The sequence below is a fragment of the Oncorhynchus tshawytscha genome, linkage group LG26 (genome assembly GCF_018296145.1).
Source record: "Oncorhynchus tshawytscha isolate Ot180627B linkage group LG26, Otsh_v2.0, whole genome shotgun sequence".
In the NCBI taxonomy this organism is placed as follows: domain Eukaryota; kingdom Metazoa; phylum Chordata; class Actinopteri; order Salmoniformes; family Salmonidae; genus Oncorhynchus; species Oncorhynchus tshawytscha.
Window position 1 is genome coordinate 22,104,894 of NC_056454.1, and position 116,765 is coordinate 22,221,658.

The following is a 116,765-nucleotide window of genomic DNA, read 5'->3' on the forward strand; positions in this document are numbered from 1 at the left end:
TTTGTATGCCGTGTGTGTGTATTTGTATGCCGTAGATTTGTGCTCTGTGTGTGTTTTGTATGTGTGTGTGTTTTGTATTCAGTGTGTGTGTGTGTGTGTGTGTGTGTGTGTTTTGTATGCAGTGTGTGTGTTTTGTATGCAGTGTGTGTTTTGTATGCAGTGTGTGTTTTGTATGCAGTGTGTGTTTTGTATGCAGTGTGTGTTTTGTATGCAGTGTGTGTTTTGTATTCTGTGTGTGTGTGTGTGTGTGTGTGTGTGTGTGTGTGTGTGTGTGTGTTTTGTATGTGTGTGTGTTTTGTGTGTGTTTTGTGTGTGTGTGTGTTTTGTATGCAGTGTGTGTGTTTTGTATGCGTGTGTGTGTGTGTGTTTTGTATGCGTGTGTGTGTGTGTGTGTGTTTTGTATGTGTGTGTCTTGTATGCTGTGTGTTTTGTATGTGTGTGTGTGTGTGTTTGTATGTAGTGTGTGTGTGTTGTGTTTTGCATGTGTGTGTGTGTGTGTGTGTTTTGTATGTAGTGTGTGTTTTGTGTGTGTGTGTTTTGTTTTGTGTGTGTGTGTGTGTGTGTTTTGTATGTGTGTGTGTGTGTGTGTGTGTGTGTTTGTGTGCAGTGTGTGTTTTGTGTGTGTGTTTTGTATGTAGTGTGTGTGTGTGTGTTTTGTATGTGTGTGTGTGTGTGTGTTTTGTATGTAGTGTGTGTGTGTGTGTTTTGTATGTGTGTGTGTGTGTGTGTGTGTTTTGTATGTAGTGTGTGTGTGTTTTGTATGTAGTGTGTGTTTTGTATGTAGTGTGTGTGTGTGTATGTGTGTGTGTGTTTTGTATGCAGTGTGTGTGTTTTGTATGCAGTGTGTGTGTTTTGTATGCTGTGTGTGTGCGTGTGTTTTGTATGCAGTGTGGGTGTGTTTTGTATGCTGTGTGTGTGTGTTGTGTGTGTGTGTGTGTGTGTGTGTGTGTGTGTGTGCGTGTGTTTTGTATGCAGTGGGTGTGTCTTGTATGCTGTGTGTGTGTTTTGTATGCTGTGTGTGTGTGTGTGTGTGTGTGTGTGCGTGTGTGTGTATTGTGTGATGTGATGGTAGATACTGAGGAATCAGTCATGGACAGGTGAGAGATTCACCCCTATTAGCCCCCAGGTTCTTCCATACCTTATTTTTTGGGCCAAGACTGGCTCACATAGAGGAATACTTGGCTGTGTGTTTCTCTAGGGTGGGTAATTCCAAACCTCGATGGCCTGATTGGTGTCTAACACACCTGACTCCAAAAATCACCTAAACATGATCTTCAGTTTAGAATGACATGTGATTAATTAGCTGTGTTTGCTAGGGATGGAGAAGAAGTGTGACACCAATCAGGCCCCCGAGGACTGGAGTTGTCCACCCCTGACCTAGACGATTCACCGGTCTCTCTGGTTTTTGATGAGATGTCTTGTTTTTGTTTCTCTTTTTGTGGTCTGTTGTTAGGGAGAATGTGACTTCCCTCTGGCCATCAGAGAGAAATCGTGCCAACATTCACAGAGAGTAGGGAGGGAGGGAGTGGGGGAGAGAGACCTACAGCAGCAACTAGATCTTCTGCACAGATTCTCAGACCTGGGCCCTGACAGTAAGTCTCAGTAAGACAAAAATAATGGTCTTCCAAAAAAGGTCCAGTTGCCAAGACTACAAATTATATCTAGACACCATTGCCCCAGAGCACTCACAACTATACATACCTCGGGCCAAAACATCAGAGCCACAGACAGACCTGGCTCTCAAGAGAATACAGGCTATGCGCCCACAAAATTAGCTGTAAACTGAGCTGCACTTCCTAAACTCCTGCCAAATGTATGACCATATCAGAGACATTTCCCTCAGATTACACAGATCCACAAAGAATTTGAAAACAAACAACATTTTTATAAACTCTCATATCTACTGGGTGAAATACCACAATGCAATCACAGCAGCAAGATTTGTGACCTGTTGCCACAAAAAAAGGGCAACCAGTGAAGAACAAACACCATTGTAAATACAACCCATATTTATGCTTATTTATTTTCCCTTTTGTACTTTAACTATTTGCACATAATGTGACATTTGAAATGTCTTTTATTCTTTTGGAACTTTTGTGAGTTATGTTTACTGTACATTTTTATTGTTTATTTCACTTTTGTTTATCATCTACTTCACTTGCTTTGGCAATGTTAACATATGTTTCCCATGCAAATAAAGCCCCTTGAGTTATAATGTTGTAACATGATCTGAAACCAGTCAAGCATGTCGTAAACCCCATGAGCAGAACTATTAACTAGAATTACTAAGCGTTTCACTGTCATGCACAAAATCAACCATTATTCAGATGGACACCGTAATAAACCAGATTAGTGACCCTAATATAAAAAACAGACGAAACAGTGCCACTATGTCTATGGCCCACTATGTGTAGACTAAACTGCACAGTTCTCATATCACCCACTATGCCCATTGCTGCTAGAGGCTGGCAAACTGCTTATCCATCTGCCTGTACAGGCTTGTACAGACGGGCACCTTCTACCCAGAGCTTTGAGGGCAGCTGTGCTTCCTGTTGGATGGCACCAGGTAACTCCTCCTAAACCTGGGTAGAAATCCTAGCTCCATTATAGCAGGCTTTACTACCGGCCTGTCTCTATAGGGCTGTCCAAAGCTTCACACACACGCACCTACGGTGCATGCCCACTGGCCCACCTACGGCGCATGCCCACTGGCCCACCTATGCCCACTGGCCCACCTACGGCGCATGCCCACTGGCCCACCTATGCCCACTGGCCCACCTACGGCGCATGCCCACTGGCCCACCTACGGCGCATGCCCACTGGCCCACCTACGGCGCATGCCCACTGGCCCACCTATGGCGCATGCCCACTGGCCCACCTACGGCGCATGCCCACTGGCCCACCTACGGCGCATGCCCACTGGCCCACCTACGGCGCATGCCCACTGGCCCACCTGCGGCGCATGCCCACTGGCCCACCTGCGGCGCATGCCCACCTGCGGCGCATGCCCACTGGCCCACCCGCGGCGCATGCCCACTGGCCCACCTGCGGCGCATGCCCACTGGCCCACCTGCGGCGCATGCCCACTGGCCCACCTGCGGCGCATGCCCACTGGCCCACCTACGGTGCATGCCCACTGGCCCACCTACGCACATGTATGCGTGCACGGGCGCTCGAACAATCACGCACAACGATGCCACCTCTCTGTCTCATGATCTACACAGTAGCATATTCCAATAGATAATGCCCAGTCAGTGTTTCTGTGATCTAGATGTGTCAGTGTGGATGTGGATTGACTAGAAGTAGGTCAAATCAGCCAGTTAGGAAATCGAGGTGAGGACAGAAGTGATTGCTGCCCAACATCTCTGCCCCTTCTCTGCTGATTACAACACTTTATATTCCTGATGAGTTGAGAGTCTATCTGCAGCGAGATGCAGTTTAGATCAGAAATCACATAAAGAGCAATCTGAGCTCAATCAGCAAGGTCAGTGCTGTCTGCAGCTTGAGTTGAATTGTACAGTGCAGAACACACAGTATCTCTCTCTCTCTCGCTCTCTGTCCCCCCTCCAACAGGGAGTGTCTCTGACAATCTTCCTGGTTTGCTGGTTGCATGATTTGAGCCAGCTTGAAAACCCAGCAAGGTCAGCTTTGACTCCTGTATCTGTGGTTTATGACCAGCAGGGTTGCCAGGAGCCTATGCTTGTTTCAGATCAGTGTTTCTCAACTTATTCCTAGTTGACTGCCAGGGTGTGCACATTTTCATTCCACCCCAGCATTCTGTGTGTGCAGAAGAGAGACAGCAGATTTGAGGAGGTTGAGAATGAGGGGTGAAGCTCACCTACATGACAAACAAGGGCTGCGGGAGAGAGGGAAGAGGTGTGATGGAGAGGTGGAGATAACAGTGGTGGTGTCTTGCCTCTCCTTCTCTACAATGTTCTCATCAGTATGGAAGAGAGAGGCACTCCTCTCACCTTTTCACAGCCTACAGTAGCAGCCACAGTCTGTTAACCTGCCTGCCTGTTGTCTATCACCGCATCTCTGCACACTAACCTATTCCAAGCTTATATGCCTAAACGAGGTAGACACTAACCGGCTGCCATTTTTCCTCATGATCTATTTACAGCAAGAGATGGAGAGTCTGCCAATATAAACCAGCTCCCTCACTCAATGACTAGCCACTACACTCATCTAGATTTAAATCCTCTAGCAGTCCAGAGCTTTCATTGAACTATTGAGCCATGTGTGATTGCTGGCATATCTGATTTGTGTTTGCATTTAAAAATGTTTAGAACGGTACACCATGGAACAAGGGATAGACTTGAGAGAGATTAGTGGTAGAAGCAATGGCTGATATAATTAGCCCCAGCAGAAGGGGATTTGTGCTTAAACGGCTGCCCTCTCTTTCTACCCCTCCTCTTCTCTCCTCCTCTCCCTCTGTTCTTCCCCCTCTCTCTCTTTCTCTCTCCTTTAAGTGTTTATGCTTCACTCTAGCTCGGTCGTGATGAGGAGTGTGTGAGCGTGTGTGTGTTCAGTGCCGGGCCCACTGCACATTCTGAAATCAGTCTTGGCTGAGGCATGAGTGACAGACGAGGACTTAGCTCTGGGGCTCGGCTCTGCTTGGATTGAACTGGACTCCTGTTTCTGGCTGACTTATCTCTACACTATGCATTCACACCTCTACACACAGACTGCATGTGAGTGTGTGCTGAATCACTCCTCTGAGTGATAGTACATTGCAACTGATCCGGACCAGAACCAGTCACTTACCTCTTGGAGTGTGTACCGGCGCGGTCTAACTGGGTCCGGGTCGGGGTACCTCTGGATGTGTGGGAGCAGCGTGGTCCATCATGTCTGCCCATGAGTTTCTGCGGGAGGGGGCAGGCGAGGTGCCCTCCCGGATCATGAACAGACTGAGTCAGATGATCCAGAGCCTGGACATCTCTGGACTGGCCTCCCCCTTCACCCCCGAAGCCAGCCGAAGGAACTCCTGGAGGGACTGGAACGGTAGGAGAGAATGTGTTGTGTGGGATGGAGGGGAAGGAATGTGGGGTGAGGTTAAGGCGGGGGGGTGTTCCATGGGTCCTTTCCTCTAGGGATGAGGTTCTGGAAGGATTTCTTTAGGGCAGTGAGCCCAGATCATCACACACAAGGTTTCCTGTGGGCTTCTCTGCTCCATACTGGGGGGTCAAATCAAATCAAATTTTATTTGTCACATACACATGGTTAGCAGATGTTAAAGCGAGTGTAGCGAAATGCTTGTGCTTCTAGTTCCGACAATGCAGTAATAACCAACAAGTAATCTAGCTAACAATTCCAAAACTACTACCTTATAGACACAAGTGTAAGGGGATAAAGAACATAAAGATATATGAGTGAGTGATGGTACAGAGCGGCATAGGCAAGATACAGTAGATGGTATTGAGTGCAGTATATACATATGAGATGAGTATGTAAACAAAGTGGCATAGTTAAAGTGGCTAGTGATACATGTATTACATAAAGATGCCGTAGATGATATAGAGTACAGTATATACATATACATATGAGATGAATAATGTAGGGTATGTAAACATTATATTAGGTAGCATTGTTTAAAGTGGCTAGTGATATATTTTACATAATTTCCCATCAATTCCCATTATTAAAGTGGCTGGAGTTGAGTCATATGAGTGTACACTCGCTCGTGCAGGCATAGAGTACAAACCCAAAAGTCACTCTGGGACCCATTTTAAAGGTATAAAAGAAGGCAGCCAAGCAGTGGTCTCATCAGATGGACAATACCTAGTAGTCTCATCAGATGGACAATACCTTGTAGTCTCATCAGATGGACAATACCTTGTAGTCTCATCAGATGGACAATACACAGTAGTCTCATCAGATGGACAATACCTAGTAGTCTCATCAGATGGACAATACACAGTAGTCTCATCAGATGGACAATACACAGTAGTCTCATCAGATGGACAATACACAGTAGTCTCATCAGATGGACAATACACAGTAGTCTCATCAGATGGACAATACACAGTAGTCTCATCAGATGGACAATACACAGTAGTCTCATCAGATGGACAATACACAGTAGACTCATCAGATGGACAATACACAGTAGACTGAGCAGTTGCTATAGTTGCAGCAGTAGAGGTTGTTGTAGCAGTGACTCAGAAGTGATACATCACAATTAGGGAGATCATTAGCATAGCACAGCACAGTGTTAGAAGCAATACAAGTAAGCTATTGTGAGGGCATTTTTATAGTAGTTGCACAGTGGAGGATAGTTTATTAAAGTGCATGCTGTAGCGTTAGCAATAGCATCAGTAGAGGACCTCCAGAGTCTGGTCTTCAGACAGGGGGAGACATGCTAAGGAAGCCCAGGAGGAGCCCTCTGAGGTGGGGTAGCAGCAGTGTGGAAAAGCTACCTCTGGTGCCACTGAGATCGCGTGAGTCAGTCATTGGTTCAGCTCTGGGCTTAGGTAGGTGTGTGTGTGTGTGTGTGTGTGTGTGTGAGAGAGAGAGAGACTACAGTGCGAGGCTACACTGCGTGTTTAACCTTGCCTTGCTGTAATGCATTCAGCCTTGCTCCATGACTCTTGTTTATGTGTGCCAGTCTATTTCTCCATGAAGGTCTTGCAGACATTTAGCCCTAAGTGACTGAGTCTGGATCTCACTAAATGTCACTGTTCATTGCAACCTCTTGCTCTGCCTAGTACTCAACATTATGGGCTGTATGAAATGGAAGGGGCTGATGTATGGCTAGTGTGTACTGTACTTCTGTATGTCTCCTATCTCTTCTAAAAAATCTCCCCCTCTCCCAGCAGCTCTGTTAAACCCATTATCTGGGAGTGAAAGCCAGACCTTATGTTTACCCCCTGAAATGGCTCCCTGGGTTTCTGAGCACTATGTTACAGGGTAAAGGGACAAATACTGTTGTCACCTCGCTTTCCTTCCAAGGTTCATCAACAAAGTAAGACTTTGCCCATAATGAGTCTCTCTTTCTTTATCGCTGACTAAAGGTTGTCAAATGTCAGGCTTTTCTACATAAGTATTGACAGGTATCTGTTGCAACCTCACTCCACACACAAACTGTACTGATTGGTCTATTTGTATCCATCATTAAATACTCTCTGTATCACTCTTATTGAATAATGCTGCACAAGTGTGGTATTCTCTCTCTCTCCTTTTCGCCCTCCCTCTTCACCCTCCCTCTTCACCCTTCATTATTCACTCTTCATTATTCACCCTTCATTATTCACCCTTCATTATTCACCCTTCATTATTCACCCTTCATTATTCACCCTTCATTATTCACTCTTCATTATTCACTCTTCATTATTCACTCTTCATTATTCACCCTTCATTATTCACTCTTCATTATTCACTCTTCATTATTCACTCTTCATTATTCACTCTTCATTATTCACTCTTCATTATTCACTCTTCATTATTCATTACTTCATTACTTCATTATTCACTCTTCATTATTCATTACTTCATTACTTCATTACTTCATTACTTCATTATTCACTCTTCATTATTCACTCTTCATTATTCACCCTTCATTATTCACCCTTCATTATTCACTCTTCATGATTCACTCTTCATTACTTCATTACTTCATTATTCACTCTTCCTTATTCATTATTCATTACTTCATTACTTCATTACTTCATTATTCACTCTTCATTATTCATTACTTCATTACTTCATTATTCACTCTTCATTATTCATTACTTCATTACTTCATTATTCACTCTTCATTATTCACTCTTCATTACTTCATTCCAAAGCTTAAATACCTCCGTAGTCCACCACACTCCTCTTTCCTCCCCTCTCTCTCTCCTCAGAAAGTGGGAGCATCTGAGCAGTATAACTCTTGTGGCATACATGTCTCTGGCTTTATGCTGTTAGAATGCAGTGTGTGAATGGTTAACTGGTGAATGGTGCTGTTGGAATGCAGTGTGTGAATGGTTAAATGGTGAATGGTGCTGTTAGAATGCAGTGTGTGAATGATTAACTGGTGAATGGTGCTGTTAGAATGCAGTGTGTGAATGGTTAACTGGTGAATGGTGCTGTTAGAATGCAGTGTGTGAATGGTTAACTGGTGAATGGTGCTGTTAGAATGCAGTGTGTGAATGATTAACTGGTGAATGGTGCTGTTAGAATGCAGTGTGTGAATGGTTAACTGGTGAATGGTGCTGTTAGAATGCGATGTGTGAATAGTTAAATGGGACTAGGGTATTTGAATAGAGTCTTTGTCCTGCTGGTCCTGATTAGCTGAGATAAGGTAGGACAGGACGGTAGGCAGGACAGGAGGAGAGGCCATGCTCTGTTAGTGCAGGTAAATGAGGACATAGAAATGAGCCCTGGGCCTTTATTCACAAAGTCTCAGAGTAAGAGTTCTGTTCTAGGATCAATTTGGCATTTCAGACCATAATGAATAAGATAATGGGACCTGTTGCTAGATCCTAGCACTCCTACTCTGAGATACTTTGTAAATACAAGCCCAGAGCTGTGATCCCTGTGTACCTGCGCTGACTTGGGTAGGGGGACTAGTATACACATGTCCAGGTATGAGTGTTTCAGGCATATAACTACAATTACAAATACTATGTCTATGGTTTCAGATGCAGAGGCAGACCCAGTTTAGCTCATGTAACAGATGACATGAAATGTCACATCCTGAGGTAAACACACATGAGTTACATGGGCAGGTATAGGAGAAAATGGTAATGAGCAGGGAGGGTCAGCTATTGTCCTGTAGTGTAGTAGTTAGAGGAGGTAACCTGAGGTGGGAAGAGGAAGTCAGGGCAGGGTAATGCCTGAGTGACATGCTGCAGGCTATAAATCACCGACAGCCTAAGAGCCAAGAGGGAGGGAGTGTGGGAATGAGAGCAGGAGGGCAGAGGTAAAGAGTGGTAGGGCGGAGGTAGAGATAGCGAGGGAGCGACACAGAGGGAATGCAGCAGTCCTGCCTGAACTGAGCTGCATGGAACTGGACCTAAAGGAGCGGAGACAGGGATTCTTGGAAGAGGGGAAGGGGAGGGGGGGAACTACAGGAGAGGAGGGGAGAGAGGTGTCGGAACTAGGAGGAGAGTTGGAGGAAGAGTGTGAGGTAGAGTTGGACTCAGGACTGTGTGTAGAGGGGGAGTCAGAGCGGAGTGTAGGACAGATGGGGCTAGACTCAGGGGAACGAATAGAGGGACAGAAGGAGCAGGAGGATCATTGGCTTAACATTGAGGGACAGCTAGAGTGTTTACCTGGACGTCAGGGAGAGTTAGAGTTAGGTTTGGACTCAAGGTTGACAGGGGAGAGCATGGAGGAATCACACATGAAGGAACTATCAGATGTACATTCATGGGAAAAGATGAAGAGAGGGACAGAGATAGATAAAAGGATAGAGGTAGAGGGGGAGAGGGTGGAATCTCACATATGGATGGGGGGAGAGACTGAGGACAAAAGTATGGAGGAAGAGTTGAAGTTGCGTTTAAGGCCGGTGAAGGAGAAAAGAGGGATGTCTGTTCGTATTTCCCTGGAGGAGGTGGAGAGATACTACCGTTTCTCCCGTTGCTGCTACTGGCTACAAAGTGAGTGTTAGAGCATAGCTCTCTCTCTCTGATGCTCTCTCTCTCTGATGCTCTCTCTCTCTCTCTTTCTCTCTCCCCATCTGTCTTACTTACCAATTCTCTTTCCCTATCTATCTTTCTTTCTCATCAACTAAATCTCTCTCCCTATCTGTCTCGATCCCTCTCTATTTCTGTCATTTATGCGAGGGTTCTATCTTCTCTCCCCCATTTAATGTGAATCCCCCTCTACAGACTGTCTTGTTGGTCTGTATTGTAGATGATAATGAAATGGCCGGATGTATTTTCTATCCACTGTGGCCATTGAAATCCACTGTTGACATTCAACATTTCCTTTAGTATTATCTCAAAGTTTTCAATGGGCTGCATTTAAAATCAAGTTAAAGAAATATATATAACGAATACTTTGAGTCATGTATATATGTGTGTGTGTATATATATAGTTGAAGTCGTAAGTTTACATACACTTAGGTTGGAGTCATTAAAACTAGTTTTTTAACCACTCCACAAATTTCTTGTTCACAAACTATAGATTTGGCAAGTCGGTTAGGACATCTACTTTGTGCATGACACAAGTAATTCTTCCAACAATTGTTTACAGACAGATATTTTCACTTATAATTCACTGTATCACAATTCCAGTGGGTCAGAAGTTTACATACACTAAGTTGACTGGGCCTTTAAACAGCTTGGAAATGTCCAGAAAATGATGTCATGGCTTTAGAAGTTTCTGATAGGCTAATTGACATCATTTGAATCAATTGGAGGGATACCTGTGGATGTATTTCAAGGCCTACCTTCAAACTCAGTGCCTCTTTGCTTGACATCATGGGAAAATATAAAAAAATCAGAAAATAAATTGTAGACCTCCACAAGTCTGATTCATCCTTGGGAGCAATTTCCAAATGTCTTAAGGTCCCACGTTCATCTGTACAAACAATAGTACGCAAGTATAAACACCATGGGACCACGTAGCCATCATACCGCTCAGGAAGGAGACACTTTCTGTCTCCTAGAAATGAATGTACTTTGGCGCGAAAAGTGCAAATCAATCCCAGAACAACAGCAAAGGACCTTGTGAAGATGCGGGAGGAAACAGGTACAAAAGTATCTATATCCACACTCAAACAAGTCCTATATTGACATAACCTGAGAGGCCGCTCAGCAAGGAAGAAGCCACTGCTCCAAAACCACCATAAAAAAGCCAGACTACAGTTTGCAACTGCACATGGGGACAAAGATCGTACTCTTTTGAGAAATGTCCTTTGGTCTGATGAAACAAAAATAGAACTGTTTGGCCACAATGACCATCGTTATGTTTGCTTGCAAGTCGAAGAACACCATCTCAACCATGAAGCATGGGGGTGGCATCATCATGTTGTGGGGGTGCTTTGCTGCAGGAGGGACTGTTGCACTTCACAAAATAGATGGCATCATGAGAAGGAAAAGTATGTGGATATAGTGAAGCAACATCTCAAGACATCAGTCAGGAAGTTACAGCTTGGTCACAAATGGGGCTTCCAAATGGACAATGACCCAAGCATACTTCCAAAGTTGTGGCAAAATAGCTTAAGGACAACAAAATCAAGGTATTGGAGTGGCCATCATAAAGCCCTGACCTCAATCCCATAGACATTTTGTGGGCAGAACTGAAAAAGCATGTGCGAGCAAGGAGGCCTACAAAACTGACTCCGTTACACCAGCACTGTCAGGAGGAATGGGCCAAAATTCACCCAACGTATTGTGGGAAGCTTGTGGAAGGCTACCTGCAACATTTGACCCAAGTTAAACAATTTAAAGGCAATGCTACCAAATACTAACTGAGTGTATGTAAACTTCTGACCGACTGGGAATGTGGTGAAAGAAATAAAAGCTGAAATAAATAATTCGCTCTACTATTATTCTGACATTTTACATTCTTAAAATAAAGTGGTGATCCCAACTGACCTAAAACAGGGAATTTTTACTAGGATTAAATGTCAGCAATTTTGAAAAACTGAGTTTAAATGTATTTGGCTAAGCTGTATGTAAATTTCCGACTTCAACTGTACCCCATTCCGAATAGGATGCATAGCTTTTGACCAGAGCCCTATAAGGGATCAAAAGTAGTGCACTATATGGGTGATAGTGTGTGAGAATACGATTTTGAGACGTAGCCATGTTGCTGTAAAATATCTACATGAGGAAGCCAAAGAAAAAGCAACAGGATCAAGAGAACTGAATATGAATCAATTTGACTATACAGAAGAGGAACCAGATGCTGTGAAGCAGTGAGTTATTTTAAAACTGTGTTGGATGAGCTTCTCTATAGAATCTTTGTCATCATATAGTGAGTTAGCATGGCTGCTTAGGGATTAATAGGATGATGCCTTTGGTGTTGGACTGGCAAAGAGAAATGTTTTAGAGCTTTAAATTGAGTTCACATGTTTTCTGGCTCTCTGTTTGGTGGATGACCCCATAAGGACTGTATTTCACATCTGGTGTTTACCCAAGCTACTAGTATTTACTCTAGGTAATGAGTTTTTGGTGATGGTGTACAGTAAAATAAGGTTAAAGACTAACAGAAACGTGTCTTTCACTCTCAAATACATCATCTACAGATACAAGACGATACAGTGTATTCTGAAAGTATTCAGACCTCTTGATTTTTCCATTTTTTTAAGTTACAGCCATATTCTAAAAATTTTTTTTTTTAATCGTCATTCTATACACAATACCTCATAATGACATAGCGGGGGGGGCTTTTGGAAATTATTACAAATAAAAAACAGATGCTTTATTTACATAAGTATTCAGACCCTTTGCTATGAGACTAGAAAATTAGCTCCGGTGCATCCTGTTTCCGTTGATTATCCTTGATGTATCTACAACTTGATTGGAGTCCACCTTTGGTAAATTAAATTGATTGGACATGATTTGGAAAGGCACACACCCGTCTATGTAAGGTCCCACAGTTGACAGTGGATGTCAGAACAAAAACAAGCTGTGAGGTCAAAGGAATTGTCCATAGAACTCCGAGACAGGATTGTGTCAAGGCACAGATCTGGGGAAGGGTAATTTCTGCAGCATTGAAGGTCCCCAAGAACACAGTGGCCTTCATCATTCTTAAATGGAAGAAGTTTGGAACCACCAAGGCCCTTCCTAGAGCTGGCCGCCCGGCCAAACTGAGCAATCAGGGTAGTAGGGCCTTGGTCAGGGACTTGACCAAGAACCTGATGGTCACTCTGACAGAGCTCCAGAGTTCCTTTGTGGAGATGGGAGAACTTTGCTGAATGACAACCATCTCTGCAGCACTCCACCAATCAGGCCTTTATGGTAGAGTGGCCAGACGTAAGCCACTCCTCAGTCAAAGGCACATGACAGCCCGTTTGGATTTTGTCAAAAGTCACCTAAAGACTCTCAGATCACGAGAAACAAGATTCTCTGGTCTGATGGAACCAGTATTGAACTCTTTGGCCTGAATACCAAGCGTCACGTCTGGAGGAAACCTGGCACCATCCCTATGGTGAAGCATGGTGGTGGCAACATCATGCTGTGGGGATGTTTTTCAGTGGCAGAGACTGAGAGTCTAGTCAGGATCGAGGAAAGATGAACGAAGCAAAGTACAGCGATATCCTTGATGAAAACCTGCACCCATGACTGTGTGGCCACACAGGCCTCCAACTCAATCATTAAGTTTGCAGACGACACAACATTAGTAGGCCTGATTACCAACAATGATGAGACAGCCTACAGGGAGGAGGTGAGGGCCCGGAGTGGTGCCAGGAAAGAAACCTCTCATTCGACGTCAACAAAACAAAAGAGCTGATCGTGGCCTTCAGGAAACAGCAGAGGGAGCACGGCCCTATCCACATTGACAGGACCGCAGTGGAGAAGGTGGAAAGCTTCAAGTTCCTCAGCATACACATCATTGACGATCTGAAATCGTCCACCCACACAGACGGTGTGGTGAAAAAGGCGCAGCAGCGCCTCTTCAACCTCAGGAGGCTGAAGAAATGTGTCTTGGCCCCTAAACCCTCACAAACTACCTGTACAGGTGCATCAAAGCTGGGACCGAGAGACTGAAAAACTGCTTCTACCCGTTTACGCAACCCTGCACTATAGAGGCTGCTGCCCTATATACATAGACTTGGAATCCCTGGCCACTTTAGTAAGGGAACACAAGTCACTTAATGTTTAAATAATGTTTACATACTGCTTTACTCATCTCATGTACTGTATTTTAGTCAATGCCACTCCGACATTGCTCAATCTAATATTCATATATTTCCATTCTTTTACTTTAGATGTGTGTGTGTATTGTTGCGAATTGTTTTTAGATACTACTGCCCTGTCGGAGCTAGGAACAGAAGCATTTCACTACACCCGCAGTAAGATCTACCAAATGTTGTGTATGTGACCAATACAATTTGATTTGATTTTGAATGCTCAGGACCTCAGACTGGGTCTAAAGTACACATTCTTACTTTAGACCCAGGACAACAACCCTAAGCACACAGCCAAGACAACGCAGTTGTGGCTTCGGGACATGTCTCTGAATGTCCTTGAGTGGCCCAGCCAGAGCCCGGACTTGAACCCGATTGAACATCTCTGGAGAGACCTGAAAATAGTAGTACAGCGATGCTCCCCATCCAACCTGACAGAGCTTGAGAGGATCTGCAGAGAAGAATGGGAGAAACTCCCAGCTTGTGCCAAGCTTGTAGCGTCATACCCAAGAAGACTCTAGGCTGTAATCACTGTTGAAGGTGCTTCAAAAAAGTACTGCAGTAAAGGGTCTGAATACTTATGTAAATGTGATTTTTCTGTTTTTTTATTTGTAATACATTTGTAAAATAAAATCCCAAAACCAGTTTTTGCTTTGTCATTATGGGGTATTGTGTGTAGATTGATGAGGGGGGAAACTATTTAATCCATTTTAGAATAAGGCTGTAAACAAAAATGTAAGGTTTCTGAATGCTTTCCGAATGCACTGTACATAATGTATTTACTGTAGCTCAAAATACTTCTTATATATCCAAACCGGCCTCAAAAACAGCATTTAGCAGAAATCCACTCTTTTTGCGTCACTTGCTATGTCATTGTGACATCATTACCGATACTGGCAGACGTTTCTAGAGGCAGAGAGAAAGATAGAGGTCCCAGATCTCTCTAATGGTTTCTGTATCCACAGATAGATAATATTTCTACGTATGTGTCTTTGCTCCTGGTGGGAATCATCAACTGATACACCTGCTGCCAACCACACCCAATGTAAAGGCCCTGAAGGCTTAATAATGTATTGTTCTGTGTAGATGAATGGACGAGAGAGAGGAAGAGATAGGGAGGACAAGGAAGAAAGGGAGACGAGGTAAATGGGGAAAAAAGATTGAGGGGAGGAGGAGGGAGAGATGATACCTCTGTGGGATCTGCCAGGGGTGTGTTGGTTGTGTGAGAGGGTGCCATGCTCACTGTGTGAGTGCCCCTGAGCAGTCGGTGGATAAATGAAAGCTGTTACGTGTGTCTGTGTGATATTGTCAGCAGCTGCTTGACTAACGCTAAGACTGTCCAATCACCTCAGGGCATAAGTAACCAATATTACCAGGGAAGAAACCCTATATCACAGAAAGTGACAATCACATGGGTGTATACAGTACTTAGTTAACGATTTTCAATCTTGTGAGTTTCCCGCATAACTTCTGTTGTTCCTGTTCCCCTAGTCTCTACTCTCCTCAGCTCAGGTTGCAGCTTTGAAGTCTCATGATGAAAGGAAGAAGCTTACGTCTCTCTCCAATGATCAATCGCTTAATACCATCAACATCTGTTAGCAGCCACTGAGCCACACAGTGGACAGAGTCACCTGTCTGGGTGGGGTGATCGGCTCATATAGCAGTAACAGGAACCCTGCTTTAGATCAATAGTCATTTACATGTACCCAGTAGAATTGACCCAGAGAAAAAGTAGCTCTGACCTCTCAGCTCTGCTTCTTGTTGGGATAGTGAGATGGAGTGTCTAGACCGAACAGTAGTAGGTGATGGTTCTAGTGGGATCTGTACGGTGTGAGAGAGGTTATAGGTCTCTGATCTCTACTTATCGTTCCTATGTGTTAGTGTGTTTGGGGTGCTGTGTAGATTCATGTGCTATAGATTAGTATAATCTCCGTGGGTCGACTGGTCTGCAGTCACCTGCCACCCTAAACACGGGCATATGTGCTGCTCTCTCTGTGATGTCACAAAGCATTATGTGCACATGCACATACAGTACCTTTGTGATGTCACTGAGCAGGCTTTTTTAACGAGAGCTGATCTCCACTCAGTGCATAACTGAATACAATTGCACTAGAATTGTTTATTTTTTAAATTATTTTATTATTCTATTAATATTTTTTGTATGTTTTAGCCTTTTCTTGTTAATACCTGTGTTTTGTTAGACATGTTTGATGTAGCAATGTAAGTTGTTGATTTTCGTATTATGAATAAAAATGTATTAAAAAATAAATAACTGATCTCCACTTTTCATTATGTCACAGATCTGTTTACCAGTAACCATGCGCTGTTCTCTTTGTGATGTCACCTATCTTATATTTTCAGCATGGGACTCTGCTCTTCTGTGACGTCACAAACTTTTCACATTCTTAACCAAAGCATTCAACTGTCTTTATGGTGTCACTTTGTTTACATTTGCATCTAAACGTTTACGTTATAATGGCGACTATTTATTGTGATGTCACCAGCCTAGCATGTTTCTCTGTGATGACACAGCATGTTGTGTGAGATGTCTGTCTGTGATGCTGTCTATAGAGAGGGATGTACCGTAAACCCCTCCTGTCCTTCACACACACACAGAATTGAGTAGGCTGACCCAGGGAATTATTTCCCCTCTCTCCAGACAGAGAGGTGTGTGTTAGGCGGTGTTCCATTACACTAGGGGAATATGATAGGACAGTTGAGGGAAAGGACCTACACAACACTCTTCCTTATCCTCTGTCCTGACTAAAAGGATCAGTTCAGATGTTGTTCCTGGTCATTTTTCACTGTATCCTGTGTTCACACTCATGTGACTCCGACACGGGACATTACCATATCAAAGGGAGCATGGATGTGGGCAACGGGGGAGTTCACACAACACATTGGCAGTCTCTCATGCAAACATGCACATACAGTACCAGTCAAACATTTGGACACACCTACAGTACTTGATGACAGATTTGCACACGAGCTGTCAAGGCAAAGGGTGGCTACTTTGAAGAATCTCAAATATAAAATATATTTTGATTTGATTAACACTTTTTTTGGTTACTACATGATTCCATTGATTCCATATGTGTTATTCCATAGTTTTGATGTCATCACTATTATTATACAATGTAGAAAATAGTAAAATAAAGAGAAACCCTTGAATGAGTAGGTGTGTCCAAACATTTGACTGGTACTGTATGTGCATGTGGACCTATGCATGACAAATAGACACTCAGCCCAGCTAATCGATGGCCTGCGCCACACAAAAGACACAAGGCGTACACTATAACGCAACCAGCATGCTAGATCGTCTATATGTTTCAATATTTTGCTTAATATTTCTATATATACTGTGTGCGAGTGTTTGTGTGTGTGTGTGTGTGTGTGTGTGTGTGTGTGTGTGTGTGTGAAAGAGAGCTCTGTGCAGTGCTGCCCAGAGGCCAAGGCTGTCACTTGAAAGGTCCCCTTATGGCCAAACAAAGAGCCCTGTTGGGAAAGGGGGGAATGAGAATCTCCACAGCAGAGCTTCAATATTTGTGGTGTTTGTATGTAAGGGGAGTGTCTGTAGAGACAGAGTGTGAAACAGACAGTGACAGACATGACAGTGTGTGTTTTAGGATAAGGCTGAAACGACCGTCTACACTATGAGTAGTACCTAGAGGAGGTGAGCCTGGCTCAGCATGGCCCTGAACCAAGTGTCCCTGCTCTGTCACGACGTCAGCAACCTGTGGCTGAAGCTCCAGCACAGGACAGGTACTGGTTGGTCTTCATGTCTGTCTTTCGGTTGGTTGTCTGTCTCTGTCTACCAGTGTACATGTTACTTACAGTAGACGATGGACATTGTTGAAGTGACATGCTGTTTTGGTGCTGTAATAATATTGACGTAGACCGTCTGTGCTGTACTAATGCTGACCTGACACTACTGGTTTTGTTTTTGTGAATAATGTAACATGTCAGTTTGGAGCATGTCCGCTCTAACCACTAGGCTACCTGCCACCCCTAGCATGTGTAGGATGGTCATCTGAATCAGGGTTCATTTGGCAGCTGGGGTGAAAGAGGAGCGATTACGATAGAGGAAACCAAGTCAAGATGTAACTTTAACAAATACAGTTGAAGTCAGATGTTTACACACACCTTAGCCAAATACATTTAAACTCAGTTTATCACAATTCCTGACATTTAATCAGAGTAAAACGTCCCTGTCTTCGGTCAGTTAGGATCACCACTATATTTTAAGAATCTGAAATGTCAGAATAATAGTTGAGAGAATGATTTATTTTGTTGTGGCTATTTTGCCACAACTTTGGAAGTATGCTTTTGGTCATTGTCCATTTGGAAGACCCATTTGTGACCAAGATTTAACTTCCTGAATGATGTCTTGAGATGTTGCTTCAATATATCCACATAATTTTCCTCCCTCATGATGCCATCTATTTTGTGAAGTGCACCAGTCCCTCCTGCAGCAAAGCACCCCACAACATGATGATACCACACCCTGTGCTTCACGGTTGGGATGGTGTTCTTTGGCTTGCAAGCCTCCTCCTTTTTCCTCCAAACATAACAATGGTCATTATGGCCAAACAGTTCTATTTTTGTTTCATCAGACCAGAGGACATTTCTCAAAAAAGTACGATCTTTGTCCCGATGTGCGGGTGCAAACCGTAGCCTGGCTTTTTTATGGCGGTTTTGGAGCAGTGGTTTCTTCCCTGCAGAGCGACCTTTCATGTTACGTTGATATAGGACTCGTTTTACTGTGGATATAGATACTTTTGTACCTGTTTCCTCCAGCATCTTCACGAGGTCCTTTGCTGTTGTTCTGGGATTGATTTGCACTTTTCGCACCAAAGTACGTTCATCTCTAGGAGACTGAATGTGTCTCCTTCCTGAGCATTATGACAGCTGCGTGGTCCCATGGTGTTTAAACTTGCGTACTATTGTTTGTACAGATGAACGTGGTACCGTCAGGCGTTTGGAAATTGCTCCCAAGGATGAACCAGGCTTGTGGAGGTCTGCAAATGTTTTTCTCAGATCTTGGCAGATTTATTTTGATTACACCTCCAATACACCTCTATAGTTTGTTAACAAGAAATGTGTGGAGTGGTTGAAAAATGAGTTTTAAAGACTCCAACCTAAGTGTATGTAAACTTCCGACTTCAACTGTATCAAAGCCACAGGCTGAGAGAAGGACAGTGTACCATCTAGCCATACTCCCAAGTACTTGTATGAGGTGACTACCTCAAGCTCTAAACCCTCAAAGGTAGTAATCACACCTGTGGGGAGAGGGGCATTATTCTTACCAAACCACATTTCCTTTGTTTTGGAGGTGTTCAGAGCAAGGTTAAGGGTAGAGAAAGCTTGTTGGACACTAAGAAAGCTTTGTTGTAGAGCATTTAACACAAAATACTGGGAGGGACCAGCTGAGTATAAGACTTTAACGTCTGCGTATAAATGGATGAGAGAGCTTCCTACTGCCTGAGCTATATTGTTGATGTAAATTGAGAAGAGCGACTTTATACACGGCACTCTTTGAGAGAGGTGGTTAGCAAACCGGGCCAAAGACCCCTCAGAGACACCAATACTCCTTAGCCGCCCCACAAGACGTATCAAAAGCTTTGGCCGAGTTAATAAATATAGCAGCACAACATTGCCTAGAATCAAGAGCAATGGTGACATCATTGAGGACCTTCAAAGGTTGCAGTGACACATCCATAACCTGAGCGCAAACCAGATTGCATACCCGAGAGAATACTATAGACATCAAGAAAGCCAGTCAGTAGACTATTGACAAGTTTTTCCAACACTTTTGATCAACAGGGCAAAATAGAAATAGGCCTATAACATTTAGAATCAGCTTGATCTCCCACTTTAAATGAAGGATGAACCATGGCTGCCTTCCAAGCAATGGGAACCTCCCCAGAGAGGAGAGACAGGTTAAAAAGGTTGGAGAGGCTTGGCGATGATAGGAGCAGCAACCTTAAAGAAGAAAGGGTCTAAACCAACTGACCCAGATGTTTTTTTGGGGTCAAGTTTAAGGAGCTCCTTTAGCACCTCGGACTCAGTGACCGCCTGCAGGGAGAAACTTTGTAGCGGAGCAGGGGGAAAAGAGGGAGAAGCATCGGGGATAGTCACATTAGAAGGGCTGGGAGATGAGGAAATGTTGGACAGGCAAGGAAGCATGGCTGAGTCAAATAGGAATCATGACTTAATTAAGTGGTGATTAAAGAGCTCAGCCATTTGGTTCTTGTCAGTAACAACCACATCGTCAACATTAAGGGACATGGGCAGCTGTGAGGAGGACGGTTTGTGTTGATATAGTGTTGAAGTGACAGGAACACACCCAGGAAGCTCAGAGAAAAGTGAATATTACTCTCTGTAGATCATCCCTTTAGCTCATTGGAGAAGAAGGGAGGTGATGAAGGGAGATGCACATGCTCCTAGACATTCTCTACCTCAGAACATTTTACTGTGAGAGTGTTGCGTAACAGCAGTGCTCCTTTATGTTGAAACTGATGTCCTGTCCCGAAAGGAAGGCTTGGCCACTGAATAATTCAAGAGAGGAGAGAGTGGTTATCTCTGGTTAGCGGTCTGACATGACATCCGTGAGATAAACAGTGTTGTGGCCCTAGAAAGTCTGCCAGGCTCATTTCTAACGTTACATTTACATTTTAGTCATTTAAGAGTTAGCGTCTGCTAAATATCTTTCTATCTGTGTCTGTGGTCTGTGTGTGTGTAATATAATCCTATAGTGTGTAGAGCATCACTGTGGCTTTCTGTTCCATCGATCTGTTGTGCTCTGTACTGTTAGGCCCTCAGTCTCAACAGTAGGACTTTTGCCAGACTCCCACTGTATTGGCACTACCTGCATAAAGAGAACTGCTTGATCCCACTGTATAACTAACTATATGTAGCTGTTTAGAAATGGATGCAGACGAACCTATTTTTGTGACTGGCTGTGAGCATAGGAGTATAGTGTGTTCTGTATGTAACCATCTTGTTTGAGTTTCTAGGATCCATGGTATTAATGTATGTCATCCAGGGACAGGATGTGAACACACATACGCACAGGCACACTTTATTGTAATACTCTTAGCAATTATTTATTTATACATTATACAGTTGCAACCTACTAGCATACCAAACTAGAGCTATTTGTACACATTTACAGAGACTAGAGACTCCTGGTCAATAGTTCAGCTCAACTGCTCTTCTGGTAAATCATTGATACCGATTCAACCCCAAACCCCTCAGCAAAGTCAGCACAAGTACGGTATAATCCTTAGAGTGAGGTGGATCATACTGTATAATATAGAAATAAATAATTGATGGAGTATTATGCTACCAGATCTCCTTATTATTACAAATGGACAACATAAATATTAGCCAACAGCTACGCACATCCTGTGAACTGGACATATACCGCATATTAGTTATAGAGGCAGTACACACCTTCAGGTACTACAGAACAATAACGATACCAGTAGCGGCTGCTGATGGGAGGACGGCTCATAATAATGGCTGGAACGGAGTAAATGGAATGGCATCAAACCATGTGTTTTGTATTTGATACCACTCCACTGATGCCGCTCCAGCCATTACCACGAGCCTGTCCTCCCCAATTAAGCTGCCACCAACCTCCTGTGATTGAAAGAAGTCTGTTCCGCTTTTAGGAAATTGCATTTCTAGGTAGAAATATGCTGACTGAAGAATGGGCGATTTGGGGCTGCGTCAGTGTCTCTGAACTACTTTTGTTCCTATGTACCAGCAATGATTACGAACCTACTGTAGCCATTCCCTCCCTGCTGACCTGGGCCTCTGAGTCAAAGCAGCATGTCTTGTCACCCCATCTCCACCTTCACTGCCTGGCTGGGTCTGCCTGGCTGGGGCTGCCTGGCTGGGGCTGCCTGGCTGGGGCTGCCTGGCTGGGGCTATGCTGAGCCCTGCAAGGGAGGCCCATTATCAAATGATTTGAATACCAATGATGGGAGTTCGTGGGGGGATAGAGCTGGGAAGGCAGTGAATGGCTGTGGCTTTTATCTGAAAACTTGTTTCATTAATGGTGGGTCAGGACCCAAAGCATTTGTAGCATTCTGCTCTCTGGTCTGCGATTCAGATGATTATTTGTTCACTATTCTGCAGGTCTGTTCTGCTCAAAACGCCTATACAGGCTGTAATAACTTAATGTTCTGTTTTTGTGAGAGTATGTCTAGCTCTTTCATACTTTTGCGATGGTTCTTTCATTCAATGCGATATGTTTTGTCCTGACTGTGACTCTGACTGTGTTGTTGCTCTGCTGCTCCTCCAGATGAGATCATGCAGCAGGAGAGCAGTCCCCTCTGTGCCATCGACATCACCCCTGACCTCAGGAAGCAGTTTGCCTACCTCTCAGGTAACACTTCCTGTCTATGTCTCTGCCTGTCTGCTAGCCATAATACAGATGTCTGCTATAACAGGACTGTACTGTTCTTCTACCTGATATAGTTCAGATGAACTGTCTGCTTCACCCTTCAGATTTGCCATTCAAATTTCTCCTCTCCCGTTTTCCTGCTCATCATTTTTTTCATCCGTGTTAGTCCGGCTACTGTACACTGGGGCTCATTTTCTTCACGACTCTGTGTTTGTTTAGTGTGTATTTACATACGTGTTTATCAGTTTCTGTTGCGTATGAGCCAAATATAGAGTTTCTGTTTTTCCAGTTGTCTTGTCAATTCAGTGTGTCTGTACTGCATGCATATACTAGAAGCTTTACGGAAATCAACTAGGCTTGTGAGCAGACTTCCACAAATGTTACTTAATTGAAAAACAAAATGGATAATATAACAGATATTATTTTGGCATTGATTCCTTCACCACTGCATTCACCTCATTGAATAGATTACCCCCCACCCCCAACACACACACACTTTCTCCCCTCTCTGTCCCCCTCTATGTTCTGCATGGAAGGTCACCTTGGGGACTGTTCTCTGCCTGTCGGCGTCCATTTTGCGGAGAGGTTGCCTCTTCTCAGATGCAGGAGAGTGAAAACAGACAGTGAAACGATGACCGAGCATTTGCTGTTGCTAGGGTGATAATGGAAGAGGGAAAAGCAGACATTGATATTCTCATCACATGGGCTAATAGTACAGCTGCTCACAGGCATGTGTGTTTGTGTGACTATTTCCCCCATTTTCGAGGTGTATGTCGGTGTGTGTTTAAATACTGCAGAAGATACCCGTCTTTCTCGCCCTCCTCTCTCTCTTTTTCGCCGTGTGTTGCTTTCGTTCTCTCTCACTTGAACCTATCGCCTTATCAAAACAGTCTGGTTTGCCAGTTCCACTGGCGCCCTCTTGTGGTAATCCTTGTTGAAGTCGTGTCAAGCCAATTACAAAGGAATGTGACTGAGTCTTCTCAGTTCCAGTGAACTCTCTGTTCTTAACTCTTCTATGTATCTTTCCCAGGGGGCCGAGGGCAGAACGGCAGCCCCATCATTGTGTTCCCAGAGTTTCCTGCATTCGGAGAAATCCAGGAGAGGGAGTTCCACAACGTGCTCACATACCTGACCAGCATCCCCAGGTGAGATTCTACATACCACATACACACCATTGCTTCTTCAGACACTTCCTGTGTCCAAGCTCCCTACATGTATTATTCCCATGGTAACCAGTCAGATCAGTCTATTTTACAGGAAGGGAACTAAGGAGAGGCAGATGAATATTGAACATGCTAGGAGGAATTTAGGAGAAATCAGATGAATGTAGAATTTGGTAACATCTACTGCAGCTTAAACTTATTTTTGTGTGTGTAAGATTATAAATGCTTTATTAGCAATATAAACCTTTATATAGACAATAGATAGACACACACACAAATAGATGGCATCAGACCTGCTCAGACCTACGTTTCCACCGCTTCCATTTCCAGTGCCTGTAAGACTACTTCATATGACCTCAAATTGCGCTGTTTTGTTTCTCTCTGTAGCCCATATTTTTTCAATATTTAAATAATAACACATTTGATTCATCCACAAATTTGGTCTCATGTATAATCAATTCTGAACATAGTTTGTATTTGATGAAGCGTAGATGTTCGTTATGTCCCTCCTTCTTGTGGCAATAAAGAGTTACTTTTAGGTCTTGGTTCCAATAGTTTATATATATATATATATTTTTTAAATATTTTTATTGTCAGTTGGATAGGCTTTCTGCCAGTTTTTTTTATATCTTAGCTATCATATGAGTATCATTTTCTGACTCAAATAAAATTCCCTCAACATTGCTCTGATGTCCAAAAGATTTCAGATCGAAATTTTGTGATTTAAAACTTTTAAGTTGCATGTATTTGAACATGTCTACATTGTCATATTGTTATAGGGTTCTTAACTATGAAGTGAATGGTATCAAATCAAATCAAAGTTTATTTGTCACGTGTGCCGAATACTTACAGTAAAATGCTTACTTACAGGCTCTAACCAATAGTGCAAAAAAGGTGTTAGGTGAACAATAGGTAAGTAAAGAAATAAAACAACAGTAAAAAGACAGGCTATATACAGTAGCGAGGCTATAAAATTAGCGAGGCTACATACAGACACCGGTTAGTCAGGCTGATTGAGGTAGTATGTACATGTATGGTTAAAGTGACTATGCATATATGATGAACAGAGAGTAGCAGTAGCGTAAAAGAGGGGTTGGGGGGTGGTGGATGGCGGGACACAATACAGATAGCCCGGTTAGCCAATGTGCGTAAGCACTGGTTGGTCAGACCAAATGAGGTAGTATGTACATGAATGTATAGTTAAAGTGACTATGCATATATGATAAACAGAGAGTAGCAGCAGCATAAAAGAGGGGTTGGGGGGGCACACAATGCAAATAGTCTGGGTAGCCATTTGATTACCTGTTCAGTAGTCTTATGGCTTGGGGGTAAAAACTGTTGAGAAGCTCTTTGGTCCTTGACTTGGTGTTCCGGTACCACTTGCCATGCGGTAGCAGAGAGCAAATCAAATCAAATCAAATTTATTTATATAGCCCTTCGTACATCAGCTGATATCTCAAAGTGCTGTACAGAAACCCAGCCTAAAACCCCAAACAGCAAGCAATGCAGGTGTAGAAGCACGGTGGCTAGGAAAAACTCCCTAGAAAGGCCAAAACCTAGGAAGAAACCTAGAGAGGAACCAGGCTATGTGGGGTGGCCAGTCCTCTTCTGGCTGTGCCGGGTGGAGATTATAACAGAACATGGCCAAGATGTTCAAATGTTCATAAATTACCAGCATGGTCGTATAATAATAAGGCAGAACAGTTGAAACTGGAGCAGCAGCACGGTCAGATGGACTGGGGACAGCAAGGAGTCATCATGTCAGGTAGTCCTGAGAGAGAGAGAACAGTCTATGGGGTGGCTGGGGTCTTTGACAATTTTAAGGGCCTTCCAATGACACCGCCTGGTGTAGAGGTCCTGGATGACAGGCAACTTAACCCCAGTGATGTACTGGGTTGTACACACTACCCTCTGTAGTGCCTCTGTAATTGCCGTACCAGGCAGTGATGCAACCAGTTGCATCACCAGTTGCTCTCGATGTTGCAGCTGTAGAACCTTTTGAGGATCTCAGGACCCATGCCATATCTTTTTGTTTCCTGAGGGGGAATATGCTTTGTTGTGCCCTCTTCACGACTTTCTTGGTTTGTTTGGACCATTCTAGTTTGTTGTTGATGTGGACACCGAGGAACTTGAAGCTCTCAACCTGCTCCACTACAGCCCCGTTGATGAGAATGGGGGCGTGCTTGGTCCTCCTTTCCTGTAGTCCACAATCATCTCCTTAGTCTTGGCTACGTTGAGGGATAGGTTGTTATTCTGGCACCACACGGCCAGGTCTCTGACCTCCTCCCTATAGGCTTTCTCAGTGTTGTCAGTGATCAGGCCTACCACAGTTGTGTCGTCTGCAAACTTAATGATGGTGTTGGAGTCGTGTTTGGCCATGCAGTTGTGGGGGAACAGGGAGTACAGGAGGGGACTGAGCATGCACCCCTGTGGAGCTCCAGCGTGGAGGATCAGCGTGGCAGATGTGTTGCTACCTACCATCACCACCTGGGGACGGCCCGTCAGGAAGTCCAGGATCCAGTTGCAGAGGGAGGTGTTTAGTCACAGGATCCTTAGCTTAGTGATTAGCTTTGAGGATACTATGGTGTTGAACGCTGAAAACAGACACGTTAAAATATTCTGGGACCATAAACTTCCCTGTTCACCATACAACGGGGAGTAGGACACCCTGTTGCTGGAGTGCTGCAGACACTTCATGTTTTAACTGACCTGGAAGACCAATTGTGTTGAATTTAGGCAATCCCTGAACTGATCACTTGGCTCAGTTGGTCAGGTTTGGTGCCTAGTTGGAACAAAATCATGCAGTACTGCAGCACTCCAGGAACAGGGTTTCCTACCCCTGCCATACAACATTGTTTATATTGCAGGTTCAGCTCATGGTATACCACATATTTTCAGTGCAAACCAAGTGTGTTATCCTCAGCTCTTATTGACTACTGTATAGATATAGCCAGCAGGTGTCACTAGAGGGTCATATGCACTGCATGCTGCTTGAGGTAGAACCCTTTAACCACTGATCTCCCCCAATCCTAACCTCAACCATTGGGAGGTATTGTCTTCTTAGTCTTGTGTTTAGTGTGTCAGCGAGAGTGTTATGTAAATGGAGGAGTCTGGGCTGTCCCCTGTAGAGATCTCTTAGTAGAGAGGGAGGAGAGGAGATCTCAATGCATTCCCCTAATTAGCTGGCCAATGCAATAACCCCAGCCTGTAATCATATTACTGCAGAATGTCTTTGTGTACTCAGAGACTGGTGATGGGGGAGGGGGGATAATAAATGACCCCCGCCCCCCCATCTTCTCAATATCCTCCTCACAGGGATTTCTGTCATCCTTTCCCTCTTTTTTTCCCGTCTTCCTTTTCTCTTCTCATCCTTTGCCCCATTCTCTCTCTTTCTCCAGATACCCTTCCTTCCTTGTATAGCTATTTTCTCACTCATTCTTCTCTTCCTCACTCCATCCTTGTCCGTTGAGGCATGTAGTGGGTCTAAAATAGAAACTGCAGTGGTCCTGACTGTTTAAGTTTCAATAACGCATGCAGACAGCTGAGCTGCAGTACATGCGCGTGAATACACCAGCCAACAGAGAAGCTCTTACACCTACTCCTGCACCTAATCGTGGCGTACAGGGTTGAAACCACTTACACACCTGGTTCACATATTCACATACAGGGTTGAAACCACTTACACACCTGGTTCACATATTCACATACAGGGTTGAAACCACTTACACACCTGGTTCACATATTCACATACAGGGTTGAAACCACTTACACACCTGGTCCACATATTCACATCACATTCTAAACTGGTGTAGAAGAGCAGTGTTGCAACCCATGCATGGCTTCCTTCCTGTGACTCTTTGAGGTCACTGCTGACATCACAACCTTACAAAAAGTCAAAGTTGAGCTGATAGAAAGGGCCTGAGGCTAAAGCTGCTCAGAGCAGACGGACAGATGGCCAGGAATTCCTCAGGGCGGTTTTGTGTGTGTGTGTGTCTTGACCTTGAATACAGAACTATTCAATATGTTCCACTTCAATTTCAACCAGAATACATTTTGATAAATATATATATTCATGAAAATCATTTAAAATGAAGGTTTTTGGAGGGGGACTGCGGGTGCATAAAATTCCACAGTTTCAAATTCCTTTTGAAGGCATTCCCAATTTTGAGTTAATTTTCCTGTTCCTGGTCTGCCGATGAGGCATGGAATTTATCCGTATCCTAATCCCTTTTTCGCCTCCGGTGGGAAAAGCCTGTTTATGCTGCGGATCGCCAAACACTCACTAAATTAATTAGCAGCCTGTGTCCTTGGGCAGACCAGGTTTCTCTCTCACTCTTGCTCTCTCCAATCCTCTCTGGGTCTAGTTCAGAGTGGCTGCAGGTTGAGGTAGAACCTTGACAGGAGGATTTGAGAGTGACTGAAACTTGAAGAGCTCTTTTAAGAGCTTTTTTTTAATCTGTTTTTAATTTGATTTACAGCCTGCCTGGCTTCAGGCAGTTAGAAGGGGTGGAGTATGACATAGAGGGTGTGTGTGTGTGTGTGTGTGTGTGTGTGTGTGTGTGTGTGTGTGTGTGCTTGTGCGCGCCCGTGCAGAAATGGTGTTTTAAGCAATCCCATTCCACAACACAGCTAGCAGGGGTTCCACCAGCATCAGACAACCGCCGCAAGAAATCAAATTATTTAGACTCCTTCACAAATCAATTATAAACTCCACCATGAATATTTAAATTAATCTAATTTCACATTCATTATTGCTCAATACGTTTCTGTGTCCATTCAGCTGTGCCAGTGTGTGTTGCAGAAACTGCTTGTATGGCAGAAACAATCATATCCTAGAAGTGTATATAGATCACCCTTTCTGGCAGTTTTTAAAATCTGAACCCTGAAATTGTACATACTTTTGATTAGTGAATGTGGACACCCCTTCAAATTAGTGGATCGGCTATTTCCGCCACACCTGTTGCCGACAGGTGTATAAAATCGAGGACACCGCCATGCAATCTCCATCGACAAACACTGGCAGTAGAATGGCCTTACTGAAGAGCTCAGTGACTTTCAACGTGGTATCGTCATAGGATGCCACCTTTACAACAAGTTCGTTTGTCAAATGTCTGCCCTGCTAGAGCTGCCCCGGTCAACTGTAGGTGCTGTTATTGTGAAGTGGAAACGTCTAGAAGCAACAACGGCTCAGCCGAGAAGTGGTTGTCAGGTGAAAATTGTCAGTCCTCGGTTCCAACAGTCACTACCAAGTTCCAAACTGCCTCTGGAAGCAACGTCAGTACAAGAACTGTTATCAGGAGCATCATGAAATGGGTTTCCATGGCCGAGCAGTCGCACACAAGCCTAAGATCACCATGCACAATGCCAAGCATTGGCTGGAGGGGTGTAAAGCTCGCCGCCATTAGACTCTGGAGTAGCCGAAGCACGTTCTCTGGGAATTATTATCATCTATTATTTATTGAACCTTTATTTAACTAGGCAAGTTAGTTAAAGAACACATTCTTATTTATAATGACGGCCTACCCCAGCCAAACCCTGAAGATGCTGGGCCAATTACGTGCCACCCTATGGGACTCCCAATCACGGCCAGATGTGATACAGCCTGGATTCAAGCCAGGGACTGTAGTGACGGCTCTTGAACTGAGATGCAGTGCCTTAGACCGCTGCGCCACTCGGGTTGGTAAATCGCACTTCACCATCTGACAGTCCGGTGGACGAATCTAAGTTTGGCGGATGCCAGGAGAACGCTACCTGCCCCAATACATAGTACCAACTGTCAAGTTTGGTGGAGGAGGAATAATGGTTTGGGGCTGTTTTTCATGGTTCAGACCCTTTAGTTCCAGTCAAGGGAAATCTTAATGCTACAGCATACAATGATATTCTAGACGATTCTGTGCTTTGTGGCAACAGTTTGGGGAAGGCCCTTTCCTGTTTCAGCATGACAATGCCCCCGTGCACAAAGCAAGGTCCATACATAAATGGTTTGTCGAGAACGGTGTGGAAGAACTTGACTGGCCTGCACAGAGCCCTGACCTCAACCCCATCTAACACCTTTGGGAGGAATTGGAACACCGACTGCGAGCCAGGCCTAATCAATCAACATCAGTGCCCGACCTCACTAATGCTCTTGTGGCTGAATGGAAGCAAGTCCCCTCAGCAATGTTCCAACATCTAGTGGAAAGCCTTCACAGAAGAGTGGAGACTGTTATAGCAGCAAAGGGGAGGCCAATTCAGTATTAATGCCCATAATTTTAGAATGAGATGTTCGACGAGCAGGTGTCCACGTACTTTTGGCCATACATGTGTATGTGATTCTTTGTGTTCTGAGACTAAGTAGCAAGCCTAGTTTATTACAATCTAAACTCTCTCTCTATGCCCCGATTTTCCCTCCTCTCTCTCTCTCTTTCCCCCCCTCTCTTCCTCTCATACTGTCTTTCAGTATAAATCACTAAACCAGTTCAGTCCTCATAAAGGTCCCAGTACTAGACCATCTCTCTTCCTTTTCTCTCTCCTTCTTTTTCATCCTTCCCTCCTCCTCCATCCCTCTCTCTCCCCTCCTCCTTCTCTGCTGCTAAAAAAGAACCAGTCTGCTCTTTTGAACGCTTGAGCAGGTGGGAGGGAGGGAGAGAATGCAGCTCCCCTCCTCTCCATCAGCCCATCCCCTCCCTCACATCCCCAGGTCTGCTGACTGGCCCCCGGAGCTGTCTGTCACCTCTTGGCCAAGCTAGGATTGGCTAATGGCATGGCAGTTCCTGGCACATCATTGGTTGATCAGTGCAGTGGCAGTGGCTGGTTTCTGTGACTGTCTTGCTCTCCCTCCAACACAACACAGGCAGATCTGACTCTCAGGCATCTATTTTCCTCTCTTCTCTCCAGTTTCAATATGGAATTATTTATCAATTTTTCTCTATTGGAGGATTTGGAATAGCAGAGTTGTTTGTCGTGTGAGTAGGAGTGGAGACATTCTGTTCATCAGTTTGCTGTGACCAGGCAGTGTGTGTGTGTTTTGCTGCTGAGGTGTGAGTATTTGTGTCACCTCTAGAAGGTGTGTGTATAGTTGATTCTTCTGACTGGCTACATGTGGGATTGACTTTGATTCCTCTACCTGAACCCCTCTCATAAGACTACAGCGGTTTTAGGACGCTGGTCTTACAACTCTTTATCTGTGTGGATTGGACCAGTATCTTGAAGGTGTGTATAGTTGAACAAACCCTAGGACAGGGTTTTTAAAGCATCTTTACCTTGCCTGTACATAAGTGCACCAAGCTGAGGGTAGGTCTTTACTCAGGCCTGACTGATAGATACATTTTTACATTTAACATTTTAATATTTATCAGATGCTCTTTTCCAGAGACAGTAGATTGTATACATTTCATACTTGTCCCCCAGTGGGAATTGAACCCATAACCCTGTCATTGCAAGCGCCATGCTCTACCAACTGAGCAGCATGGGACATCCAGTACATCCAGTACGGACATACTAGTGACACTCATCTCTATCCTCTCTCACCATTGTGGTTTCCTGTTCATTTATTCTCTGGTCATGTCCAGTCACTGTGGTCCTACTGAACCTTATTCCCCTCTCTCCAGTCTCCATCTGCGGTCTTGTTATGGTCATGTGTGCAGTGGGGTCAGGTGTTAGAGGTTGTGTTGACCGGGATCCCATCTCTTTTTTCCAGTCTGTCTGCGGCAGGAGTGGGTTTTATCCTGGTCATTGACCGGCGGCAGGACCGATGGGCGGCCGTCAAGGGGACCCTGCTCCGCATTGCAGTAAGTAACCGAGCGCGTGTGTGTGTCTGGCTCTATAAGGGGAGTCTGTCTTTTGTGTCTATGCATCTGTGTGTGTGAAATACATTTCTTTAATCATGTCTTGAGTGGAGCACCAGTTTGTGAGGCCTCATCCTTACACTGTCAGCCCGAGGGCGTTTGGCAGACAAGAGGTGTCAGAACAACCCCTCCTCTTCTCAGAGCTCCACATCTGTGCCACAAAGTAGGGATTAATATCACAACTGCCCTAGGGGGCAGATATGAAATATCCCCCCCCCCACCTACACATACACATAAACACACACAGGCACCAGCCTATTCAGCCCAAAACAAAGAGGACAAGAGAGCAATGAGAGAAGTGTTCTCCCCACATTACAACAAAGCATGCTGGAAGGATATGACAATGAGTGTCTTTTCAGTTTCACACTGTAAACCATGTTTTGATGAATACTGTATAGAACATTTGTAGATAAACTCACTCTATAGGAAAAACACTGACACTGACTTTAATGGATAAAGATGGAAAGAAATATTAGGTCTGTGTGTTTCCCATGCTGTGGTAGTGATGAGGTAGCTGTTGTATCTCTCTCCAACCCACTAAACTCTCTCTCCTCATTTCACTCTCTTTATTTCAGCTACTATCACTTTGTTCACATCTTCCTTCATCCCTTCTCTCTCTCTTCATTTCATTTATGTCACTTTACAGCGGTAGTTTATCTTAATTCGACCAGTTTCTCAGAGCAGGAAAAAAATCCTGCAGCAACAAAAATGTGAATAAAGAGCGCCAGCCTTTCGTTATTTAGTCTCATGCTCGTGACCATGACTGATTTCAAATGTGAGTTGGTATTGGTGTGTGGTTTGATGTGGGTGTCTCGTGTGTGTTCACAGGTGGTAAGAGTTAGCCAAATTATTTAGGCAATTAGTTTCAGCCAGCTGGTGTGGCAAAGTTGGTTTGACTTTGGATAGCCTATATCTGGGTATAGTTAGGGACAGTCAATAAATAACACAATGTAAATGGTACAATATGTTCACGTTGCACATATTTTAGTTGTCTCATTAAATGCTTTCAATATTTGTATATGAATTTCTACAATTTATAGTTGGTTTGAGGTTTTTAATCATTGAAATTTGGAGCTATTGACCTTTTAAAATATTGTCCCATATACATTGTTTAATTTACTGATGGTCCCTAACTAGCCCCATAGGGAAATCAAATGTCACACCAAATTGACCATGGGCATTACAATCGGGGCATGTGCAGCTGCGCGCCGAATTGATTGGGTGCTGCCAGGTGTGGGTGCTGCCAGGTGTGGGCATGTGGGCAGGATTAAAATATACCCAACCTAGGAAAACTGTTATGGTACCCTTCATACTGTTACAGTACCCTTCATTCTGTTACGGGAACCATTCATTCTGTTACAGGAACCCTTCATTCTGTTACAGGAAACCTTCATTCTGTTACAGGAACCCTTCATTCTGTTCCGGTACCCTTCATTCTGTTACGGGAACCCTTCATTCTGTTACGGTACCCTTCATTCTGTTACGGTACCCTTCATTCTGTTACGGGAACCCTTCATTCTGTTACGGTACCCCTCATTCTGTTACGGTACCCTTCATTCTGTTACGGTACCCTTCATTCTGTTACGGTACCCCTCATTCTGTTACGGGAACCCTTAATTCTGTTACGGTACCCCTCATTCTGTTACGGTACCCTTCATTCTGTTACGGTACCCTTCATTCTGTTACGGTACCCCTCATTCTGTTACGGGAACCCTTCATTCTGTTACGGTACCCCTCATTCTGTTACGGTACCCCTCATTCTGTTACGGGAACCCTTCATTCTGTTACGGTACCCCTCATTCTGTTACGGGAACCCTTCATTCTGTTACGGTACCCTTCATTCTGTTACATACCTTTTTTTCCTATCATCTCATAAATCACAGTTTTGAGTGAGACTGACTCTGACCAAAATTATCCTATTTGAACTTTGTAGTCAATTTTGACATTAGAATAAATGTTTCTGACTTATATTGATGCAACAGCCTGTTTTCAAAAAGAGAAGTTGCTTTTTAGGGGAGGTCGCTCTTTAATGGACATTTGTGTAGGGGTTGTTACGATAAATCAAGTCTGACATTTTAAAGAGGAAATGACCAACTTTAGAAGCCTTTTTAAACCTCGAATACACTACATTTTGCATTTTGCTCAATTCTTTGTGACAACAGAGTGATCAAACTAAGATCGACGTGTTGGTAGTTTAGCAACAAAACCAACGTGTGCGGCAATGCAGACAGGGTTGGCTTAGATTGTTCATAACAGGTCAACTATATTTCGTCTCCAAATGTTTATTGAAAACAAACACATTTGCACAATGATCACTTGTCACTCAAATACATCGTTACAGTTGTTGGTTAGCTAACTAGCACATTTTTGCCGTATTAGCATAGACTTGACATCAGTCAAACACCTCAAAACAAGACAAGACATCAATAACAAACTAGAAAGAGCTGAAATGAGCCACCTACGATTCCCCACGTCATCTTCTTGTCATTGCCAGATATGACTGTTCAGAATCATACCAACTCACGCCTTGCAGCCACATCAACGCGTGCGCATATAGCAGATATGTATATCACCCCTTATCTTTCCATTGCTCTATCCCTTAGGCCTTTGTGGTTCAGAATGAGGAGAATGTGTAAAAGGAGGATAAAAAAATGAAAAGATGATCGGGGGAGTCTTTTCTCTCTTTCTCTTCCTCTTAGAAAACACAGCCTGTTGTTTCCTGCTTCATGAATACAGTGTGTGAGCTGTGAGGGATATTCTCTCTGCTTTGGTGATTAGCTTTCAAAGTGTGTTTGTTTATTTGTGCTGAGTTGATACATGGTTTGAGCACTTTCTGGTTCGTCCATTAATAGCACAGGATTTCCAATGGCTTTATCTTTGTTCAACACCACTTATAAGATCCTTCAGAACTTTATTAAGTGAGTAACAATACGGACCCGCATGATTCGTATTGATTTGAATCAATACCTATATCCTAAGTGCTGTTTAACCCCATATGACTGTATTCTTGGTTTCAGCACCACAGTTATGTGGACAGCTGTCCACACAGCTGTCTCAAACACACAGAGGGGAAATAAGTAGAGGTCTATGGGTTCTCAGTTATTGACACGAAAGCCTCATCATAGAGTTTCACTGAACTGAAGAGAATGTGTGGGAGACAGATGATTTCCTAGACAGAGGAAGATATATAGAGAGATGAATATGAACCCCCAGACTCCACTGGGACCTGGAATGCTCCCTCCCTCATTTCAAATTGAATCAAGCTTTATTAATCCCACAAGGGGGGGACATTACAGCCTGACAGGCTGGTAATGGGAGGCACTCAGTCACCGCCAGAACAGTCGCCTGTTCGGGATAGTTTCACCGCGCTGCTAAATGCCGCACACACACACAGGCCATGTAATGAACAATAGTGAATGCTGGCATGAGTTGAGCCGGTACTATCACAACTATTGAAGACCTAATGATAAATCATATGAAGATAAACAACACAAATGCGTGTTAACAGGTACTGAGTTGGAGCCTGGACTGTGAAGGGGGGCTGTTGTCTCACATTAGTCATTGTATAGCCTCAACTATTATTCACCTCTTTGTTGTGGCTTTGTGGGTATGTGTACAGTGAGGGAAAAAAGTATTTGATCCCCTGCTGATTTTGTACGTTTGCCCACTGACAAAGAAATGATCAGTAATACATTTTAATGGTAGGTTTATTTGAACAGTTATTTGAGACAGAATAACAACAAACAAATTCAGAAAAACACATGTCAAAAATGTTATAAATTTATTTGCATTTTAATGAGGCAAATAAGTATTTGACCCCCTCTCAATCATAAAGATTTCTGGTTCCCAGGTGTCTTTTATACAGGTAATGAGCTGAGATTAGGAGCACACTCTTAAGATCTGAAACCAAGAATACAGTCATATGCTGAAACCAAGAATACAGTCATATGGGGTTAAACAGCACTTAGGATATAGGTATTGATTCAAATCAATACGAATCATGCGGGTCCGTATTGAGCTGAGATTAGGAGCACACTCTTAAAGGGTGCTCCTAATCTCAGTTTGTTACCTGAATAAAAGACACCTGTCCACAGAAGCAATCAATCAATCAGATTCCAAACTCTCCACCATGGCCAAGACCAAAGAGCTCTCCAAGGATGTCCGGGACAAGATTGTAGACCTACACAAGGCTGGAATGGGCTACAAGACCATCACCAAGCAGCTTGGTGAGAAGGTGACAACAGTTGATGCGATTATTCGCAAATGGAAGGAACACAAAAGAACTGTCAATCTCCCTCTGCCTGGGGCTCCATGCAAGATCTCACCTTGTGGAGTTGGAATGATCATGAGAATGGTGAGGAATCAGCCCAGAACTACATGGGAGAATCTTGACAATGATCTCAAGGCAGCTGGGACCATAGTCACCAAGAAAACTATTGGTAACACACTACGCCGTGACAGACTGAAATCCTGCAGCGCCCGCAAGGTCCCCCTGCTCAAGAAAGCACATATACATGCCCGTCTGAAGTTTGCCAATGAACATCTGAATGATTCAGAGGACAACTGGGTGAAAGTGTTGTGGTCAGATGAGATCAAAATGGAGCTCTTTGGCATCAAGTCAACTCGCCTTGTTTGGAGGAGGAGGAGTGCTGCCTATGACCCCAAGAATACCATCCCCACCTTCAAACATGGAGGTGGAAACATTATGCTTTGGGGTGTTTTTCTGCTAAAGGGACAGGACAACTTCACCGCATCAAAGGGATGATGGACGGGGCCATGTACCGTCAAATCTTGGGTGAGAACCTCCTTCCCTCAGCCAGGGCATTGAAAATGGGTCATGGATGGGTATTCCAGCATGACAATGACCCAAAACACACAGCCAAGGCAACAAAGGAGTGGCTCAGGAAGAAGGACATTAAAGTCCTGGAGTGGCCTAGCCAGTCTCCAGACCTTAATCCCATAGAAAATCTGTGGAGGGAGCTGAAGGTTCGAGTTGCCAAACGTCAGCCTCAAAACCTTAATGATCTGCAAAGAGGAGTGGGACAAAGTCTCTCCTGAGATGTGTGCAAACCTTGGTAGCCAACTACAAGAAATGTCTGACCTCTGTGATTGCCAACAAGGGTTTTGCCACAGAGTGGATTTTTTTGTTGTTATTCTGTCTCTCACTTTTCAAATAAACCTACCATTAAAATTATAGACTGATCATTTCTTTGTCAGTGGGCAAACGTACAAAATCAGCAGAGGATCAAATACTTTTTTTCCTCACTGTATCCAATGTTTTTGTTTGTGTGTGTGTGGGTGTACATCTTTGTGTATACTGTGATTCTTTGTCTGTCTGTGTGTGTCTGTGTTTTAATGAGTGTAGTGCATTGCCATGCATGGGTGGTTTTCAGACTGGGGGAGAAAGCAGCAGTTGTTTATGTGTGTGTGTGTGTGTGTGTGTGTGTGTGTGTGTGTGTGTGTGTGTGTGTGTGTGTGTGTGTGTGTGTGTGTGTGTGTGTGTGTGTGTGTGTGTGTGTGTGTGTGTGTGTGTGTGTGTGTGTGTGTGTGTGTGTGCGTGTGCGCCTGTCTGTGTCTACTGTTTTCGACCAGAACCAGTGGGCTATGACCACAAGTCCAGTCAGAAGGTTACGGTCAAACGGTTACAACTCTCATCTGGGAGTCAGACTTGTTCCTTATATATACTGTCTCCAAAATCCACCCAACCACCTTTTTCGAACCAACTTCTACTGATTTCCATTACATTAATTTCTTCCTCTTCCTTGCTTGTCTCCATTGGATGTTTGGGTTTTGAAGGGTATGTTGCTAGTGATTGGCCAGTCCCTTTCATAGTGACTGTCCTGCAATGTCAGAGGTCATTAAGAGCTCTCTTTAGTTGGGCTGCAGAGAGGAACAGTTTATTGATTCATTAATTCCATTAAGTTTGTATTCCCTACTGGTTGTTTGTTAATGAGGCAGATTCTTAGATCTGTCATTTCTGCTTAGGCCAGCATTCTGTCTCTCTCCAATCAATCAAACCTGTGTGTGCGTGTGTGTGCACTACATTAGCTTACGCATTAATTCAGTAATGGGAGTTTGTCTCCACCGCCGGCTAAAGCCATAATATTGATCTTGCTGTGTCTTTGTGTACAGTTTGAGTCTTACCTCACCAGAACTAGCTTCAGGGATGTACACTGTATGCTAATTTAGCTCCTGATTATAATGTCTGGGGGTCTGCTTTTTAATAGTCCCTGTCTGTCAGCTTTATTCTACCCTTAAAGTGTGTGTGTGTGTGTGTGTGTGTGTGTGTGTGTGTGTGTGTGTACAGGATGTCTCTTGCTAGTGGGTTGTCTAGACTGAGAGCTATGGTGGTTGCTGTCTGCTCCTGTATTTTTGAAGTCGTCCCAGTTCTCTGTTCATCCATCCTTCTCTTCTCCCCTCTCCCCTACCTTTCCTCCCCTCTCACTGTGTGTAGGGTTCGTTCCCAGGGAACCTGCAGTTAGTTCTGGTATTGAGGCCCACCACCTTATTCCAGAGGACACTCTCAGACATCTTGTTCAAGTTCAACAAGGATGAATTCAAGATGAAGGTGCCGGTAGGTACAGACAGCAGTCTACAGACACGCACACATTCATAGACTGACTTTTGTATTATTGTCATTACTTCACCGTTACGTTTTTCTATCCTAAATTGTTGCTTGTGTAGATGATTATGCTGAGTTCTGTGACTGAGCTCCACTCCTACATAGACCGGACACAACTGACTACTGAGCTGGGAGGAACCCAGGAGTACTGCCACGAGAAGTGGATCTCACACCGCACCGTGAGTATACACAAACACACACACACACACACACACAGTGCACACTGCAACAAATGCTGCAACAATGGCGCTGAAAGAGATGGTCGCCTCGCTTCAGGTTCTTAGGAACCTGTGCAGTAATTTGTTTTTTTTAATGCATTATTTCTTACATTGTTTGCCCAGAAAATCTAAAGTGTTATTACATACAGCCGGGAAGAACTACTGGATATAAAAGCGACGTCAACTTACCAACATTACGACCAGGAATACAACTTTCCCGAAACGGATCCTGTGTTCGGACCTCCAGCCTGGACATGGGATCTTATCCCAGAGGCCGACGGAGCGTCCTACTGGTCAGACTTAGAAGGCGACATCCACAGCTTCCAAGCATATTACTCGCCAATGTCCAATTTCTAGACAACAAACAGGATGAGATTAGGGCTGGAATTGCCTTCCAGAGAGACATCAGAGATTGTAACATTCTCTGTTTCACGGAAACATGGCTCACTCGGGATATGTTGTCAGTCGGTACAGCCACCCAGTTTCTTCACGCATCGCACCGACACCTAAAAGCATCTCTCTGGTAAGAAGGGTGGGGGTGTATGCCTTATGATTAACGACTGATAGTGTAATCATAACAACATACAGGAACTCAAGTCCTTTTATTTTTATTTATTTTGTATTTTTTTCAACTTTATTTAACCAGGTAGGCCAGTTGAGGACAAATTCTCATTTACAACTGCAACCTGGCCAAGATAAAGCAAAGCATTGCGACAAAAACAACAACACAGAGTTACACATGAACAAACAAACTTTTGTTCACCTGACCTAGAATTCCTTACAATCAAATGCTGACCGCATTATCTACCAAGAGAATTCTCTTTGATTATAGTCACAGATGTGTATATCCCCCCCAAGAGGATATCTTGACGGCCATGAAAGAACTTCACTGGACTCTATGTAGACTGGAAACCATATATCCTGAGGCAGCATTTATTGTAGCTGGAGATTTAAAAAAAAAAGCTAATCTGAGAACAAGGCTTCCTAAATTCTATCAGCATATCAAATGCGCGACACGAGATGGTAGCATTCTGGATCATTGCTACTCTAACTCTAACTTCCGCGATGCATACAAAGCCCTCCCCTGTCCTCCCTTCGGCAAATCTGACCATGACTCAATTTTGTTGCTCCCAGCCTATAGACAGAAACTAAAACAGGAAACGGCCGTGTTCAGGTCTATCCAACGCTGGTCTGACGAATCGGATTCCACGCTTCTAGATTGCTTCGATCACGTGGACTGGGATATGTTCAGGGTAGCCTCAGACAACAACATTGACGTCTACGCTGACTCAGTGAGCGAGTTTATTAGCAAGTGCATCAGTGATGTTGTACCCACTGTGACTATTAAAACCTTCCCTAACCAGAAACCATGGATTGATGGCAGCATTCGCGCAAAACTGAAAGTGCGAACCACCGCTTTTAATCATGGCGAGGTGACTGGAAACATGAATGAATACAAACAGTGTAGCTATTCCCTCTGCAAGGCAATCAAGCAAGCAAAGTAAGAGACGCAATTCAACGGCTCAAACGCAAGACGTATGTGGCAGGGTCTAGGGTCAATCACGGATTACAAAATGAAAACCAGCCCCGTCACGGACATCAACGTCTTGCTCACAGACAAATTAAACAACTTCTTTGCTCGCTTTGAGGACAATACAGTGCAACTGACACGGCCCACTACCAAAGCCTGTGGGCTCTCCATCAACGTGGCTAACATGAGTAAAACATTTAAACGTGTTAACCCTCGCAAGGCTGCCGGCCCAGCTGGCTGGTGTGTTTACAGACATATTCAATCAATTCCTATCCCCGTCTACTCTGCCCACATGCTTGAAGATGGCCACCATTGTTCCTGTTACCAAGAAAGCTAAGGTAACTGAGCTAAATGACTATCGCCCCATAGCACTCACTTCTGTCATCATGAAGTGCTTTGAGAGAATAGTCAAGGATCATGTCACCTCCACCCTACCTGATACCCTAGACCCACTCCAATTTGCTTACCACCCCAATAGGTCCACAGACGACGCCATCACACTGCACACTGCCCTATCCTATCTCGACAAGAGGAATACCTATGTAAGAATGCTGTTCATTGACTACAGCTGAGCTGGAAAGTTTTAAGTTCATCGGCATGCACATCACGGACAAACTGAAATGGTCCACCCACACAGACAGTGTGGTGACGAAGGTGCAACAGCGCCTCTTCAACCTCAGGAGGCTGAAGAAATTTGGCTTGTCACCTAAAACACTCACAAACTTTTACAGATGCACAATCGAGAGCATCCTGTCGGGCTGTATCACCGCCTGGTACGACAACTGCTCCACCCACCACTGCAAGGCTCTCCAGAGGGTGGTGCGGTCTGCACAACGCATCACCAGAGGCAAACTACCTGGCCTCCAGGACAGTTACAGCACCTGATGTCACAGGAAGGCCAAAAAGATAATCAAGGACAACAACCACCTGAGCCACTGCCTGTTCACCCCGCTACCATCCAGAAGGCGAGGTCGGTACAGGTGCATCAAAGCGGGGACCGAGAGACTGAAAAACAGATATCTCAAGGCCATCAGACTATTAAACAGCCATCACTAAGATAGTGGCTGCTGCCAACATACAGACTCAAATCTCTGGCCACTTTAATAAATGGATTTAATAAAGGTATCACTAGTCACTTTAAATAACGCCACTTTAATAATGTCTACATATCATAATTGTTTTTTAAAGAAAATGTTATTTCACCTTTATTTTACCAGGGAGGCTAGTTGAGAACAAGTTCTCATTTACAACTGCAACCTGGCCAAGATAAAGCACAGCAGTTCAACACATACAGCAACATTACTCATCTCATATGTATATACTGTATTCTATAACATCTACTACATCTTGCCTATGCCGCACGGCCATCTCTCATCTATATATTTATATATACATATTCTTATTCATCCCTTTACATTTGTGTGATTTAAGGTGGTTATTGTGAACTTGTTAGATATTACAGCACTGTCAGAACTAGAAGCACAAGCATTTCACTACACTGGCATTGACAACTGCTAACTATGTGTATGTGACCAATAAAATGTGATTTGATTTGCAAAGAAGACCTAGTTAAGCTGCAGCTGGCCCAGAACAGAGTCGCACGTCTTGCTTTTCATTGTAATCAGAGGGCTAGTATTAATTATATGCATGCCAGTTTCTCTTGGCTAAGAGTTGAGGAAGACTGACTGGGTCAGTCAGTTGAGGAAGACTGACTACACACACACACACACACACACACACACACACACACACACACACACACACACACACACACACACACACACACACTACATGTTTTTAAATGTAAAGTATTTAGTCTGTAATGTATGTTTCGTTATGTGTCGGACCCCAGTAAGACGAGCTGTTGCCATTGACATCGGCCAGCGCATGTGAGCGGAGATGAGTGGTTGTAAATCCCGCTCATCGTTAATGGAGAGGTGCAGCACACCGCACTGGCCCTCCATGTCCTTTCCTACCACTCCGCTAAAAACCGTACAGTGCTCACATGAAGAATAAGTTCCCTCTCCAAATTCGCTCCATTCATTAAAATCACAATTGAACCAACAACCATCTATTTTTGTGACTACCTGGATCTACCATTTTGTGTTTAAGTATTGAAACCAAACCATCTGGATTATAATTTTTATTATAATAAACATGAAAAGGTGAATGTAAGAAGTGAGCATCATTTCAAATAGGCGACATGTTATATTAAACAGCATATTAATAGGTCAGGAGCCAGACAGGGAGCCTAAAATAATTCTTTAGGCTAAATTGTTTCAATTATTTCAAGGCTATAGCCTACAAATAGATAAATTGTGCATTTGCAAGTGCGACACAATAGGCTGGTAGGGACATAATGCGCTCAGCATTTAAACATTTAGTTGTATTAAACAATTCTCTAAATGCGCATACATGCTGTGACCTACTTAGAATTAAATACAAATTAAAATAAAAAATGACTTATTAGTGCCTTTAGAATACATTTTTAGAAACAAGTTTGGCCAGTCTGTGGCGTCAGGCTCATGCGATGGTGCCTGGAGAGTCGGCCAGCAGAGGAGAGTATCCTCTTCACACTTGCAGAGCCACTGGGGATGATAAACACCCTTTTGGCCACTCTTGCCAGGCTGGGCAGAGATGCAGAGTCGTTTTATTTTTCTTAGGTATTCTTTAGGTATTTTTCTAAAGGTTTTTAGGCAAAATAACCTAATGGAAAGCTCATTGAACGTGGGAAAATGCCAGGCCTATTGGGCCAAAATTAATGATGGCTTATTGTATGGATAATATAACAAAAATGAGCAAAACGTTTAAGAGATCAGATTTTTTTGTTTATAAATACTTTGCTACTCTGACACAGTTATCTACCCACCTCGTTCCTTTCTTTTAACATGTGCACATAGTATGTAGACCGTCTTCAAATCAAATCACATTTGTTTATATAGACCTTCTTACATCAGCTGATATCTCGAAGTGCTGTACAGAAACCCAGCCTAAAACTGCAAAAAGCAAGCAATGCAGGTGTAGAAGCACGGTGGCTAGGAAAAACTCCCTAGAAAGGCCAAAACCTAGGAATAAACCTAGAGGGGAACCAGGCCATGAGGGGTGGCCAGTCCTTTTCTGGCTGTGCCGGGTAGAGATTATCACAGAACATGGCCAAGATGTTAAAATGTTCATAAATGACCAGCATGGTCAAATAATAATAATCACAGTAGTTGTCGAGGGTGCAGCAAGTCAGCACCTCAAGAGTAAATGTCAGTTGGATTTTCATAGCCGATCATTAAGAGTATCTCTATCGCTCCTGCTGTCTCTAGAGAGTTGAAAACAGCAGGTCTGGGACAGGTAGCACGTCCGGTGAACAGGTCAGGGTTCCATAGCCGCAGGCAGAACAGTTGAAACTGGAGCAGCAGCACGGCCAGTCATCATGCCAGGTAGTCCTGAGGCATGGTCCTAGGGCTCAGGTCCTCCGAGAGAGAGAAAGAAAGAGAGAAAGAAAGAGAGAAAGAAAGAGAGAATTAGAGAGAGCATACTTAAATTCACACAGGACACCGGATAAGACAGGAGAAGTACTCCAGATATAACAAACTGACCCTAGCCCTCCGACACATAAACTACTGCAGCATAAATACTGGAGGCTGAGACAGGAGGGGTCAGGAGACACTGTGGCCCCATCCGATGATACCCCCGGACAGGGCCAAACAGTAAGGATATAACTCCACCCACTTTGCCAAAGCACAGCCCCCACACCACTAGAGGGATATCTTCAACCACCAACTTACCATCCTGAGACAAGGCTGAGTATAGCCCTCAAAGATCTCCGCCACAGCACAACCCAAGGGGGGGTGCCAACCCAGAAAGGAAGATCACGTCAGTGACTCAACCCACTCAAGTGAAGCACCCCTCCTAGGGATGGCATGGAAGAGCACCAGTAAGTCAGTGACTCAGCCCCTGTAATAGGGTTAGAGGCAGTGAATCCCAGTGGAGAGATGGGAACTGGCCAGGCAGAGACAGCAAGGGCAGTTCGTTGCTCCAGAGCCTTTCCGTTCACCTTCACACTCCTGGGCCAGACTACACTCAATCGTATGACCCACTGAAGAGATGAGTCTTCAGTAAAGACTTAAAGGTTTAGACCGAGTCTGCATCTCTCACATTGGTTGGCAGACCATTCCATGAAAATGGAGCTCTATTGGAGAAAGCCCTGCCTCCAGCTGTTTGCTTAGAAATTCCAGGGACAATTAGGAGGCCTGCGTCTTGTGACCGTAGCGTACGTGTAGGTATGTACGGCAGGACCAAATCAGAGAGATAGGTAGGAGCAAGCCCATGTAATGCTTTGTAGGTTAGCAGTAAAACCTTGAAATCAGCCCTTGCCTTAACAGGAAGCCAGTGTAGGGAGGCTAGCACTGGAGTAATATGATCAAATTTTGGGGTTCTAGTCAGTATTCTAGCAGCCGTATTTAGCACTAACGGAAGTTTATTTAGTGCTTTATCCGGGTAGCCAGAAAGTAAAGCATTGCAGTAGTCTAACCTAGAAGTAACAAAAGCGTGGATTAATTTTTCTGCATCATTTTCGGACAGAAAGTTTCTGATTTTTGCAATGTTACGTAGATGGAAAAAAGCTGTCATTGAAACAGTCTTGATATGTTCGTCAAAAGAAAGATCAGGGTCCAGAGTAACGCCGAGGTCCTTCACAGTTTTATTTGAGACGACTGTACAACCATCAAGATTAATTGTCAGATTCAACAGAAGATCTCTTTGTTTCTTGGGACCTAAAACAAGCATCTCTGTTTTGTCCGTTTAAAAGTAGAAAGTTTGCAGCCATCCACTTCCTTATGTCTGAAACACAGGCTTCTAGCGAGTGCAATTTTGGGGCTTCACCATGTTTCATTGAAATGTACAGCTGTGTGTCGTCCGCATAGCAGTGAAAGTTAACATTATGTTTTTGAATGACATCAAACAGTCATGGTTTTTTGGGATAAGTGTCTTTTCAGTTTTCACAATGATTCTTTAGTTGTGGACACTAAATCACCACACTCCCTCTCTTGCTCTTGGTCCTCATCTTTGTAAGTCACCTTGATTTAGCAACTGGGTGTTTAATCAGTTTCTTTATGAAAATATTTAGTGAACTCCATGACAGTAGCTAAAACAAGTGGCTCTAGCAGCACACAAATAGACTACAAATGCATGCCCTGAGCTCATGAAGTGTGAGCGCTACTCAAGTGAAATTGGAGCTCGCCGAGAAGGCCAAAGCTCCCCGCTCCGTTCCAGCTCCGCTCACATACTCTGGCGTCTACTAATGGGGATCCTAATAAATTAAACACACAGAGGTAACCATCCAGCAAACACACAGTGAATACACAGCATAAACACCAGAACCATGGCCCAGTTTCCTAGTGTTGGACTAATAACCTTTTTCTCAGTCAAGCTATGCATGTTATTTTCTAACAATGTACTATATTCATCTGTGTGAAGGCCATTGAGGGCTTTGCTCTGATGGTAAAGAGAACAGCTCAGATCCTGCAGTCGTTTGGGACAGAGCTAGCAGAGACCGAACTACCCAATGACATCCAGGCTACCAGCAACCTACTGGGGACACACATCAACAAGAAGAGCAAGATGAAGGTACAGAGCAGGCACACACACACACACACACACACACACGCACGCGCATGCGCACGCACACACGCACATGCGCACACACACACACACACACGCGCGCACGTACATGCACACACACACACACACACACACGCGCACGTACATGCACACACACGCACGTACACGCACACGCGCGCACGCACACACACATGCACATGCACGCATACACACACACACACACACGCACACACACCTCCAGAAAGATGAATACACAAAATAACATGATGGGTTAAATCTAAGTAAATCATTGTCTTGTCCCACACCACTGATATCAGAGTGCTGGTGTTGGCGTGTGTATTTGATTCCCCTGATGTGTTTGTGTCTCCAGGAGGATCTGCTGGTGGCTTTAGGACAGGGCAGCAGACTGTTGGAGAGTATTAATGAGCCAGTGGTCAGAGACCCAGACCACAACATGAACCAGGACGAACTGGAGAACCTGGCCACCGTACAGAGGTTAGAACACACACTGGGAACCTTGAACATAAGGGTTAGAAGACACACTGGGAACCTAGAACATAAGGGTTAGAAGACACACTGGGAAACTTGAACATAAGGGTTAGAACACACACTGGGAACCTAGAACACTGGGGTTAGAATACACACTGGGAACCTAGAACACTGGGGTTAGAATACACACTGGGAACCTAGAACACTGGGGTTAGAACACACACTGGGAACCTAAAACACTGGGGTTAGAATACACACTGGGAACCTAGAACACTGGGGTTAGAACACACACTGAGAACCTAGAACACTGAGGTAGAACACCCAATGGGAACCTAGAACATTGGGTTTAGAACACACTCAGGGCACCTAGAACACTTGGTTCATAGATGCACAGGAAATATAGAACACTGGAGGACTTGATGAATGCAAGAGGTGAGAACACATAACAGCTTTTGCTCCTCACCATGATAAGGACTGGCAGTGCTCGGTCCTCTGAGGTCAGAAGGAATATTTTGGAGAACACTGGTGACAGAGAAGACAAAACAGGCTGGCATCTTTCACATTCAACTCAGTAGAGTGAGCAAAACACACAGAGGAATAGCAGAAAATGTCTCATGTCTCCTCTTTTCTAATCTTCTCTCCCTCTTTATCTCAATCTTTCCCTTTCCATTCAACCCATCTCTCTTTCACCCCCTCTGCTCCATCTCTCCCTCTCTCTCTCTCTTACCCTTTCACCATCTTTCCCTCACCATCTCTCTCCTCCCCTCTCCTCTATCCATCTTCTCTCCTCTCCCTCCACCCCCTCTCCTCTTCCTCCACCCCCTCTCCTCTCCCTCTATCCCTCTCCCCCTCTCCTCAATCAGACTGCTTTCCCAGTTGAATGAGACAGAACGGGCTTTTGATGAGTTCTGGGAGAGACATAAGACCAAGCTGGAGCAATGTCTGCTACTCCGTCACTTTGAACACAACTACAGAGAGGTGAGTGGGACATCACATGACTACACACACCTGACTTCTGTACACCATGGGTAACATACACTAGTTACAGTACCTGAGAGCAATACACCAGAGAGCAACATACACCTTACAAACTAAGTAGATCTCTGAAGCAATTACACTCCTGATCCTGGTACACCTATGGGGCATTGACACGGCCACCTGTGTGTGTGTGTGTGCATGTCACACCTGATCTTTGTACACCATGTCTGTGTGTGCATGTACAACCAGATCTGAGTATACGTTGTGTGTATGTCATACCAAATGTCATTACATTGGTCTGTATGTGTCCAACCTGTGTGTGTTCTAACTGCTGTCCTACTGTTCCAGGTGAGGTGTCTGCTGGACCAGGTGGCACAGAGATTGACAGCTTTCTCGGAGGTGGGGATAAGCCCCGCCCACGCTGATCACATCTTCCGCGAGCTGAGCAGCCACGAGGAGAGAGTCTGTGTAAGTAAACAAACACACTGATAGACATGTATTATCCAGAGTACGTATAGAAATCAATAATATTGCATCTCTCTTTTATCTTTCCATCTCTCTCTCTTCCTCGTACCCCGTTCTCTTCCCTTCTCTCTCTCTCCCCCTTTCCCTCTGTAGGAGGTACTGGACCGAGCCCAGGCTCTGGCCCGTGAGGGTGACGAGTTGATTCAGAACACCCACTATGCTGAGGACTCCATCCAGCCCAAATGCATTGAGCTCCGAGCCGTGAACGAGGAACTGAGCACTTACCTGAGAGCAAAGAAAGACCACTTACTCAGAGCTATAGAGCTGCACCACAGCCTGGAGAGGGTGAGAGGGACATAAACACACACACATACAACTACCGTTCAAATTTCCTTGTTTTTGAAAGATAATTTTTTTTCTTAACCAATAAAATAACATCAAATTGATCAGAAATACAGTGTAGACATTGTTAATGTTGTAAATTACTATTGTAGCTGGAAACGGCTGATTTTTTATGGAATATCTACATAGGCGTACTGAGGCCCATTATCAGCAACCATCACTCCTGTGTTCCAATGGCACGTTGTGTTAGCTAATCCAAGTTTATCATTTTAAAATGCAAATTGATCATTAGAAAACCCTTTTGCAATTGTGTTAGCACAGCTGAAAACTGTTGTCCTGATTAAAGAAGCAATAAAACTGGCCTTCTTTAGACTAGTTGAGCATCTGGAGCATCAGCATTTGTAAGTTTGATTGCAGGCTCAAAATGGCCAGAAACAAATAACTTTCTTCTGAAACTCGTCAGTCTATTCTTGTTCTGAGAAATGAAGGCTATTCCATGCGAGAAATTGCCAGGAAACTGAAGATCTCGTACAACACTGTGTACTGCTCACTTCACAGAACAGCACAAACTGGCTCTAACCAGAATAGAAAGAGGAGTGGGATGCCACGGTGCACAACTGAGCAAAAGGACAAGTACATTAGAGTGTCTGGTTTGAGAAACAGACTCCTCACAAGTCCTCAACTAGCAGCTTCATTAAATAGTACCCGCAAAACACAAGTCTCAACAGTGAAGAGGTGACTCTGTGATGCTGGCCTTCTAGGCAGAGTTGCAAAGAAAAATAAATATCTCAAACTGGCCATCAAAAATAAAAGATTAAGGTGGGCAAAAAAACACACACTGGACAGAGGAACTCTTCCTAGAGCACCAGAATCCCGGAGTCACATCTTCAGTGTTGACGTTGAGACTGGTGTTTTGTGGGTACTTTTTAATGAAGCTGCCCGTTGAGGACTTGTGAGGCGTCTGTTTCTCAAACTATACACTCTAATGTACTTGTCCTTTTGCTCAGTTGTGCACCGGGGCCTCCCAATCCTCTTTCAATTCTGGTTAGAGCCAGTTTGCGCTGTTCTGTGAAGGGAGTAGTACACAGCGTTGTACGAGATCTTCAGTTTCTTGGCAATTCCTTGCATGGAATAGCCTTCATTTCTCCTCAGAACAAGAAAAGACTGACGAGTTTCATTAGAAAATTGTTTGTTTCTAGCCATTTTGAGCCTATAATCGATCCCACAAATGCAGATACTCCAGAAGCTCAACTAGTCTAAAGAAGGCCAGTTTTATTGCGTCTTTAATCAGAACAGTTTTCAGCTGTGCTAACATGATTGCAAAAGGGGTTTTCTAATGATCAATTAGCCTTCTAAAATTATAAACTTGGATTAGCTAACACAACGTGCCATTGGAACACATGGTTGCTGATAATGGGCCTCTGTACACCTATGTAGATATTCCATTAAAAATCAGCCGTTTCCAGCTGCGACTCACATTAACGATGTCTACACTGTGTTTCTGATCAATTTGATGTTATTTTAATGGACAGAAAATTTGCTATTCTTTCAAAAACAAGGAAATGCCTAAGTGACCCGAACTTTTGAACGGTAGTGTAGATATATACACACATACACACAAAGTCAAAAAAAGTAAATCAAATGCATGTAGAAACACACACACACACACACACACCACCCCATAAACCCCTAAAAACACACACTCAACCCCCCTCTCTCCCAGGCTGCTAAGTGGTGTGATGATGGCATCTACCTGCTGGCCTCTCAGCCCGTGGACAAGTGTCAGTCACATGACGGGGCGGAGTCAGCGCTGCAGGAGATTGAGCGTTACCTGGATACAGCAGGACAGAACAAACTGACTGATCCTAGTGCCATCTGCAGGGACTACGAAACAGTGCTCAACCTGGAGTTCAGAGTAAGGGGATCCAATTTTATGACTCGGCCATGCACTCAGACCTGGATTAATGTCATTAAAATGTCATCATAGTGTGATCAATTAAATGTAAAGAAAAGATGACACAGCAAACAAACACTTAGGGTTCCAGGGTGTAATTCTGCTCCCTGCTCCTCTTCCTCTTCTCCTTCTCTCTCATCCTTCTCTCCTCTCCTCCCTCAGGACCAAGTGGACAAGGTGTTCCAGAAGCAGGTCTCCATGCAGGAGATGTTTGAGAAGAGGAGGGTCAGTCTGAAGAAGCTGGCAGCCAAACACACCAGGCCAGTCCAGCCTGTGGCCCCAAGGCCTGAAGCCATCAAGTCCCCACTGTCCTCGCCAGGTGAGTCCTTATAAACCACCTGTCCTGAAGTACTCTACCAGTCATTATGTACCATTATGTCCTTGTATACATATCATCAGCACCCTGTCATCACACATACAGTCCTGTCATAGGGTTAATGTTCTTTTAACTAGATTGGTCAATGTATATTTAGATATGTGTATCGTTAATATCCCACCTCAGCCCCTCCACTCTCTCATTCTCTCCCCCATAGCAAAGAGAGTGCTGGAGAAGAGCTGCTCAGAGGGAGACTCTGTGAACAGGGTCAGCTGTAGAAAAGTAAGTGGAGGTCCCTCTTGTGTTTTACTGTGGGGTAGAAATGATCATACCTGCAGTATGCATGTCAAATAAGACACTAGCTCCAGTAGTTTCAGTAGACACTCATCCTGTGGTGTGTTCTCAGGTGGAGGGCCAGCTACAGAGCAACAGAAGTGCCTCTATGTCAGAGGAGGACGAGAACCTGGCCATCCTCAGAAAGTAAGTTTGGTCCGTGTTTTGTCCATTGTTATATCTGACTGTATATCTGTGAGTCTGTGGTGTTTCTCCGACTTCTGTGTGTAGCGTTTCACCCATAGAGATTAATAACGATTATCCTCTGGTGTCTGTATCATGTAAGCCTGAACTGTCTACATTATGTCTGACTGTGCTCTCTCTATGGAGACATGTAATGAATGAGCTGCTGGAGACAGAGAGGGCATACGTGGAGGAACTGCTCTGTGTTCTACAGGTGTGTATCTCTATCCCTCTCCCCTGGACCATCTGAAACCTCTTCGTCCTCCTCTCACACATGCGTATCGGTCTTAACTGTGTTCGTCCTATTGGGTGTTTCAGGGCTATGCCTCAGAGATGGACAACCCAGCCATGGCCAGTCTCATGCCCATTCCTCTGCAAAACAAGAAAGATGTGCTGTTTGGCAACATGCCAGAGATCTACCACTTCCACAAAAGGTAAACGAGCACCCCCTAGCGGTTATTAATGGTGCTTACACAGTGATAGGACTACCCAGGCATTGTACTGACTAATTGATCATCTCTTTCTCTCTGCATCACTCTTCTTTATGATCTTCCAGGACCTTTCTGAGGGAGTTGGAAGAGTACGAAGACTGCCCGGAACTTGTGGGTCGGTGTTTTCTGGAGAGGGTGAGTGTTTGGAGATTGAACTGGAATATGTTGTGTCTAAATCACTACTCTGATTGTAGTGAAGTGTTTGTGATGCAGGGGTATTTCTCTCTTTTCTTTATTCTCTCTCTCTATCTCATAGATGACAGACCTGCAGATCTATGAGAAGTATTGTCAGAATAAACCTCGCTCTGAGAGCTTGTGGAGACAGTGCTCCGACTGCTCCTTCTTCCAGGTACACACCATATACACACCTCCCCTAAGGTACACACACCCAACAGCTTCAGGCTTAAGTGGTTGTTATCCCCTACTAATGTATTCTCCCTGTTCTGGTCTGGAACAGGAGTGTCAGAAGAAGCTGGAACATAAACTGGGCTTGGACTCCTATCTCCTGAAACCGGTCCAGAGAATCACCAAATACCAGCTCCTGTTGAAGGTAGGACCAGTAGATACGTTGTCTCATGATTCACAAGAGCATTCTGGTCCACTCCTTTATTTTCATAATGTCTCATTGCTGATCAACATAACTCAATATGTGCATGTGTGTGTTGTAGGAGCTGCTGAAGTACAGTAAGGGCTGTGAGGGGTCAGAAGACCTGCAGGAGGCGCTCACCTCCATCCTGGGCATCCTGAAGGCTGTCAACGACTCCATGCACCTCATCGCTATCACTGGATACGATGTGAGTTCATCATCGATCAACTTCACATTCTCTGAAATATATTGCATATTCCTTTCATGGCATCAACATCACATTATTTAAGAGATTGTGTCAACATGTCAAAATTACATAAGGCTGCAGCACCATAGCTTCTGATGAGTCATGAACTTTCTCCTGACCTGTGACCCTTCTTCTGATAGGGTAACATGGGCGACCTGGGACGGCTGCTGATGCAGGGGTCATTCAGTGTGTGGACAGAACACAAGAAAGGTCATGCCAAGGTCAAGGACCTGGCCCGCTTTAAGCCCATGCAGAGACACCTGTTCCTGCATGAGAAGGCCCTGCTCTTCTGTAAGAGACGGGAGGAGAACGGGGAGGGCTACGAGAAAGCCCCCTCCTACAGCTTCAAACAGTCCCTCAATGTGAGTCTGTCTGTCTGTCCATATGTCTGCCCGTGTGTCTGTCTGTCTGTCTGTCTGTCTGTCTGTAGTAGGTCTAACAGTGTTTGATATTACAAGTGAGTTCAAATAGAGCTTTTAGAAGGTAACAGCTTCCAAAATGTATGCCCTCTATCAGATGAGTGCTGTGGGCATCACTGAGAACGCCAAAGGTGACAACAAGAAGTTTGAGGTCTGGTGCAACTCACGGGAGGAGGTGTATATCGTTCAGGTGAGTGGTTTTGCCCAAACAACAGCTACAGACTACATGTCTAAAGTTTATTTTACAATGATACAGAAATCATATCAGACTCTATTTAGATAAAACAAAACTGAGAGGTTTCACCATTGTATTTCAGGCCCCAACGTCTGAGGTAAAAACAACGTGGGTGAAGGAGATCCGGAAGGTTCTGACAACGCAGCTGGAAGCCTACAGAGGTAGGCAGGGTATCTGTCTGTGGCAGACCTGATGTCAAATAGTATTAGTTGTATTTCTAATACTTTGAGTGTATTGTAATTACATTGAGTATTACATTCACTGATCATGATGTAGTGGGACTGTAGTTGATCTCCCTGCGTGTCTTCCAGAAGCCAGTCAACAGAGGCCGTCAGACGGACTGTTCCAGTTCCCCTCTTGTGCTGGAGCACCTGTCAGCCTCAGGTCAGTCATCTGACCCATACTGACCTATTAGAGAGTCAGAGCCTCTCATTCACAAATGAGAAGTAATCAAAGACCCCCCTTGAATGTTATGCACGGTATATTACATGGAATAATGGGGTCTGTTTAGGGGGATGTAAGAGAAGGTTCAGGCAGAAATGTATCATGTAGAACAGATATGATTGTCTGTCTGATAGAATATGTAATCGTGTCCGCTCAATTCATTCTGTTTCTATCGGCAATGTTCAGAAACCTGAATACAACATGTTGTCTTACCAAAGTCAAATTTAATTTGTATTTGTCACATGTGCCAAATAAAACGAGTGTAGACCTTACCGTGAAATGCTTACTAACAATCCCTTAAGAAAATATTGTGAATAAAGTGAAATTTAAAAAATTATACATACATACATACAAATATATATATATATTTTAATTTCATAATATATATATGTATATATACAGTTGAAGTTGGAAGTTTACATACACCTTAGCCAAATACATTTAAACTCTGTTTTTCATAATTCCTGACATTTAATCCTAGTAAAAATTCCCTGTCTTAGGTCAGTTAGCATCACCACTTTATTTTAAGAATGTGAAATGTCAGAATAATAGACAGTGAATTCTTACTAGGATTAAATGTCAGGAATTGTGAAAATTTGGCTAAGGTATGTAAACTTCTGACTTCAACTATGTGTGTGTGTGTGTGTGTGTGTGTGTGTGTGTGTGTGTGTGTATATATATAAACATTTTTGTTGTGTGTGTATGTATGTATGTATGTATGTATGTATGTATGTATGTATGTATGTATGTATGTAACAGTAACACAAGAAAATTACATAACAATAACGAGGCTATATACCGGTACCGAGTCAATGTGCGGGGGTACAGGTTAGTCGAGGTCATTTGTAAAGTGATTATGCATAGATAATAAACAGAAAGTAGCAGTGGAAACATGTGTTGCAGTGTGAGTTTCTGACAGACCTGTTTCATCCTCCTGTCCCCTCAGTCCGTTTAGAAGAGGGGAGAGGAGCATGAAGGAGAAGAAGGGAGAACCCAGCAGCCCTGACGCTAACTCCTGCTCCTTCCCAAAGACCAAAGGTGAGCAGAGAGTGAGAGAGGGGAGGAGGATACTGCCTTATAACATAAAGAGAGCTCAGACACCACCACCTTTTAACTGGGTCCAATGCTAAATTCAAAGCTATTTTTTACTCTCAACAGTATTTAATAGTTATCACTTTCCTAAAGCGTTTCTTGTTTCACCTAAACAACACTGAACTATACTATGTTCTGACTTTTACTCTTAACTAAATGTTGCTTCTCTCTCTGATGAGATGACTAATATTTCTCCTCTCTTCCCTCCGTTTGCCAATGTCGTCACTTCTCTTTCTGTCTCTTTCTATTTCTCATGTCTTTCTCTCATCACTGCACTTTCCTTCTCTCAATCCCTTCCTTCTTTTATGCCTCCCACACCTCTCCCTGTCGCTCTCCTCTCTCTCATCCTCATTCGCCTCTCCCTCCTTCCTTCTCTCCCCTGCTCCGCTCCTTCTCCTGGCCCAGAAGAAGCAGCGACCAGTCCTACCTCAGACAGAGCAGCTGTGGCTAAAAAGCGTTTTACCTTGCAGGGCTTCAGCAACTTCAACAAAGGTAACAGCCCTAGCTGATCACCAGGGGTTGCCATAGTAATCGTATACATTGTTACTATATGTCAGCACTGTAGCCTACTACTACTACAACTACAGTATAAAACATGGCATGCTTCCTTCCACAGACCTCTCGCCTCCTGACAATAAAAGCTTAACTTTACCCAGGATTCCCTTCTCTCCATCAGGTACCTGAAAATGTAGCTAAAGTGACCATAGATTAGAATCTAGAGAAGTAATTTAGTCCCATAGCTTAAGTCAGTGTTTACCAACTCCAGTCCTCGGGTACCCCTACAGTACGGATTTTTATCGTAGACCCAGAGCACAGCTGATTCAACTTGTCAACTAATCATCAAGTCCTTGATGAGTTGAATGAGATGTGTTTGTCCGGTGCTACAACGAGTACCGTTGGGGGTACTTGAGGACCAGAGTTGGGAAACGCTTGCTAAAGTGACGACCAATTAGAGTTGCACTGTAGCTGATAGTGAATAGACCACTTCAGGGACCCTGTATGTGTCTTTCACCCCTGTAGTCTGTCGGAGTAGCTGTAGGATGACAATGTTCATACAGAGAACAACATGCAGTTAGAACATACAGTTTGTGGTGCTCCTTTCAATGTCCTCTGCTCTCTTCATTCTTTGTCTGCACTTACTTTAACTTCCACTTCCAAGATATGTTACTACTAATATTAGTCTTATTTGAGGGTTTTGCTGCTCCTCTTCACTCTCTTCCTCTTCTTCTCTTTTATTCCTGTCTTCCTGTGATGGCTAGGATCTCCCACAAGCCCTGACCATAAAACCAAACGTCATGAGATAAAGAGTGATCCTACTCCGTTCGGCTTTAAAGGTACGTCTTCCCATAATGACCCTAGTCACTGTATCTGTGGTCGACCACGGTCGCTGCATGCGATCATTTCATCCGTGGTTGGTCAGGGTGTAAACCAGACAGCGGAGAAATGTGGTTCATCACGGAATGTATAATACGCTGTGTTGACTGACAGGCAACCGGAGTCACAGTTACCATGGTCGGTCATTCATTGTGGTTGAGCACGTTTGCCTGCGGTCAATCTCTTTGACCATGTTTCAATAGGGTCGTAATGTATCTTTCTCTCAGACCCAGGCCCTCACGCTCACCTCCACCTGGGCAGAGTCAGGTGGTTCAGCACCTCGAGTCTCTTACAGGCCAAGAGGAGAGGTACCGTACAGCACTCGACTGGACTGGTTTAGACTGGATTAAGATGTGTGGTGATCACAAAATGGCTGCCGAATTTCACTGCGAGATTTTCCCCTCTCACTCCCTGCACAGTGTGTTCCCTTGCCTGAGTGTGTGGATACACATGACCACCTAAATGCTTATGTTGATATATTTATTAAAAAAAACGTCACGCTCCTTATTGCTGAGTAGTGTTGTGGTTCTGAATGGTCCACACGATTACTGTAGTTTCACTCCATTCGACTTGGTCCTGTTCCTTCTGATTGCGGTCCACCCTGTCACTGACCGTGTCTGGTCTAACAGAGGTTGCTGAAATGCCTACTCTCAATGTCTCCCGGTCCCCCTCCGTGTGTGTGTGTGTGTGTGTGTGTGTGCGCGACTGAGCGAGTGTGTGTTTCAGGCTACACAAGACACCAAATTCTTATGTACCCTTTCTCCCTCCTCTAGGATGGACCAAGGGCTCTCTCTCATTGGACGCCAATGAGGAGAATGATGGATACTCTAGCCCTGAAGAGCCCCTGAACTCAGACCCCGAGGACGAGGAGGGAAAGAAACTAGTGAGTCTGCGGGTGTGAGGATACTTATCCACTCCAAGCTGGGATGTGGCTCCATGTAGAAACAGTTTTTAAAAATGGTTTACAATCATACATACAATCTAACACCATATCTTGACTGTGCACAGTGTGCAGGGAAGTACACAGTGGTGTCTGACTATGAGAAGGGAGAAGGCCAGGACCTGTCAGTCAAGAGTGGTGAAACGGTGCAGCTGATCAAGGAGGGAGATGATGGACAGTGGTGAGAATATTACCTTGACACCCTTACACTTGATTGGTTTCACACTTTAACAGTCAGAACCTATTCCAACACAGTCATATTCTAAAACCATAGTGCAGGTCTCTCCAACCCTGTTCTTGGAGATCTACCCTCCCCTAGGTTTTTGCTTCCAACGCCAGCTAATTATTAGAATCAGGTGTGCTAAGTTAGTCAGAGTGAAAACCTACAAGACTGTAGCTCTCCAGGAACAAGGTTGGAGAGACATGCCATAGTAAAACGTAACACAATATTTTGAAATAGGAAACAAAAATAAGCTATTCTTAACAGACAATTTGTGTAGCCCGTCCCTGTTGCAGTCCCTTTTTTCTGTGCCTTATGAATATGACCCACTATTCAAATCTGAGTGTTGAGTTGGGGCGAGGTGGTGGTCAAGGGGTTGTGTGTGTTTCTGTGTTGGTGCAGGTTTGTGAAGAACTTGAAGACCAAGCAGGAGGGCTGGGTGGCTGCAGCCAACATTCTCACCCTGATTGGAGAGTCCAAGTCCTGCCAGTCTCTCACCAGCTCAGGTAAAACCCCCTCTCCATGTAGAAGTGTGTGTGTGTGTCTCTTCTTAACCATCTCCTCTAACCTCTGGTCTCCCTGTGTATGTCTGTGTGTATTCCAGAGGGCAGTGGCTCAGGGAACCTCAGCACTTCATCCAGCTGCTGTGAGACTTACACCAGCTTCTCTGACATCAAGCCCTGAACCCTCCACCCTTCCCTGGCCCCATCAGGCCACCTCAGACCCTTTCTCTCCAGATCCCAACCCAACAGCACCAGCTGGTGGCTCCCCCAGCAAGACAGCACTTTCTCCCCCCCACCCTAAACACAACTTCACCCACCTTACCCAGAGGCAAGCCCTTCTATTAGGATACTGGTCAGAAACGTCAAGAAGATGCCAACAATAGACTTCATCAGATATCATTGACTAGAGAATGGGCTCCAGCGCCCTTGTGTAGTTGAAGAGATGTAGTGTAGGTGGGCAGCAGCTACCCATAGACACTAATCTTAGGTCAGTTTGGCACTTTTGCATGTATCCTTCATAAAATTGTCAAGGTTAGGATTGGGGATTACTACAGTATTAGTAGCACTGTTAGTAGCACTAACAGACAAAATGCTATGGACAAGATGGAACCTGACATAACCCATAGAAATATAATACCATTTGGTTATGAATTCTAATTCAAAGTTAACCTAATCAGGTGTCACTGATATAGCGACACCATCTGGCATAGAGTGGTGGATATGGATCGGGTTGAGCCCTTTTTGTTGTACTGTAAGCCTATAAGTAAGTTACTGTAAGTTACAATGCTGTTGGTCTGCATCATGGTCCCCTTGATTGTCTACAAATAGACAAGACTGTATTTTTTTTTATATAAAATGATTGTAAATAAGAAAGATTATGATTGAAAAGTAGACCGTGTGTAGCTTTTCAGATTGTTGCTCTAAGTTCTACCAGTCACCTCAACTGGTGGCCATATAAGTAACCAATATGACCTTTTGTAGGCCTGTGACTATCTTATTGCCTCTTGGAGAGTGAGGAGTTACTGTTTATTTGAAAACAGAAGGAAGGGAATGACTCTTGTTATGTACTTTGATAAAGATGTTATTCTATGTCTGTCTATCTCTATAATGTAATCTCTCTCTCTCCCTCCTTCTTGTTCTCATAGCCTACCCTGTCCTGCAGCATTAGTTTTGTATATGGTTCAGACAGAGCAGTCACAGTATCACTGTTTCCTCTGTCCTCGTCAAATGACTTTATTATGAGATCCCCTTTCCATCCATTTCACATGACTTTAGTCATTGCAGGTGTCTTCTCCATGTGTACTGTGAACTTTCCTAGTTTTGTGAATAACTCAGTGTATAGTCATAACTTATTTATTGTAAAGCAATCATATTTTTTTATGTAGATATTGTTTATTAACTCACTTTTCTTTATGAAATCAGAAATTCTCTCAGTCAGCAGTTGTGAATCTGTTTTTTTATATTAAAGGACTTGTGGTACAGGTAATTCTCTCTCTCTCTCTGTGTGTGTGTGAATTTCCTGTATCGGGTTGGGTAGCCTAATAAAATAATATCTTGTATTGTTTGTAAATGTCATTTCAGACTTGCCTATGGGAGAAGCCTGCCTACAGTGGGGTGGCAGGTAGCCTAGTGGTTAGAGGGCCAGTAACCGAAAGGTTGCTAGATCAAATCCCCGAGCTGACAAGGTAAACATCTGTCGTTCTGCCCCTGAACAAGGCAGTTAACCCAGTGTTCCTAGGCCGTCATTGTAAATAAGAATTTGTTCTTAATTAAAAACTCTCAGTTCTTTGCTATAGTGCAGCTAGCCAGCAGATCCAACACAATTGCACTAGGGTCAGACAGGCTTCCTGTAAGACATGCAGAGCAATATATGAAAACATAAGAAGAAATGCGTTGTACTCCAAATTGTCCCATTATCCCAAATGTTACACCAAGAAGATGTGTAACAGTCAATTTATTGAGGCATTTCTCATCCCTGGACTAGTTTGGGTAACCCTGTCTTAACCTACACAAAGTCTGTCTGACCCTAGTCATAGATCCACAGCTGTAGCCTAAGTAAGCGGGTGGATTTGCTGGCTAAATTTCAGTCTGCCTATACCCAACTAGCTATCACAGGTTGTGCACAGACAGTGACATCGACTAGGCCTACCCAAAACAACAACCTCTATACCCGCACAACCAGATATAAGATAGAGAAAAAAAATGGAAAGCAAAAAGCATACCACGGAAAATCAGAATTTGACCCAAAAAATTCAAAGTAGGGAGCTCAGAATCGTGAAAAACCGGGCCAATGTCAAATCAAATGTATGGAATCATTTTGGAGTAATCGTTAACGCTGACAAACAACTTGTGGATGGATTCGCAGCATGCAAAAAGTGCAAGCGGGTGTTAGCCTATGACAGTCAAAGAACGGGCACTTCCAGCTTGAAAAAACACATTGGGAGATGCACGGTAAGACGGATATTGATTGACTGCCCAGTTGCCGACTGTAGTGCAGAACAAGGAGCCCAGTACCCTATGAAAGACAAGGATAGTTCACTCGGGTCAGGATGCGATTCGGGTTGGGGTAGCACTCTTTCCTAATGGCGGTTTGCAGTCGGGTCCCGATAGATCCGTTTGTGGAGAATTATGCAAAAATTGACTCTGGCGTGTGGCAGACATAGTGTTTATGTACATGTGAGAATTAAAATATGTAGGCTATTGTGAAGTGAAATAGTTTATTTTATAGTCACATTGTGCATTTCTAAACTGTCTGCTATGTGGAGTGGTGAAGACGTTCGTCTTTAATCGTCGCGCATGCGCAAGTAAATAGTCTAGATCCCAGACTGCTAGCTAGATACAGTACGTTCAGGCGAAGTAGCGCAAAATATCATTCCATTAGCTAATTACATAGTGAAGCTGTAGTTGCGAGATATGGAAAGTAGAAGCAGAGACCGTAAAAAAAGTCACACCTGGAAATATTTCAATGAAATTTCGTCCGAAAGTGTGACATGTAAGCTGTGTGCGGCTGTTCTGAAGCGGACGAGTGGGAGCACAACATCCATGTTAAACCATTTAGAAAGGATCCATCATCTGTCGTTAAGACATATCAAAACTCAGCGAGAGTTGATGGCTGCTGTTAGAGGTAAGACTCCTGTAAGTGTTTTATTTAACTCTTAGCCGACTACCAAAGCAAATTCGTGTAAATGTGTGATATCTGGACTGGTCCCCCCTCTGCAAGTTTCTCGGGTAGCTCAGCTTGTACCCTATGTATTTTTCACAACGTTGCCATTTCAACGCGTGCCTCATTTGTTTTAACCCCAAATGCAGTTAATACAGTAAATGTCCTATATTTTGTCAGAGCAGAGGATCGCTGACAACTCTTTTGGCGAGGAACCAGGCTACTCTGCTGGTCTGGTCAGTTGTAGATTCTCTGGTGTGGTTGTCCATTGGTTCCATTCATTCACAAAATGTTAACACCAATTTCACGCAGCGTTGGTTCAGCTGTGTAGCGCAGCTTCGAAGAATAGAAGCTTCTCAGGCTAAATGTAAACACTGCGACCGAAATATCAGATTTAAAGGACGTTGCACCAGTGGTATGAAAAGGCATTTAGTCTCGGCATCAGGTAAACTTGACCTCCGAAACGGCTCTAGTTAAATAATTCGAGACCTCCACAGACAAAAGCAATGGGGCTATAGATGTTGAAGCGTCAGAGACTGGTATTAAAACGAGTGAGAACAAAATACAAACTTCATGGTGTTGCTACATTTGAGTGACAATCAATAAAGAACCGAGTTAGGCTACATGTATTTACGATTGAATGCGCACATTTAGCTAAACCGATTCGTGGATTTCCGTTTATTATGCTAACCGGAAAATGCTGTTTTGGTTAGCAGTTGTGTACATTTTGAATTAAATGTCTTGTCTCAAATAGCCGCCTGTCCCATTTTGATAGCCAGGCATCGGCACACATTTCAGCAAATAAACGCCTGTTTCAAATAAACTCTCCATCTAAATTAATTGTTTACGAGGTTACCATGTGATGTGATATATATATATTTTTTTTATCTGTCATGTTGCTTGCCATGGCGCCACCAAGAAGAAAATACGACATCAAATTCAAGCTAGCAGTGATTAAATTCACAGAGCAAAATTCGGGAGAGGCAACAGCCAGGCATTTTGGAATTGATCCAAAACGAGTGAGAGAATGGCGAAGTCAAAAAGTCCAACTTCAACGTTTGTCTGAGGTGGATCAGAAGAGGGCGAGACTGCAAGGTGGGGGGAGGAAAAAGGTTAGCGAGTAGCTGGATGGAGGCCAGTCTTTGCAAGTCTGAGGCGTATTCATTATGCCAATTCTGTTGCAAAACGGAACGAAACTGGGCGGGACCTGCTGGATTTTGTCCAATAGAAACTCGTTTTAGTTCCAACAAAGGTTCCGTTTAGCAACTGCTGGACTAATGTTTACACCCCTGATCTGATACGGATTCATGTTTATACTGGTCACAACAGTGTGATAGTCTTTTAAAAATGTATTGATCAAAATATGTGTACATTATTAAGGAAATAGACACTTGGCTCCAATAGAGGCCAGTCTCTAATAAGCGCCGGTTGTGTTGCTTTATCGTTTGATGTTATGGGGTGCATTCATTAGTCGCACACCATTGCAAAACGTTTCGCAACGAAACCCGTTCAGCGTTAACTCTAGGAAGCAAACGTAAGGAAACGTGAAGTGATCTACCTTAAATAGTTTTTCCTTGCAAAGTGTTTTCCTTTTGAAGTAAATGGTTTTCGTTGCGTAACGTAACAGGCCAACACGCCTTTGATGAAACCGTGCGATGAAATAAAACGTTTTTATTAGCAGTATTATCAAACTTGTAGTTTGCTAATTTGGCTAGTTCAGCATAGATCTGAAGGAAAAGGCTTTGACTGTAGAGAGCATAGAGCATAAATAGGAAGAGATGCGCTAAAAGTAGCACGGTTTGAAATATTTCACCAGAAAGGGTGTTGATACATGTACATGCTATGCAAAGCAGTACTCAAATACAACAACGGCAGAACTGACAGCATGTTAAACCACATCAAATACAAGCACCCAGCCAACACAGTGCCAGCTCTAGATGGTAAATCAGAAACGACCTCCAGGGTAAAGTAGAGGGCTGTTTATTATTATCCACTGCATGTTATTTTGTCCATCGAATATTACTACTGTTAATGACAGTCTATAAAACTACCAAACAAATAGACTACTACAGGGACAACATGTAAAATGTAAAGATTCAATAAAAAAAATAGCAGCTCCACCACTTGTTTTGGTATACATCTGGTGGAGGAAATATTATGTCCTGCATAAATTCACAAGGTTAATGGAAATTGCACATCTTATTGAAATGTGACATATGTTTTTTTGAATGGTTTTGTGGTATGAATTGTTTTTCTTCAGACATTAAAGTTAAAAAGAGAAGCTGCAATAAAGGCAGAGAAGACCATGTCTAAGAGCACATACGAAGAAGAGGAAGATGAGGAGGAGGATGAGCATCTCCCCAAGACTGGGATGTCAAAGTGGGTATCATGTATATTGGAAGATAACATTGGTAACACTTTTATATAGGCCCACTGTAGGGCTGGGCAATATGAAGATATATATTGTGTGACGATAGAAAAAAGTATATCGCTTCATATTATGCTCTATCGTTGATTTCGTTGTCGCAAATCACACTGCAATATTTTTTGTCAATTGGGTGACGCTGTGTGGAAGGAAATTTGCAACATAAACAAACATGCAGGAGAGTGAACGTGGCATGGAGACACAGAGCTCGTACCTAAAAGAAGGGCTACTTCGGTCGCATGGATGTGGTTTGGGTATGAAAAGTCTGACACGGACCAGAAAACCGTCCTCTGCAAATTAAGCCGCAGGTCTGTCCTGACAACAGGCTCAAACACCACTAACCTCTTTTACCACCTACGCAAGAATCATGTGAAACCGTACGGAGAGAGTCTACGGATGAGATCCAAAAAAGTACAGTCGAGTGCTCAAAACAAACCCCCGACTCAGACGTTGCAAGAGGCTTTTGCCCGCGGCACACCATATGGCAAAGAATCACGGAGATGGAAGGAGAGAACAGCTGCCATTACAACTTACGTCTGCAAAGACATGGCCCCAATTTACATGGTCGAGAAACAGGCGTTTCGTGAGTTTGTGCTACTCGACCCAAGGTATCAAATGCAAATTGATATGTGACACGTATTAATGCCAAAATAACGGCTTTAGAAGCTTATGATAGGCTAATTAACATAATTTGAGTCAATTCGAGGTGTACCTGTGGATGTATTTCAAGGCCTACCTTCCAACTCAGTGCCTCTTTGCTTGACATCATGGGAAAATCTAAAGAAATCAGTCAAGACCTCAGAATTGTTTTTTGTAGACCTCCACAAGTCTGGTTCATCCTTGGGAGCAATCTCCAAACGCCTGACGGTACCACGTTCATCTGTACAAACAATAGCACACATTTATAAACACCATGGGACCATGTAGCCGTCATACCGCTCAGGAAGGAGACGCATTCTGTCTCCTAGAGATGAACGTACTTTGGTGCGAAAAGTGCAAATCATTCCCAGAACAACAGCAAAGCACCTTGTGAAGATGCTGGAGGAAACCGGTACAAAAGTATCTATATCCACAGTAAAACGAGTTCTATTTCGACATAACCTGAAAGGCCGCTCAGCAAGGAAGAAGCCACTGCTCCAAAACCGCCATAAAAAAGCCAGACTACGGTTTGCAACTGTGCATGGGGACAAAGATCGTACTTTTTGGAGAAATGTCCTCTGGTCTGATGAAACAAAAATAACTTTTCGTCCATAATGACCATCGTTATGTTTGGAGGAAAAAGGGGGAGGCTTGCAAGCTGAAGAACACTATCCCAACTGTGACGCACGGGGGTGGCAGCATCATGTGTGGGGGTGCTTTGCTGCAGGAGGGACTGGTGCATTTTACAAAATAAATGGCATCATAGGGCCTCCTGGGTGGCGCAGTGGTTAAGGGCGATGTACTGCAGCGCCAGCTGTGCCACCAGAGACTCTGGGTTCACGCCCAGGCTCTGTCGCAACCGGCCGCGACCTAGGGCCGGTAGGGATATCCTCGTCTCATCGCGCACCAGCGACTCCTGTGGCGGACCGGGCGCAGTGCACGCTAACCAAGGTTGCCAGGTGCACAGAGTTTCCTTCCTCCGGGTTGGTTGGATGCGCGCTGTGTTACACCACACCACCCAACACTGCTTGGTATCGGAGGACGCAAGACTTTCAACCTTCGTCTCTCCCGAGCCCGTATGGGAGTTGTAGCGATGAGACAAGATAGTAGCTACTAACAATTGGATACCACGAAATTGGGGAGAAAAGGGGGTAACATTTAAAAAAAATAAAAAATAAATAGATGGCATCATGAGGAAAGAAAATTGTGGATATATTGAAGCAACATCTCAAGACATCAGTCAGGAAGTTGAAGCTTCGTCTCAAATGGGTCTTCCAAATGGACAATGACCCCAAGCATACTTCCAAAGTTGTGGCAAAATGGCTTAAGGACAACAAAGTCAAGGTATTGGAGTGGCCATCACAAAGCCCTGACCTCAATCCTATAGGAAATTTGTGTGCGAGCAAGGAGGCCTACAAACCTGACTTAGGTTTGTAGGCCTTTGTGTGCGAGCTCTGTCAGGAGGCATGGGCCAAAATTCACCTAACTTATTGTGGGAAGCTTGTTGGCTACCCAAAATGTTTGACCAAAGTTAAACAATTTTAAGGCAATGCTACCAAATACTAATTGAGTGTATGTAAACTTCTGACCCACTGGGAAGGTGATGAAAGAAATAAAAGCTGAAATCATTCGCTCTACTATTATTCTGACATTTCACATTCTTAAAATAAAGTGGTGATCGAAACTGACCTAAGACAGGGAAGTTTTACTAGGATTAAATGTCAGGAATTGTGAAAAACTGAGTTTTAAATGAATTTGGCTAAGGTGTATGTGAAAACTTCAACTGTAGGTTTAATTGTATACATTTGAATCTGAGTTTCTTCAACTGTGCATTAGGCCTATAACTGCACATTTTAGGCCTATTATTTTGTTTGCAACTATAGTTGAACCTTTTTTAGATTTTATTAATATTTTATTGCAAACTTAAATTTAAAATTTGCACAAAGGTTCTAAATAAACAGAGAAATAATAAATTAGTAAGTACCTTTTATTTGTTGAGTATAATTCAAAATGTAATAAGAAATAGGTCTTTACATGTGGTCATTTTATATAAACTATTAATTGAATTTACAGAATGTGCTATATTGTGATGTGTATTGTTATCGGGATATGAGATTTTAGCCTTATCGCCCAGCCCTAGCCCACTGTATTAGATAACCTTAGAGCCCAGAACCAAACGGTGTCTTATGACAGACTATAGGTCATATGTCATATAAAAGTTTACTTTTTTCCAGAAAATATGTCCAAGCCTTTGCAAGACTGTTCTTCAGTGTTCTAATGGTTTGTTAACATTGTATTTCTGTGTTTCTAACTTCCCCCAGGCAAGATCCCAATACTTCAGAGGTAGCCATGACAGAAGGTTGTTTTTGTTGTATCAGTTTCAATCCAAGATGTCCTGTATCGTCACTTATGTCAACTTTCAGATGGTCTCATAGGACGAACCCTGTGGTTATGACACTCACAATATTCCTGTGTTTATGCTGTAGATGGGACTGCAGAGCAGTTTGAGTTTCAGTATGGACTGGAGGGACCAACATTTAAGAATGAGAATGGGGAGGTGAGTTGGCACTTAACGCAAATTAGTGATCGAATGAGCAGGTTGTTTTTTGCTGTCTCCTACCTCTTTCACTCTTGTAGTTAGCGACAGTACCTTTGCTCTTTTCTTCTACTCAAAACCCCTTTTCTCTGTGCAGTGTTCCAAGAGCCATCTGTCCATCATCAAAGTGGAACAACTGGACCCCCTTCTCACTGAACAAAACAGTACGTTTTTGTGCATGTCTATTATAACAGAAGAATAAAGGACCGTCATATTAGGAGGTGTGTTTGGACTGGGATAGGTCAACCTGTCTACATATCCAATGTGCACTTATCAGGAGTCAACTCAATTCTTTCCCCAGACTCCAGCTGTGGTTCTGGGTCACCTGGGGATCCTGGGCCTCCTGGCTCGTCTAGTTTTGGGTCCAGTATGAGTCCAGCTGCACAGTTCTTCAGGAAGTGCCACCAGGCAGGCTGCACACAGTTCATCTTCTCTGAGTTTGCCTCCCGCCTCAACACTATCACTGAGAGGATTTCATCCCAGCAGGCCAGCGAAGAAGGTGAGACAGAATAATACAATAGACTACTATTAAATACATTGGATGGGGACTGTAGTGTTGGCTAACTAAACCGGTGCATGCAATTATGAAGAGCATTTGCAAACAATGTTATTGAATTGGGACTGGAAAACTGTTTGCACTTTTTCAAAGTGCACTTGTCAACTGTACCGTTGTCCATTGTGAAACTGAGCTTGTAATATAATTATTATTTTTTTTAAACATTTTTGCCAGTATAAATATTAACAAAATATCCTGTGTCCACAGATTTCAACCTCACCCTGAAAGTGCTGGAGGCCTCTGGGATGCTGCCAGAGATCTTTGCAAAGAGAGACCAAGGTAAAGTATTTAAACATCCACATAAAGAACAGAATACACTCTTTGTGGAATAAAGTCCCCATAAGTTAGTTCCTCGTATAGGAATTCTGGTTCGGAAGCATGAGTAACCTTGCCTGACACCAGAAGACCTACGTTAGCTCCCCGAGCTAATGCTTAGGCTTAAGCTCAGTGGGCTAACACAGTTATGTGGAATGCAGGAGACCCGTCGTGCTCTGATCGGTAACACCCGCATGCATTATGACCTCAGCACTGACTAGACGCAGTCAGTGCCCAGAGAATTCATTTCACCCTAATGCCCTGTTTCTTTTCCTTTGTTCAGAAATGGAGAAGAGACTGAAGGATCTGCAGAGAGAGACTGAAGCGGTGAGGACTGCCAGGGCTGCCATGAGAGATGCCTGTGTCATGAGCTTCACCCCATCATGACGGATCACTGCTGAAGATAAAAGCGGTTTTATAAGACGTTATAACTAGGGCCTGGAGTTTTCCCTGACCGGACTAGGAATGTATAGGACCTGAAGTTTTCCTGGTCCGATCATGTGGACAGGGAAAACCTCACACCCCAGTTTTAGTAGAATGTAAATATTTGAAACCTTTTATATTTGCCATATTTTTCTACCTTTTGTGTTCAAACATTTTAACTCTGATACTTGAAAACAGTTTGTTGTACCCTGGCTACTGAGATGGGTGATATATTATACTTGAAGTGAGCAATAGGCGATATAATCTTGTGACATACATTGGTTCTGGGTTCCAAGGTTATTGGCGTTGTATTGATGTTAGTAGATGATCTTTTGTGTCCATCTGTGCTATGTACTTTGCTTACTAACCCTTCACAGGTTAAATATGTCCTTACACAGTATGTGTGAACCAGTATCTACATTTATCGATGGATGGGTACTACATTTACTGTAAGACAAATTCATTTGGAATACACTGTAATATAGCATACTTGAGGAAAGTTGAACACATTAAACTTCTTATGTAAATGAGTCATGTGATGACATTATTTCAGATCTGAAATGTCCTGTAAACAAATGTTTTCTATTGCAGTCATTTCTAAAAAGTAACTGCTCTGCTTATGGATGACAGTGGAATGAGAGGTGTATGTAGGCAGTAAACAAGGTATGAGATGGGGACATTTAAACAAATCCTAAATGCCATAATTCTTTGTTTATTGATTTTTAAATGGGAATATCAGTTCACATCCAGAATTGACTGAATTGAAATGGTACATTAGTTTGACAGCAATTAGCCTAGTAGCAAATATTGTGGTTGTAGTAACAGCGTTTGAGATATTACTTTGGTTGGCACAACGCCCTCTTACACCCAAGTATACTGAAACTAGCACCACACCCAGACTTGTCAGAGCACACCATGCAATAGCAATCAGTCGGTATAATCGAGAACAATCCTCAAATCAACATTTCATATCGTGGTGTAGATTTACTGTATTGACAATGACATTAACGCGAGATCACATTTCCAGCATGGCCGAAAATAGGACCTTCGTTGACCGAGGACGCAAAATGGCAATTAAGAAATAAATGAGCATTGCATTTGCAGCTCATAAATGAATTAAAACAATTAAAACATCGTTTTAAATGTTAAGTTATACCTCTGAACGAGCTCCGGCAACTCGTGTTCAGCTGGCTAGCTTGACTGACATTGCTAGCCCGCGGGCGCATTTGAGCTGGATTTAATTGCCTCTTAATTTATGGATGTACTACAACGCTTGGATAGTTAACATAACAGATTAGCATAATTGGTTCAGATGATTTATTGGCCTCTACATGTATTTTTTACAAATCCAAAATCACTATTGCAGGCTGACCAACGGTTCCTGACCGAGGTAAAGGTAGGATATTCGCCTATAGTTGTCTTTTATGTCCACCAACAGCACAGAGTGAGCTAGTGAGGTAGGCTGCAGTGGGTTTGCTGGTCAATACATATACTGAACATGTAACCACAGTAATAGTGGCCAGTAAATCAATGAATAAAAATGTAATATTGACAAATTAAACAAAAATTGTAGATCTTTTCCAACATGTCAACAGACACAACTTCAATTAAGTATGAAGCATTTCACAGTGTTAACTTTCTCTTTATCCCTGGTTGATGTACATGTCAGAGCCTCTTCAGTGTGGATGGGGTATAGCAGACATTAACCCTGGTTGATGTACATGTCAGAGCCTCTTCAGTGTGGATGGGGTATAGCAGACATTATCCCTGGTTGATGTACATGTCAGAGCCTCTTCAGTGTGGATGGGGTATAGCATACATTATCCCTGGTTGATGTACATGTCAGAGCCTCTTCAGTGTGGATGGGGTAGAGCATACATTAACCCTGGTTGATGTACATGTCAGAGCCTCTTCAGTGTGGATGGGGAATAGCATACATTAACCCTGGTTGATGTACATGTCAGAGCCTCTTCAGTGTGGATGGGGTATAGCATACATTAACCCTGGTTGATGTACATTTCAGAGCCTCTTCAGTGTGGATGGGGAATAGCATACATTAACCCTGGTTGATGTACATGTCAGAGCCTCTTCAGTGTGGATGGGGTATAGCAAACATTATCCCTGGTTGATGTACATGTCAGAGCCTCTTCAGTGTGGATGGGGTATAGCATACATTAACCCTGGTTGATGTACATGTCAGAGCCTCTTCAGTGTGGATGGGGTATAGCATACATTAACCCTGGTTGATGTACATGTCAGAGCCTCTTCAGTGTGGATGGGGTATAGCATACATTATCCCTGGTTGATGTACATGTCAGAGCCTCTTCAGTGTGGATGGGGAATAGCATACGTTAACCCTGGTTGATGTACATGTCAGAGCCTCTTCAGTGTGGATGGGGTATAGCATACGTTAACCCTGGTTGATGTACATGTCAGAGCCTCTTCAGTGTGGATGGGGAATAGCATACATTATCCCTGGTTGATGTACATGTCAGAGCCTCTTCAGTGTGGATGGGGTAGAGCATACATTAACCCTGGTTGATGTACATGTCAGAGCCTCTTCAGTGTGGATGGGGTATAGCAGACATTATCCCTGGTTGATGTACATGTCAGAGCCTCTTCAGTGTGGATGGGGTATAGTATACATTAACCCTGGTTGATGTACATGTCAGAGCCTCTTCAGTGTGGATGGGGTATAGTATACATTAACCCTGGTTGATGTACATGTCAGAGCCTCTTCAGTGTGGATGGGGTATAGCAGACATTATCCCTGGTTGATGTACATGTCAGAGCCTCTTCAGTGTGGATGGGGTATAGCATACATTAACCCTGGTTGATGTACATGTCAGAGCCTCTTCAGTGTGGATGGGGTATAGCATACATTAACCCTGGTTGATGTACATTTCAGAGCCTCTTCAGTGTGGATGGGGAATAGCATACATTATCCCTGGTTGATGTACATGTCAGAGCCTCTTCAGTGTGGATGGGGAATAGCATACATTAACCCTGGTTGATGTACATGTCAGAGCCTCTTCAGTGTGGATGGGGTATAGCATACATTAACCCTGGTTGATGTACATGTCAGAGCCTCTTCAGTGTGGATGGGGTATAGCATACATTATCCCTGGTTGATGTACATGTCAGAGCCTCTTCAGTGTGGATGGGGAATAGCATACATTATCCCTGGTTGATGTACATGTCAGAGCCTCTTCAGTGTGGATGGGGTAGAGCATACATTAACCCTGGTTGATGTACATGTCAGAGCCTCTTCAGTGTGGATGGGGTATAGCATACATTAACCCTGGTTGATGTACATTTCAGAGCCTCTTCAGTGTGGATGGGGTATAGCAGACATTATCCCTGGTTGATGTACATGTCAGAGCCTCTTCAGTGTGGATGGGGAATAGCAGACATTATCCCTGGTTGATGTACATTTCAGAGCCTCTTCAGTGTGGATGGGGTATAGCATACATTATCCCTGGTTGATGTACATGTCAGAGCCTCTTCAGTGTGGATGGGGTATAGCAGACATTAACCCTGGTTGATGTACATGTCAGAGCCTCTTCAGTGTGGATGGGGAATAGCATACATTAACCCTGGTTGATGTACATATCAGAGCCTCTTCAGTGTGGATGGGGTATAGCAGACATTAACCCTGGTTGATGTACATGTCAGAGCCTCTTCAGTGTGGATGGGGTATAGTATACATTAACCCTGGTTGATGTACATGTCAGAGCCTCTTCAGTGTGGATGGGGTATAGTATACATTAACCCTGGTTGATGTACATGTCAGAGCCTCTTCAGTGTGGATGGGGTATAGTATACATTAACCCTGGTTGATGTACATGTCAGAGCGTCTTCAGTGTGGATGGGGTATAGTATACATTAACCCTGGTTGATGTACATATCAGAGCCTCTTCAGTGTGGATGGGGTATAGCAGACATTATCCCTGGTTGATGTACATGTCAGAGCCTCTTCAGTGTGGATGGGGTATAGTATACATTAACCCTGGTTGATGTACATGTCAGAGCCTCTTCAGTGTGGATGGGGTATAGTATACATTAACCCTGGTTGATGTACATGTCAGAGCCTCTTCAGTGTGGATGGGGTATAGCAGACATTATCCCTGGTTGATGTACATGTCAGAGCTGGTTGATGTACATGTCAGAGCCTTCTTCAGTGTGGATGGGGTATAGCATACATTAACCCTGGTTGATGTACATGTCAGAGCCTCTTCAGTGTGGATGGGGTATAGCATACATTAACCCTGGTTGATGTACATTTCAGAGCCTCTTCAGTGTGGATGGGGAATAGCATACATTATCCCTGGTTGATGTACATGTCAGAGCCTCTTCAGTGTGGATGGGGAATAGCATACATTAACCCTGGTTGATGTACATGTCAGAGCCTCTTCAGTGTGGATGGGGTATAGCATACATTAACCCTGGTTGATGTACATGTCAGAGCCTCTTCAGTGTGGATGGGGTATAGCATACATTATCCCTGGTTGATGTACATGTCAGAGCCTCTTCAGTGTGGATGGGGTATAGCATACATTAACCCTGGTTGATGTACATGTCAGAGCCTCTTCAGTGTGGATGGGGTATAGCAGACATTATCCCTGGTTGATGTACATGTCAGAGCCTCTTCAGTGTGGATGGGGTATAGCAGACATTAACCCTGGTTGATGTACATGTCAGAGCCTCTTCAGTGTGGATGGGGTATAGCATACATTAACCCTGGTTGATGTACATGTCAGAGCCTCTTCAGTGTGGATGGGGTATAGCATACATTAACCCTGGTTGATGTACATGTCAGAGCCTCTTCAGTGTGGATGGGGTATAGTATACATTAACCCTGGTTGATGTACATGTCAGAGCCTCTTCAGTGTGGATGGGGTATAGCAGACATTAACCCTGGTTGATGTACATGTCAGAGCCTCTTCAGTGTGGATGGGGTATAGCATACATTAACCCTGGTTGATGTACATGTCAGAGCCTCTTCAGTGTGGATGGGGTATAGCATACATTAACCCTGGTTGATGTACATGTCAGAGCCTCTTCAGTGTGGATGGCATACATTATCCCTGGTTGATGTACATTAAGCCTCTTCCTGGTTGATGTACATGTCAGAGCCTCTTCAGTGTGGATGGGGTATAGCATACATTAACCCTGGTTGATGTACATGTCAGAGCCTCTTCAGTGTGGATGGGGTATAGCATACATTATCCCTGGTTGATGTACATGTCAGAGCCTCTTCAGTGTGGATGGGGAATAGCAGACATTATCCCTGGTTGATGTACATGTCAGAGCCTCTTCAGTGTGGATGGGGTAGAGCATACATTAACCCTGGTTGATGTACATGTCAGAGCCTCTTCAGTGTGGATGGGGTATAGCAGACATTATCCCTGGTTGATGTACATGTCAGAGCCTCTTCAGTGTGGATGGGGTAGAGCAGACATTAACCCTGGTTGATGTACATGTCAGAGCCTCTTCAGTGTGGATGGGGTATAGCATACATTAACCCTGGTTGATGTACATTTCAGAGCCTCTTCAGTGTGGATGGGGTATAGCAGACATTATCCCTGGTTGATGTACATGTCAGAGCCTCTTCAGTGTGGATGGGGAATAGCAGACATTATCCCTGGTTGATGTACATTTCAGAGCCTCTTCAGTGTGGATGGGGTATAGCATACATTATCCCTGGTTGATGTACATTTCAGAGCCTCTTCAGTGTGGATGGGGTATAGCATACATTATCCCTGGTTGATGTACATGTCAGAGCCTCTTCAGTGTGGATGGGGTATAGCATACATTAACCCTGGTTGATGTACATGTCAGAGCCTCTTCAGTGTGGATGGGGTATAGCATACATTAACCCTGGTTGATGTACATGTCAGAGCCTCTTCAGTGTGGATGGGGTATAGCAGACATTAACCCTGGTTGATGTACATGTCAGAGCCTCTTCAGTGTGGATGGGGTATAGCATACATTAACCCTGGTTGATGTACATGTCAGAGCCTCTTCAGTGTGGATGGGGTATAGCATACATTAACCCTGGTTGATGTACATGTCAGAGCCTCTTCAGTGTGGATGGGGTATAGCATACATTAACCCTGGTTGATGTACATGTCAGAGCCTCTTCAGTGTGGATGGGGTATAGCAGACATTAACCCTGGTTGATGTACATATCTTAGTGTGGATGGGGTATAGCATACATTATCCCTGGTTGATGTACATGTCAGAGCCTCTTCAGTGTGGATGGGGTATAGCATACATTAACCCTGGTTGATGTACATTAACCCTGGTTGATGTACATGTCATGTCAGAGCCTCTTCAGTGTGGATGGGGTATAGCAGACATTAACCCTGGTTGATGTACATGTCAGAGCCTCTTCAGTGTGGATGGGGTATAGCATACATTAACCCTGGTTGATGTACATGTCAGAGCCTCTTCAGTGTGGATGGGGTATAGCATACATTAACCCTGGTTGATGTACATGTCAGAGCCTCTTCAGTGTGGATGGGGTATAGCATACATTAACCCTGGTTGATGTACATGTCAGAGCCTCTTCAGTGTGGATGGGGTATAGCAGACATTAACCCTGGTTGATGTACATGTCAGAGCCTCTTCAGTGTGGATGGGGTATAGCAGACATTAACCCTGGTTGATGTACATGTCAGAGCCTCTTCAGTGTGGATGGGGTATAGCATTAACATGTATCCCTGGTTGATGCAGACATTATCCCATGTCAGAGCCTCTTCAGTGTGGATGGGGTATAGCATACATTAACCCTGGTTGATGTACATGTCAGAGCCTCTTCAGTGTGGATGGGGTATAGCAGACATTAACCCTGGTTGATGTACATGTCAGAGCCTCTTCAGTGTGGATGGGGTATAGCAGACATTATCCCTGGTTGATGTACATGTCAGAGCCTCTTCAGTGTGGATGGGGTATAGCAGACATTAACCCTGGTTGATGTACATGTCAGAGCCTCTTCAGTGTGGATGGGGTATAGCATACATTAACCCTGGTTGATGTACATGTCAGAGCCTCTTCAGTGTGGATGGGGTATAGCATACATTATCCCTGGTTGATGTACATGTCAGAGCCTCTTCAGTGTGGATGGGGAATAGCATACATTAACCCTGGTTGATGTACATGTCAGAGCCTCTTCAGTGTGGATGGGGTATAGCATACATTAACCCTGGTTGATGTACATGTCAGAGCCTCTTCAGTGTGGATGGGGTATAGCATACATTAACCCTGGTTGATGTACATGTCAGAGCCTCTTCAGTGTGGATGGGGTATAGCATACATTAACCCTGGTTGATGTACATGTCAGAGCCTCTTCAGTGTGGATGGGGTATAGCATACATTATCCCTGGTTGATGTACATGTCAGAGCCTCTTCAGTGTGGATGGGGTATAGCATACATTAACCCTGGTTGATGTACATGTCAGAGCCTCTTCAGTGTGGATGGGGTATAGCAGACATTAACCCTGGTTGATGTACATGTCAGAGCCTCTTCAGTGTGGATGGGGTATAGCAGACATTAACCCTGGTTGATGTACATGTTAGAGCCTCTTCAGTGTGGATGGGGTATAGCAGACATTAACCCTGGTTGATGTACATGTCAGAGCCTCTTCAGTGTGGATGGGGTATAGCAGACATTAACCCTGGTTGATGTACATGTCAGAGCCTCTTCAGTGTGGATGGGGTATAGCAGACATTAACCCTGGTTGATGTACATGTTAGAGCCTCTTCAGTGTGGATGGGGTATAGCAGACATTAACCCTGGTTGATGTACATGTCAGAGCCTCTTCAGTGTGGATGGGGTATAGCAGACATTAACCCTGGTTGATGTACATGTCAGAGCCTCTTCAGTGTGGATGGGGTATAGCATACATTAACCCTGGTTGATGTACATGTCAGAGCCTCTTCAGTGTGGATGGGGTATAGCAGACATTAACCCTGGTTGATGTACATGTCAGAGCCTCTTCAGTGTGGATGGGGTATAGCATACATTAACCCTGGTTGATGTACATGTCAGAGCCTCTTCAGTGTGGATGGGGTATAGCATACATTAACCCTGGTTGATGTACATGTCAGAGCCTCTTCAGTGTGGATGGGGTATAGCATACATTAACCCTGGTTGATGTACATGTCAGAGCCTCTTCAGTGTGGATGGGGTATAGCATACATTATCCCTGGTTGATGTACATGTCAGAGCCTCTTCAGTGTGGATGGGGTATAGCATACATTAACCCTGGTTGATGTACATGTCAGAGCCTCTTCAGTGTGGATGGGGTATAGCATACATTATCCCTGGTTGATGTACATGTCAGAGCCTCTTCAGTGTGGATGGGGTATAGCATACATTATCCCTGGTTGATGTACATGTCAGAGCCTCTTCAGTGTGGATGGGGTATAGCATACATTAACCCTGGTTGATGTACATGTCAGAGCCTCTTCAGTGTGGATGGGGTATAGCATACATTATCCCTGGTTGATGTACATGTCAGAGCCTCTTCAGTGTGGATGGGGTATAGCATACATTAACCCTGGTTGATGTACATGTCAGAGCCTCTTCAGTGTGGATGGGGTATAGCATACATTAACCCTGGTTGATGTACATGTCAGAGCCTCTTCAGTGTGGATGGGGTATAGCATACATTATCCCTGGTTGATGTACATGTCAGAGCCTCTTCAGTGTGGATGGGGTATAGCATACATTATCCCTGGTTGATGTACATGTCAGAGCCTCTTCAGTGTGGATGGGGTATAGCATACATTAACCCTGGTTGATGTACATGTCAGAGCCTCTTCAGTGTGGATGGGGTATAGCATACATTATCCCTGGTTGATGTACATGTCAGAGCCTCTTCAGTGTGGATGGGGTATAGCATACATTAACCCTGGTTGATGTACATGTCAGAGCCTCTTCAGTGTGGATGGGGTATAGCATACATTATCCCTGGTTGATGTACATGTCAGAGCCTCTTCAGTGTGGATGGGGTATAGCAGACATTTACAACAAAGACAGCACTGACAGTTTGTGTTTTTTACTCTGTTGAACTCTTTTGTCTTCATTCCTAGGCACAGCACATGGAACCACCGTTGGCATGTAAAACATTCAATCAACACAAAAGAAAGCGTAACACGTTATAAATAATATCAAATATCATTGCAGTATGACGAATGACAAATTAGCTGTCCATTGTGTTATATCATAAATTGTCTTACATGCCGTCACTGTTGTCAAAAGATTATAAACATGTTAAATAAAGTTACTAACCCAGTCAGTCTTTGGGCCACATCCAGGTTCTTTATCAGTGGCACTCATGAAGCAGTTGTTGGCTTTGTTGAACTCTGAAATCGTATGGCTGTCCCACACAACTACATAAAAATAAAGAATTTACATTTACTTTGAATTAAATGTCATTACATACCAGACATTTTTAGTAAATCCTCAGCCATTTATTGTTGCAGTTGCTCCATATGTTTTTGAAGGTTCCATATGAATTTGAGAAGGGATGTTGGGGAAGTTCTGTGCAACTTCCTTGGCCATCTACACCAAAAAATAAAATAGAATTTTTGACCTAATTGTCACATAACAGCTAACCATTCATTATTGAAAATATAACTATCAAACCTGCATTACAAAGACCCAGCAGCTGAAGGTGTCCTGCTGCATGGTGTGAGTTATTTCCCCTCCTTTCCACTTTATGTCCCCACAGTCGTCTTTTCCATGGCAGGATCTTCTCATTTTGAAGTGTTCTCTTTTTTTATGTAAAAATAATGGAATTATGATTAGTTAAAGGCAAATGAATACACAAGCCAAACTTGTATGCTGTTTTCCTTATCACTATAATCTAGTAGTAATTTATTATTAGTGGTCATTTCCTTTATGCCCCATTCTACACACAGCTTAAATCGTAGGCACTGAACCATTTACAGGACAATAATAAAAGTAGCATATAGGATCCAACCCTCACAGAGTGAATAAATGTAGAGCGTTTGTAGACTTTAAGAAAACATATTAAGTGACAGTTTCATCAGTACGTGCTTAAAGAAAGTCATATCACAAAGATCACAGATGACAGTGCCCACCAAATCTATGACATTAGAGAATGAATTGTAAGCACCAAAGTGTGTTTGTCAAAATAATATCTGAAAATGTCAGTTGTTGAACATAATACTTCTATTTGCATAAGCAATTTATGATATATGCAGTTGAGGAATATTCCAATGTCTAACACTACATGTAGGACGGACATAAGACATTCCCACATACAGTATTTTTTTATTTCACCTTTATTCAACCAGGTAAGCCAGTTGAGATCAAGTTCTCATTTACAACTGCAACCTGGCCAAGATAAAGCAAAGCAGTGTGACACAAACAACAACACAGAGTTACACATGTAATAGACAAACGTACAGTCAATAACACAATAGAAAAGTCTATATACAGTGTGTGCAAATGAAGTAAGATTAGGGAGGTAAGGCAATATATAGGCCGTAGTGGCAATAATTACAATTTCGCAAATAAACACTGGAGTGAGATGTGCAGAAGATGAATGTGCAAGTAGAGATACTGTGGTGCAAAGGAGCAAAAAAATTAAATAACAATATGGGGATGAGGTAGTAGGATGGGCTATTTACAGATGGGCTACGTAGAGGTGCAATGATCTGTAAGCTGCTCTGATAGCTGATGCTTAAAGATAGTGAGGGAGATATGAGTCTCCAGCTTCAGTGATTTTTGCAATTCGTTCCAGTCATTGGCAGCAGATAATTGGAAGGAAAGGCGGCCAAAGGAGGAATTAGCTTTGGGGGTGACCAGTGAAATATACCTGCTGGAGCGTGTGCTAGGGGTGGGTGCTGCTATGGTGACCAGTGAGCTGAGATAAGGCGGGGCTTTACCTAGCAAGGACTTATAGATGACCTGAAGCCAGTGGGTTTGGCGACGAATATGAAGCGAGGGCCAGCCAACGAGAGCATACAGGTCGCAGTGGTGGGTAGTATATGGGGCTTTGGTGACGAAACGGATGGCACTGTGATAGACTGCATCCAATTTGCTGAGTAGAGTGTTGGTGGCTATTTTGTAAATGACATCGCCGAAGTCAAAGATCGGTAGGATAGTCAGTTTTACGAGGGTATGTTTGGCAGCATGAGTGAAAGATGCTTACAGTTTTTCTCAGTCGCTTTGGTGCATTTTTCACATCAGCCCTAACATGTGCAAAATAATAAGTGCATTTCTCAGAACAATTTGTACAAACTGCAATATACAATAGATATGTTTCTAAAGCTAGTCAGTCACTAAAAATCCTTAGTACATCTCTCAAAAGTAAATATTCATGCCAATGATCATGTCAGTGTCATCAGAATGATAAGTCATTGAGTCATTGTTCACGAACAAGGTCGTCAAAATGTTTAGGCATGTTGTCAATGTAACTGTGTACTTTGACAGTATTACCTGATGTAAACTTAGGCTACAGTTTGGATGACAGTTACTGTATTGAAAATGCACAAGGCTACACTTCTATGGCATATATCAATTTCAACAGTACTATTTACATATTACTGTATGTGGGTTATTGATTGAAAGAGACTGGACAACCCAAGGGGCACAAAGGGAAAAAAACTAAATTAGAAAGAAATACAGGAAACCACCCCTAAGGCACAACTTTGCCCGCAGCACTGTTGTGCTGTCTCTACACATCCAGACGTTCCTGTCTGTCGGCCCACATATTCTCATCCACATCACACCGGATATTTTCTCTTCCAATGCAACATGGAAAGAATCTTTTGGAATGCCTTATCCATCCTCTGCAGGCGTCTACTGTGATGTCCTCACATGCTGCATCCATTGCAGCCAGCAGGGTCATCTGTGTGTGTGGCTGACGATCGTACACCTTCCACCTCCATGCTGAAAATAACTCCTCATTTGGGTTAAGGAATGGTGAATAAGGTGGGAGGAATTCTATGAGCATCCTCGGGTGGGTCACAAACCATTGTCTTATGATGTTTGATCAATGGAAATTCACATTATCACAAATGACCACATACTTTGAAAAAATCCTCTCTAAACAGACCCCTCTCATCATCAGGGAGCCCTGTAGAGAGTCTCTAAAAAGTTGAGTAGATGCTGGGTGTTGTATGGCCCTATAAGGGGGATATGGGTTAGGACACCATGCTCCGAAATAGCAGCACACATGGTGATATTTCCTCCCCGTTGGCCTGGCAAATCCACAGTAGCCCTGTGACCAATGATATTCCGACCCCGCCTTCTGCATTTGGTCAGGTTGAAGCCAGCCTCATCCACGTATACAAAGTTGTGAGAGGGTTCACTTGATTCCAACTCCATTATACGCTATATCCCAGAACACACAGTTTAATTTGTTTTGGTAAGGAAGAGTGACGTAACATGTACATATATTGCATGATCCTTCCACAGCAATGGAAATGTGTGCAGTGTATGCTTACTGTACTATGTATCACTATAACATGTTGCTGTAAAGTAGTTACATAGATATATGTTTTAAAAACTGAGAAAAACTGTAATTGTGAAATAGGAAGCCAATTCTAGATTTAATTTTGGATTGGAGATGCTTAATATGAGTCTGGAAGGAGTGTTTACAGTCTAACCAGACACCTAGATATTTGTCCACATATTCTAAGTCAGAACCCTCTAGAGTAGTCATGCTAGGCGAGTGGGCAGATGTGGGCAGCAATCGATTGAAGAGCATGCACTTAGTTTTACTTGCATTTAAGAGCAGTTGGAGGCCACGGAAGGAGAGTAATATGGCATTGTAGCTCGTATGGAGGTTAGTTAACACAGTGTCCAAAGACGGGCCAGAAGTATACAGAATGGTATACAGAGAATCACCAGCCGCAAGAGCGACATCATTGACGTATACAGAGAAAAGAGTCGGCCGAGAATTGAACCCTGTGGCACCCCCATAGAGACTGGCAGAGGTCCGGACAACAGGCCCTCCCATTTGACACACTGAACTCTATCTGATAAGTAGGTGGTGAACCAGGCGAGGCAGTCATTTGAGAAACCAAGGCTGTTGAGTCTGTCGATAAGAATGCGGTGATTGACAGAGTCGAAAGCCAGGTTGATGGATACGGCTGCACAGTATTGTCTTTTGTCGATGACGATTATGATATCGTTTAGGACCTTGAATATTCCAATGTCCAACACTACATGTAGGACGGAAACCAGATTGCATAGCAGAAGGTACGGTGGGATTCGAAATGGTCGGTGATCTGTTTGTTAACTTGGCTTTCAAAGACGTTAGAAAGGCAGGGTAGGATGGATATAGGTCTGTAACAGTTTGCGTCTAGAGTGTCTCCACCTTTGAAGAGGGGTATGCCCGCAGCAGCTTGCCTATCTTTGGGGATCTCAGACGATACGAAAGAGAGGTTGAACAGGCTAGTAATAGGGGTTGCAGCAATTGCAGCATATAATTTTAGAAAGAGAGGGTCCAGATTGTCTAGCCCAGCTGATTTGTAGTGGTCCAGATTTTGCAGCTCTTTCAGAACATCAGCTATCTGGATTTGGGTGAAGGAGAAATGGGGGAGGCTTGGGCAAGTAGCTGTGGGGGGTGCAGAGCTGTTGACCGAGGTAGGGATAGCCAAATGGAAAGCAAGGCCAGCCGTAGAAAAATGCTGATTGAAATTCTCGATAATCGTAGATTTATCGGTGGTGACAGTGTTTCCTAGCCTCAGTGGGCAGCTGGTAGGAAGTGCTCTTATTCTCCATGGACTTTACAGTGTCCCACAACTTTTTGGAGTTTGTGCTACAGGATGCAAATTTCTGTTTGAAAAAGCTAGCCTTGGGGGATCACGTGACCCTTGAACGAGATGGCCGCGTGAACTAAGAGCTCCGCTCCGTAGAAGTAGTTTCCAATTCCTAATCTTACCTCCACTTCAAGTTTAAACTCCTTTATCTTTAGTAAAAAAAGTAATGGCGGCTACAAAAAGCGACACTACAGGTGACATTCTTACCCGGACTCGAGCATTAGCGACGGAAAAAGCCTCCAAGAAGAATCTAGCTTCAGAAAAAGCTAGCACCATTAGCCAGGAGCAAGAGGACCCCCCCGAGGCCCAACCTCACACTCTGTCGAAGACATCCTTTCTGAGTTGAGATCCCAACATACAGAACTCAACATTAAATTAGATGCCATTAACTCTCAGCTCAGTGCGATAGGGGGCATGGTGACAATCCTGGAAAACGCTTTGCCTGACATCAACAACAAGATAACCATAAACGCGGGGCGCCTGGACGAGGTTAGAGGGGCGAATCTGGAAGAGAAAACAGAGGACCTGGAAAACGGGGCGAAGGAATAATATTAAATCTGGGCAAAAAAAAGAGGGAAACATGCCACTTATCCGCTACCTGCAAGACAAACTTCCCGAGTGGCTCCACCTGTCCACCGACAGGCCCATAGAACTCGAGAGAGCTCACCGAGCACTGAGGCCCCCACCAGCAGCCAGACAACCACCGCACCCAATCAGCATACGTTTCCTGAGATTCACCGACAAGGAACGAGTCCTACAGGAGGCGAAAATCAACACCATCACAGTGGGAAACGCCAAACTCACTTTACACCAGGACCTGTCAGCTGGAATATGCCGAAAGCGCAGAGAGTTTGACGAGGTGAAGAAATACTCCATTGACCGAGGCATCTTCAGGGGATTCAAATACCCAAACGAGCTCAGGATTCTTCACCAAGGAGCCCTGCGACACTTCAAAACTCCCGAAGAGGCAAAACGTTTTTTGAAAGACAATCGATGGTCGATGAATAACGGACCAATGACTAAATGTGATTAATGCTATTACTAAAGGAGGTAAGGCAACATATAGCCAATATCCAAAGACCCACTCGCCCCGCTAAATGTCATTATAACCGTCAAATTTATATGTATTTTCCTTTAGCTGAGAGGGATAGGCTCTATAGCCTAACCTAGGCCTGCTAACATTTCAGCCTACTTTTATTTCCATCTTTTTGTTGCTATTATTACTTGAGGCCTCTTATGTCCCTTGGGGGAGGTATATGTAGACTGGGCTATTGCTTTTATATTCTCCCTCTTTTAATGTGGTCTGGACGTGGGCTACGTTGTCATTTACTCAATGCGGAGAGGAGAGGAGAGGATGAGGCATTTCTTTGGTGGGGAGAGGGAGACGTGCTTTGCTAACTGTTCCCGTTTTTTTTTTCTCCCTTTTTTCGGAACACAGAATTGAGACTGAGCGGAGCGGTAATAGCTCCAACGGGATGTGTTGAGTTGTTTGGGAACTCGGCTGGGGTGTTCAGAGATTATTATTTTATGTACACCATTTATTTTCCTTTTATGTGAACGCAGCTGTAATTACTATCCACTTTTACCCAGTGATGACTTGCACTAAAGTTTGATTACTGTTCGATGACGATGACTAGTACCTTAAATGTTTTGACATGGAACTGCCATGGTCTCTAGGGCATGCAATAAAACGGAAAAAGATACTATGTGCTCTAGAAAAGGCAAAAGCAGACATTGCGCTATTACAAGAGACACACCTCTGTGATGCCGAACAGAGCTTGGGTGGGACAGGTGTATTTCTCATCTTTCAAATCAAACAGTAGAGGTACAGCCATACTTATCCAGAAGAATGTTCCATTCATAATTGACAAAAACATATCTGATCCGGGGGGGTTTATTTTGATAACTGGGTCACTGTATGGTCAACCAATTACTATCTTAAATATATACGCCCCTAACACAGATACTCCTGCTTTCATGTCAAAAATGATAACCCTGTTCTATGAGCATTGTGTTTCCTTTGGCGTGGTGGCCGGAGATTTTAATTGTACCCTTAACCCAACCCTAGACAAATCATCTCAAGTCCCCACCACAAATCCTAGATCTGCAAAGATGATGAACTCTCTTACTAAAGAGATGGGACTGATAGATATCTGGAGAGAGACTAATAGCTCATCTATGGACTATACATACTACTCTAATGTCCATAACACCTACTCCCGTATAGATTACATTTTTATCCCAAAGAGTTTCATAAATTCAGACACGTGTGCAATCGGACCCATAGCACTTTCAGATCACGCCTTTGTCCACCTCCGCTTTGACCTCTGCAAAAGCATCCCGAGGTCAAAGAGCTGGAAATTCAACACCTCCATGCTATCAAACGAAGCGTTCCATACATTGGTAACTACATGGATAGACAACTACACACAAGACAACAAAGATTCTCCTGTTTCTCCGGCCACAATGTGGGACGCTGCTAAAGCCACACTAAGAGGTCATCTAATTGCATATGCTTCCTCTAAGAAAAAAGCAATGGAAGCAAACAGGCTAGATCTCGAGAGGGAGCTGGAATGCTGTGAAAAAGTACATAAACAATCCCCAGACAGCACCTCCTGGAGTCAACTTAAAGCAGCCAAAGCCAAACTGAATTTGGACTACACTCAGGAGAACTTTTTTTTCTTCTTTACTAAACAGAAATACCATGAGTATAGCAATAGGCCCAGTAGATTGCTTGCTTACCAATTAAAAAAAGAGCAGTCAGAGCGTACAATCATGGCTATCCGAACAGCAGAGGACGAGGTCACATATGACCCAAAAAATATCAATTGAACTTTTCATGATTTTTACAGCAAACTACAGTGGGGGGAAAAAGTATTTAGTCAGCCACCAATTGTGCAAGTTCTCCTACTTAAAAAGATGAGAGAGGCCTGTAATGTTCATCATAGGTACACTTCAACTATGACAGACAAAATGAGAAAAAAAATCCAGAAAATCACATTGTAGGATTTTTTATGAATTTAATGATTTTTGCAAAAACAAAGTTATCCCAGACTCTATGCACACAGCTCGCATTACAGTGTTGCTCAAAATAGACAAGGACCCTCTATCCTGCTCGTCCTTCCGGCCCATAAGCTTGCTGGACTTCGACTACAAAATAATTACCAAATTGCTCACCAAAAGACTAAACACTCTTCTTCCTAAAATAATAAAAGCGGACCAAACTGGATTTATTAGAGACAGATACTCGTCTGATAACATTCGCCGTCTTTTTGATATTATAGATCAAGTAAACGCACAGAAGACGCCTGTGCTGCAGGCTTCACTGGATGCTGAGAAGGCGTTTGACAGGATGGAGTGGAGCTTTCTGTTTTCAGTCTTAGAAATGTCAATATGGGCCCAAATTGTATTTATCAGTGAGGCTGTCAACACAATGAGACAGTGTCATCTCTTTTATGATCTTCCCACACATTTTTAAAGGTAGGACCATAACCTCTCCATCTGTTCTCCGTCAGCAAGCCCACTACCAGTCACATACCTGGTACCATCAGTGGCCTGAAATGTAAAGTACAATCAGAAAACATAATGAGCATTACAATGGGTGATGATGATTAATTAAGGGACTCGAACAAATTACAACTAGCTGTTTCTTAATACTGTCAGGGTAACTGTCTACAACTACAAAGAAGTGGTGTTTAACCGAATAAATGATAAAGAAAAAAATATTTGTTACCTGATAGTCAGCATCATGAGCTTAGGCATGAAAGGCTGGCACTGCAAATATGGTGTCTACCATCAGATTGGGACTGTTTTTCAAAATGTCAAATTAATTTAGTGTACGAGCAGTTCTTTTGTGCATTTTTGTGTAAAACATTACTTATGATTACAAAGCAGATACAAGTCAAACAGAAGAGGGCTAGTGAAACTAACTGATTGCGAGATACATCCCATTCTTCAAAATCCAGTATACCTCAGTTGGTGTGTCGGATGCTCTTCCTACAAAGCAGTTGACTTTGTCTTAGTCACAAAATAACTGCCCAGCATGTTTGGGACCCTCAATGCTGGTCCCAGATGATATTTTCCTGGCAAGCCCAAATAGGGCATCAGTTGCAATAATTTGATGAATGCAAATAATGAATTATACAATATTATTAGGGATACAGGGAAGGGACATTTGCAAGGGAGTTACTTAAACCCTTTTGCTCTTTGGGAAGAATAGGTCATTTACTCTGTAGTTTCTTCGTGAATGTATCTGTAATCTGTAGTAACCACTAAGCAAGTGATTAGTCCACCAAGCTTTACCAAAGCCCCGTTATCCAGCATGTTGTGGATCCAGACAGGCCTTCATGGCAACCGTAACGACCTGGGTGGCACAGCCACCCACAAAACTTTGCTCTGTCTGGCAATCCTGTACTTTATCTGTTTCCGCCTTTCACAACTTGGATGAGGTGGTGGGTTTTTGAGAGGCTTGCAATGGTATTGCCGCATAACATTACTACTGTTTGGAAATGATAGAATATATATAACAAAGACAACTGAGGCTGGGTATATTTCCCCTTATCAATGATGAACAACACTGAATTCAAATAAGAATCCTACCATACTGGATTTATGGAAAGCCAAGGTAATCCCCCTCAAAGACACCCCGCACACAGCTGCAGGGCTGTAAACTGGCGCAGGAGGTCCACTGAAATTGCTATCTGCGGCTGGGGGTGGGGGTGGGGGGGGCAGAGTCTGTGGGGGATCAGACAGGTTCCAGCTCACAGCTGCAAAACTAGCCAGATGTCATGAGCTCTTCCTGAAATGAGGATATTCCGTTTCTTAGGTTGCATTACTAAACATTAGATCCGATGTTGGTGCGATGCATGTCTCTTTCGAAAAGACTCCATATTTTCATCATAACAAGAGAGCGAACAGGGTTATGGTAATATAGATCAAATTAAATCTAAATCAAAGTTGCCATTTGCGCAGGAATACAGTGTAGTGTGCACAATACAATGAAATAAGTAGATAACTACAGTCCCAATATATTAAGTACAGTGCAGTAGTTGCCATAGCAGCAAAGAGTCAGTTCATCAACAGTCTTATGGCTTGGAGGGAGTAACTGTCTCTGTGCATGGTGCTGCTACGCTTGATGCTCTGATACAGTTTGCAAGATGGTAAAAGGGCCAGATGTCAGTTTTCTAATTCTATATTGACTCAGACAGACAGACAAATCTGTTGTAGAACAGACTACAGTAGTTTCAGATTTGAAACTACACTATCAGGGGAATATTTCATCGCTCAAGTTGTTAGAAAATTCTATATCAATTCGGTGCTAGGCACAACAGATTTTGTCACATTAACTTTACTGCTGCAGGGAACTGTAACAGATTATAGAAACTGAATTGTATGTACATGATCAACATTTTTGACTGGGAAGCAATATTTGTAAGCCAGAAGTTGACAGGTTTGTTGACATAACATAACATACATTACCTTCCGTAAAACCAAATGGTGGACAATGTTGGGAGCGCTGTGTGTTCTCACAGCACAGGTGGCACAGAAATATTTATCTGAGCCGCAATCCCCACAGTGCCATAGCTCAGCCTCCTCCAAATCTCTACACACACTGCAGATGGCTTTCGGTGGAGGACATTCCAGCTCCACTGCAGGCATGTGGAGTAGCTCCCTCAACCCCTTCCAGGCCTCAACATCCGGTGTCTTACTTTTTTATGTTGGTGGAGGAGGTGCATCACTACAGCTGGGCACAACTTCTGCTGCAGAGGGAACCGGCTCTGTTCTTCCAGTACTCCCTGGAGAGTAGTGACAATTGTTATTGAGTGGACTAGCCTGGTTATGTTGACCAAAACTGAACAAAGCAACTTTCTCACTGATCCAAGTTGATGGCAGGGGTGTACACACTATCACGCCTCTAGTCAGGTCTCTGTAAACCAGCAGGCCTCTTTTTCTTCTAAAAGATGGCATCTGTCAAGAAAAACAAGACAATGACAATTAAGTTTGATTTATTCTAAATGAAGATATAATATGAATTACATTTAAATGATCTGATACATAGGACACATAGGTATCTAACATAATGCATGACTAGTGGAGTTATTTTGCTTGCACTCAATTATTTTCTTATAGGGTATCTAAAGACAGTTATGGGTAGGAAGTTGTTCTTCGCATAAAAAAAATAAAAAAAAGACTCCTATTTAAATCTGCGTATTCCTCCAAAGCTCAGTTGTCCTGAGTCTGCACAACTCTGCCAGGACCTAGGATCAAGAGAGACACTCAAGTGTTTTAGTACTATATCTCTTGACACAATGATGAAAATAATCATGCCATCTAAACCTTCAAGCTGCATACTGGACCCTATTCCAACTAAACTACTGAAAGAGCTGCTTCCTGTGCTTGGCCCTCCTATGTTGAACATAATAAAAGGCTCTCTATCCACCGGATGTGTACCAAACTCACTAAAAGTGGCCTCTCTTGAAAAAGCCAAACCTTGATCCAGAAAATATAAAAAACTATCGGCCTATATTGAATCTTCCATTCCTCTCAAATATTTTAGAAAAAGCTGTTGCGCGGCAACTCACTGCCTTCCTGAAGACGAACAATGTATAAGAAATGCTTCAGTATGGTTTTAGACCCCATCATAGCACTGAGACTGCACTTGTGAAGGTGGTAAATGACCTTTAAATGACGTCAGACCGAGGCTCTGCATCTGTCTTCGTGCTCCGAGACCTTAGTGCTGCTTTTGATACCATTGATCACCATATTCTTTTGGAGAGATTGGAAACCCAAATTGGTCTACATGGACAAGTTAAGTTCTGGCCTGGTTTAGATCTGATCTGTCGGAAAGATATCAGTTTGTCTCTGTGAATGGTTTGTCCTCTGACACATCAACTGTAAATGTCGGTGTTCCTCAAGGTTCCGTTTGAGGACCACTATTGTTTTCACTATATATTTTACCTCTTGGGGATGTCATTCGAAAACATAAGGTTAACTTTAACTGCTATGCGGATGACACACAGCTGTACAATTCAATGAAACATGGTGAAGCCCCAAAATTGCCCTCGCTAGAAGCCTGTGTTTCAGACATAAGGAAGTGGATGGCTGCAAACGTTCTACTTTTAAACTCGGACAAAACAGAGATGATTGTTCTAGGTCCTAAGAAACAAAGAGATATTCTGTTGAATCTGACAATTAATCTTGATGGTTGTACAGTCGTATCAAATAAAACTGTGAAGGACCTCGACGTTACTCTGGACCCTGATCTCTCTTTTGACGAACATATCAAGATTGTTTCAAGGACAGCTTTTATCCATCTACGTAACATTGCAAAAATCAGAAACTTTCTGTACAAAAATTATGCAGAAAAATTAATCCATGCGTTTGTTACTTCTAGGTTAGACTACTGCAATGCTCTACTTTCCGGCTGCCTGGATAAAGCACAAAATAAACTTCAGTTAGTGCTAAATACGGCTGCTAGAATCCTGACTAGAACCCCAAAATTTGATCATATTACTCCAGTGCTAGCCTCCCTACACTGGCTTCCTGTTAAGGCAAGGGCTGATTTCAAGGTTTTACTGCTAACCTACAAAGCATTACATGGGCTTGCTCCTACCTAACTCTCTGATTTGGTCCTGCCGTACATACCTACACGTATGCTACGGTCACAAGACGCAGGCCTCCTAATTGTCCCTGGAATTTCTAAGCAAACAGCTGGAGGCAGGGCTTTCTCCTATAGAGCCCCATTTTTATGGAATGGTCTGCCTACCCATGTGAGAGATGCAGACTCGGTCTCAACCTTTAAGTCTTTACTGAAGACTCATCCCTTCAGTGGGTCATATGATTGAGTGTAGTCTGGCCCAGGAGTGTGAAGGTGAACGGAAAGGCTCTGGAGCAACAAACCGCCCTTGCTGTCTCTGCCTGGCCGGTTCCCCTCTCTCCACTGGGATTCTCTGCCTCTAACCCTATTACAGGGGCTAAGTCACTGGCTTACTGGTGCTCTTCCATGCCGTCCCTAGGAGGGGTGCGTCACTCGAGTGGGTTGAGTCACTGACGTGATCTTCCTGTCTGGGTTGGGCCCCCCCTTGGGTTGATTTGATTTGATTTGGCGATCTTTGTGGGCTATACTCTGCCTTGTCTCAGGATGGTAAGTTGGTGGTTGAAGATATCCCTCTAGTGGTGTGGGGGCTGTGCTTTGGCAAAGTGGGTGGGGTTATATTCTGCCTGTTTGGCCCTGTCCGGGGGTATCATCGGATGGGGCCACAGTGTCTCCTGACCCCTCCTGTCTCAGCCTCCAGTATTTATGCTGCAGTAGTTTATGTGTCGGGGGGCTAGGGTCAGTCTGTTATATCTGGAGTGCTTTTCCTGTCTTATCCAATGTCCTGTGTGAATTTAAGTATGCTCTCTCTAATTCTCTCTTTCTCTCTCTCAGAGGACTTGAGCCCTAGGACCATGCCTCAGGACTACCTGGCCTGATGACTCCTTGCTGTCCCCAGTCCACCTGGCCGTGCTGCTGCTCCAGTTTCAACTGTTCTGCTTGCTGCTATGGACCCTGACCTGTTTACCTGTGCTACCTGTCCCAGACCTGCTGTTTTCAACTCTCTAGAGACAGCAGGAGCGGTAGAGATACTCTTAATGATTGGCTATGAAAAGCCAACCTAACATTTACTCTTGAGGTGCTGACTTGCTGCACCCTCGACAACTACTGTGATTATTATTATTTGACCATGCTGGTCATTTATGAACATTTGAACATCTTGGCCATGTTCTGTTATAATCTCCACCCGGCACAGCCAGAAGAGGACTGGCCACCCCTCATAGCCTGGTTCCTATCTAGGTTTCTTCCTAGGTTTTGCCTTTCTAGGGAGTTTTTCCTAGCCATCGTGCTTCTACACCTGCATTGCTTTCTGTTTGGGGTTTTAGGCTGGGTTTCTGTACAGCACTTTGAGATATTAGCTGATGTAAGAAGGGCTATATAAATACATTTGATTTGATAATGTAGATGATCAGTACCTTAGTCAGAAAATACCAGGAGTGGTCAGTGCACGTCGCCTGACCCGTATGGTAAATAGATGGAAGGAGAAAAGCTTGTCGATATTATTGTTGTTTGAGTAACTCTACCTGAATATGTGAAGCTTGGATATGTGAAGTATGCTGTGAGACCGTCTTGTGTTCAAACCATTACAGTGTGGAAATTGTAAAGGATATGGTCAAATGTTTGCAGACAGGAGAAGTATGATATTGAATCATCTGTGAATGGAAAATGTCGCAACTGTGGTGGGGATCATACTCCGGACTTCATTGAGTGCCCTGTTAGGGTGAAGGAGCTAGAGGTGTCTAGGATCAGGGCTGTGCAGCAGATCTCCTATTTGGAGGCAGTGAACGGGGTCGAAGGGGCAAGAGAACAGCGTTGAAGATATGGCAGTGGATACATTGCAACCAGTTGCTAGTGTTTTAAGTCAATCAGGTGATCTCGAAACAATCATTGTGAAGAGGGTGGATTTTGTGGCGTTCCTAGGAAACTATGCAGTATTTTGTTTTTCTTACGTGTTATTTCTTACATTGGTACCCCAGGTAAACTTAGGTTTCATTACATACAGTCGGGAGGAACTACTGAATATAAGAGCAACGTCAACTCACCATCATTATGACCAGGAATATGACTTTCCCGAAGCGGATCCTGTGTTTTGCCTTCCACCCAGGATAATGGATTTGATCCCAGCCGGCGACCCAAAACAACGACGCCGTAAAAGGGGCAAACGATGCGTTCTTCTGGTCAGGCTCCGGAGACGGGCACATCGCGCACGACTCCCTAGCATACTACTCACCAATGTCCAGTCTCTTGACAACAAGGTTGATGAAATCTGAGCAAGGGTAGCATTCCAGAGAGACATCAGAGACTGTAACGTTATTTGCTTCATGGAAACATGGCTCACTCGAGAGAAGCTATCGGAGTCGGTGCAGCCAGCTGGTTTCTTCACGCATCGCGCCAACAGAAATAAGCATCTTTCTGGTGAGCAGAGGGGCGGCGGGGTATGCCTTATGATTAACGAGACGTGGTGTGATCATAACAACATACAGGAGCTCAAGTCCTTCTGTTCACCTGAATTCCTCACAATCAAATGTCGACCGCATTATCTACCAAGGGAATTCTCTTCGATTATAATCACAGCCATATATATTCCCCCCCAAGCAGACACATCGATGGCCCTGAACAAACTTTATTCGACTCTATGTAAACTGGAAAGGCTCCCTAAATTCTATCAGCATATCAATTGCGCAACCAGGGCTGGTAAAATGCTGGATCATTGTTATTCTAACTTCCACAACGCATATAAGACCCTCCCCCGCCCTCCTTTCGGAAAAGCTGGCCACGACTCCATTTTGTTGCTTCCAGCCTACAGACAGAGACTAAAACAAGAAGATCCCGTGCTCAGGTCTGTTCAACGCTGGTCCGACCAATCTGATTCCACGCTTCAAGACTGCTTCGATCACGTGGATTGCGATATGTTCCGCATTGCGTCCTGATTCGGTGAGCGAGTTCATTAGAAAGTGCATCGGCGATGTTATACCCACAGCAACGTTTAAAACATTCCCAAACTAGAAACCGTTGATTGATGGCAGCATTCTTGCGGAACTGAAAGCGCGAACCACTGCTTTTTACCAGGGCAAGGTGACCGGAAACATGACCGAATACAAACAGTGTAGCTATTCCCTCCGCAAGGCAGTATAGAGACAAAGTAGAGTCGCAATTCAACGGCTCAGACACAAGAGGTATGTGGCAGGGTCTACAGTCAATCACAGATTACAAAACGAAAACCAGCCCCATCGCGGACCAGGATGTCTTGCTCCCAGACAGACTAACTAACTTTTTTGCTCGCTTTGAGGACAATACAGTGCCACTGACACAGCCTGCTACCAAAACCTGCAGACTCTCCTTCACTGCAGCCGAAGTGAGTAAAACATTTAAACGTGTTAACCCTCGCAGGGCTGCAGTCCCAGACGGCATACCCAGCCGCGTCCTCAGAGCATGCGCAGACCAGCTGGCTGGTGTGTTTACGGACATATTCAATCAATCCTGATCCCAGTCTGCTGTTCCCACATGCTTCAAAAGGGCCACCATTGTTCTTCTTCCCAAGAAAGCTAAGGTAACTGAGCTAAATGACTTCCACCCCGTAGCACTCACTTCTGTCATCATGAAGTGCTTTGAGAGACTAGTCAAGGACCATATCACGTCCACCCTATCTGACACCCTAGACCCACTCCAATTTGCTTACCGTCCCAATCGGTCCACAGACGATGCAATCGCAACCACACTGCACACTGCCCTAACCCATCTGGACAAGAGGAATACCTATGTGAGAATGCTGTTCATCGACTACAGCTCAGCATTTAACACCATAGTACCGTTCAAACTCGTCATCAAATTCGAGACCCTGGGTCTCGACCACGCCCTGTGCAACTGGGTACTGGACTTCCTGACGGGCCGCCCCCAGGTGGTGAGGGTAGGTAACAACATCACCACCCCACTGCTCTTCAACACTGGGGCCCCATAAGGGTGCGTTCTGAGCCCTCTCCTGTACTCCCTGTTCACCCACGACTGCGTGGCCATGCAAGCCTCCAACTCAATCATCAAGTTTGAGGACAACACTACAGTGGTAGGCTTGATTACCAACAACGACGAGACGGCCTACAGGGAGGAGGTGAGGGCCCTCGGAGTGTGGTGTCAGGAAAATAACCTCACACTCAACGTCAACAAAACAAAGGAGATGATTGTGGACTTTAGGAAACAGCAGAGGGAGCACCCCCCTATCCACATCGACGGGACAGTATTGGAGAGGGTAGTAAGTTTTAAGTTCCTCGGCGTACACATCACAGACAAACTGAATTGGTCCACCCACACAGACAGCATTGTGAAGAAGGTGCAGCAGCGCCTCTTCAACCTCAGGAGGCTGAAGAAATTCGGTCTGTCACCAAAAGCACTCACAAACTTATACAGATGCATAATCTAGAGCATCCTTTCGGGATGTATCACCGCCTGGTACAGCAACTGCTACGCCCACAACCGTAAGGCTCTCCAGAGGGTAGTGCTCAACACATCACCGGGGGAAAACTACCTGCCCTCCAGGACACCTACACCACCCGATGTCACAGGAAGGCCATAAAGATCATCAAGGACAACAACCACCCGAGCCACTGCCTGTTCACCCCGCTATCAAATCAAATCAAATTTTATTTGTCACATACACATGGTTAGCAGATGTTAATGCGAGTGTAGCGAAATGCTTGTGCTTCTAGTTCCGACAATGCAGTAATAACGAGCAAGTAATCTAACTAACAATTCCAAAAAAACTACTGTCTTATACACAGTGTAAGGGGATAAAGAATATGTACATAAGGATATATGAATGAGTGATGGTACAGAGCAGCATAGGCAAGATACAGTAGATGATATCGAGTACAGTATATACATATGAGATAAGTATGTAAACCAAGTGGCATAGTTAAAGTGGCTAGTGATACATGTATTACATAAGGATGCAGTCGATGATATAGAGTACAGTATCAACGTATGCATATGAGATGAACAATGTAGGGTAAGTAACATTATATAAGGTAGCATTGTTTAAAGTGGCTAGTGATATATTTACATCATTTCCCATCAATTCCCATGATTAAAGTGGCTGGAGTAGAGTCAGTGTCATTGACAGTGTGTTGGCAGTAGCCACTCAATGTTAGTGGTGGCTGTTTAACAGTCTGATGGCCTTGAGATAGAAGCTGTTTTTCTGTCTCTCGGTCCCAGCTTTGATGCACCTGTACTGACCTCGCCTTCTGGATGACGGCGGGGTGAACAGGCAGTGGCTCGGGTGGTTGATGTCCTTGATGATCTTTATGGCCTTTCTGTAGCATCGGGTGGTGTAGGTGTCCTGGAGGGCAGGTAGTTTGCCCCCGGTGATGCGTTGTGCAGACCTCACTACCCTCTGGAGAGCCTTACGGTTGAGGGCGGTGCAGTTGCCATACCAGGCGGTGATACAGCCCGCCAGGATGCTCTCGATTGTGCATCTGTAGAAGTTTGTGAGTGCTTTTGGTGACAAGCCGAATTTCTTCAGCCTCCTGAGGTTGAAGAGGCACTGCTGCGCCTTCCTCACGATGCTGTCTGTGTGAGTGGACCAATTCAGTTTGTCTGTGATGTGTATGCCGAGGAACTTAAAACTTGCTACCCTCTCCACTACTGTTCCATCGATGTGGATGGGGGTGTTCCCTCTGCTGTTTCCTGAAGTCCACAATCATCTCCTTAGTTTTGTTGACGTTGAGTGTGAGGTTATTTTCCTGACACCACACTCCGAGGGCCCTCACCTCCTCCCTGTAGGCCGTCTCGTCGTTGTTGGTAATCAAGCCTACCACTGTTGTGTCGTCCGCAAACTTGATGATTGAGTTGGAGGCGTGCATGGCCACGCAGTCGTGGGTGAACAGGGAGTACAGGAGAGGGCTCAGAACGCACCCTTGTGGGGCCCCAGTGTTGAGGATCAGCGGGGAGGAGATGTTGTTGCCTACCCTCACCACCTGGGGGCGGCCCGTCAGGAAGTCCAGTACCCAGTTGCACAGGGCGGGGTCGAGACCCAGGGTCTCGAGCTTGATGACGAGCTTGGAGGGTACTATGGTGTTGAATGCCGAGCTGTAGTCGATGAACAGCATTCTCACATAGGTATTCCTCTTGTCCAGATGGGTTAGGGCAGTGTGCAGTGTGGTTGAGATTGCATCGTCTGTGGACCTATTTGGGCGGTAAGCAAATTGGAGTGGGTCAAGGGTGTCAGGTAGGGTGGAGGTGATATGGTCCTTGACTAGTCTCTCAAAGCACTTCATGATGACGGATGTGAGTGCTACGGGGCGGTAGTCGTTTAGCTCAGTATCATCCAGAAGGCGAGGTCAGTACAGGTGCATGAAAGCAGGGACCGAGAGACTGAAAAACAGCTTCAAGGCCATAAAATAAAATAAAATAAAATGTATTTATATAGCCCTTCTTATCATCAGCTGATATCTCAAAGTGCTGTACAGAAACCCAGCCTATAACCCCAAACAGAAAGCAATGCTGAATGTTGAAGCACGTTGGCTAGGAAAAACTCCCTAGAAAGGCCAAAACCGAGGAAGAAACCTAGAGAGGAACCAGTTTATATGGGGTGGTTAGTCCTCTTCCGGCTGTGCCGGGTGGAGATTATAACAGAACATGGCCAAGATGTTCAAATGTTCATAAATGACCAGCATGGTCAAATAATAGGTCTGGGACAGGTAGCACGTCCATTGAGTGGCTGCTGCCAACATACTGACTCAACTCCAGCCACTTTAATAATGGAAATTGATGGAAATTGGTGCAAAAAATGTATCACTAGCCACTTTAAACAATGCCACTTAATATGTTTACATACCCTACATTACTCATCTCATATTTATATGTATATAATGTACTCTATATCATCTACTGCATCTTTATGTAATACATGTATCACTAGCCACTTTAAACTATGCCACTTTGTTTACATACCCTACATTACTCATCTCATATGTATATACTGTACTCGATACCATCTACTGCATCTTGCCTATGCCGTTCTGTACCATCAGTCATTCATATATCTTTATGTACATATTCTTTATCCCTTTACACTTGTGTGTATAAGGTATTAGTTGTGGAATTGTTAGGTTACTCGTTGGTTATTACGGCATTGTCGGAACTAGAAGCACAAGCATTTCGCTACACTCGCATTAACATCTGCTAACCATGTGTATGTGACAAATAACATTTGATTTGATTTGAAGCTAGATGTCATTATATCTGCAGCCGATCCGTTTTTGGGGCTCCAAGACTTTACAGCAGAAGCACTACGGACTTTTGTCGCTAGGAAATATCCCCCTCTGTGTTGGGACCAGAGTAAAATGAGTTTAAAAAATAAATACAAATACAGAAAAGCATATTGATTTTGTTTAGTAAAAATTGGTAGTTGGAATTATATTTTATTTTACCCAAATATTTTCATTTTTTGGGATCTTTATTATTCACCCGCACATTAGGTGGCGGAATGCACATTAATGTCTGCGAAAGCCATTATACCATAGAAGCAGAAGCACCATAGAAGCAGAAGCAGGACTATTCTTTTTGCCTACTCGGAAATTACGATACGAAACGTTGACCCTTCTGAACAAATACTGAGTCAGGTGGGGCCCTACTATTCGATTCATATCGCGTGATTTCTGTATTAGTGTAGAAGAAGCGAAAGAAAAATCGGCGTTGCGAACGGACGGAGATTAGGTCAATCCGCTCATACTTACATTTCTAGCACGCTGTGGTTTTCTGCCAAATTGCTAAAGATAACAACACATGGAGAATGGGTCCCGAGCCACATGGTAGGAACATACGATGCGTACTTTGTAAAAGTTCCAAGGAAAATCTGACAACTGGACCATTATCGACGAAAGATTCTGTCACCGCTCATCAGAACTGCTTGGTAAGATTCGAAAAGCTCTGCCGTGACCTATACTTTTGCTTTGGGGGAATATTTTGGTACTGCTAGGCTAACCACGATATTTTGGGGGAAGGAACTAAAACGAGTAAATCAAATTTGCAGATTTAGTAGACAACAGCATGTAGAAAACAGCTGTCGATTAACAGTTAACAGTGGGGTTCTGACCCGGACCCTACCTAGTGTTATGATTAGTCTATTAGTCTAGTTCTCGGACCCTAGGTACTGCATTTAAAAATATATATATTACTAACAGATTAAACGAACTTTGGCAAAGGGATTTTAGGAATAGGTTTAGTGTTATACAATGTAATATTATTAATATACAATTGATGTTATTAACCCTGGGCAACATGGGCCTGGGAGGCTCACAGGGATATTGGTATCCACAGTACTCCACCAATTATTAATTTGACAGCTCAATCATTCTTGTATTCCCCAAAATGTTATTGTATTTTTTTTTAAACATAAATGCACTGTAATGTAAGCTTTAAAACGGAAAAATGTTCTCTCTGCCAAATCAAATCAAATTTTTATTTGTCACATACACATGGTTAGCAGATGTTAATGCGAGTGTAGCGAAATGCTTGTGCTTCTAGTTCTGACAATGCAGTAATAACGAACAAGTAATCTAACTAACAATTCCAAAACTACTGTCTTATACACAGTGTAAGGGGATAAAGAATATGTACATACGGATATATGAATGAGTGATGGTACAGAGCAGCATAGGCAAGATACAGTAGATGGTATCGAGTACAGTATATACATATGAGATGAGTATGTAAACAAAGTGGCATAGTTAAAGTGGCTAGTGATACATGTATTACATAAGGATGCAGTCGATGATATAGAGTACAGTATCAACGTATGCATATGAGATGAACAATGTAGGGTAAGTAACATTATATAAGGTAGCATTGTTTAAAGTGGCTAGTGATATATTTACATTTCCCATCAATTCCCATTATTAAAGTGGCTGGAGTTGAGTCAGTGTCAGTGTGTTGGCAGCAGCCACTCAATGTTAGTGGTGGCTGTTTAACAGTCTGATGGCCTTGAGATAGAAGCTGTTTTTCAGTCTCTCGGTCCCAGCTTTGATGCACCTGTACTGACCTCGCCTTCTGGATGATAGCGGGGTGAACAGGCAGTGGCTCGGGTGGTTGATGTCCTTGATGATCTTTATGGCCTTCCTGTAACATTGGGTGGTGTAGGTGTCCTGGAGGGCAGGTAGTTTGCCCCCGGTGATGCGTTGTGCAGACCTCACTACACTCTGGAGAGCCTTACGGTTGTGGGCGGAGCAGTTGCCGTACCAGGCGGTGATACAGCCCGCCAGGATGCTCTCGATTGTGCATCTGTAGAAGTTTGAGTGCTTTTGGTGACAAGCCAAATTTCTTCAGCCTCCTGAGGTTGAAGAGGCGCTGCTGCGCCTTCTTCACGATGCTGTCTGTGTGAGTGGACCAATTCAGTTTGTCTGTGATGTGTATGCCGAGGAACTTAAAACTTGCTACCCCCTCCACTACTGTTCCATCGATGTGGATAGGGGGGTGTTCCCTCTGCTGTTTCCTGAAGTCCACAATCATCTCCTTAGTTTTGTTGACGTTGAGTGTGAGGTTATTTTCCTGACACCACACTCCGAGGGCCCTCACCTCCTCCCTGTAGGCCGTCTCGTCGTTGTTGGTAATCAAGCCTACCACTGTTGTGTCGTCCGCAAACTTGATGATTGAGTTGGAGGCGTGCATGGCCACGCAGTCGTGGGTGAACAGGGAGTACAGGAGAGGGCTCAGAACGCACCCTTGTGGGGCCCCAGTGTTGAGGATCAGCGGGGTGGAGATGTTGTTGCCTACCCTCACCACCTGGGGGCGGCCCGTCAGGAAGTCCAGTACCCAGTTGCACAGGGCGGGGTTGAGACCCAGGGTCTCGAGCTTGATGACGAGCTTGGAGGGTACTATGGTGTTGAATGCCGAGCTGTAGTCGATGAACAGCATTCTCACATAGGTATTCCTCTTGTCCAGATGGGTTAGGGCAGTGTGCAGTGTGGTAGAGATTGCATCGTCTGTGGACCTATTTGGGCGGTAAGCAAATTGGAGTGGGTCTAGGGTGTCAGGTAGGGTGGAGGTGATATGGTCCTTGACTAGTCTCTCAAAGCACTTCATGATGACGGAAGTGAGTGCTACGGGGCGGTAGTCGTTTAGCTCAGTTACCTTAGCTTTCTTGGGAACAGGAACAATGGTGGCCCTCTTGAAGCATGTGGGAACAGCAGACTGGTATAGGGATTGATTGAATATGTCCGTAAACACACCGGCCAGCTGGTCTGCGCATGCTCTGAGGGCGTGCCTCATGGCAAAATGTGTAGAATTGCAGGATATTAGGTTTAAAGCTGCAACAACAACAATATCTCTCTGCCCCCCCCTGTTTTTATTTATTTACTTGCTCTTTTGCACACCAATATCTCTACCTGTACATGACCATCTGATCATTTATCACTCCAGTGTTAATCTGCAAAATTGTAATTATTCGCCTACCTCCTCATGCCTTTTGCACACATTGTATATAGACTCCCCCTTTTGTTTTCTACTGTGTTATTGACTTGTTAATTGTTTATTCCATGTGTAACTCTGTGTTGTCTGCTCACACTGCTATGCTTTATCTTGGCCAGGTCGCAGTTGCGAATGAGAACTTGTTCTCAACTGGCCTACCTGGTTAAATAAAGGTGAAATATATATATATATTTTTTTAAATGACAAAATGTGTAGAATTGCAGGATATTAGGTTTAAAGCTGCAACAACAACAATATCTCTCTGCCCCATGACAAAATGTGTAGAATTGCAGGATATTAGGTTTAAAGCTGCAACAACAACAATATCTCTCTGCCCCATGACAAAATGTGTAGAATTGCAGGATATTAGGTTTAAAGCTGCAACAACAACAATATCTCTCTGCCCCATGACAAAATGTGTAGAATTGCAGGATATTAGGTTTAAAGCTGCAACAACAACAATATCTCTCTGCCCCATGACAAAATGTGTAGAATTGCAGGATATTAGGTTTAAAGCTGCAACAACAACAATATCTCTCTGCCCCATGACAAAATGTGTAGAATTGCAGGATATTAGGTTTAAAGCTGCAACAACAACAATATCTCTCTGCCCCATGACAAAATGTGTAGAATTGCAGGATATTAGCTTAAACTGTAATAATGTCTCTACAATGCCAAGAGATGGGACTTTAGAATGTTACTTCCCAGGGCCCGAGACTGGGTTCGTCCGGCCATGCACTGACAGTCATTGTAGAACTTCTTGTATGCTATTTATCTCACTTGAGTTTTGTTCTGATTGAGGGGGTCCCTGAAGAAGTTGATATCATGAAAGGGTTCCCTGGACTCAAAACGTTTTGAGAAGCCCTGGTCTATTGACTCAAATGGAGTGAACACTACAGAAGTACACCTCACCTTGAATGATCGGCTTTGTTGTTTCCTTTCCCATTTAAATCCTGAATGCAGCTCGTTTGGGGACACTGATTTTCCTATCATGATAATATAATTGACATGCCTTATGAGCTATCTTACCCCATCAGAACCCAAAATAACATTTTTTATAAACAAAGAAATACAATGTGATTGTAAACAAACACTGTATATCTTCAAAACATGGTAAAAACTATCATTTTGATCCCATGAATGGCCAGTCCATGCATCCATAGGTCCATCTATGAATTTGATTGGTTACATAATATTTATCAAATAAAACTGTTGGGGCTGCCATTTGGTGTTTGAATCCCAGATTGCCCCTTTAACTCTTCCATGTGTTTTGAATTGCAGCTTTATTCATCCGGGGTTATTTGCCAGAACTCGCCAGAGTTTGACGACTTGTTTGGTTTCACTGTAAAAGATGTCCAGAATGAGATGAGGAGGGGAAACAGACTGGTGAGGTTATTTGAATGTTTCCCTTAGTGTTTGACATAAGTTGTTCAAACCATGATAGTTGTTTGAACTAATTAAGTCGTGTGTGTTGTTTCAGTAATGTCTGATGGTTTTGGTTTTGTTGGCCTACTGTCACTGTACAAGCAAACTGTATCCCCCCCCCAGATTTGCTACAGGTGTAAGAGGAAGGGTGCCACGGTGGGGTGTGAGGTGAAACGCTGTCAGAAGTCCTACCATTACCCCTGTGCTGTGGAAGACGGGGCCCACAACGTCGAAGACCGTATTGAAGGGAAGTATACGTGAGTGCAAGGCACAACACCTTTTCTTCCTAAACAACTGTGAAATATATTTTTGAACTTCATTGTATATATATGATAAAGTTAATGAACATGTTATTGACTGGGTCTCTATGACCGTGTGTCTGTTTGTTACAGGGTGTACTGTCAGAAGCATAATCCAGAGTTAGGTGAGGTGGCTGCTGGTTATTTTTATGTGTCCATCTGCCTGTAGGCTAGGGTTGAGTGGTATCCAGATTTCCGTACCTTCAATTCCATTCTCCTGTACCATACTGGGGAATCTGGTATTTCCAGCAGTGCCCACAAGGGGCGCTATTTCTTAAACTAAATAAAAAGCTAACAGCTAACAAGCACGTAAATCATTGAAAATCATACCGTCTGTATTTCAAAATACCACAGTATACGACCCAAGCCTATAGCAGAAATCAATTAATTGTCCATCCCGATACCCATCTGGATGTGTTTAGTTTATTAAATAGCTGTTAGTCCATCAGGGCAAATCTTCCTGGCTTGGTACACAAACACGCAGCCTCTGCCAGTCCAGCTGGCAGTTTCAACAAAAAACTGTAAGTTAATGAGGTGTTACTTTGACTTGTTCTTGAGGATTGTTTCTGTCTCAACACAGCATCCAATGGTACATCTTTGTCCTGCAACGGTGATTCAGACACAGAGAAGAACAACAATGGAGAAATGTCATCCAAGGTCTGTATGCCACTGACTACAGTGTAATGTAAGAATTTAATAACACGCACACAGGTCATTTATGAAAATGGATAGTTAATAGCTAGGCCTATATATGATTGATTAGCTGGTCACTATTCCTGTCTTCTGGTCATCATTGAACAACATCATCTAGCTGAAGGCTCAGAAATGAATACAAATCACGTTTCTCCCTCCTGTAGTGTACTAAACTCAGCCTAAAAAGAAACGTCCCTTTATCAGGACCCTGTTTTTCAAAGATAATTCATAAAAATCCAAATAAGTCACAGATCTTCATTGTAAAGGGTTTAAACACTTTCCCATGCTTGTTCAATGAACCATATTCAATTAATGAACATGTACCTGTGGAACGTTCGTTAAAGACACTAACAGCTTACAGACGGTAGGCAATTAAGGTCACAGTTATGAAAACTTAGGACACTAAAGAGGCCTTTCTACTGACTCTGAAAAACACAAAAAAAAAAGATGCCCAGGGTCCCTGCTCATCTGTGTGAACGTGCCTTAGGCATGCTGCAAGGAGGCATGAGGACTGCAGATGTGGTCAGGGCACTAAATTTCAATGTCCGTACTGTGAGATGCCTAAGACAGCAGTACAAGGAGACAGGACGGACAGCTGATCATCCTCGCAGTGGTAGACCACGTGTAACAACAACCTGCACAGGATCGGTATATCCGAACGTCACACCTGCGGGACAGGTGCAGGATGGCAACAACAATTGCCCGAGTTACACCAGGAACGCACAATCCCTCCTTCAGTGCTCAGACTGTCCGCAATAGGCTGAGAGAGGCTGGACTGAGGGCTTGTAGGCCTGTTGTAAGGCAGGTCCTCTCCAGACATCACCGGCAACAACGTCACCTATGGGCACAAACCCACCGTCGCTGGACCAGACAGGACTGGCAAAAATGCTCTTCACTGACGAGTCGCGGTTTTGTCTCACCAGGGGTGATGGTCGGATTCGCGTTTATCGTCGAACGAATGAGCATTACACCGAAGCCTGTACTCTGGAGCGGGATCGATTTGGAGGTGGAGTGTCTGTCATGGTCTGGGGTGGTGTGTCACAGCATCATCGGACTGAGCTTGTTGTCATTGCTGGCAATCTCTACGCTGTGCGTTACAAGGAAGACATCCTCCTCCCTCGTGTGGTACCCTTCCTGTAGGCTCATCCTGACATGACCCTCCAGCATGGAAATGCCACCAGCCCTACTGCTCGTTCTGTGCGTGATTTCCTGCAAGACATGAATGTCAGTGTTCTGCCATGGCCAGCGAAGAGCCTGGATCTCAATCCCAATGAGCACGTCTGGGACCTGTTGGATCGGAGGGTAAGAGCTAGTCCATGAGGAAGAGATACACTGCAGTACTTAATGCAGCTGATGGCCACACCAGATACTGACTGTTACTTTTGATTTTAACCCGCCCTTTGTTCGGTGACACATTATACCATTTCTATTAGTCACATGTCTGTGGAACTTGTTCGGTTTGTCTCAGTTGTTGAATCTTGTTATGTTCATACAAATATTTACACATGATAAGTTTGCTGAAAATAAACGCAGTTGACAGTGAGAGGACTTTTCTTTATTTGCTGAGTTTATAACCTAAAGTTAATCAATATTCATTCCCAATTGCAGCTGTTTTGTGTCATCTGTGAAAAGAAAGAGGAGAGCGTCAGTCTAGAACACATCGACAGTGGCATATTCAAGTGAGTATGAGGAGTCTTTTATTCCAAAACCAATGGCTTTGCTCATTAATTTCTATCATTGATGTCAGTAAGGGTGATTTATTATGTTGTTGTTAGAGCCTGGTACGCCTCTGTCACAGGTTGTATTGTGAAAAGCATAAACCACTGTCGTTGCAGAAAGAGCTGAATGGTAAGTAATTTTGTCTCCACTGACTCGCACTTCGTTTGGTTGTGGGTTACACAAAGGTGTTCTCTGTAGATCAGATACATTTGTAAATGTATGTTTTGGATATGTTGTAATTTTAAAGGACATGCTTTGTCAGGACCCTCATCTTGCAAGAGTGACTACAACACACCTGAAAACCAACGGCAGACACAAACACCCAAGGTGTTTATATTTAGCTTTTAAAAATGGCTGCATATCTTCTGCAGTAAAGAAAGTCACTTAATGTAATCGTATGAAAATATAGTGAATCATAATCTCTTTGCTTTTGAAACAGAGACTGTTGAACTCCTCTAGCAAGTAAGTATGGAATTGAGGTATGCATGTTGTAGGGTGGTTTGGTTCTGTCCAGCTGACCTGCTCTGTTCTGAGTGTGGAGTTCATGCTGCTTTATGTATGTTTTTTGCTGACAAACAGTTCAGTAAATGTGTCTCTCTCATTCCTAAAAAATGGACTGGATTCTTTGGGGACTATTTTCTGAACACTGCGCCCGTTCTCTCTTTTTTTGTCAGACGGGAAGTGACATCATCAAGAAAGTCCAAACACAGGAGGATAATGGATAACTCCTCAGACTCAGGTTGCTTTATTGTTTCTGTAGCCTCCTTTTTCACTACCTTGATTGTTGTCATTTTTAAAATAAAGTTTATACAAAGACATGAGCAACACATTGCATTGATTAGTATGTTGGTGTGTTCTGTAACAGATGGAGATGTGAATAGGATTGATATGGAGTTTTCCCCTCTGGAGTCCAATCTAGAAGACCTTGTCAACTCTGAACACAGGTAATGGTGATAGTGCTCTCATCGAGTTTCAATTAAACTACTTTCAATGGAGGCAGTGCATGTTTTTTCTGTTGTGTTTTTTTAACCAGGTGGGCCAGTGAAGAACAAGTTCTCATTTACAACTGTGACCTGGCCAAGATGAAGCAAAGCAGTGCGCCAAAAACAACAGAGTTACATATGGGATAAACAAACGTACAGTCAATAACACAATAGAAAAATCTATGTACAGTGTGTGCAAAAGAGCAACAAAAAAAATATAATAACAATATGGGGATGAGGTAGATGGGTGTGCTATTTACAGATGGACTGTGTACAGGGATTGGTAAACTGCTCAGACGGCTGATGCTTAAAGTTAGAGAAGGAGATATCAGTATCCAGCTTCAGTGATTTATTATTTTTTTATATATATTTTTTTGCAATTCGTTCCAGTCATTGGCAGCAGAGAACTGGAAGGAAAGGCGGCCAAAGTAGGTGTTGGCTTTGGGGATGACCAGTGAGATATACCTGCTGGAGCGCGCTCTACGGGTGGGTGTTGCTATGGTGACCAGTGAGCTGAGATAAGACGGGGCTTTACCTAGCAAAGACTTATAGATGACCTGGAGCCAGTGGGTTTGGCAATGAATATGTAGCGAGGGCCAGCCAACGAGAGCATACAGGTCACAGTGGTGGGTAGTATATGGGGCTTTAGTGACAAAATGGATGTCACTGTGATAGACTGCAACCAATTTGCTGAGTAGGTCGTTGGAAGCTATTTTGTTAATTACATCGCCGAAGTCAAGGATCGGTAGGATAGTCAGTTTTATGAGGGTATGTTTGGCAGCATGAGTGAAGGAGGCTTTGTTGCGAAATAAGCCGATTTCTAGATTTAATTTTGGATTGGAGATGCTTAATGTGAGTCTGGAAGGAGAGTTTACAGTCTAACCAGACACCTAGGTATTTGTAGTTGTCCACATATTCTAAGTCGGAACCGTCCAGAGTAGTGATGCTAGTCGTTCTAGCGGGCAACAATCGATTGAAGAGCATGCATTTAGTTTTTAAAAGCAGTTGGAGGCCACGGAAGGAGTGTTGTATGGCATTGAACCGCGTTTGGAGGTTTATTGGTTTATTCTGACAAATTTCTTTACCTTCTAAGGCTCTCTAAGGCTCTCTTTACCTTCTAAGGCTCTCAAGGTTGTTCAAATAGCATGTTATCATTTCAGTGTTGAGGCATTTCCTGTGTAGGTCAAATGCTATAAAAAGGGAAGGAGGGGGATGGTTGCCTGCCTCTGTAGCGTCACGTTGATACAAGATTATTGATTTTGCGCTCTTACTTCACAGTAATCATGCTGAGACCCCCATAGCTTCCACCACAGGTAAACCATGTCAGGACACATTAACACACCACATTACCAGGATGTTTAATATCAAACCTAATAATATCAAACCAACTGTCATTTTCCTTAGGAAATCAGCCAGCACCTGAAGATGGGGACTGTACATTAATCGACTCCGTGAGTTACATAGCTTTATTTCTCTGATTACTCTTGTCCAATATTTCTTCTGTGGCATTACTGTATCTCTATACTGCTCCTAAACCATTGATTCAACCATAAGGTGCTACAGAGGGTAGTGTGTACGGCCCATTACATCACTGGGGCCGAGCTCCTTGCCATCCAGGACCTCTATACCAGGCGGTGTCAGAGGAAGGACCTAACATTCTTCTGACACCATCCACCAAAGCCATAGACTGTTCTGTCTGCTACTGCACGGTAACGGTACCAGTGCACCACCAAGTCTGGAACCAATAGGACCTTCTACCCTCAAACCATGAGACTACTTTACAAGACTACTAATCATATGGCTACTCGGACTACGTGCATTGGCCCTTTTTTTGCACTCTATGCACACACTGGACTCCACTCACTCACTCACTCACTCACACAGTTTATATAAACATATGCATACTGACGCCACACTCACCACATACACTGCTGCTACTGTCCATCTATCACTTTAACCCTAGCTATATGTACATATCAACCTCAATTACCTCGTACCCCTGCACATTGACTCGGTACTGGTACTCCCTGTACATAGCCATGTTATTACCTTGTACCCCTGCACATTGACTCAGTACTGGTACTCCCTGTACATAGCCACGTTATTACCTCGTACCCCTGCACATTGACTCGGTACTGGTACTCCCTGTACATAGCCATGTTATTACCTTGTACCCCTGCACATTGACTCGGTACTGGTACTCCCTGTACATAGCCACGTTATTACCTCGTACCCCTGCACATTGACTCGGTACTGGTACTCCCTGTACATAGCCACGTTATTTCTACTCGTTATTCACTGTATTTATTCCTTGTCACTGTTTCTATTTGTATTTTTACAAATCTGTATCTTTAACCCTGCATTGTTGGGAAAAGGACCCATAAGTAAGCATTTCACTGTTAGTCAACACCTGTTGTTTATGAAGAATGTAACCAATTGAATTTGATCTTTCTCCAGGATGCTGGGTCCCAGAGTCTTTTGCTGCCAGTGATGCTGTGTGTTGCATCTGAAGAACCCTCTCAGGCCACAGGTAGTTACAGCTCCTCATCTCTCACCTGTACGCTCACTTTTCATGAACTCTTACATATAATCCCTCCCTACTAGCCAGGAAGGAAAAACTCAAATTGTTGAGTTCTCTATCATCTCGCTCCTTCTGTGTTCTCTATCCTCTCAGTGTGCAGTTCTGAGTCTTGTCAAGGTTTTGTTCCGCACTCACCTGGTTCACCACACGGCTGCTCTCACTCACCTGGACCTGCTATTGATCCCATCTTGCCTGTCCACTCACCTGACTGCTCATCCGTCCACTCTGGTCCACTCAATTTGGCCAGCACAGCTATTGTGTGTTATGGCCCAGTGTCCTCTCCTCCATCTCCCTCTACTCCCTCTCCACACGCTGTCTCCCAGTGTCCCCTTGCAAGGCCTGGAGGCCCGGGTTCACCTGGTGGTTCTGGCTCCGGCAATGCAGCCAGCAGGGTGTTCTGGAGGAGGTGTACCGAAGCAGGCTGTACAGAGTCCATCTTCACCACCTTCATCTCTGACATGGTCGGCATCTCCAAGAGGATCCTATCAGATCAGGCCAGTCAGGAGGGTGAGTGAAACGGCTGGTATATTAAATAAAACTGTCACCAATTGAACACTGTTAGGTGTATATAATCAGAATTGCAGGCTTCATTTATTTTCTTTCGTATGTTTTTGCTTTCTCTGTCTTCCTTCACAGATTATGATCTCTCTCTGAGAGTGATTGAGGCCTCTGGAAAATTATCACAGATGCTTTCACAGCAGGAGAGAGGTGAGAATTAGTGGATTAATAAGAGTTAGGAGTTTTTATAGCGTTGTGCAAATGGTAAGGCTTCTTATTTTCAAAGCTTGTGAAGCCTGTATTCATATTTTTCTAGCCCAGACACATTGTTTGTTGTATGCTCTGTAAATTGCTCTACATGCACTTCGTGAGCCTTTAAACAACTAATATAATGCAAATATAAATCAAATGTATTCTCCCTCCTTTGTTCAGAGTTTAAGAAGAAGCAAAGGGAGCTACAGAGAGCTACGGCAGCCATAAGAGAAGCCAGGTCAGCCCTGAAAAGATGAGCGGCACTGCCAGAAATTACAGCCTTCAAAGTTCAATTCACCTTTCCTCATTTATATTTATCATTTGATTTCTCAATGTTTTAAAAAAAAAACTTGTTCCGCTTTCTTATCATAATACCAAACACATAACCTAATCTTATATTACTACCGTGTTTTATATCTAGTAGAAGCAATTGTCAAACAAGAAGAGGCTGGCTTTTTCACTTGCCAGAAAAGGGACTTTATAGCTTCACCAATGTAAAAAAAATAATGTACAGTAGCAGTCAAGTTTGGACACACCTACTCATTCAAGGGTTTTTCTTTATTTGTACTATTTTTGGGGGGAGGGGGTTTTAATTTTTTTTTTTATTGTAGAATAATAGTGAAGACATCAACTAGGAAATAACGTATGGAATCATGTCATAACCAAAAAAGTGTTAAACAAATCAAAATATATATTTTAGATTCTTCAAAGTAGCCACCCTTTGCCTTGACAGCTTTGCACACTTGGCATTCTCTCAACCAGCTTCACCTGGAATTATTTTCCAACAGTCTTGAAGGAGTTCACACATATGCTGAGCACTTGTTGGCTGCTTTTCCTTCACGCTCCGTTTCAACTCATCCCAAACCATCTCAATTGGATTGAGGTCAGGTGATTGTGGGGGCCAAGTCATCTGATGCAGCACTCCATCACTCTCCTTCTTGGTCAAACAGCCTGGAGGTGTGTTGGGTCATTGTCCTGTTGAAAAACAAATGATAGTCCCACTAAGCGCAAACTAGATGGGATGGCGTATCGTTGAAGAATGCTGTGGTGGCCATGCTGGTTAAGTGTGCCTTGAATTCTAAATAAATCACTGACAGTGTCACCAGCAAAGCACCATCACATTCTTCACAGTGGGAACCACACATGCGGAGATGATCCGTTCACCTACTTTGCGTATTACAAAGACGATAGCTGTTGGAACCAAAAATCTCACATTTGGACTAATCAGACCAAAGGACAAATTTCCACTGGTCTAATGTCCATTGCTCGTGTTTCTTGGCCCAAGCAAGTCTCTTCTTATTATTGGTGTCCTTTAGTACTGGTTTCTTTTCAGCAATAGACCATGAAGGCCTGATTTTACACAGTCTCCTCTGAACAGTTGATGTTGAGATGTCTGTTACTTGAACTCTGTGAAGCATTTATTTGGGCTACAATCTGAGGTGCAATTAACTCTAATGAACTTATCCTCTACAGCAGAGGTAACACTGGGGTTTCCTTTTCTGTGGCGGTCCACATGAGAGCCAGCTTCACCATAGCTCTTGATGATTTTTGTGACTGCACTTGAAGAAACTTTGACAGTTCTTAATGTTCTGCAATGAGGGACTGTTGTTTCTCTTAGATTATTTGGGCTGTACTTGCCATAATATGGACTTGGTCTTTTACCAAATAGGGTTATCTTCTGTATACCACCCCTACCTTGTCACAACACAGCTTATTGTCTCAAATGCATTAAGGAAAGAAATTCCACAAATTAGCTTTTAACAACCACACCTGTTAATTGAAATGTATTCCAGGTGACTATCTCATGAAGCTGGTTGAGAGAATGCAAGGAGTGTGCAAAGCTGTCATCAACTTAAAGGGTGGCTACTTTGAATAATCTCATAAAATATATTTTGATTTAACACTTTTTTGGTTACTACATGATTCCATGTTATTTCATAGTTTTGATGTCTTCACTATTTTTCTACAATGTTTGGAAATAGTAAAAAATAAAGAACCCTGGAATGAGTAGGTGTCTTTTGACTGGTACTTAATAAAAAATATATTTTCCCCTAACCCTACCACCTCTCTCCTAATTGGAGTAAAGTAATGAACAATAACACTTAGGCTTCTGCTTCCAGTTTATACATGCTATATACATTTTACAGACAATCTATTTTATAATAGGTATCTTTTTTTTGTTTTTAATCACACCCTTCAGCTCTACTCAACCCCTCCCATCTATCGCTTAACACCATCCATGTTTTATTTATATTTGCCATATTTTTCAATTGTGCTGTGATGCTTCACAAAAGTTCTGAACCTTTCTATTCTCATAGTTTCTACAGATTGTAAATTAGTCAATAGTTTTGGCAAAAATGTTGTACTTTTAAAATCACCCAGTAGTGCTATATATATATATATATATATATATATATAATTCTATTTGTTGCAAGAATTTTGTGTAATTCAAAGTTTTGAATCCGGCGTTGTTTTGCGTATTGGTCCATAAACCATGTGTTATGGAATCAGTACATCAAAAATGTCTTCCCAAATATTTTGCAATCGATACGGCACAACGGTCAATTTTTTGGTCCTTAATTAAATGAAACTGGTGTGTATATATAATATATATATTTTTAATCACAAGTTTCTTTAACCAATTTTGGTCTAATGCATGGCCAGCAGACAAGCTCCTTACTGTTCTGTGGTCTGGGGAAATGCATCAGCAAGTGACATTAGGAGGCTACAGATTGCACAGAACAAAGCAGCAAGGATTGTTTTAAGGTGGAAATATATGGTTCTTCTGTTGTAGTCATGCTGCCATGCAATAAAGAAATTGAATAATTTATCTGAGCAAACCAATGTATATATTTCAATATATACAGTGACACAATACATAGGAAAATTGTGCTGGACTATGGTAGATAATTGATTCTTCATCTTTTTAGACTGTTAAGAGTATTTCTGGACAATATGTTAGTGTATTATGTCTGTAACAGTGTGTTATATGTGAAATCATTTTCAAATAACTGAAAGTGAGAGGTTGTAATCTGAAAAGGGGAAAAGGCCATTCTTGAACAAGGGGTGAGACATTCTTAATAATCTGCTGGAGAACCAGTTCGGAATATAATAACTTTTGCATGACAGACCTTTAGTGAGAGGTCTAACGCTTTAATAATTTCTGCCCTCCAAATTCATTATATAAATAGGCCCGTTTCATTTGGTCTGGCTTGCCGTTCCAAATAAAGTGGAATATTTTTGCTCGTGTCATTTATAATAAGTGTAGGCAAAACCATAAGCAAATATGTAAACTGTAATATGACTAGAGTTAATCAGGGTGATTTTTCCAACTTTCTATTAAAATTGGAGTTAATTTCTTTCTCTTGGGGAATGTATACTGAGTATGTCCAGACCATTTTATTGGTAAACTACACGGTAATGTAAAATATGTATTTGTGATCCAATACATAATATAGCACACGTATCATCATTTGGTTTTAATCCAGAGGTTAGCAAAATGATCTAGATCGCGCAGGGATTCATATTGTTGATTTAAAAGAACACGAGTCAGTGTACAATGACACCTTTGTTTTCAAGCCCTGGATTTCTATCCCTTTGATATTAATAGATATGCCGATAGCGGACAACCTTGTTTTACTTCTCTTGACAGTTTAAAACTTTGAGAAGCTGAAATATTTCAGGCATTTATTTATAAAGCCTATTCAAAGTCAGCTGTGAATACCAGGCCATATTTTTCAGTGTTCTGTTTCCAGTACTTGTCTTATCTCCAATATGTCAACCATGTAAAAAATGCATCACAAGATTTCCGTGGTAGCGGAAACTACATACACGGTAAACGCTGCATATGTCGGCTCAGTCGAAAGTTACCGCTATAGCGCTGAACTTTGGCGGTGGGATTGAATTGAGCCCTTGTTTTGCAACCAGTCTTACACCCACCTCCAGACCACCACCCTTTTCTTTGACTCACTTATACTCCACCCACTGGTCTGTCACTTTAGGCTCTGCCCACAGTGCTTTTATCCAAAAGATCAACTGTGTGCTGCCCTCAGAACAGGATCCAATAAGGTCATATTGAGGAAAGGTAACTGGCACACCACTCTATAGAATTGGCATAGAAATGAATTACTGACAGTTGGAATCATATAAAAACTCAACTGGAATCTCAGCAGCTCCTCACAACAATGCAGCCTTCACCCAGCTTTCTCACACTCAGTGTGTGTGTGTAACTAAATATCTACAAGTTGTCTTTAATGAACATAAAAAAATAGGTGATTATCATTTCTGTATAATAGTTCTGTACAGCTGAGATATAGTGCAAACATTACTGAAAAGTAACAATACCTTAAATATCTGAAATCATCTGTAACATAGGCTGAAAATATTGCATTCAAAAACCCAGCCAACACAATGTTCTCCAAGAACTCTGTCATGGAGTTTACATTGACCCCATGCACAGGTTTTTGTTGTTGCTCTTTTTAGGAATGATGTGATTTCACACAAGTAGAACATTTTTATTGCTCTAACAGATTAAGGCCTAGGTTCAATCAGATCAATAACCGACACCAGCATGGTGGATGTGTTGGAGGTTGAACTGTGGTGGAGCCATTAGATTGGTGAGCAGCTGCTCTTGATCATTGTCATGAAGCCACACCCATCCCAGTCCTGTTAGAAGTTCAGAACAAGAAGGTGGGCAGTCAAATTGAAAAATCATGAAACTAAATAATGAGGATTTCTATAGTCTTAATCGAGGTGAAGATTACATCTCACATTCCAGTGTTCAAACTTGTAAACAAGCCTACATGGGATTTATGTTAATGTGACTCCGTGCAGCCAATGGCAATGTCCGCTTTAGATAGAAGACCGGGAACCACTTGTGGATTTGACAGCTAGCGCAGTTCCACCTCCGATACCCCAAAAACAACCACTATGCAGATGTTGGCTAAAGCGGATCTGATTGAATCCATCCGTATGACTGGATCTAATAACCTGAGATCCACCGTTCAATTAGAACACTGAAGATCGCTATCTGTCAGTAGTGACAAGTTATATAATCAATCTCACACAGGCTTTCCCAGAACCCACTGCACTATATCAGAAAGTGCAAACATGCTCCTCACTCGTCAAGAAGGGAAACAAAATACTTGCAAAGAACTCTGGCCTCCAAAGCTGCAAGATGTAACTACCAACCCACAGAGGGAGATGGAAGACGATATAAATATCTAATAACCCCTCTGAACAGTTCTGTAACAGGGGTTAGGGTAACTACTTAACATCCTTTGCCACCCATCATCTGCAGTAAATAGACAACCACTGGCAGACGCTACAGCTAACGGAGCCTGGTGGCTCATATCAGATGGCAGACCAGAGCGTGTTTAGCCTAGCGTAGCCCCCTGCGATGGAGACAGAGATGAGCCCGTTCAGCGGTCAATTCTTGAAGGCTCCACAGCGGCTAGCTCGGCTGATGAACTCTTTGAGAAGGTTGCCTTCGATCTGCCAGAAGGCTGCAGTCTGGGTCACCTCCGTCAGGTGGTTCACACAGAACTTAAAGCAGAACTCCTCCAGGTCCTAGATACACCACATGGTTAAACAGGAAATATGAAGTTAGCACTTGTCCAATAACAAACGCTCATTTGAGTTTCTCTTTGCTATGGTGTGCCCCAATGAACACAACCCTGGTAGAGTAGGCTTGGTGGAAGTTGCTCCTAGCCACAGGTACAGGGTCAGATATGTGTTAATCCGCCTAAAGGTTAAGATTGGGTGAAGAGTTACCTGTTGCTAGGTGTGGAAGCGGGACTGACCTCTGCGTCGTAGCGCACGGCAGCAGCGAGCAGAGAGAAGGCATTCTCTATGGTGATGCCTCTCTTGATGATGTGCTGACAGAGACGCTTCAGGCGGTTCTCACAGTAGGATGTGGCCAGGTCCAGCAGACCTAACACAACCATAGACAGTCTGGATCACTGTTGGCTTGGGATGTTTGCATACATTGATGTCTGCATCTGTATTGTTTCTGGACTTTTATAAATCAATGATTGGTCTACAGATGAGGTACACCCCAATATGAGCTTGACTGGTAGCCCTGTCACAGCCTTTAACCCTCCCCTATTGATTAATTGCCTTGTTAGTAAGGCATGGCTAGGTGGGGGACTGACCGATAGCATCCTCTGGGGGCAGGTCTATGTTGTCTGTGTAGAGGAACTCTAGGAAGGAGCGGTAGACGGGGTAGGTGAACTGGTCGATCTCTATCACCTCCTTCATGTCTTCATTCCAATGGGACTGGAACATGGACCTGAAGTGCTCACACCTAGCAGTGGAGAGGGGTAGAGGAAGGCTATTAGCGTCACTAAATATCCTCCATTTAAAGGGATAGTTCAGAATTTTGGAAACAAGGCCCATTACCTACTTCGAGAGTCATGAACTTGTGGATACCATTTAAGCATGCTAGCTGTACCCAAACACTGAGTCTTTGTGCCAAGCTAGTTAGCATTGGCACACAAATCTACCTCTAACTTCCTTCATACTGGACGCAGATACATAGAAATATTATCCACAAGTTCACCTGACTGAGGAAGTAGGTAAGGGGCTTCATACCAAAATCCTGAACTATCCCTTAAGTGTCTTTGAAAAGCACTAATGTAAAGCATGTGTTCTATAATATTGTGAAATAATGCCACATTTCCTCATTCGCCAGGAAAGATAAACTTGCAGTGGGTCTGGTAAAACAACTTGACTCAATAATAGACCATTCAACTTCAAACTTTCCCAATAATCCCAAAAATTATTTAGATTTGGAAAGCATTTATTGATGTTAGCTGGGTAATTTGATCTTGCTATGTTAGAGCCCAGTGAGCAACCTGCCTGACCTGATCTTGAGCACAGCCTTGTGCACATGGATGTATTTGCCATCCACGCTGAACTTGAGGTCGGCCGTCTCTGGGCTGTCAAACTCCTTCTTTAAAGACTGGGACACTGTCAGGAAGTCATCATGCTCTGGAGAGAACACACAAACACAATGAAAGTCATGACGCTCTGCCAAAAGGAGAGGACGTACTCAGTCACACACCCTTACCCATAGAGAGCAGCCTCCACATGACAGAGGGCGTGGCAAAGCAAGCAAAAACGTCATCAGTGCAGGAGAAGTGTGTGAGGAAGGGCAAGACGATGGACTGACCCCTACACTGGCCCCACATGTACACCTGGCCACTCTGAGTCTTAGCTGCTGAGGTGTGTGTGGAGTGGCATGCTGCAATCTCTACAATCCTGCTGGAGAGGAGGGAGGAGATCAGTCTGTATTCAGAGACTGCCTCATCTCTTTCTCAGCCATGATGTGTACTGTGTATATACACATTTCTCACCTCTCCTTCTCAGCCATGATCTGGACTGGGCTGAGTTGGTTGCTCTTGTTGCCTGTGCCCAGCTGGCCATAGGTGTTGGTCCCCCAGGCATACAGCAGCCCCTCGTCCGTTAGGGCCAAGGAGTGGGCATAGCCAGACACTATCTGGATGGGAAGAAAGGGGTTAATGGTAGTGGAGGTAGTGTGTGTGTGTGTGTGTGTGTGTGCGCGCACGCTCACCTGTAGCACACAGAGACCCTGCAAGCCCACCAGGCGACAAGGTGTCAGCTGATTCCCGTTGTTGCCTAGCCCCAGTTGGCCGTTTCCGTTATAGCCCCAGCCGTACACCTGAGAAAGAAACAAGCGCACAAACACTCTCTTAGATGTCCTGCAAGGTTGCTACATACTTGTGAACCTACTAAGTTAAAGTACACCGGCTGATTGAATACAACAAATACTTAACATATTTAATATCAACCCCACGTTCAAACTGTTGTCACTCACCTCTCCATTCTCGACCACAGCCAGAGAGGAGGTTTGACCACAGGTGATGCTGACGACCACCTTGTTCTGCAGACAGTTGGACACTCTCCTGGGGGTGGGCTGGTTGGCCGTGGACCCTGACCCCACCTGGCCACAGTTATTGTAGCCCCAGGCATACACCTGGACAGGGAGGTCAGAGAATCACATTGCACTGAATATATAATCATTTTCGTTAGGTTTAATAATATAGTGCAAAACACTATGGAACATCACACATCGAACAGCAATACAAGTCCAGCCCACTTCCCTGATAATACATCAGGTTCACTCTAGAGTGGTGCCAGTCACTGGACCAGTGACATAAAGCCGACTCAGTGAAAGAACAGCGGGTAACAATAGGGCCTTTATATCAGAGCTTGGATTTACTGGGTCAGTTGGTTGGTTTGGACTAGGGCACGATGGTAAGGGGGCTTAGAGCAGTGTTTCTCAATCCATGGTCTGTGGAATGTTGTTGGCCAGCCCCTCAGATGTTTCTGACAGACACAAGTGTTATCTTCAATATAGGCAGAACCCCACAGACCCCCCCCCCTCTTTCTCTCTACCCTTTCACCTTAACCTCTCCAGCATTAATAGGGATCATGGGGTGAGGAGTCACAAGCCACCTATCTCCCACTGCCCCTCTCCATCCTTCCTTCTCTCACCTCTCCAGTGTTGGTCAGGGCCAGGGAGTGATGTGAACCACAGGCCACTTCCGTCACCCTCTTGTTGAGAAGGCTGGCAGACACCAGCACAGGAGCGACCCCCTGGTTGGTGGTCCCATTCCCCAGCTGACTGTAGCCATTGTGGCCCCAGGCAAACAGCTCGCCCTCTGACACACAATGGAGGAAACGGTGAGTTAGAAACCCCAAATAGTGGTAGAAATACTTTGAACGGGCATCTGGGATAGGGATTAGGGAATCATGTCAGCTCTATTGAAGACATTTCTATGTCCAACATTCTGTGCCATCCTCTTGAATGTTGTATCCCTGTTATGTGCTGTAGTACCCTCAGTGGCCAGGAGGATGTGGGGTCCGCTGCCATAGCTGAGGCTGACCACTTTCCTCCCACTCAGAAAGTCCAGCTTCTTAGGTAGGATGGTGCTTTGGCTATCCCCTGTTCCCAGGCAGTTACTGCAGTTCAGCCCAAACACATACACCTAAGGAAGAGAAAGAGAGATGGGTCACTGTTTGAAATAAGCAGACACCAGTCAGCATGTGCTGTGCAGAGTGCATGTGTATTCCAGAAGAGAGACCTAGGAGTGACCACTCCAGATAAAACACACTGACTACACCAATCATCTGACCACTTACATCATCATTGTGGGTGATGTAGATGACCTCGTTGGCGGAGGTTCCAAACACACAGGCCTGTCGTATGGACGAGAGCTCCTCGCCTTCCATCAGACTAAACAGCGGCCATTTTGTCACATCCACCATAGTGCGCCTTGATCTCCGTTGCAACGGTGGAGGGGTGTGTCCCCGGCTACAGGGAGGAGCAGGTGCGTGGTCTTGTTGGGTGATGCTATCCCTGCTTTTCACACTGAATATTAGACAAGAGACATCGAGAGAACACACAGACAGAGCTTACACAACCACCAGAGAACACACAACTCGAAGTCAGAGATCAAACACACACGCACCCACAATCATCAGAGCACATGTGGGCACAAACAGTCACACACACATACTGTATAACTCAAATACTCTGCAAC

At 43.7% G+C, this 116,765-nt stretch overlaps 4 protein-coding genes across 22 annotated transcripts in view; 3 read left to right on the top strand and 1 right to left on the bottom strand.

Annotated features, from left to right (window-relative positions):
* Positions 1-4,465: 4,465 nt before the first annotated feature.
* Positions 4,466-58,266, top strand: LOC112225373 (guanine nucleotide exchange factor DBS). Of its 9 annotated transcripts, none has more exons than XM_042306592.1 (34): positions 4,466-5,004; positions 22,098-22,181; positions 23,230-23,344; positions 31,041-31,131; positions 37,643-37,762; positions 37,873-37,989; positions 45,026-45,175; positions 45,540-45,664; positions 46,522-46,636; positions 46,985-47,104; positions 47,255-47,446; positions 49,167-49,358; positions 49,560-49,716; positions 49,931-49,995; positions 50,120-50,193; positions 50,377-50,443; positions 50,548-50,663; positions 50,786-50,855; positions 50,977-51,069; positions 51,178-51,270; positions 51,389-51,514; positions 51,694-51,915; positions 52,070-52,162; positions 52,290-52,368; positions 52,519-52,591; positions 53,598-53,689; positions 54,149-54,235; positions 54,360-54,419; positions 55,003-55,077; positions 55,345-55,425; positions 55,891-56,000; positions 56,126-56,238; positions 56,680-56,783; positions 56,882-58,266. In XM_042306592.1, exons 1-34 carry the CDS (start codon positions 4,848-4,850, stop codon positions 56,959-56,961), a joined length of 3,708 nt encoding a protein of 1,235 aa, XP_042162526.1. In that variant the 5' UTR covers positions 4,466-4,847; the 3' UTR covers positions 56,962-58,266. The 9 variants fall into 9 exon arrangements, with proteins under 9 accessions (XP_042162526.1, XP_042162524.1, XP_024245055.2 ...); XM_024389287.2 differs by lacking the exon at positions 4,466-5,004 and adding an exon at positions 8,853-9,584; XM_024389288.2 differs by lacking the exon at positions 4,466-5,004 and adding an exon at positions 8,853-9,584 and having other exon boundaries at positions 52,522-52,591.
* A 1,640-nt stretch (positions 58,267-59,906) lies between these two features.
* LOC112225374 lies at positions 59,907-67,424 on the top strand. Its single transcript, XM_042306912.1, has 8 exons — positions 59,907-59,915; positions 62,201-62,319; positions 65,326-65,363; positions 65,491-65,561; positions 65,698-65,764; positions 65,902-66,099; positions 66,364-66,435; positions 66,755-67,424. Exons 2-8 carry the CDS (start codon positions 62,246-62,248, stop codon positions 66,856-66,858), a joined length of 624 nt encoding a protein of 207 aa, XP_042162846.1. The 5' UTR covers positions 59,907-59,915; positions 62,201-62,245; the 3' UTR covers positions 66,859-67,424.
* Positions 67,425-95,768: 28,344 nt separating this feature from the next.
* Positions 95,769-107,794, top strand: LOC112225376 (PHD finger protein 7). Of its 4 annotated transcripts, XM_042306997.1 has the most exons (18): positions 96,073-96,197; positions 98,869-98,922; positions 100,031-100,135; positions 100,298-100,431; positions 100,567-100,598; positions 101,054-101,130; positions 102,775-102,845; positions 102,965-103,014; positions 103,133-103,212; positions 103,325-103,347; positions 103,560-103,624; positions 103,751-103,829; positions 105,147-105,181; positions 105,273-105,319; positions 106,326-106,398; positions 106,543-106,956; positions 107,086-107,157; positions 107,380-107,794. In XM_042306997.1, exons 3-18 carry the CDS (start codon positions 100,115-100,117, stop codon positions 107,454-107,456), a joined length of 1,350 nt encoding a protein of 449 aa, XP_042162931.1. In that variant the 5' UTR covers positions 96,073-96,197; positions 98,869-98,922; positions 100,031-100,114; the 3' UTR covers positions 107,457-107,794. The 4 variants fall into 4 exon arrangements, 3 of the variants coding, with proteins under 3 accessions (XP_024245064.1, XP_024245065.1, XP_042162931.1); XR_002949569.2 differs by lacking the exon at positions 98,869-98,922 and having other exon boundaries at positions 95,769-96,197; positions 106,773-106,956; positions 107,380-107,446; XM_024389296.2 differs by lacking the exon at positions 98,869-98,922 and having other exon boundaries at positions 95,788-96,197; positions 107,380-107,793.
* Positions 107,795-110,410: 2,616 nt separating this feature from the next.
* Positions 110,411-116,765, bottom strand: part of LOC112225377 (RCC1 and BTB domain-containing protein 1) — a 7,430-nt gene continuing 1,075 nt past the window's right edge. For 4 of the 8 annotated variants that reach the window (XM_024389298.2, XM_024389304.2, XM_024389303.2 and 1 more), the window contains 11 exons: positions 116,365-116,593; positions 116,060-116,210; positions 115,717-115,883; positions 115,037-115,195; positions 114,773-114,880; positions 114,555-114,697; positions 114,269-114,462; positions 114,063-114,189; positions 113,352-113,503; positions 113,001-113,131; positions 110,411-112,767 (listed from right to left, as the gene is read on the bottom strand). In XM_024389298.2, coding sequence (XP_024245066.1) covers positions 112,627-112,767; positions 113,001-113,131; positions 113,352-113,503; positions 114,063-114,189; positions 114,269-114,462; positions 114,555-114,697; positions 114,773-114,880; positions 115,037-115,195; positions 115,717-115,883; positions 116,060-116,210; positions 116,365-116,593 — 1,702 coding nt within the window. In that variant the 3' untranslated portion in view covers positions 110,411-112,626. Of the gene's footprint in view, positions 112,768-112,971; positions 113,132-113,351; positions 113,504-114,062; positions 114,190-114,268; positions 114,463-114,554; positions 114,698-114,772; positions 114,881-115,036; positions 115,196-115,716; positions 115,884-116,059; positions 116,211-116,364; positions 116,594-116,765 lie in introns of all 8 variants that reach the window. The other 4 variants (XM_042306998.1, XM_024389299.2, XM_024389301.2 and 1 more) reach the window with 4 other exon arrangements.

What these genes read in the sequence shown, in the direction of transcription:
- LOC112225374 (XM_042306912.1), top strand. Translation starts at nt 62,246, where the DNA reads ATGTCTAAGAGCACATACGAAGAAGAGGAAGATGAGGAGGAGGATGAG. An exon ending in TTAAGAATGAGAATGGGGAG is followed by an intron (nt 65,562 to 65,697) that starts GTGAGTTGGCAC and finishes TTCTCTGTGCAG; the next exon opens with TGTTCCAAGAGCCATCTGTC. An exon ending in CCTTCTCACTGAACAAAACA is followed by an intron (nt 65,765 to 65,901) that starts GTACGTTTTTGT and finishes TTCTTTCCCCAG; the next exon opens with ACTCCAGCTGTGGTTCTGGG.
- LOC112225376 (XM_024389296.2), top strand. Translation starts at nt 96,078, where the DNA reads ATGGGTCCCGAGCCACATGGTAGGAACATACGATGCGTACTTTGTAAA. An exon ending in TGAGGAGGGGAAACAGACTG is followed by an intron (nt 100,136 to 100,297) that starts GTGAGGTTATTT and finishes TCCCCCCCCCAG; the next exon opens with ATTTGCTACAGGTGTAAGAG. An exon ending in ACTGTACATTAATCGACTCC is followed by an intron (nt 105,320 to 106,325) that starts GTGAGTTACATA and finishes ATCTTTCTCCAG; the next exon opens with GATGCTGGGTCCCAGAGTCT.
- LOC112225373 (XM_024389287.2), top strand. Translation starts at nt 8,987, where the DNA reads ATGGAACTGGACCTAAAGGAGCGGAGACAGGGATTCTTGGAAGAGGGG. An exon ending in ACAAGAAGAGCAAGATGAAG is followed by an intron (nt 45,176 to 45,539) that starts GTACAGAGCAGG and finishes TTGTGTCTCCAG; the next exon opens with GAGGATCTGCTGGTGGCTTT. An exon ending in GAGGGAGATGATGGACAGTG is followed by an intron (nt 56,239 to 56,679) that starts GTGAGAATATTA and finishes GTGTTGGTGCAG; the next exon opens with GTTTGTGAAGAACTTGAAGA.